This window comes from Bactrocera tryoni, chromosome 5 (genome assembly GCF_016617805.1).
Source record: "Bactrocera tryoni isolate S06 chromosome 5, CSIRO_BtryS06_freeze2, whole genome shotgun sequence".
NCBI classification, from domain to species: domain Eukaryota; kingdom Metazoa; phylum Arthropoda; class Insecta; order Diptera; family Tephritidae; genus Bactrocera; species Bactrocera tryoni.
Window position 1 is genome coordinate 42,151,393 of NC_052503.1, and position 122,250 is coordinate 42,273,642.

The 122,250-nt window shown below is 36.5% G+C and overlaps 7 protein-coding genes across 20 annotated transcripts; 3 read left to right on the plus strand and 4 right to left on the minus strand.

Moving 5' to 3' along the window:
- Window positions 1-15,694: 15,694 nt before the first annotated feature.
- On the minus strand, window positions 15,695-21,195 carry LOC120777484 (gamma-glutamyl hydrolase). Its single transcript, XM_040108821.1, has 7 exons — window positions 21,159-21,195; window positions 19,218-19,387; window positions 19,065-19,115; window positions 18,669-18,940; window positions 16,414-16,520; window positions 16,195-16,286; window positions 15,695-16,136 (listed from the first exon to the last, which is right to left on the minus strand). The coding sequence occupies exons 2-7, from the start codon at window positions 19,346-19,348 to the stop codon at window positions 15,872-15,874; spliced, it is 918 nt and encodes a 305-aa protein (XP_039964755.1). The 5' UTR covers window positions 19,349-19,387; window positions 21,159-21,195; the 3' UTR covers window positions 15,695-15,871.
- A 6,859-nt stretch (window positions 21,196-28,054) lies between these two features.
- LOC120776510 (gamma-glutamyl hydrolase A) lies at window positions 28,055-46,089 on the minus strand. 4 transcript variants are annotated; one of them, XM_040107217.1, is made up of 6 exons: window positions 45,802-46,089; window positions 42,977-43,748; window positions 33,459-33,509; window positions 33,016-33,352; window positions 30,241-30,338; window positions 28,055-29,023 (listed from the first exon to the last, which is right to left on the minus strand). In XM_040107217.1, exons 2-6 carry the CDS (start codon window positions 43,303-43,305, stop codon window positions 28,651-28,653), a joined length of 1,188 nt encoding a protein of 395 aa, XP_039963151.1. In that variant the 5' UTR covers window positions 43,306-43,748; window positions 45,802-46,089; the 3' UTR covers window positions 28,055-28,650. The 4 variants fall into 4 exon arrangements, with proteins under 4 accessions (XP_039963151.1, XP_039963148.1, XP_039963150.1 ...); XM_040107214.1 differs by having other exon boundaries at window positions 45,705-46,089; XM_040107216.1 differs by lacking the exon at window positions 45,802-46,089 and adding an exon at window positions 45,056-45,172.
- Window positions 46,090-46,238: 149 nt separating this feature from the next.
- LOC120776511 (iron-sulfur cluster co-chaperone protein HscB) lies at window positions 46,239-47,397 on the minus strand. Its single transcript, XM_040107219.1, has 3 exons — window positions 46,963-47,397; window positions 46,788-46,900; window positions 46,239-46,730 (listed from the first exon to the last, which is right to left on the minus strand). Exons 1-3 carry the CDS (start codon window positions 47,281-47,283, stop codon window positions 46,343-46,345), a joined length of 822 nt encoding a protein of 273 aa, XP_039963153.1. The 5' UTR covers window positions 47,284-47,397; the 3' UTR covers window positions 46,239-46,342.
- Window positions 47,398-48,120: 723 nt separating this feature from the next.
- LOC120776509 (terminal uridylyltransferase Tailor-like) lies at window positions 48,121-51,357 on the plus strand. 3 transcript variants are annotated; one of them, XM_040107213.1, is made up of 4 exons: window positions 48,121-48,189; window positions 49,018-49,471; window positions 49,547-50,250; window positions 50,364-51,357. In XM_040107213.1, the coding sequence occupies exons 2-4, from the start codon at window positions 49,018-49,020 to the stop codon at window positions 51,228-51,230; spliced, it is 2,025 nt and encodes a 674-aa protein (XP_039963147.1). In that variant the 5' UTR covers window positions 48,121-48,189; the 3' UTR covers window positions 51,231-51,357. The 3 variants fall into 3 exon arrangements, with proteins under 3 accessions (XP_039963147.1, XP_039963146.1, XP_039963145.1); XM_040107212.1 differs by having other exon boundaries at window positions 48,147-48,236; XM_040107211.1 differs by lacking the exon at window positions 48,121-48,189 and adding an exon at window positions 48,245-48,737.
- Window positions 51,358-55,556: 4,199 nt separating this feature from the next.
- LOC120778324 (terminal uridylyltransferase 7-like) lies at window positions 55,557-57,755 on the plus strand. Its single transcript, XM_040110120.1, has 4 exons — window positions 55,557-55,994; window positions 56,193-56,637; window positions 56,709-57,412; window positions 57,525-57,755. The coding sequence occupies exons 1-4, from the start codon at window positions 55,557-55,559 to the stop codon at window positions 57,753-57,755; spliced, it is 1,818 nt and encodes a 605-aa protein (XP_039966054.1).
- Window positions 57,756-65,436: 7,681 nt separating this feature from the next.
- On the minus strand, window positions 65,437-117,891 carry LOC120776506. 7 transcript variants are annotated; one of them, XM_040107203.1, is made up of 6 exons: window positions 117,804-117,891; window positions 84,324-84,511; window positions 83,949-84,269; window positions 78,649-79,162; window positions 69,074-69,386; window positions 65,437-67,613 (listed from the first exon to the last, which is right to left on the minus strand). In XM_040107203.1, the coding sequence occupies exons 2-6, from the start codon at window positions 84,448-84,450 to the stop codon at window positions 66,378-66,380; spliced, it is 2,511 nt and encodes an 836-aa protein (XP_039963137.1). In that variant the 5' UTR covers window positions 84,451-84,511; window positions 117,804-117,891; the 3' UTR covers window positions 65,437-66,377. The 7 variants fall into 7 exon arrangements, with proteins under 7 accessions (XP_039963137.1, XP_039963138.1, XP_039963136.1 ...); XM_040107204.1 differs by lacking the exon at window positions 117,804-117,891 and adding an exon at window positions 114,688-114,935; XM_040107202.1 differs by lacking the exon at window positions 117,804-117,891 and adding an exon at window positions 98,271-98,709.
- On the plus strand, window positions 71,915-77,056 carry LOC120776507. Of its 3 annotated transcripts, none has more exons than XM_040107208.1 (5): window positions 71,915-72,163; window positions 75,251-75,532; window positions 75,599-75,759; window positions 75,920-76,013; window positions 76,085-77,056. In XM_040107208.1, the coding sequence occupies exons 1-5, from the start codon at window positions 72,010-72,012 to the stop codon at window positions 76,483-76,485; spliced, it is 1,092 nt and encodes a 363-aa protein (XP_039963142.1). In that variant the 5' UTR covers window positions 71,915-72,009; the 3' UTR covers window positions 76,486-77,056. The 3 variants fall into 3 exon arrangements, with proteins under 3 accessions (XP_039963142.1, XP_039963144.1, XP_039963143.1); XM_040107210.1 differs by having other exon boundaries at window positions 71,972-72,057; XM_040107209.1 differs by lacking the exon at window positions 71,915-72,163 and adding an exon at window positions 73,416-73,702.
- Window positions 117,892-122,250: the final 4,359 nt, after the last annotated feature.

Consider the following 122,250-nt stretch of genomic DNA (forward strand, 5'->3'; position numbering starts at 1 on the left):
AATTTTCATAGATGGTATGTATTAAAAAATCTTTGAAAATCCCAATATCTCGAGAAGTAGCAGTGACAGCGATTGTGCCCTCGGATCTTTTTTGTAGCAAATAAAATTTCCTACAAGTTTGTCATTTAGATTTTTTCTATAGCTCTTGTCATTTACGAGGTATATACAAAAAAATGCGAAATTCGTGGAAAATCAGGTTTAGACCCCCGTACTACCTCGCCTGTGTGAGTTTGTACTTTGTTGCAATGGGCACTTTTGTAGAGTGTTCAATTCTGAGGAATATTTGACTAAAATCAAAGCGATGCAATAAAATGTCTCTGAGCTATAGATATTTAAAGATACAAAATCACGATTGTCGAGTGTTTTCAATGGAAAATTTGGGGTATTTCCAATGCAATTTCATGAAGGGTTTGAAAAAAATGTATAGTTCGAAAAAAAACAACACCCTAATATATACTATATATACATATATTACAGAGACTCTGACATTTCCTTCTGGGTGTTGGTAACACTAATTTAATATACTCTATTCAGGCTATAAAAAGCATATAGCGTTGCCGAAATATACTAATAGTGTCATATACTATACATATAATTAATTACAGTTTACAGTACGTAAGCTCTACGTCACAAAAAAAAATATAAATTTCAAATTAGAAGTGACCTACAAAGCCATTCCGTTAGTTAAGCACACACACACACACCCATCAGAATAAGTGCACACGATGGCATTTACATTTCGCTCGTCACGAGTATATTCTCTCTGTCACTGGCCTAATTGCACAAGCAGCGCCCGCATATGCATTTTCATGTATAACTGTGTATTGGGCACAAGTCCTTGCGGCCATTTACGTTGCACTTGGCGAGTTCAACGATCCCACACAATAAAAATTCGCTGAAGCAAGAGCTGCGCAGCCTCGTACCATGAGGCTTGTCTCTCTCGTTGCATGGTTGAACTGTACACTGCTCTCGCAAATGCAAGCGCAACGAAATACCCTATATAATATACCATATATATACATATACATATGTATATACATATGTAATAGTTGCACAAGGCTTCGGAAATAGAGGTGAGCTGGGTGTTATATGCAAGCATACTTATAGGCATTGTCACGAAGTTCGTCGAACGCTAACTGGGTCAACAGCGCTAAAGGTATTTAATATTCAGTTGCAAGCCCTGATGACGTTTTTTAAATCTACACATACACACAAGCACATGTACTTGTATGTATACCAAATTATAAGCTGATATAGGACTCTTTATGTATATGTCTTTTTTCTTAAGGTGTATAATAAAGCATTGAAATGATTTTCAAACAAAAGTTCATAATAATAATTCCAGAATATATAATATATAGTTTATATACATTAAGTATATATTTTATATACACATATATTTGGTTTGCTTCATACTCTGAAAAATTGCGTGAGGTCCTAAGTCGACTTGGTCATATTAGTCTAGCTATCCAGCAGTACCAGTACGCGACCTAGTCTCTTCGATTTTGAGATATCGGTCTGAAATGTTGCACAAGAAGTGGTTTGTTTTTCGGAATCGATTAGAGTTACTGAACTAAATTGCTTCATTTGACAATGTATCTTCAAGAAATTTGGCAGAGAATATTTTCGAAGATATCCCTAAAATCTTCCGAGAAATCGCTTAGATCGGAAAACTATAGCGTATATGAACTACAAACAGAAGGATTGGAATCAAGTGTTTGAATGAAAAACATTTTCAATGGACGAAGTATCTAATGGTTATACTGAAATGTTAGTATCACCAGTATCTCTCTTGTTTAGCATTTGGCTTTCTGGCAATTTCATCAGACACCCAATTTTCGACTAATGCGTAGGAATCGATGTGCTGTTCATTATACATGTATCGTCGATTGGTAATCGGAAGAGGCCAAATCTAGTGAATAGGGCGAGTGGGGTAACAGCTCCCACTTTGATTGTATCCTGAACCTAATTTGCATTGTGTGCAGGTACATTGTCCTATAACGAAATTACTATGCCGTTAGTATTATTAGTTTGTCATCACTGGAGCAACGCCTTGCAGCAGGGTTGCTCCATATTCTCCTAACGTGCGCCTGGATTGAATCCAACCCGGGTCCCGAGGAATTTTTCTGCTGCATCTGCGCCAAAAGGCTCCATCGAAACTTCGACTCAATTAGGTATATTAGATGTAATGGATGGAGCCATCTTAAAACCTGCTCAGGCCTCAAGACACACAGGCAATAGACCGCGAGTTACGTGGCCCCACGCTGCCACCGCACTACTGCGACCGGAGCATGTACGGCTGTGCAATATGCTACAAGTTCGCATACTGTGCCGCCACCCCGCGCGAGTGATTTAAAAAGGACCTCTACGTTCAATAGGAGCTCAAACAGGCAGGATGACTCCCATTCTGATCCGCGACAAACTCGAATTCCACAATTCTGTTTTTGCAGTCAATGTTGATGGTTATCCAGGATTAACCCATGATTTTTTCCTTTTAAGATTCTTAAAATAAATCCATTTTTCATCGCCAATGACAATTCGATACAAAACAGGTTTGCTTTCGTGTCTTTGAAGCAAAATTTCGCAAATGTTTTTTTCGGTTTTCCATTTGTCTTTCAATTCATGTGACACCCATTTTCCACACTTTTAAATCTTTTTCAAAGCTTTCAAATGGTCTGAAATTATTTTTTGAACAATATTTAACATGGCTGCCTTTTGCTTTGGCTCAAAGTATTATCTTCAGCCAATATTGCTTGCAGTGCGGCGTCTTCAAACTTTTTTAGTGGTCTACCACGTTTTTCATTTCTCACATTACATCATTACATCATGATCTCTGAGCCGTTGAAACCATCATATATAAAAATTAATGGTTTCCGCAAATCATCACTTTTGGTTACAAAATTTGACATTTTCAAACACAATGAAAAAATATGATGTTGTTTGGTCAATGACTGTAAGGTTATTGAATATGTTTGACAGCTGTCATGCCAATCAAACAGAAAAAAATGTAAGGCTCCTACACCACAAATAATGCTGAAAGATATTGCCCTTTTCTAACATAATAATGTATTCCAAGTATTGTGCAACACGGCGTATAAGTAACAAACACTTAAAGACGTATGATTATAAGGAATTGGATTCAAAATGCAAACAAATTTGCAAACTGGTGCCAAGTAATATATACTTATTTGTATTGGAAAGCTGAATAATATGAATGTCTGCTTAGACATGTCAAAATATTGACCAAAGGAAGGACTTCAAATTTTATTCAACCCCTTTCACTATATTTCTGATGCATGAAAATAGATCGCAGAATTGTCAGTGCGTGTTGAAAATCAACAACCCATATTCCTGCCTCATTTCATGCCAGTCATGCTTAAGCTTCTAATACACGCGCCGAAGTTTCCAAATGACTGGCATTTGCATACATACTGTCTTCAGTGACGTCATAGGAATATCAAATAGAAATTACAAAATTTCCCATATAAAGTTCATTTTATTTTTAACTTCTATTTATATGCGTTTTTCGCCGCGCTTGGTTATGAGGAAATGAGTACAAGGGCGTTAAAAGTAAATGTGCTGTGCGCAAATCTCAAAAACTGCGCGAGTTTGTGGTAGTGTTTAAGTTTAAATACATATAAAGGTGCGGAGCGCAGTTGGTTGTTGAGCATTAGATAGCGAATTAAAGCCCACCCTCACCATTAAAGTAAATTAACCGCAGAGTAGAAGCTTAAAGTGAATTGGGATTAGCTGTCGACGCTCTGTGGCTTAACATCATTATGATTTTCATTAACAAATAGAATTGTTATGATGCGGAAATGTGAGCATACTAAATGAGAATGACAATGTAGGGAATTTATTAATAACATAACTCTTCATTTGTAAGTAGGAGAGAAGCGAAAGCAATTTGAGTGGTTTCTAAAATAAGATGTTCTTAGCTACTAAATGGAAGTTATCAATTCACCGCATTGAGCAGAGTGGCTTGTGGGTTCCAACTATTTATGGAGCCATACTTAAACGAGTTTGCACTGAAATTCTTAAAAGACAAACTTATAAAAACGCTGTTACTTGAAATACTCAAATAAATTTTAAGGCTATGTTACAAAAGATATTTTTATTACCTACAACTTATTCATTTAACTTTTTTCCATCGGACTTGTAACGAGCGAACCAAGTAGAAGTACTTTTTTCAATAGCCTTTGACAGATCCATGGAAAGTCGATTTGGCCGCGTTTGGAGGAACTCGGCCTGACGTATGAAACGGCTTGGCGCTGGACCTACCCAAGCGACATCGCTTCGCTCTATGGGTTCTTGAAAATTTCCAGGAAGATCCGACGTTTTCATGTTTTGTTCCGCGGCCCATTTCTGACTCAATGGGTATGTAAACAAGCAAAACTGCCACACTTGGAACAAAGAGAAACCTGAAGAAATGCAAGAGCTGGGATTTCATCCAGAAAAAACAACGGTTTGATGTGTGCCGGTAGAATCGTCGGTCCAGCTTTCTTCAAAAATGTTGCCGGTGAGAACGTAACCATCAATAGCGATACTTATCGCGCCATGATAACCGACTATTTGATGCCTGAAATGGAAGCTCGTGATCTCGGTGACATTTGGCTTCAACAAAACGGCGCCAATTCCCACACATCGCATTAATCAATGGATTTGATTAGAGAACAGAGAAGATAATTTCACATGGATTATCGTTCATGACGCAGTGCAATCTCCGAGAAAATAAGCATATACTTAGTAGCCATACAACGATCGAAATCAACTTCTTGTAGGGATCCTTTTGTATTTTTCAAGGTATTGAGCTTCGGTGCAACCATAATAAATTTTGGGAATAAATTCAGACTTATGTCTCCAGCGTTTTGCAAAGTGTGATCTGATCTGGCTCTTTTATAAAACGTGATATCAGGGTGTCGACATAACTTTATGTAAGCTATAAGATTTCCTCTAATTAGGAGCGGTGCCATGTTCTTTGGCTAATTCATTCTAAAAGTATTACCCACATATCGAAATTTGGATGGGTGGGAGATGGGTGTTGTTATTAACCATAGTGCAAACCTAGTTATCGCACTTTATAATACTTAGCGGCCTTTTGTTGTTATGTCTGACTTTATCTAACTGCGATACCATCCTCCACTAGATGCCAAGGAACAGACGCACGGACATATAGACAGAGAGATAACTCTATTTTAATTCGTTTCGTCGTCTTGATAATTTTGCACTAGATCACTGTGATCAAAAAGTGAGGTGAATTGAAATATCTCTATTTATTCTTCCAACTCTATTTCATCCCCTTCAAAGTAGTCCCCGTCTGATAAGACGTGCGATAAGACCAGCGTTTATTCCATTGTCCTTTTGAGTTTACTTTTGCGTTTATTGTAGGGGGTTTTCTGATCTAAACGCATAAATTTTAGATATTTTTCAAACTAAGATAAAAAAGTAAGGAAGTAAGGAAGTAAGTTCGGGTATAACCGAACATTTCATAATCTTGCAACTTGCAAGGAATAAAGCCAAGGAAGTACCTTCAGGTACAAAAGGCTTAGTTATATGGGGTCTAGGGTAAGTTTTCATCCGATTTTATTCATTCTAAGCACTAATATGCACCGTTATAAGAAACACACGCTCTCTCAATTTTATTAAGATAACTCACATATTAGCTTCAAGTGGAATTTAAAATTGTGATATAAGGGAAGTAGGCGTGGTTTAGTCCGATTTCGCCCCTTTTCACACTGCAACATAGGAATGTCTAAGTATTGTCACGACCAAAGTTGGTTGAAATCGGAAAAATGGTATTTCCTGGTTGACATGATTCCAACCCTTCTTCAAACAACATCAGTGAGGCATTAATTGTCAAACTACGATTTTAAAGTACCAAAACATTTATTTATTGGAAGTGGCCCTCGTTGGTAAACGTTGATAGGCGTCCAGATTCAGAACGTTATTCGTCTTTAATGTGTTCTCGGCCCGCTTTGAATTCAATGTACCACCAACAAACGATTTTTATGCCATCGTTTAACCACCAAACGCCTTCCGCAACATTTGTACGCCTAGGAATATCTTTTCGCAAACAAAATTTGATGCAAGTTCTTTGCTCAACAAAATTCACCATTGCGGAAAACGAAAAATCCACTTTTGGTTATTTACAAAAACACGTTTAATACGAAGATAATTAAATCTTTTTACAGACAGATGTTTAGCAAATTGTTATGGACAGTTCTACCAACCTAGAAAAAATATTTGCCTGCCTTTCTGATGCCCAAGAGTTTTAAATAACAATTTCACATTATTTTTTGAACACAGTAATATAAATATACTTTATTTAAAAACGTGTCATTTCTTTCCAGAAACCGTTCCAAAAGGTTGTTTTTTATATAAAAGTACCACGAAAAAACAGTTACGAGCTCGTGTTACTTACCAAAACGACTTTCATGCTTCATACATTTGCTACATGACGTGAAGTGGAAAAAAATATGCTCAATTACAAGAAAGAGAATACCACGACAAAGCCTTTCGCCACTTGCAACTTTGGGATACCACGTGTACACGTGTACATATTTACATGCACGCCGACTATGCTTCGAACGAAGAACTGGAAATGCTCAAGTGGCATTAAAGGCGATTAAATTCTATACGCACAATCACGAGAGTGCGATTTGCCGCTCATTGATATTAAAGTATATGGCATTAACGAAATTAGGCGCACAAATGCCTGAGCATTTGAGTTAGGTTGCGCGGTAACGTTTTAAGTCTGCGTATCAATAGACATTACAAATCTCCACCTTAAGCTTCTGCACGCTTCACGTGCTACACGTGTGGCAACTGCCGGCTCTGCTGCTTGCCAAACTTAGGAGTATTATATAATTCTTCCTTGTGTATATTTTAGGGTTGCTGTATAAGAAAATAACAGGTGTATGTATGTGTGTTAGGACATATATTTTTAAGTTAGTTCAGTGATTTGAGTGATGTATCGGGTGATTTTTTAAGAGCTTGATAACTTTTTTTTAAAAAAAAACGCATAAAATTTGCAAAATCTCATCGGTTCTTTATTTGAAACGTTAGATTGGTTCATGACATTTACTTTTTGAAGATAATTTGCGTCTTAGGTGGTCCATTCGGAAAGTCCAATTTTGGGCAACTTTTTCGAGCATTTCGGCCGGAATAGCCCGAATTTCTTCGGAAATGTTGTATTCCAAAGCTGGAATAGTTGTTGGTTTATTTCTGTAGACTTTAGACTTGACGTAGCCCCACAAAAAATAGTCTAAAGGCGTTAAATCGCATGATCTTGGTGTCCTTCTTCCTTGCGGAGCAGTTCCTTTATTGTATAAGCACCCACGATGGAGGGTTCAGGTCCTACCATGTTATCGAATGCTGCGGACCAGGAGAGCTCATCAAACAGTTTATTCAAGGCTATTCCTTTGTGACCGGGCACCCACTTGGTTACGTTCCAATAGACTATTCAGTCGTTATACGTTCATATATGTACATATACCTACTTATAGCAAAGAGCTCTGCTTGGAATATGCTCGGAAAACTTCCCATAGGTATGGCGAGTTTGGTGCATGGTCCTGCGACTCCTGCACCCTCCAATCTTTTCGAGCAGTCGGTGTACCACTTGATTGTATTATCCCTGAGTAGTAACTCGAGAGTGGAATCCTTCCATTTAGCCTTACTGCTAAGGGAAACCTTGTACTTCTTGGTGAAGTTTACCCTTTTGTTAATGATGTCCCTTGGAAGAAGAGCCAATGGTATTACACCACTTAATTTCTTCATCCGCTGGGATGAGATTACCTTACCTTTGACACACTCTTCTGCTGTTAATTGTCTGTCATTTGTAGCAGTATGTATTTGACTACCTGCCCGATTACTAGGCGAAGTGATGTGAGCTGAACAATGACTTCAAGTGCTACAGCCGGGCATGTGCGCATAGCACCCGACTCGCAGTTGCATGCAAGACATTGTAGCTTCGATAGTTGGAGCCCTGGCTTGCAGCTCCAGAATTTACCAGCTAATCGATTGCATAAGTACTTTAGTAGCTTTGATTATAGTCAGGTCAACATGCTGCTTCCACCGCAAATTGGCATCCAGCATGTGACTAATATATTACACCATGTTAGTCCTCTCTACCTCTCCGGCCCCAAGGGTTAGGTTCCTGAGACATACGGCTCCTAAACAGGTCGATGATCAGCTTTACCCTACTCCACCATCCTTTAACTATATTTAAATTCCTTTGTACAAAGTCCCAGAGAGTGTCCTCGAATTTGCCTTTAGCTATAATAACAATATCTTCCGCATATCCTTGACAGCGGATCCCGTTGTCAGTTAGCAAAACTAGTAGGTTCTCCATAACAGGGGCGAATAAAACTATATTGCAGCCTCTTTTAGTGCTTAGACGAATCCTGGTATCCCCTACTGTAGTTTCAGCTATTCTGGTGCGCAGTACGGCCTCTATCCATTTGCTCACCGGTGCTGCCGCATTTCATTTCTCCAGTGCCCTGGCTACGCTTTTGTGAGACCTGTTGCCAAAAGCACCTTCGATGTCTAGGAAGGCGCATAACACTACTTACCCTCCTTCCAGCGAAGTTTGTTGGTACAGAGCAATATTACTTGATTTGCTTTCTCTGTAAGCATGCTGGATTACATACAGGACTGCTATTTTCCCTGCCTTTGACCTTATTTCATGATCCACGATCTTTTCCATACTTTTTAGAAAGAAGGAAGTTAGACTCATAGGCCTGAAGAATTTTGCCAGCGAATAGTCCTTCTTTCCTGCCTTGGGTATAATGATCACCTTCGCGGTTCTCTATATTTCAGGGATATACGCCGGTGCAAGGCTAAACCTCACGATTTTCTATACAAGCACTTCATTCCGATCTGTCAGCTTGTTTGGCAATTATATGCTATAGAGGAACGATATCGGCGATTCCGTGCAATAGTCACCTTCTTAGGGAGAGAAGAATGTGTGCAAAATTTCAGATTGATATCTCAAAACCTGAAGGACCGGTGTAGTGACAAATAAACAGAATGACATACAAGGTCTGTCGCAAAAGAAACAGAACTTTTTAAATATAACTGTTTCTGGTGGCGCCACCTATTGGTGGGTATATGAAAGAAAAAGTTTGATCTCTTATTGACATTTCGTAAAAATTTTAAGACAATTGGATAATTACAATCGATGTTATCGATCAAAACGTGACAGCAGCTTTTGGTCATCAGTCGTAAAATGCATTTTGAACAAGGAGCAAATATTAAATTTTGTTTTAAACTTGGGAAAACGTTTACTGAAACATTTCAAATGATGAAAAAAGTTTATGGTGATCAGTGCCTATCCCGTAGAAATGTGCAAGAGTGGTTTAAGCGATTTCAAGAAGGTCGTGAGGACCTCTGTGACGATCAGAAGTCGGTCGTCTTCAGAAGTCAAAAATAAAGACAATGCTGATTTGTTTTTACGATTCCGAGGGTATTGTACACCGAGAGTTCGTCCAACCTGGCCAAACGCCAGGTGTTATGAAGCGTCTTTTGTCACGCATTCGTCGTGCTCGATCACAATACCGTGAGGCAGGGTCCTGGCGCTTGTTGCACGATAATGCGCGGTGTCATCGGCCGACGCTTGTCACTGATTTTTTGACAAAAAACTCCATATTAACCATTAATCACTCACCCTGATCTGGCACCCTGTGATTTTTACCTATTTGAAAAACTTCATTTGCCCATGAAAGGACACTGGTTTCAGGGCATTTCAGCTATCCAAAAGGCGACGACCGATATTCTCAAGAGCAATCGAAAAATGACCTTAAACACTCATTTGAAATGCTAATTGACCGGGCTAAACGCTGTATCGAAGAACAAGGAAACTACTTTGAATAAAAAAATATAACCTTTGAAAAATATTAATTTTTTGTTATTTTTTTTACAGTCCTGTTTCTTTTGCGACAGATCTTGTATATAGCTAAATCGACTCAGCTCGTCACGCTAATCATTTAGATATACATATGTATATTTGATAGGGTACCCGACGTTGCCTTTTGGGTGCTACAAACATCGTGGCAAACTTAACATACTTTGATCAGGGTATAATTAAGCTCCCAATCAGACGCAACAATTTATATTAAATGCAATTATACTATAGACAATCTATATAAATAAACATGAGTAATACTGTGGTCGTAAATACATATGTATATACATAAAAGTATATGTATGTTGCTAACTGTAAGCAGCTGGTAAATTTATTCAGCGAGTGTCACAAAAATTTGTCACCAACATTTATTTCTGTTTATGCGAGATATGTTTGATGACAATGAAGCCATATTAGTGTGGAGGTAGACATGTATACAAAACAAGAAAAAACATTAAGTTCGGCTACACCGAATTTGTAATACCCTTCGCAGGTTCGCGCTATGAGAATATAACAACTATAGGTCAAACAAAAAAGTTTTTTATACAAGTACTTGCTTTTCTTTGGTCAGTTTATGTGGCAGCTACATACATATTTATATGCTATACAGCTATGATATAAGCGGTTCCGACAAATGAGCAGTTTCTTATAGAGCAAAAGAATCAATACCAACATCTCGAAAATTGAGGAACTAAACGACGTATATACAGACAGACAGACAGAGAGATGTACATGTATAGCTAAATCAACTCAGCTCGCCACGTAAATCATTTAAATGAATACTTTATATGGTCTCCGACGCTTCCTTTTGGCTGTAAAAAACTTCGCGGCAAACTTAGGGTATATGGTAGTTGAGGGTATAAATATGTGGGTACACATGTTGCTTCACATGTGGATAAGCCTGAGGTCCTTTACCAGGCGCGCCGACATTGCGTAGGCGCAGTAAAGGAATTTCACACCTTTTATTAGGTTTCTTAATTGACTGCTTGGTGTGATATTTCAAGAGGTGCGCTTGATAGGAATATCGCAGTCTATACACTGGCAAGTGCCGCATGCTACATATGTATACTATACGTACTAAATTTGGTTTCATACACACATATATTCAGATATACAAACATATAAGCACTTGATAATAGTAATAAATACACTGTTTCATAGAAAACAAAAACAACAACTATTTGTTGGGTTGAAAAAATTTTGGCACAAGCGTATTGTGGCTAAGGGGGGTTACTTTGAGGGGGATGACATAGATGTAGACAGTTTTCATATTAAAGAATTTATAATGTTTTTTTAATTTACTTCGTTTTTACCTTATTAATGAGGTTGGGGTAATTCGGGGATCGATTTCACAAATTTTCGCCATTAATCAATAACATTCTAATATTAAATTTTCACTTCGATAATGAGTAACAATCGGCTAATGCGCTGTCGCAAGATCTATTTTCCCTCAGTAAGGCTAGCATCTCCTTATTGGTGGGAGTGCTAACAAGCCATAGAGCTCATCGTTCCATCGAATGCGATATGCGCCGCAACGCGCAAGGGACCATAAATCTTTCGCAGAACCTTTCTCACGAAAACTCGCAAAGTCGACTCATCGGTTGCTGTCATCGTCCAAGCCTCCGCTCCATATAGCAGGACGGGAATAATGAGTGACTTATAGAGTTTTGTTTTTGTTCGTCGAGAGAGGACTTTACTTCCCAATTGTCTACTCAGTCTGAAGTAGCACCTGTTGGCAAGAGTTTTCCTGCGTTGGATTTCCAGGCTGACATTGTTGGTGGTGTTTACGCTGGTTCCAAGATAGACGAAATTATCTAAAACTTCAAAGTTATGCCTGTCGTAAGAGGCGACTAAGATCCTGGCCACCAGTCCAGGGCTGTATGGAAGCTCAACTGGTCGTAGCTTCGGCTACAAGGTCAATACCAAAGACTTTAACATGGTACCACGGGGAGCAGTAGCCCCTGGAGTTCGCTCCAGTCTGCTCATTGGGTTTGGCCCTTTGTGGAGATTCGTGGTGGCTGTGGTTAAAACCCAAATCGCGGGAAGAACTGACTTTGTCAGTCGAATGTGGAGTTGCATTGCAACCGGGTGCTGGACCCAAAGTACGGCAGAGGTTTTAGATGGGCCTCGAGCCCTACCAAGGTGGTTAGTGTGTCCATGCCACACTGCCGATTGGTACTAAAAATCGTTACCCAATTTTCAGGGCGCTGATCGACGCATTGTATTGATCCTACTATCGACCAAATCTTGGAAAGAAAGGAAGATCGACACACACCAACTCTTCGTAAATTTTAAAACCGCCTTCGACAGCACGAAAGGAACTGCGTCTAGGGGCAATTTGTGAACGTGGTATACCCGCAAAGCTAATATGGTTGTACGAGTATAAGCTGACGATGAGCAACACCAAAAGCTCCGTGAGGATCGGGAAGGACCTCACCGAGCTGTTCGATATCAAACGAGATTCAGACACCTACCGTGCGATTTCTTCAATTTACTGCTAGAGAAAATAATTCAAGCTACACTGAATAGGAAGGTACAATCTTCTATAAGAGTGTACAGCTGCTGGTGTACACTGATCATATTAATATCATTGGCCTCAATTGGCCGTTAGTTCTGCACGTCACTGTTGACAGTCATAACTTTGAAGTCGATGATAATTTCGTCTATCTTGGAACCAGCATTAACATTAACAACAACATAAGATTTGAAATCCAACGCAGGATCACTCTTGCCAACAGATACTACTTTGAACAGAGTGGGCAATTGAAAAGTAAATTCCTTTTTCGACGAACAAAGAGCAAACTCTTCAAGTCCCTCAGTATTCCCGCCTTGCTATATGGTGCGGAGGCATGGACAATAACATCAGCTGATGAGTCGGTCTTAAGAGTGTTCTTTGAGCATTGGAAACAGCGAATGCCGCAGTAGACAAAATGATGATCTTTACGAGATTTACGGCGACATTGGGATAGTTCAGCGAATCGAGATACAGCGGTCGTACTGACAATATCATTTTGTGCAGATGGAACACTCCAGCTTTGAAGGTTTTCAATTCAGTTTCTTCTGGTGGAAGCAGAGGAAAAGCAAGACCTCCACTTCGTTGGAGAGATCAAGTGGAGAAGAACCTGGCTGCATTTGGTATCTCGAAATGAAAAAGCGTCTGGCGCACTGTTCTTAACGCGACTATAAACGCGCTATCGGTGTCTACGCCAGTAGAAACGATGAATATAATCTTATAAAACTTGATATCTGGCATAATTATTTTTAGGTGCTACGGACAGCTGTGAGGTGAAGAAAAATATACCCTGTGCAATTTAATATAGTATTACGAAAGTATAAAAATATGAACATCTTAAATTGACTTTCGCTTGTGTGTCAAAACTTTAAAACCACAAAAACGAATGTACATACAACTCAATTCATAGCAAAGATATCACACCTTAAATTTCAACCAAGATTATTTTAAAACAATTAGCAACATCGGCAACAGTCTCAAGAAATCAATTTCCACTCAAATCAACATCGTTGCCATGTGAATTTCCGCGTTGGCAGAGAAGGGCGAGAAAATGGCAAATAATAAAAACGTATATTTTGATAAGGCATTTTTCATGCCAACAAGTCGACACAATCTGAGCGCCAAGTGGAAAAGTACGCACAATCAAAAGACAATTTTTCACACACACACACACCGCCACACTCTCTCTGGTTAATACTTACTTGCGTCGGTTAAACATATTCGTGTTTAAGAAATCTCCTCCCTTAACTTTTTCATTTCCTTCCTCTTTGCGCTGTTGCCAACTCCTGACCTGTTGCCTTGCCGCACCCATACCCTTGCTTAAATTCCGGTTTCAGCGGCGCGGCTCACGTTACTTGCGGTACATTTACATTTTATTACAGTAATATACCTATATTCAGGTTTCCACTTTACGAGCATTATTCTCGGGTGTATTTTTGCGTGTGTGTACTTTACAAACTAATTTCTACCGTCGCGTGCGAGCATGCTTAAATAGGTGTAACGGAGTAATTTAAATAAAGTACTTGTCATAATTATTAATGCATAAGCACATGCACATATAGAGTTACACATTTTACACGAATATAAAAAAGATAACAATACAACGGTGAAATAATTATACACCTTTATGAATTACGGAAATATTCGCACGAACGCGGGCAGAAGATATTTTAGATAGATAGGAGTTCAGGGCAAATGAAATGAAAGACATTTGGAAGGAATTTCTCTTCAGAAACCTTAAATACAGATATTAAAGGGATAGAGTATGTAACTGAGCTGAACTGTTTGTTGTCTCCTTTTAGAAATATCACAACAATTTTAAGTTACATATATAAATAAATTTGGTGAGTAAGAAGGATGAGCAAATCAGGCTTTAAATATTTTAGAAGGTGATTTAATATACGCCACTAAAGCTTATCAGAAAAAGTTGTTATTACATTCCATCAACTTCCGATATGCATCCATTGAAAAGGAACGAACCCAGATTTTGAAAAAGACTCATCAGCTGTTGTCATCGCCCATGCTTCTGCAACATATAGCAGGATGGGGGTGGTGAGTGGCTTATAGAGAGAGGCCTTTGTTCGTCGAGAGGACTTTACTTCTCAGGCCATTGAGAAGTTAGTCCGAAGTAGCACCTGTTGGCAAAAGTTATTCTGTATTGAATTTCGAGGCTGACATTGTTGTTGGTGTAGCTGGTTTCAAAATAGACGAATTGTCTAGTTATGGCTGTCAACAGTGACGTGAGAGCCAAGACCCGAGTGCAACAATGGTTTGTTTGATGACAGGAGATACATATTTCGTCTTGGTCTTGTTCACTTCTCAACCCATTTGCTTCGCTGCTTTGCCCAAGCTGAAGAAAGCAAAACTAACGAAGCGGTTGTTGAGGCCAATGATATCAATATCATCAGCATACGCCAGGAGCTGTACACTCGTATAGAAGATTGCACCTTAGGTTGAAGAAGTCACTTAGAAGGAAGGCGCCTTGTCTAAAACCTCGTTTGGTATCGAACGGTTCGGAGAGGTTCTTCCCGATCTTGACGGAGCTTTTGGTATTGCTCAACGTCAGTTTACATAGCTCTATTAGTTTTGCAGAGCTACCAAATTTAAACATCGCGGCATTAAGACAGCAGCTTTTCATGCTGTCAAAACCAGCTTCAAAATCGACGAAGAAATGGTGTGTGGTCGATCCACTTTTCACGGTGCCTTTCCAAGACTTGGAGCATGGTGAATATCTGGTTAGTTGTTGATTTTCCAGCCCTAAATCCACACTGATAAGGTCCAAGCAGATTGTTGACGGTGGGTTTTAATCTTGCATACAGTACGCTCGATAGAACCTTATATGCGATGTTGATGAAGCTTATCCCACGGTAGTTGACGCAGATTATGGGGTCTCCCTTTTTGTGGATTTGGCAAAGCACACATAAATTCCAATCATCGGACATGCTGATGTATGCTCCTTATCAGTTCTTCACCCCCATATTTGAATATCTTGGCCGGCAATCCATCGGCCTCCTCTGCTTTGTTGTTTTTCATACGGGTAATTACTATTCGAACTTTTTCATGGTCGGGAATGTAGTCGAAACAAAACTAAACTCTCAATCGGCTGATATTTCAGATCTGAATTCACAGAGGTCGGCTATGAGATTGTAGTAAATTTGTCTGTATACGAGTATATGCTAACTTCATCTATACAGTTGAGCGATTAGTAAATAGTTTGAAGAAAAAAGGAGAAAATGTGAGTTTATTTTATTTTTTATTTATTAAAGCTACATTTTTTATAAATACCACAGAATCATTATCAGAAGTTAATCTCTAAATTATAAACTTAAATTATTTAACTAATATATAAAGGTATATATTTTTATTTATCTTTTTTTAACTATTGCTTTTATTGTAGAAGAAACAGTCAGCAAAATTTCATATTTAATCACATAAAAAACTCAAAGACGCGATGAACATTAGAGTGATTTCACCGGAAATATTTGTAGATTCTCTTTTTGAGGGTAGTCGACTAAGTCGCCAAATACTCGTACAGTAGACTTCCCAGAAATGGTAACAGGGAAATTTTGTATTAAATGGCGCCGCACTTCCTCATCACTTTCAAAACGATTGCCACAGCTCCGACATTGATCCACAAAAAACTTCGCCAAGTACACTTTTACCTTGTTGCATTCTGACGAGCATTCCGATTCTGGATGAAATTGCGATCCATAAAACGGATATCTAAAAGTGGACAGTTTTGTAGGAATTAAAAATTAATTCACAGTAAGCATGCAATTACCTGCGATGTTCGATAATGGAAGCAAATTCTAAGCCCTTCGCGTCCTCGTTTTTCGCCAATATATGCCACACATCATTGAAACTTTCTGCTGTCTTTATGGAAAATTTTTAAACAAACAGTTAGTGGAAAACAGTTCTACACTTTGGACTATTTTGAGAGCCATAAGGTTTTAAATTGACATGAGTAGAAAAGAAAGTAATTAATTGTAGCTATCATTACCTTAAGGCTTACGCAATACATATGGCGATGGTGACCGAATGGTTTGTTCTTCATAATGCTCTCTACTTCAACAGGTAAATCGGCAAAAAGTCGTGAGTCACGAAAAGCTGTAAGAAATTATTACAAGTTGTGCTTAAAAAATTAAGGTAATTTCGCAAGTTTGAAAAGCCCAATTGCCCGCTAAGATTCGACCTGTTTTTATGATTATTTTTTATGAATTCTTGGCTAAAAACAATACTGAAACGATGCCCAAGTCTCCATCATCGCTAAACATGGTTCTGTGTGGCTTTTTCCTATTTCCAAAAATATAGAGGACCTTTAAATGCAGTCGGAAGTATTTTGACACATGTTCATAATATCAAATGGGGATTGCTTTTAAGGCGACTAAATTAATGAGAACAAATGAGTAAACATTTTTTTTTTTTTAACTCAAATTCTCCTTATGTTTTAAACACATTAAGGGTTTGTCCATTTCTATATATCCTACTTTTTCAAAGGAAAAACCCAAAAACTTCCAATTTAATGGAGAATGTTTATTATCATTCGAAACAACATTCTTCGGCTTTTACCTTTTTAAGACTATCTCTATCAAATATTGGCCGCGGCTACATCTTAGATGGTCCATCCGCTAAATCCAATTTTCGTTGACTCGTTCGAGCATTTCGACTCGTAACTGGCGAATGACACTCGTAATGTTTCGCTAATGAATCGAGACGGAATTTTCCGCATAGACTTTAGACTTATTCAGACAGGAAGAGTCTTACGGTGCGATATCACACGATTTTGATGGCCAATAGACTGACCCAAAATGTGTCGCCGAGATCACGAACTTCAATTTCACGCATCAAATAGTCGGTTATAATGGCACGATTGACGGTTACGTTCATCATTTTTGAAGAAATATGGACCTATTTTTCACCGGCCCACAAACAACACCCAACCGTTGATTTTTCTTCGTCCCAAATGCGGCAATTTTGCTTGTTTACATTCCCATTGAGCCGGAAATGGGCCTTATCGCTGAACAAAATTTGGCTCGAAAACGTCGGATCTTCTTGGAACTTTTCAAGAGTCCAAGTGTCGCTTGGGAAAGTCTTGAGGCTTCAGTTCATACCCCATCTATATCTTCTACGTTTTCAATTTAAGATTTTGATGTAAAACGCGCCAAGACGTTCCATACGTTAGTGCGAGTTGCTGCGAACGGCGCCGTATCGACTTTCCATGGTCTTCTTGTACACTATCAGCTACGGCCGCTATATTTTCTTCGCGACGTGCTGGACGTGGTCTATTCTATCAATACATTTTTACACGCAACACTTTTTCCACTCTAATCAAGGTATCTCCAAAACATGTGTTCGCCTATACAGGTATCGGAAAACGATGTCTTCTTAATCAATTTTTTCTCGTACGGGAATAAAATGAAGTCATTAGGTGACGAGTCAAGACTTTACGGTGGATTACTCATCAAATCGACTTTTCAAGTGTTCAAAAATGCAGTTATTTCAATCGATGTGTGAAAACTCGCATTGTCTTGTGGAAAAGCTCATACTTATAAATCCACGGTTCATCTCCTGTCATATTTTTTTGCCGCATTTTTTTTTAAACATTTCCCTCGACCAATCACACGGAAGTCTTCTTTTAATGATCAACAAATTGTGTGAGTATTCATGTAAAATTTTTTTTATATAATCAAATGTTAATTTATGCTAGTCCCGCTAATGTCTATAGTCACATAAAGATCTTGCAATATCAGTTTACACACAGCATCAACAGCCTTGGAAACAAGAACTGGTTTTGGACGACATTCACGAAATTCGTGTTGAACTGATCTACGAACCCAATTGTATTCACTATACCATCGATAAACACTGGTCTTGAAGGGGGCTTTATTTGCAAATACTAAATTAAGTTCATCGAAGCACTGTTGCTGAGATAACCTACGCCGAAAGTTTTGAAAAAACCGCGCAAAAGTGTTCGCGATTTAATTCCATATTTTGGCTGAGATGAAAATTTTAAGTAACTGTAAACAACGCAAATAGCGCTCGTATTTCAAAACGTTTTGAGTATGTGACAAAAATGTCAAACTTTACGACAAAGTTGTGAGTCGCCAGATTGCAATACTTGAGTTCTCAAATCGCAAAATATAAAAGGCAACCTACGTAATGTTTATAGATTATATACATACATATGTGGCTTTTACTTCAAGTTTTAATGTGCCGTTCTATAAATATGCACTGATTATAACTGATTAAAATCACCTGGTAAAAAGTCCACTGATAAAAAGCAATTCATGAACTCGCATTTGTCGCGCACATCAGTGCCGTAAGGTGCATCCGCCAAATGGGTTGTGTAGAGTACTAAAAGCTGAAAGCCTAGACATGTTCCCCAAATCGGTAGATTAATACCTTTCTTATGCAATTTCTGAGCTATCCGTATAATATTCATAGTGGCAGTAACACAATGATTTGTTAAATCCAAGCGAGCAGGATCGTGTTCATTGACAAATACCGCACCACCAGGCAGAAGAACGCTGCGTAAGAAAAATCTTTATTTAGTATTTAAATCGATAAAAACATAGATTTCTGTAAGTAAACCCAAATTTTCCGTAAAGTGTGGAAATAATATGAATCTAGTTCCGTGAATTCGTCACTTACCCATTTATTTTGCTTAATATGTGCTCATAATAGTCGGCAGTTCTATTGATCCTTTTTTAGCACGTAAATTTGTATAGCAGTTTATGAACGAGGAGTAAAATAAAAAAAAATATTTATAGTTCTTTCAATAAAATTTTTAAAAACATGACATACCAAATAGGCACAACACCAGCTCCCGCATCTTCCAGATATTTGACATTCTTTTCATCAATGTAACTGCAAACGTCGGGGCTCATACTATCCTTACGATCAATACACAGCAGACCAATAAGAGGCTTATTCATAATGTTGTTAAATGTATTTAAATCTATATTCGTATAAACCTGAAAAAAATTAAAACAAATACTCGCAAATGTCGAATGATTTTATTTTAATTGTATGCATATACATATGTATGTATATGTCAATCAATAGCCGATATCATTTCATACTATGTGTGTATGATACAAGTGGGTGCACGTGAAAGTATGGAGAAAAAACTTCAATTGTAAAAAACTGAGTGTGATCATCCCTTCTCACTTTTTGATTGTCCATATCTCTTCAACTAGTAAAGCTTTACCACCCTAACTTAGTGAATACATTCAGTCCTATCGTAAACTTCCGAAGAACGTCATTCGCTATGGCAAAGTTCATAAATTTTTTTGGTGAACTTCATATGAAAAAAAATTCCATAATCGATAATTTTCCCTAATCGTAAATGAATTTGATTTCATGAAATTTTTTCACAAAAATGTCAATTTACTTTATAAACTTCTGTTTTCGAAATAGTTTACCACAAATTTCATCAAATAAAAGAAGTTTGCAAAAATATAAGCCAAAAACTTCGTTATTTTAATTTCCACAGTAATTTTAGGGTTATGTGAAACGTTGTGAACACAAAAGTTTTCAATTTTTTTAACATTTTTTTATTAATTTTGAAATTCTTAGTTCATTTTTCAAGGTAATCATCCTTGGACCCAATACACTTGTGTCAACATTTTTTCCAATCCTCGGAGCATTTATTAAAGTCAATTTTCGGAATAGCCCTCTAAACCGATTCACGTTTAATGTCTTCAATTTACTCAAAACCGAATAGCCAGAAGTCACGCGTAGCTAAATCAGGCGATGGCCGTCCTGAACGTTCTCGACCCTCTTTAAATAACTTGTACTAATCAAAAACGCTTGCTCATGACATACAGAAATTTGATTCCGCACACAAAATTTAATGGAACTTCTTTGCTAAATAATTTCATTCATCGTAAATATCGCCGAATACACTTTATGTACTGCCGAAATAATATCGTATACTCAGCACAAATGATTCATTGATGTGACATTTGGCACAGATGTCACTAACACTCATACCAATTTAGAAAAGAAATATCTCGAAGAATGGGTTTTCGCGTGAAAATAAAATTGAAAAGTCTTACTACTTTTTGCTCACAGTAGTATAACTGTGCTATACAATATTTTATAAATGACACGTAGTTTTGTCGTAAAATGGAGAGGATACGTTTCTAACCCTGAAAAATTAACGCACTCTTCCCCTTCCTCTTACTGACCTAAAAACTACCGTAAATTATTTTTCCTCTCATTTTTTTATTGTGTGTGAGCGATTCTTCTCAACGTTGCTATGCAGCATACACATGTATACATATATACATTAGGGTGTGCATAAAGAATCAACTTTCCACTTGACGTCAACAATATGTTAAATTTGTGCTATACATTATAAGGTAACTAAGTCATATGATCAAATCATATAATATATTAATTTATATAAAATTTTTGCATAACATATTATTAATTTTGTATATATCTAACGTTAACATTGCAATAAAAGACACTTGTTATATACATACATATAAACTAACATACATATATGTATATACATTCACATACATAAACATATGTATATAATAGCAAACGAAATTAAATGGAAAGTCAAAAAAAATGCGCTGATTCGCTGCAAAGTGTTTTCTCGAAGGTCAAGAATATGTAAACAACAATTTCGTTGCCAAATTCTAAGATAAATAAAATATATGGTATATATGTACATAGAATACAGAAACACTTTTCACGTTCACACAGATACAGATGTTTAAGCGAACTTACTAAAGTGCAGTTGAATGCAGGTCTTATTCACTTGTTCTTCTACGCGAGACTAAAACAAATCAAGAACTTCAAATCGTCTAGATGCCGTGCATTATAAAAATTGGCGCCAAATTCAAGCACACGTGCATAAAATACATACATACTTATGGATAAAAGTGCATGCCGACGAAGCCACTAACAGCGGTCATCATTTCACTATTACAACGCCCGTTATCGTGTTGAGCGCAGCTCTCTAATCGAAATGTGCATGATAGGCGCACAATTGCAATAAGCGACGTCATATACATATGTAAACAAAAATAAGAAGAAGCAGCTTAGAGAAACTGTGAAACATGCAATCACTTTCATAATTTTTGAAAATAGACTTAATAATTAAAAAATTTGAATGAAACGAGTATAATTGAGGGGAAACAAAGCAAACGGAAGCAAAATGTTAGGCAGCTCTCATCTGTTTACGTTTTGCTAAGCAAAAATCGCCATTTTTATTAAAGAGAAGACCGGAAAGCAAAGTGTTAATTCTAACATGCCATATGCTTTCTTCGCTTCGTTGTTAATGGATACATGGAAATCGGTGCTACCAAGTTTCTTTTACCGTTTTAAAACAACTTTTATTATTGTGAATGGTTCAAATCTGAAATAACTGTCAAAATAGCAAATACAAAACGTCTTATACCTGAGACAGACATGTAGTAACAATACCATATATGGTACAAATACCACTTGTGTGTCACCAAATACCAGCAAAATACCATATGAGCAATGTAGTATTTTGCTGGTAACAATACTGCGATGTTTCATTTTGGTATTTGTATAAACACAGCTAAAAAAAGGTAAAAAACTTTGCTGAAAGCTTTTACACAAAAGCTCTTCGAAATATTCTCTCAAAATTACTTAAAAAATTAATTAATGAAATGGAAAACAAAAAATGTTTCACAATTTTTTTCCGAAAAAGCAGGAAATGCCTCATTTAATATGAGGATTTTAGAGAGACTTTAACCAAATCGCTTTTTTGCGATGAAAATATATTAACTTAAGAGTATTTTAAATAATTGCTCTTTTTTTTTAATATCACACAACCACATATTTATTGTTTACATTTTTTTTTTAATATTTAATGCCTATGAAACAAAGGTAGTATTTCAGTTTACTACATTACCATGTGTGTCACCAACGTAGTAAACAGAATACCATGATACCTTTGGTATTGTTACTACTACATGTCTGTCTCGGGTATTATATAGCAAAAAAATCTGTACTGCATGATTTTAATTGCCTACACAATGATTCAAATATAGAAAGTTGTGTTGATACGGAGCGTGCTTCAGCTTACAAAATATGTGTTTGTATCCATAATGTCAAAATCAGTTGTCTTTTGTTTTTCTCATGAATTTTCGGTTTACATTTTTTTGATATATTTTTGTTTGATGTGCAAACTATTCGGTTTCACTTATCACTTAAAAACGCATTTTGATTGGTTGAAGTCTTTGAAATTTTTGTTTCTTTGGCTATCGACACAACCTTATATAATTTAGTTATGGCTTAGACTTGATTTAAGAAGCATCTCGCAGCCAAGGAGATAATAAATATTGTTTGGCTCGTAAAGATATAAAAACAAGAAAAAACGTTAACTTCGGCTGCACCGAAGCTAATATACCCTTCACAGGTGCATTTCTTTTAATAACTATGTGTCCAGTTTGTATGTATTGTAGTATATGGTTTGTAGTATTTTATAGTAATCCGATCTAAACAATTTTTCGGGAGATTATGTTATTACCTTAAGCAGTAATCCATGTCAAATTTCGTGAAGATACCACGTCAAATGCAAAAGTTTTCCGTACAAGCCCTTGATTCCGATGCTATAGTTATCCGATCTGAACAATTTCTTTCGATATTACATTATTTCTATAAACAATAACTCATACCGAATCTCGTGAAGATATATCGTTAAATGAAGAAGTTTCCCATTCAAGCATTTGTCCGATCGTTCGGTTTGTATGACAACTATATGCTATAGTGAGCCGATCTGAACAATTTCTTCGGAGATTATATTGTTGCCTTAAAAAATAACCTGCTCCAACTTTTGTGAAAATACATTGTGAAATGTGAAAGTTTTCCATACAAGAACTTGTCACCGCTTTTTCACTAAAAGGTTGCTTAAGGCTTTTATGTGCAAATTAAATTTACAAGGACCCACTGAATAGAGAATAAATAGATAGGAAAGTGATGTACATGAATGGTATAGTGTTCAATAAAAGAGTTTATATAAAAGTGTTTATATAAAAGTTTGACATATCGCTTTCATAACCGGACAAATTTCATGAACACAACTTGTTCATTAATATTTTCATGCAAACCAAATTCCTATAAGCGGACACTGCAATAACCGGAAATGGACATAATTTTGCTATTTTGTTGTCCTGTGGCTTCGAAGTTAAATTTTTTGCTCAGCCCTGCTTTAGTTTACATTACACTAGTTTACAGTATTGAACTTTTTGTCTGTTGCCGCGAATTCTGAAGATTGTTCACTTATTACTTGTTTTTGTCAAATCTACCTCAAAAATTTTTGAGCAGCTCGAGTTACTTTGTTTTTGATTTTTATCATTTAAGCATATATATTAATCGAAAACAGACGTATTTTACTATGTTAAGATTAGTTTCTCAAGTTTTTGCGTCATGAGGTAGTTCAAGAAGACGTTGTTTAAATAAATCAGATCATTTCTGCTACATATGCGGAGAATATGTGTTTACAAATTGTAGAAAAGTTATATCAGAGTTGGTGAAAAATACCTATTTTGAGTATTTTGGGGTGCTCTTGGATAAAAATAAGAATTATTGGGCTCCCAATTGTATTTGTAAATCTTGTGCGGAATATTTAAGATTATGGAAAAGTGGTAAAAGAAGTGCCTTTAAATTTGGAACACCGACTATTTGGCGAGAACCACGAAATCATCTCGTAGACTGTTATTTTTGTAGTGTGAACATAGACGGTTAAAACACTAAAAGTCGAGCTAAATGGCAGTACCCAAGTACTACTTGTGTTCAACGTGCAGTGCAGCGTTCACCTAACTCTTCAGAGCCTAAAAATATATATGAACCATTAGAGCAAGACATTGAAGGACCAAGCTCATCACAAAATGATGCTGATTTTGACGGTATGTCTAATGAGCCAAAACGCTTTTCCCAAAATGAGTTGAATGATCTTGTAAGAGATTTAAATCTTTCTAAACAAGCTTCAGAATTGTTAGCATCAAGACTAAAAGAAAAAAACTTCTATCCTCGGATACTAAAATAAGTTTTTATCGTGAAAGAGATGCAGAATTACGGCGTTATTTTTCCGAAGAAAACGGCATCACCTTTTGTTCAGATATCAAAAACTTGTTGATAAAAATGGGCTTGAAGCGATACGAACCAACCGACTGGCGTTCATTCATTGACAGCTCAAAACGTAGCCTTAAATGTATTCTATTACATAATGGAAATAAATACGCTGGGGAACCTATTGTCCGCAGTACAAAGTTAAAGGAGGAATATTGTAACATTTCGCTAGTCTTGAACAAAATAAAATACAATGACCATGAGTTGCAAATTTGTGTCGATTTCAAAATGGTCAACATTCTTCTCGGTCAACAAAGTGTTTATACCAAGTTTCCCTGTTTTATATGTCGTTGGGGCAGTAGAGCTAAACAAGAGCATTGGGTGAGAAAAAACTGGCCCTTGAGAGAAAAAATGGAGCCTGGAAAGCACAATATAGTCCACAATTCTTTAGTAGCTCGTAACAAAATTACCCTTCCACCATTACATATAAAACTGGGCATCATGAAAAAGTTTGCAAAATCACTAGATAAAGATGGGAACTGCTTTTCTTACATTTGCCAAAAATTTCCTCAGCTCACTATGGAAAAGATTAAAGCCGGAATTTTTGATGGCCCCCAAGTTAAACAACTTACGAAAGATACTCAAGTTAGAAATTCTAGGACTGAGTTGGAACTAAAGGCTTGAACAGCAATTGTGTCTGTGATGCAGAATTTTCTCGGAAATAAAAAATCTGAAAATTATATTGAATTTGTAGAAGACCTTCTGCTACAATTAAAAAATATGGGATGCAATGTGAGTATAAAACGCCACTTCCTCCATAGTCACCTAGAGAGGTTTCCGGAAAATTTAGGAGATATGAGCGAAGAGCAGGGAGAGCGTATGCATCAAGACTTACGCGTCATGGAAGAGCGCTATCAGGGTTTCTGGGAAGCAAATATGATGTCTGACTATTGTTGGTCTCTAATTCATCATTTTCCAAAGTCTACACATCGGAGAAGAGCTCTAAAACGAAGTTTTTTAGAACTTAATGATTAATTATATTTCCTAATAAAATTTTTCTTAATAAATTCATGTTTTTTTCTGTGTAATACCAACATAGCTGAAACTCTGAAACTAGAGCTGATAAAAATATTTAAATTATATTTTTTGAAATAGCATATTATATGTAGTCAGCAACAGCTAAAATTTCTTCGGCAACAAATGTACTGTAAACTAAACACAGCTAAAAAAGGTAAAAAACTTTGCTGAAAGAGGGCTCTTATATTAATAGTATGACGTTTGCGTTTTCTAAATTAACAGTTACTGATGCATTGCTATCTTATTTCCATGACAATTCGGTTCAAAGCAGTCGAAACGGGCCCGACATTTTTTCTGGCCGAGAAATCTCAATTCGGCAACATTCGACAAATAAATTTCGAAAGAATGTGCCACTACAACTAACTTAAACAATATATTGGGTAGTCCAAAAAGTCTCTTCGTATTTCTAATCAAACTTCAACTTATTTTTTTTATTTATACTAATAATTAAACATTTTGGTCGACCACTTTTTGCCATATTTCCGCTAGAGGCATTTTTCCATCAGAGTAAAACTTTCATCAGTGTAAATCGAAATTTCGAAATTACTGAGCGGAAGGCTGCGAACCATTGTTGTGCTGTACGAACTGATACAACATCGTCTCCGTAAATATCACAAGTTTCATTGGTGGCTTGCGTGGCATTCTTCCCTTTTTTATAACAAAAAAAATCAAAATATGTATAGCTAATTTCTTCATTATTTTCACATATTTTTGAACAGCTATAACTTTTTTTCAACTTCCCCGAATTTAATTTTTTTTAGTTAAATGAAGCTTAAAATCTCACCTTACCAACACTATATGATGTGGCACAATGTGATTGGCAGCACTGAAGATATGCGAGTGCAACGACATCTTTTGACAAAATACGAAAAGACTTTTTCGACTACCCAATATATTCGGAATACAATATTCGTATACTGTTAAGTAGTTGTAGAGACTGTACCAAATCATCAATAATCTGTAACGTTCGCCATATGGCTGTGGGTGATGGGCTTCGTTGTTCGTATTTTGCGGTGTGTACGAAACAATCCACCCAAATTATACACTTAATAAATTTTATGTGTGATCTATTTTCTTGATATATTATTTATGTAAGCTTGTTGTAAAATTAAATTCCGTTACATATGATTTCAGAATATGAACAAGAAATACTAAACTTCGTAACTCTAATCGTAAAAATATCGATAAAAGTTTATCGATGTCTAATGTTAACATTCAAACAGTCCAGCAGGCAAGGGATATGACCCGATTCAACTCAATTTACTCTTGTATTCTTAATTCAGAGTTTAAAGTTTTCTTCTTATCTTTTACTTATCTTACTCTGAAGATGCAATTCTTGTGGAAAAACTACCCGAGATTTGCAAATAAAACGCAAAATATTTAATTATTCATAAATATTCTGCATTCTTCTGCCTTCAAAGTTATCCCCACCAGATGTAATACACTTTTGCCAACGGTTTTTCCGGTCCTCTAAACACTTTTCATAAGCACTTTTTGAGATGGATTTTTGTTTTATATCTTCGATCGACTGAAAACGGGTTCCACAGAGCGACAATTTCAGTTTGAGGAACAAGAAAAAATCATCCATGAATAGTTCTTCCACAATTTCGGCCGTTTTCGACGAATATTCTCACGCAAACGCCTCGATGCGGCCAAATAGAACTGCTTATTGACCGTTCGACCCTCCGGAACGAATTTATGATCCACCAAATCACGAATATGGAAAAAAACAAATTTATTTTCCCCTGCATTCTGCTGATTTTTGAGTTGCTTGCATGTCAAACTCATAAGCCTATGTCTAATAGGCAGTTATAATGCTCGCTAATGCTAATGAAATTGGAATCAGAATTCACACGAACAAGCAGGTCCGAAGTGACCTGTTTACGGTACTTTTTTGAAAAAAATGCAGCTTTATCGAAACGAATCATATATATATGTATATATATACTCAAAATATCCCCCAAAATCATTCGAACGGAATCGCGAGAGATGTGGATCAGTCTTGCCATCTCTCTAACACTTGTCTGACGACCACCACAATCTTCGGTTTTTTAATATTTTCATCAGATGAAGAGGTCGAAGGTCGTCCAAAACAAGGCATGTCTTCAACGATCTCTCGACCGTCTTTGAAGGCTTTGTACCACTTGTAGATTTGTGTTTTTGATAAAACTGAATCACCGTAAGCCTGCTTCAACATTTGCAACGATTCCGCAGACGAAATTTAGTAGGAAATAATTTGAGACAAATTCTTTGTTCGACATTTTAATCCATTGGAAAAATCGCAATGCACTACTAAGGTGTACCGACTTAAACAGCTGCTGTAAATAAACTAGTTGACAGATCGCGCTCATATTTGGGATATGTAGTAATTGAGGAGAGTCCGACCAACTTAGCAAAATAAATTTTTTTGAAAAATCATTTACACGACGAATATAATTACAATTTCCGTGTGCGTTTTTGTCACAATTTATAATATCCCGTTAACTTTAATTATAATACTTACGATTAAGGAATAATGTTTGATTATTCTGTTTGCTGCACAGTTTAAATTTTTTATTTATTTATTATAATTTTTATTACTTTACTTTTTGTACTGATAATGCTATTGATGATTTGCCACTGAACATATAAAGCGCAGAAGCATCGTTCACAATAATTGCTGTTAGGGGAAAGTTATTTTTGTGGAGCGTTCTATTTTGCTTAGCGGTAAAAATTGTGTATTATTCCATCCAAATTTATAAAATTATGTTTTGTTGGTGTATATTTGTATTTATGTAATTTACTAGCTAAAGCAGGAGACACCTCTTAGTAAGAATCTGTTATGTTACGCTTACTTTTAGATGTGAAAAATTAAATAAGGAAATATTATTAAATTATGCCAGCAGTGAATTTTCGTCCTTTAATGCCTCTTTGCTTTTAATTGATTTTGCGTGTGTGATTCACACACACACACTTGAAGCTGCTTTTATTGGAAAATCTATGTAGGAACTTTAGGGAGCAGTTGATAGCAGTAATAATGAATCTATAAAGCGAGCGAGTAGCATCACGCATATCGGCCCTCATGGCCGAATAGCCTTAAAACGCGATAGATGTTATGACGTCATACACGCCTCCAAGCGCACAAAATAAAAAGCGTAATTAGCGCCAGCAAACAATGCGTTAGTATGGCGCCGGCCGTAGAGGCTGCGCCGGCGCTGCGTGTTGAGGCGGCAATGCTTGCTTCGAACAAATACTGTTGTACGAAAGCGGAACCCAGAGCGCCCGTATACACCGGTTGGTAATTATAGATGAGTTCATCGGTTTCCTCGGTGCGATTTGCGAAATTGTTGCGATTCTTGCGCGCCTCATTCACAAAGAAGTCTGCGAAATATTGCGAGCCGATAACCGCTTGTGAGGTGTGCGTAATATTTCGATTCGGTATGAATTCGTAAAGTACTTTCTCAGGATGGAATTGCACGCCATAAAATGGATATCTGCAATAAATTAAATTATAAGTGTATTGCAGCAATGTATAAGAATAATTTACAAGGTTGTTCAAATACATGTTTCTTAAAAAAAAAACAACATTTGCACAAAAATTAGTTTGAATTTTTTATCGAAGGCAGCAATATCATCCCCGATTTTGAGACCCAGCATTCTTTATAGGATAATATTCGAACGTAAGGACCAGGTCCAGGACGCAGTGAAGAAAATATAGCAGTCGAGGCTGAGAGTAAGTATATACCACGACCGTGGAGATTCGATTCGGCGCTGTTCGCAGCAACTCGGACTGACATATGGAACGACTTAGCACATTTTACGTCGACATCTTAAATTGAAAGCGTACAAAATACGGCTTGTACAAGAACTGAAGCCGCCCGACCCGATCTTGAAAAGTTTTGAGAAGATCCGACGTTTTCGAGTCAAATTTTGTTCAGCTCCTCATCGCATTTTTGGCTCAATAGGTATGTAAGCAAGCACAATTACCTCATTTGGCACGAAGAGCCACTTGAAGAGATTCAAAGCCTGCCTTTTCATCCAAAACATACAACGGTTTGGTGTGGTTTGTGGACCAGCGGAATCAAATGTCCATTATCTTCAAAAAGATGCAGGCGAGAACGTAATCGTCTATAGCGACCTTTTTCGCGCCATGATAACCGACTATTTGATGCCTGAATTTGAAGCCCGTGATCTCGGCGACATTTGGTTTTAACAAAATGGCGTCACTTCCTACACATCGCATCAATTAATGGATTTATTGAGACAAAACTTCGGTGAACAGTTGATTTCAGGTTTTGGCCGATCGATTGGCCACAAAGACCCTGTGATATCATACCGTTGGACTTTTTCCTTTGGGGATATATAAAATATAAAGTCTATGCGAACAATCCCGCTTCGGTTCATGACTTGGAATAAAAAATAACGCGTGTCTTTCGCCAGTTACCAGTCGAAATGCTCGGACGAGTCATCGAAAATTGGACTCAACGGATGGACCATCTGAGACGTAGTCGCAGCCATATATGAAAGAGATAATCTTCACAAAATAATTGCTGAAAATTTTTTTTTTTCGAATGACAATAAACATTCCTCATTAAATTTGTAGTTTCTATGTTTTTCTTAAAAAAAATAAAAGTAGGGAACCTCGAAATGGATCACCCTTTACAACTAAAAAACTTGTATTCGAACAACCTTTATGCGCAACTTCACATACTTGACATGCTCGACGGTCGATATGAATTCCGCGCCATTCCAGTCGTGATTTACGCTCAGCACATTCCACGAATTGTTTAGGCCGTGGTCCGCAAAAGTCTAAAAATAGAGCAAATAAAACGTTGCATAATCGTATAAATTTAGCTAAGTACCAAAAATAAATGTGCATAAAGCCTTACAATTAAATTACCTTTGGTATAAAATGGCAAATGGTTTCTAAAAATATACGAAACAATTTAATTAAATCCCTAAGCTTACAGCCAATACTACGAGTTTCCGCGCCATGCTTTGACTAAACATAAAATGTGCACAAATACAAATACAATTGACATTTGTGCGTAAAGTGGTGCTAGGTTTTTATACAATCAAAATTAGAAGAGAGATTGCGCATTTAAAAAGTAGATTCATAATAAATGTGCTCTTAATAGAAGGCAAAGCGATATTTGACAGTAGTGCTAGTACGAGAGGACTGCAGTGTAATCGGAGTGCAGTTTAATCGGTTTAATGAATTGGCAAATATTGACTTTGATGTGAGTTTTATAGGACTGGCACTATAAGTTGCTCGCCTTTGGTCAAACTGTGAACCTTTACTGTCAACACTTGGACCCTCTGAAGGACGCAATCGCTCAGAAACGGCTAGCTGGATGATAGAATGGAAATTGTGTTCCGTCTGGAAAAAGTCAGGCTACACATCGATATTAACTCGCCAGAAGCTCCGGAAGTCGTATATTGCCACCAAGTGATTACGATCTGTTCCAGTCTATGGTGAATGAATAGCGAAAATTTCGGTTTAGAGAACACTTTTGATAATCGACTGTCCCAGTTTTTGCTATGGAGACATGGGTTTGTACGATAGTGGCAACGTGGTGACGAATTTACCTTACAAATAGCAAGAAGCTGATGAACAAAATAAAATAAAGCCTGCAATTTAATGCTAAAGTATCGGTTATCTTTTTACTATGTCTTATATATCAGTAACAAATCGACGAACTTTGTTGTGCTCATTTTTGAATTTCTAGACTACTGCACAATTTTAAATTCCATTAGATCTCTTCATAGACCACACAATGCATAAATAAAGCTTGAATGAAGATATAGAAAGGGAACTTAGCATAGTCATCGAACAATTTTCGAGAAAAAGGACGCGAATGAGTTCATCCAAACCATCAAGCACGTCGGTGAATGGACCCAAAACGATTTGGCCAGCAATCCAATCACTAGAAAATTGTTTTCTGCGTTGAAGTTGCCTTTCGATTTTGAAACAAAATTATCGCATTTGGATTGTAATACCCAAGCCGTTTTTGAGACGGTGTGACATCCTCAAAAAGTCACTGCTTTGTGTGCTATATGAACAAAGGTAATTATTAATCCATATTTCTTCAAAAATGAAGCCATCCCCTACACCATACAGCCAACGAAAAAATCAATTTATTGAAGGAAACTTTTGGTGAGCGCATTATCTCGCGCCGTCGATCCATAGTTAGGCCTCCAAAAGCGTGCGATAAAAAATAATTGAGGGTTTCCACTGCGGCCTATGGTTTATTGTGCCTTCTTTTATACCATATATGGTCACAAAGGTCCAGCACTCTGAATAATTCCAAGTGCTTAGTGGGCACGATTGAGGTATTGTGATCCCTCTCCACGTAGATGGATCCTAAGGTCTATCTAGAACCTGATGTTTTGGAGTTTTCTGTTCCATGTCGCAAAAGGCAGTTTGCGCAAGAAACTATGCCCATGTTGGACAAGTGTTTTTTGAGCCTACAGTCTCCAGTATAGACCGCGACAAAGAGACGGAATTTGTCTCAGGGGAGCTTGACCTTGCTATGTTGTAACCTCGTAGTAGCAACTTGCCACTCTCTCCTCTATGCGGAGCAACTTTTTTATGGTGAGGGTACCCAGCGCAATGCATGGTTCTGGCCCCTTCAGGGCTAGTTCATCGGCCAGCTCATTGCCGACTACCCCTTTATGCCCCGGCACCGAAACCAGGTGTACACGGTTGCAAACTGATAAACGGTTCAACTTTCCTATACACACCTCCGCTAATAGCGATTCGACTTCAAAGCTGAGATCGCTTTTAGTGCCCCTTGACGATCGCTGAGTATAGCGATAGTGTGATTTGAGACTGCTAAACTATTTTTGGTGAGATTATGTGAAGTCGCTTGTCTCGGTAGAAAACCCCTTGGTGTCCATCGTACCTTGCTGCAAAAAATTCGAAAATTGGGCCTTTCGAGTGGGATTTGTTCAGCCTCTTGCCCGAAATCATTTCAAAAACATAATGAAAACATTTGATGTTTTTTATTTAATACAATTTCCCAGAATTTGTATTTTCTTGTCACCTACATTTTTTTCTTAGGATATCTCTTGCTTAGAAAAATAATTAAATTGTCATCAAACTCAAGCTTTTTTTAAAGCTGTAGTTTATGCAGGCCTAACATACAATTAACCGTTACTTTAATCATATTTTTTTCCAACTCATTCGCACCAACAACGCTCTACAGTGCGTATACGTTACATTTAAAATTTTTTGACACAAATTTACAAAAAGTACAATATGAAGTATGTACATATGTATGTCGAAAGTAACTTCTCCATTATAACAATTAAAGTGGATTATTAGTTGAATGCCCAGTTCGTCGTTGATAAAGTATCCTTTTATTAGCCACTTAGTTTGGTTGATAGTGACCAACAAGATTAATTATGAATTATACAAAAACCACCAACATGCATGCACCCATTATACATACATACATAGAAATACATAATCTTAAATACGTACCTCCTTCGTAAAGCAGAATATGTGAAAATTCACTGTAACGTTGTATGTGCTAAATATCTGCACCACTTCATCGCTAGCTGGAGCAAAGAGTCTGCTCTCCTTGTAACCCTTCTCGAACTCCAATGGCAGTGCTTGTGCCGACGACGAACAATCGGTGCGCAAATCTGTGGCGTTGGCCGACAAATAGACCAGCAACTCATATCCTAAACAAGTACCCCAAATAGGCATGTAAGTGCCGCGTTTGTTCATTTTGATGGCGATGTCGTATAAGTGTTGGCCAGCGTCGGCATAGCCGTGAGATTGGTTGAAGTATGTCGCACCGCCCGGCATTAATACACTGTTCAGTGTAAGTACGATGAAAGGAGGATTTGAAATGGAGAGAAGGATACATACATATATCACATTCAAATGTAGGATTGAGACATTTAGACAAAATCACTTACCCATTTATTTTGGACATGATATCCTCGTAATACTCTCTTTCACGATCAATCCTGCAATAACAAAAATATAAATTAGAATATTCAACGAAGTAGAATAATAAATATATATAACTAGAGGACCCGTCCACACTTCACTGTGGCTGATACATAGATAATACTACTACTACCATCTATATGATTTCTAGTAGTTGGATTATAACTTTCTCAAAATTGCGTTTTTCAAACCCCATATGGTATCTCAAAAATGGATTGACCGAATAACTTGAAATTTGTAAGGAAAACTCAGCACATATAAATGCAGGGAATGATCTATTGTCAATCGAAAATTCCCAAAATTCGATTTTTTTCTCTAATTTATTTGTTTCTGTTATGCCAAGCAGCCGGAATCGTGGAGGAGTTATCCAACTTTTTAACCAAAATAATTTTTCAAAAGTGAAAAGAAAAAAATAGAACATATTACAACAGTTATTGTATATGGGCAGTCAATTATAAAAATTACGTTCGATATACAAAAGTAGTAAGGAACTATTGATTTTCGGAAAAAGCAAAAGAACAGCTGGTACGATGAGGAGTGCCGTGTCACAGTGAAGAGAAAACAGACGTTACAAACGATCACAACACGTACGGGATGGAATAGATACCGAAATTGAAAAGGGAAGCGAGACGCTGAAGGTTTCAAGACCGGAGCATATTTGGTAGAACCTAAGACGTGATCTAGTGAATGATGACCGGAGCATACTTAAATTATGGAGGGAACACTGAGTGAAAATGGAGCAGATGTTCCATTACCCGACCATGGGGAAGTTCGAATAGCAATTAGCCTTCTGAAAAGCAACAAAGCAGCGGGGGCCAACGGATTACCGGCGGAGAACTGATAAGGAGCATGTGTCAGCTTCTTTGTAGAATTTGGTCGAAGGAAAGCCTGCCCGACGATGGAAATTTTATTATGTCCTTCCACAACCCACAATCTAGAAAAAGGGGAAAGCCACAATCTGCGTCAATTGCCGTGGGATAAGCCTCCTTAATCTTATCGAGCTTAGTGTGTGAAAGATGAAAGCCTAAAGTCAACGAAATGATTGGACCTTATCAGTGTGACTGCAGGCCTGGACAATCAACAACTGACCAGATATTCACCATGCGCCAAATCTTGGAAAAGGTCCGTGAAAAGACACACACCACCTCTTCCTCGATTTTAAATCTACTTTTGACTGCACGAAGAGGAGCTGCCTTTATGTCGATACATATGTCTGAATTTGGTATTCCCGAAAAACTAATATCATTGTGTAAACTGGCGTTGAGCAATACCAAAAGCTTCATCAGAATCGGGAAAACCGATTCCCTTTCGCGCAACTGTGCAACTTCTTAAATCTATTGCTGGCGAAAATAATAAGAGCTGCAGAACTAAATAGAGAAAGTACCATCTTCTACAAAAGAGTACAGCTGTTGGCAAGCACCGATGATATTGATATTATTGGCCTCAACAACCGCGCCGTTAGTTCTGCTTTCTCCAGAATGGATTAGGAAAATAAGTCCGGTGTGAACGAGAGCAAGACGAAATATCTCCTGCCATCAAACTCGCGACTAGGCTCCCACGTCACTCTTGACGGTCATAACTTCGAGGTCGTCAATAATTTCGCCTATCTTGGAACTAGCATTACCATCAACAACAACGTCAGCCTTGAAATCTATCGCAGAATAACTTTTGCCAACAGGTGCTAATTCGGACTGAGAAATAAAGTCCTCTCGCGACGAACAAAAACCAAACTCTATAAGTCACTCATAATTCCCTATTATGTATGGTACAGAAGCGTGAACGAAGACAACATCTGATGAGTCGACGATACGAGTTTTCGAGAGAAAAGTTCTGCGGAAGATTTATGGTTGGCCATGACGAATAGCGAGTTCAATGGAACGATGAGCTTTATGAGATATACGATGACATTGTCATAGTTCAGCGAATAAAAAGACAGCGGCTACGTTGGCTAGATCTTGTCGTCCGAATGGACGTATACGCTCCACCTCTGAAGGTATTCGACGCAGTACCCACCGGGGGAAGCAGCGGAAAAGGAAGACCTCCACTGCATTAGAAAGACAAGGTGGAAAAGGACCTGGCTTCACTTGGAATCTCCCATTTGCACCAAACAGGGAAAAGAAGGAACGACTGGCGCGTTGTAAGCTCAGCTATAACCGCGTAAGCGGTGTCTACGCCTATAAAGACGAAGCTTACGGAAACAAAAATGAATTTGTTCAATGTTGCAATTTGCGAATTTTTTCAAGATGGCATTTACGCTGTGCAGAATACTCTAAACAGATGCCATGTGCTCATGCATTTCTTATTCTCTTTGCATATTCTCTTAATATTGATCAAAAGAGGAATAACCGCTAAGTAATTTATGCCAATATAATAAATTAGCGCAGTGCTTCTGTGGTCTTGAAAAATGCAAATAACTAATGAGTTTGGTAATGTGTGCATTAGCTTTTATTTGCACATATGCATTTATATATTTATATATATATATGTGTATATACATATGTATATGTGTATGCAAGTCGCAAGCAATCTGCATTCAATCGAAGGAATTAAAAATCATTTAAAAGCAGAGTTTATGTGTTTGATTTTTTCTATTCAAAAACAAAAGCTGTTTTGCTTATGAAAACATGTGTGCCTAAGTGTGAACATCAACAAAAAATTGTTAAATAAATAGATTTCTTCATTCCGTTTTTTTTTGGTTTGGGCTAAAAATAATAATAATACTTCCACTTTTGGCATATCAAAAAGCGATTTCTTTAATTCACACCCAATTAGTTTAATAACCGCATTGTTTTGGATAAATATCTGCGCAGAAGCCTTTCCAAACATTCGCTAAGCTACAGCAATGCAGACACACACCGGCATTTTTTATACTTTTGATTTGTGAAGTTATATTTTATAAAGAAAATTGCTTGCACGTACGCACTATAAAAACATTGAGCAACTCAAAGTGTGAACCCTGCCGGCCGACACAGCCTTCGCCATATTGTTCATAGTATCGCAATTGTATCTAAAATAGCCCAACCTTGATTGCCGCCAGACCAAAGATCAAAGCGGTTGTCCTTGAATTGCCTGCCAGCTGCTGGTGTCATGCATACTAGGCAACCAAAAAAGTTCGTATATAATAATTTTAGAAAAAATCCGATTAGCTTCTCTCCAGCAAGTGTGTCTTAAGACCTTAAGAGGCACACTTATGATTTAAGAAAAGCATTTTTTTAATTTTTCGATATCTCAAATAGTTTTTGAGTTATAGCCTTCTAAAGTGTAGACGTTCAGTTCAATCAGCTCCATCAGTTTATCTTTAAACACGACTTGCTCAACACATTTATGTATATTTTTCAAATTTTCTTGAGTGATTAGTCGGATGTGAGCCGGCGGACATACTCGATGCAGACATCATCACGTTTTGGCATCTGGACTAGCTTCTAGCCTGGAGAGCAGGCTGCGTCTAGCTAAGACAGTTGTACGTGTCCATTCTCCTCTTCCTGTTAACTTGCTTTGAAGACGACAATGAAGGACAGGATGCGTTTAGCTATAGCTAATAAAGTACCTGATAGAGAAATATAAAACGCTAGGGTTAGAGGTTCACTCAAAACAAAACTCAGTATGGATGTTGAAAAGAAAAAAAAGCAGACTGGCATATTAGTCCAAACGTCACCATATCTCTGCTGTGAAGGAGGCTTTGCTAGGATTTGCTTGCAAGCAAACATGACCTATAAAGAGTCGGAGAAACTTCACGAAATGTTTACCGAATCGAAGAAGGAATTGCAACTGAATGGCAACGGTCCGCTGGAAGCGAAACAGTGGCCAGCGAGAATGGAAAGCATTGACCGGACAAATTACTCAGGAAAAATGGAAAACGTTAGGGCTGAAACTGCAGGATGCTCTCTTCGCAAGATTGACTTAATGGGTTCAAGGTCCTCAAAAATATTCCCTTCTGTGAGTAAAGATAGGGGTTTCGAAACTTTGAGGAATGTGGGAGATTGGAAGATGCTGAAAGTCACCAACTCCGATAAGGAGGCTGGTAGCCAAAACTAGATTGGCTGTGTATTCTTAAAATTAAATGCATCAGTGGGGCGCTTAGAACAACATCAAATTAGGCACTAAACGTTGTTTTTTTTATTTACAGCTCACACACTTCTTCAAAACCCAACTAGCAGCGATGCCGACTCTCAGACTGTAGGAATCCTTCCTATTAATCACCTGTAATAAGGGTATGATAATATACATAGCAAATACCTTTTTCTAATCAATATCACGATTTTCGCAATCCTTTAGAAAAGAGCTTAAATTCGACCCCCAATATTGCTCTCCACTCCAGAGAAGTGTGGTATAGGAGTAAGGTGGACGATCACACAGTGATAAGCATCTATACGGATGGACCCAATCACGATAAACGAATAAGAGATGGTATATTTTCAACAACATACCATAATCGGCTCCAACTGTCAGATCACTGAAGTCATCTAAACGCGATCATTAAATAAAGCCTTTTTGTTCTGACAAAGAAAATATCCATATATATATATTCACATAAGCCCAAATAGTGAGATCAATGAAGTCTCTCAGGGTTTCATCAAAAATAGTGAACGAATGTCTTGATCGAACTATTAGTGGAACTAGGAGACTGTCTAATAGGCAGACATGCCAGCAGTCTACGAACGCCATATAACGACCATAGTAGAAGATGTCAGCAGATGGAAAAGAAAGAGAATTTTAAATATATTCTATGCGAATGTAAGGCTTTATATAAGAAAAGAAGCAGCGGATGGTTCAGAAAGGAGCCAATATCGTGTGGGGACATTAATCCCGAGGGTATCACAATGGACCCCGTAAAGGTCTGGGTGCGTCGTTAGACAGCCACTCTACCTATTTAGTACCTAACAATTGAAAAACACGCCAGCAGACTGGGAATAACATACAACGATTTCTGTACAAGCTGACAAGAGATAGAATAAGAAGAGACTTTAAAACATCTTCTATGCGGATGCAAGGCAAAGAAACACAACTAATGGTTTCGGTTTTCTTGCTGATGTTCAGCAAGACCGGTTGTTCAGAGAGAACATGGCAGGGCGAGGGGATTTTAGTTCCGGCAGTCTAAGTATGGGCCATCTAACAATCTAGAAGCGTCGTTGGATGGACACCTACCTTCCTTCCTATCAGTTTTAAAACAATTGATACATAAGTTTTATTTTTTAAATAGAAGGTGTGCCGTAGCTATTCAAAAGAAATTTCTTCATAGAACTCTTCAAGCACTTTAATAATACTATGTTCCCCATTATGGACAGTCTTTATACCCGGAGACCTCCCATTACCAGACAAACAGTGTTTTTACTAACATCTCCATACAAAACTAATTCCTATAACCCGACATGATAACGTTCCAATGATCGGACGCGAACACTATTTTGATAATATTTTGTTGCGGTGGCTGAACAGAAACTAATGGCATAATTGTGATTCATTCACTCCGGCCTAACATTGACTCGAATATATAGTATTAGTTCAGTATAAATATAGTTTTGAGTTGCAACTTTTGAATCTAAGAATACAATTAAACACACGTATTTTAGAGGCCCCGTGTGTTGACAGCTCCCATAACCGGACAACACTGCAAAGGTGGGAATTTCAAAGTAATAGTCGCTATTGACGGTATTCCGTGTGTATTTCATAACATTGTTAATGAAGTTTAGACTAATTTTGAAAGTAAATTCCATCATCTTAGACCATTAACCAGCCCAATATACACATTGTAACATTTCCGACTTTACGGCCGTTTATACCGCTTTTTCTCTAGTCAGAATATAAAATGCATGGCTACACACAAGCTTACTAGTTCTAAGATTAGCTATTAAATCAGCATTTTCATATCCGTTCAATAAAACCATAAAAAAATTCTCACCAGCCAGCTTGTATGGATATACGAGGGCTGCTATATATATTCTGGCCTAGGGCAACACTAAGTGTTGCCAGGTGCAATCTGACATTTCCATTGGAAAGTTTTACATTTTTTAGCATAACATCACTCAGATAGTTTTGTCACTTAATCGTGAATTGTTTTATTAACAGGGAATTAAAAAATTCATCTCGGCCAAAAAATGGAATTAAGTCGTGAACATTTTCGTGCGATCATTTTTCACAACTTTCGACGTGGCTTATCACAAGAGTGCATCGATGAACTAAAATCTTTGTATGGCTATGAAGCACCATCTTATAGTACTGTGAAAAACTGGTACAACGAATTCAATCGTGCCCGACTCTCGCTCAAAGACTAATTCCGTGAAGGTCGTCCAAAAACAGCCGTTGTGCCAAAAAACATCGATGCCGTACGTGAACTGATAATGCAAGGCCGTCATGTAACATACCTTCAGATAGAGGCATGCCTATGCATTTCTCCCACCAGCATACTTTCGATATTGCATGAACACCTGGCCGTAAAAAAGGTTTGTTCTCGTTGGATCCCGCACAATTTGACAATCGCTCAAAAAAAGGCTCGTGTGGATTGGTGTAAAGAAATGCTGAACAAATACGATCGCGGTGCTTCAAAAGACGTTTATAAGATCGTCACAGGTGACGAATCATGGATCTATGCGTATGAGCCCGAAAAAAAACAGCAATCGACAAAAAAAAAAAAACATTTTCGTTGATAAATATGCCTATTTACATTATTAGGTCGGAAATATATATAGCTACCTACGTATCAGCACTAGGTCAATGACTTAGAGACGTTGTTAGTAATTAGCTTACATACAACTCAAGCAACTATAGGCAAGTAATTATATATGATTGTGTTCAAAAGGCTTCCCCGAACATAAATAGCTTTTGTTTTAATTTTATTGCAAAATATGGTAATTATTAAGTCTCATGTTTACTTAGAGAATAAGTATGAATTAATAAAAATCATGACCAGAGAAAAACAATGGAACTCTGTTTCTAATGCAAAACAGTTTGTAATTCAAATACATATGTACATACCAACCTGGCTTTTCTTGTTATTAAAAACAATAATATTATACCAGGAACTAAATTATTATTGTCATTCATAAAAAAAACACCTAAGTTGTGAGTAATCAAAATAATATGGTTGAGATGAATTATATCACCTTTATATTTGTAGCTTTATAAGCTTGTTGGATTAACTTGTAAAACCGAAAAAAATAACAACTATAACAAGTAAGCAAGGGCTGAGTTCGGGTGCAACCGAAAATGTTCGTCTCGTTTCAAGTTTTCGCTCACATTTGTTGATTTGCTCTCTCATTTTCATTGATATACCTGACACATTGACCGATATATGCGGTACAAAGTCACCCGGAAGTTCGATTATCTTTATATTAGGTATATGGGGGCTAAGGGAAGTAGAGGCCTGATTCAATCCATTTTCGACATACAGACAAACTATTGATTGAAAAGGATTATCCCAGAATTTCAATTATATATCTCACACATTGACCGATATTTTCGGTCAAAAGTCAACTATAGATACTGGAGTTCACATATTCGGTACCTAGGGTCTTGAACAGTTTGGGATTTGTGTACTGGAAAGTTAAAGAAACAAACGGAATTTTAAATGGGGTTATATGGGAAGTAGGCGGGGTTGTAGTCCGATTTCATCCATTTTCACACTGTAACATAAGAATGTGAAAAGAATGCTACGTACTAAATTTAGTCGAAATCGGCCTGCCTTTATGCCGCTATGTCTGGATTTGGTATCCCCGCAAAACTAATACGGCTGTGTATACTGACATTGAGCAATACCAAAAGTTTCGTCCGTAACCGAAAGGACCTCTCCGATCGATACTAAGCGTGGTTTCAAACAAGGCGATTCCGTTTCGTGTGACTTCTTCAACCTGCTTTTGGAGAAAATAATCGTCTATCTTGGAACCAGTATAAACACCACCAACAATGCTAGCCTGGAAATCCAGCGCAGATTAACTCTTACCAACAGGTGCTACTTCGGACAAAGTAAGCAATTGAGAAGTAAAGTTCTCTCTCGACGAACAAAATCCAAACTCTATAAGTCACTCATTATTCCTCCTGATATACATATGGCGCAGGGGCATTGACAATGAGAACATCTGGTAAGTCGGCGTTACAAATTTTTGAGAGAAAGGTTCTGCGGAAAATTTATGGTCCTTTGCGCATTGGCAGCAGCGAATACCTCAATCGATGGACGATGAGCTGTACGATATATGTACATATGTATACGACGGCATTGACATATGTAGTTCGTCCGAATGGATGAAAGCACTCCAGATCTGAGAGTATTCGAGGCAGTACCCGCCGGAGCAAAAGAAGAGGAAGACCTTCACTCCGTTGGTAAGACCTAGTGGAAAAGAACCTGGCTACACTTGAAATCTCTCAGTGTCGCCAAACAGCGAAAAGGAATAATGACTGTTGTGCTGTTTTAAACTCGGTTATAACCGCGTTAGCGATGTCAACGCCAATAAAGACGAAAAATAACTCTAGAATATTGTCTTCAATGCTCAAGTTAATCCGATTTATACTTCGGGAATGTTTTCTGCAGCTATGACAACAACAGCAACGTCTATAATTCACAAAATTTTTGTAAAAATGTATCTTTAGAATCAAAAAAAGTTTGAGTAAAACATTTCATTTTTTATATGACTCTGGAAAATAGATCGTTTTTGCTCGAGGATAGCCTTAAACCTTGCACATCGCGAAATTATTAAATGTTTGACTACACCCGAACTTAGCTCGTCCTTACTTGTTTAAGTTTTTGTTAATGTATTCGTTAATTATTAATACATATATACATTGTGTGGTTGCGTGATATGGTAGGGTCATTAAGTATGTAAAGTGTATGCATACATACTTAGATACATATGTACATATATATATTCTTATATGGCAGGACCAAACCCAGTGCAGTCACGATAATATCAAAACAATTTTATTGAAATAAAACTAGAGCGGCTGCTAGGGGGACATACCACCCCTACGATGGACCTGGGTTCGTTTCCATTTTCCCACCAAGTGTAAGTACGAGTAATTAGTTTTTTTTTTCTTTTGAACACTGCAGCTACGCGGATACCAAGTAAATTTAAATCACGAATGGTTGATGGATTCCAGGAACGATTCGAAGACAACGTAAAACTTGTAGGAGCACCCTTTAATTGTAGAAAAAGATCAAAACAAGGAGAATCAAATATAACATCAAGCAAATGCCGAGGTACAAACCATTCTTCCGATATGACCACTGTCTTATAAAGGGTATTAACATCTGTACATATGTATATATGCATGTATGTTTATATATATTTTCACTCGCAAGTACACAAGTATGCACACGCTCACATATTGCACTGTTATCAGAAGAGTAACGTCAACAGAGAAATATAAATAACTACACGAGCACATACCGTTGTCAACAGCACCGTTACAGTATGGTAAATCACTCAACTATCATTTGAATTATCATATCAGTTGTTTTTAAATAATAGTAAATTATTAGCGCTTATGTACTTACCAAATCGGCACCACACGTCCGCCGGCGCCTTCAATAAATTTCACATACGAAGCGGCAATGTAGCTGTTGTAATCCTTATCGGGATAATGGCGGCGCACGAAATTCGACACTTCCTGCGTCAGGATACCGATAATGGGACGGGTATTCTCCGCATTGACATTTACCGTTACGTCATCGTTAATATCAAAGTACCTGCCGGCAAACTGAGGACCGCCGCTGCGTGCCACGGATCCATTACTCACAGATAAAATCGATAGGACAGCCAAAACTGTTGTCGCAGTGACGCTGACCGCCGAAGTGGCGTCGCTAAAGATCGCACTTAAACGCATTGCTGGGCTTACAAGGGCGTCCAACGGTAAATAATAAATGTATCGCAACTAAGCGTATGTGTATGTATGTATGCGCGTGAAATTTTCAGTTTTTAATCACGTTTCTGCACTTGCGAAAACGGCTTCTGCGGGAGCGCACCTCCAACGCTCGACTGTGACAGTGAGTAGCGGATTTTTGAATATTTACAGGTAAGCAGCTTGGAGTAGCGCGCTACATATGTATGTATGAATGTATGCGATTTACATGTGTAGGTTGGTGTGGCGGTGCAGCGACAAAGCGGCTGCGCTAAGCACTTGAATTCATAAACACTTCCAGCGCGCTGTGCCATACATGCCAATCAAGTTTTAATTTTTAATTGGGCGCAATGTTTTGATTAACGAATTTTGCGCGCTGTCTAATGCATGTGTGTGGGTGCGTATGTGTGGCTGTGTGCGTGTGTCGGCTAATGGAGAAGAGCAAAAAATATTAAACTGATATAAACAATCAAAATCAAATCAGGGAAATTATATCGACGGTGTTGAATGAAGTGTTTGTCTTGTGCGCAAATATTTAGATACATATGTGCGTATGTACATATGTGTGGCTTTAAGTAGCAGATAGCAGGTAAGGAGGGAAATATAAGACATAAATTACAGTTATAATAAACACATTACGGCTTGTTTATTTGCTATCAGAAAATTGCACGCCGCTTAACATTTGCTTAGATATAAATACATACATATGTACATATGTATGTATGTGATATACATAATAAATATATGTAATATATGAACACATACATACATACATGTACATATGTATTAGCTTTGTAAAGAAATTACAAGTATGTTTTTATATATGTATGTATGTATGTATGTATGTATGTATATAACACTCACCAATTTATGTGGAAATTTTATTATGTAACAAGAATGACAAAAATTCTTTGTAATATTTTCGTTTTTATTTTTTGAAAAATAATTTTGCAATTTCAACCAATATAAAAAAAATTTCAAATAACTAAATTACTACATCAGATAATATAAAAGTTGATATATTTAATAAAACAAACTTCGCGCAGCCAACTGCAGTATATACTAAAGAACCTGTTATTAAATTATGCTTAGTTCACCGTGCCGGCAAACGGGGAAGTACATGTACTAAAACGCTTTTTACAAAGTTTTATTTTAATAGCAAGAACTAAAGGTAATTTTGAGCGGAAAGTATATCATTTGTACATTGAGGAGCCTGTTTAATTTGCTGAATATCTGGTTGATTTCCGCTTTCTACTCGCTCGCTTAGCTGCTACAAGTTTGAAGATGACTCTGAACAGCTATGCACATACATATGTACATAAGTACATACATACATACATAATGTATACACACATATGTATGTATGTATGTATGTACACAGAATGTATTATTTAACCAGAGACAATCTCTATTACATTTTTCTCGGAATTAGAAAAATAATTCATAAAACGATTTTTTAACAATTTTGGTTTTTTTACAAGGTTAAAATGCTTTCAAAAACTTCTGCAGAACTTTAACTGCTTCTGCTAAGGAAAATCTTCTAATAAAATGTGTCAGCCATTCGTATGCCACTCAAAAACTTGTCAAAGAAATTCGATAAACATCTAAAAAAAATCAAAGCTGTATATTTATCGAAAACATTTCAAGTATCTGTTAGGTATTTCCGAACACACGTGATTTAAATGTACATAAATCTAACTTCACTTGCAAAGTAAAATACGATTGATTTACAAACCTATGTGCTTTTGAAGACAAGTGTAGTTTCATTTAAACTTAAATATTGTTGTATTAGATATATGGACGCCAAATGCAATGAATCTTATCTAACGAACACACATCAGTACATGGCAATCTAATAAAATGTGTAATAAAGATTAATATATAATTTTTAAGACTAATTAAGTAAGTTATATGTATACGTGCATATATCATTTAAAATACACAATTTGCTGCTTAAAAACTCCGACAACCATTTTGGCAAGCCAGAATGAACCGAAGTGAAATTTGTTATTTATTTTACGTCTCCGACATTGCCTTCTGGGTGTTACAAACTTCGTCGCAAACTTGATACATCCTTTTCTGCGTATTCACCTCTACAAAAACAACTAAGCTATACTTATTTTACACAGATAAAAACGTTAACGTCGTTAACTGACAGGAAGCACATCAAAAACTTAAAATGGCGGAAACAGCATATCCAAATTATCCAACACGCTCTAAATGTACAAGTTCATACATACATTCATATTATATATATATGTACATATATGTATATGTATATGTAACCACATTAGTAAATTGTAAAATTAGTAATATTTGCCACTAACAAAGTACGTTTATGCACTCAATATTAATATAATATAATAATTAATTTAATGCAATACCGTTCTTATAAATATGGATTGGATTTTCACAAACTGGCAACTCTAGTCAGGTAATTATAACCTTGTTATTGAATTATTAAGTTATAAAATACAATACACTTGTGTGAGATCAGTAAGAATCTTTCTTATACTCCTAATTGATACGAGCCGAGTTCGTAGAATGCTCCGAAATCAAATACAAAATATTTTTACACATACGAATTTATTTTCCACGAGTACGAAACACTTTTAAGCGATATAAAATTAGTCTCGTCAGTATCTCTGTTGTGCTGCTAAACTGATTTAAACAGCTGATGTCCGCCGTATAATTGTTTTTGTTTTTCTCTCTTTCTTTACGTTTTCTATCTATTCAACTTGTATGTTTACCTTGTGCACATGTATTTACATATACCCGCTGACAGCACAATAACGCGAAATATTAAAAGCAGATTTGTTGATAACAATAAATGACGGCATATTAAATTAACACAACTTTAGAGATAAGACAATAAATTCCAACTCAGCAAAAAAAAGCATATATTAAAAACACGTTAATTTTAATTATATATAATATTTATGTATTAGTTACCAATTAATCACCCAAACATCCAGTAAGATGATTTCAAAGAACACCGTTATATTTGTGATCTGCTGAAAGTTCAACCACCCATCATTTTTTGCAGTTTATTCTTGATACTCTTCTGCACACTTTGTAAATACTTCATTTTGACTAGTAAAGACTTTGCCTCGGACAACGCTTTGGACTCAAAGCTGACGCTCAACTCCTTTACAGCTACGTTTAGTTGTCGCACAATGTCTTCATTTAGGCGCTGCAAATCTTCACTGGACTTTGCGTCAGCCACTTCCTCGTTGAGTTCCATCATTTCCATAAGAAATTCCTTGTTCAAAGCACTATTATCCTGCGGCATTTGCTCTCCTTGCAACTTTAATAAATATTGACCACGCTCTATTGGAGCAGACAGTGTTTTGTAGGCTCTATTTATTAAGGCACTCCAATCAGCAGAGTTATTCTGCTCCCGCTCTGTTCTATAGCAAACAAAACAAATGATAATGTAGATCAGATATCGAGATAAATATACACACTTGTTGCTGAATTTGTCCGGATGTACCAATGTTTGTAGTTGCCTAAATCGTCGTGTTAGCTCTTGCGGTTCCAACGAAAACTTATTTGATAAGTTAAGTAAATGAAAGTAGTTCTGAAAAATTACAATTATAAAATTATACACTGAACATCATTATAAATCGGATTTGTTATTACAATTTCCATATCTACATCTTGTAAGAAGCCACATGACAAGCATAACATATGACTTTTACGTCCTTTCTCTTTACAGTTCCAACATGCGCTTTCAGTCATGGAGCTGGTTGTTGGCGCATATTTACGTACTTGCTGTGACGTAACATACTTTGAAGAAGTCCTTAATGTGCTAGACTTTGCGGATCTAATAATAGCATCCTTCTGCTCCTCTGTAGATTTAGGAACAACGCAAAAGTTAGCTAAACTGGGAAGACGGCCGCAATTCACATTGTTGTTCAACTCCAAACGAATAGTATGCAAACACCTCGTAAAACGCCGCATTATAGTACAGTGCAGTAAAGCTATTAATTGAAAACTTGTTTTCTTTATCCGAAGTGAACCATAACTTGCAAACCATGCAAGAACGTTCTTATCTAATTCTCGTAATACTTTATCTAATAATAAAGAATACGGAATCAAAACAAACAAAATTAAGTGACACTCAACCATTTATCTGTGTTGCCACACCGAACTAAACTGAATTGAACAATTTTCGTAGACCCATCAGGAAATGTAAAGCCATTTTGACATAACCCACCACATTGACCACCAGTAAATTTGGAAATGGCGCGTTTGTACCATTTTTGTCTGTGTTAAGTTGGGTTAAAAAAATGTTTTAAACAAATTTTGTCTTTTTAACAGAAATGTCTCATATCGCTCTTGGGAAATTAACCAGTTACTTAACCGAAAGTTGACTTGTAGGCCTACATAAACTGACTTCGATTCTAATTAAAGAGTTGATATAATGAGTTCAAATGCTATTCTCTATTGAAATGTAGTCTTTAACTAAAAACAGTTGTGATCGTAATGCAATTTGAATGTTTTGAACAGCTTTTAATGTCGTACTTATTCTATTTTATTTTGTTAAGCATAAATAAGTAATCTTGATTAGTTTCTAACCAGAATATGAAATGACAGCTGTCAACTGTAAAATCTATAAGATGAATCAGTAGCATAGATGGCGTTCAGACGAAGACTCTTTTGTCGCTCGTTATCATTATAACCAAATATTTGGAAAACGGGTCATAGTCAGTTTGCTAACACAATGTTTTATAGCGAATATCTTTTCACAGTCTGGCTACTTTATTTTGTATTTACGTTTTAAAACGTCGAATGGTAGCATGACTTCCTCAATTCCCGTTTTTATTTTGCATAAATACAAACAAATTCTCTAATTTGCATGGAAAAGTTTGTCTATTAATTCACACTAAACTTTTTTTACATTATTAAACATAGTAAGTGTAGCTTAATCTCGGTTTATTCAGTTTACATAGTGTACAGAAACTAATTCGGTTATGTCCAACGAAGTTCGATTAAGCAAACGGCTCTCTTGGCTGTTGCGCCATGGAGCTGTTCAGGAAGGAATTCCCTTACGTTCAGACGGATTTGCGTCTGTCAACTCCATTTTGGAACATCCAAAATTTTCTCGAGACTTTAATTTAAAAATACTGCAAGAGATTGCAAAAAAGGACCAGAAGAACCGCTATACGCTGAAACAAAATATCGACGGCTCTTGGGAGATACGTGCTAACCAAGGTCACTCATTGGACAATGTAATAGGATCGCATTGTTTTCAGCGCATTTACAGCTGCGATGAAGTTGATATAGCAGTACATGGCACATACTACCGTTATTGGGAACGAATACTCTTAGAAGGACTTCGCACTATGAAACGTACATATGTGCACTTTGCCGTGTACGACGACAACCACAAATATAATGAAAAGAATAATGCAGTAAGTGGTTTTCGTAGTGATTGCGAGCTGCTGATATATTTAGATGTCCGAAAAGCTATGGATCATGGCGGAATGGAAATTTATCGCTCCGCAAACAATGTTATATTATGTGCGGGAATTAATGGGTGCATATCTAAAGACTACTTTCAAAAAGTTGTAGACCGACGCACTAAGAAAATATTGTCGTTTTAGTTACTTGTATTTACTTGCTATTTATAGTAATCTTTTCCAAAAAAAAAAATAACTCCGAACATCGATATTGTTTTATTCGACTTTACAGATGAGTAATTCACCGACTAAAACAGCTATCACCGAATCCATTAATACAAATTCTAATGATAACAATGATGCCACTAAAAAATCAGATTTTAAATGTACCCTATGTCCTCAAAAATTCAATAATATCCAAGAATGTTTGAAGCACGAACTTTTGCAGCATGATATTAAAAGAACAAAACGACCTCAAAAGACATTACGCACCAAAGTCAACGCAATCCTTGCAAATAACAGGACAGATGAACAACAATCACTAAAAAAAGAATTACTAAATGCTCTTCATAACTGTGAACCAGGACAGGAGCTTCGCAGTATTTTTAAACATCACAGAATGAATGACGGAAACTTAATTTTGGTTTATGAACGCATCGAAGCTTGTCTAGAGAAGGAACTACAGCCGTTAAGAGGGCTAAGAGTACATCCTTTCGGGTCTGTTGCAACTGGCTTAGCTTTGAGAGGTGAATGTGCAAAACAATACAATTTTATTAAGATATCTTATTTTATTTCTAATTTTAAATGCCTTTTATTTCCAGACAGTGACATCGATTTGTATATTGAGCATGCCAATGGTTTTCAAACAACAGTGAATTTAACTCACCGGACATTTAATCGTATCAATAATATTTTACAACGTAGCAACTGCTTCAGTGAAGTTATTCCGATTCGACAAGCCCGTGTACCGATCATCAAATGTAAGCACAATCCCACTGGATTCAGTTTGGACATAAATTTATCTTGCCCCAGTAGTGTGAGCAACTCGAAATTCGTGCGAGACCTGCTGCAATTCGACAACAGAATTCATGAGTTAATTACGTTCCTTAAAATATGGGCTAAGCAGTTACAATTAATTGGTCGAGGGAATATGACCAGCTATTGCCTTATTACACTGGTATTATTTTATTTGCAACAACCACAATCGAATCAACCGGCAGTGCTGCCATCAGTTAAGGATCTCCAAGCAAATATTCCCGATAATTTGATAATGGGTGTGAATTATGCGTACCAACTTCAAGAAAGAATATCTCCTTTACCACGAGAATTGACAACTTCAAGACTAATTGAAGGCTTTTACAAGTTTTATAGCAGCTTTGAGTTTGAAAATTTCCTTATCTCACCATTTTTGGGGATAGCAATACCACTTATTGAGTTTAAAAAGGGTCTATTCACTTTTCCAGCCTATAATAGTCAGTTGCGTGCTGTGGCCATCGTGAATAACGAACCTTTACAACCGATTCAGGTCAGCGAGAATATATTAAAAAGTAATATTCACTAGTTCTTCCATTAGGAGAAAATAAAGTCAAAAATAAATACGTATACAAATTATATATTTATAAAATTTTCGTTTTTTAGGTTGATCGTTGTGTTTGTATACAAGATGCTTTTGCTCTAAGCCATAATGTTGGCAAGTCTATATCTCAACTAAATTTGGAGTATTTTCGAAAATGCCTAAACCTTGCTTGTGATGTATACGAAGATGTAGATATTTCAACAGATGCTCAACGATATGAGGCACTACTTTATAAAATTATTGATCGTTTGGCTCAATCAGTAAATATAAACGTCCCTTTCTCAAGCCAAAAAGCAGACAAACCTTCGCCAACAGATGCTTCCAATAATAGTACCGGCACCGTACGCAGTAACAACAACCCTAACAAATTGAGTTATAGTCTCACACCTTCGCGTTCGGAATTACGAACAATCGTAGCGCTCAATGAAGAAGATAATTCGATGACCATATACAAATTATGGGCTAAGTATTATTTAGAAGCCATCACCGAAATCATTACAGAAATCTTTTGCTTGGACATGCAGTCTGCCACACCCACCCAATATGACAAACAACAGCGGTTGGATGAATATACTGGCTCTCATACTTGGCTATTGAGTGGCTCAGTTGATCAGTGGTCGGGTCGTATGCATCAGCGTTGCCATAATAAAACGTTTATGGAACTGCAGTTGGAGCAAACCAAAAAATTTACTTCGGAAAGACGACAAAACGCCGCATTTGCTGTACAATTAAATGCCATATTAACTGTAAACATATTAAACAATTCCACTGCCATGGAAGTGGTAGTGACACCGCGAGTCACAAAGGGCCACGCCCTAATGAAGAATGATCCTCTGAGGAAGTTCTTCGCCAGTTTTAGGGCGAGCATGCAAAACTTTAACCTAAAGGAAAAACTTAACACGAATGCATCACATAAATCTGTTGAATGAATCTTTATCTTTTATTGACAGGATCCAAATATTTAAGTATTTATCTACAATATTTTTATTTTTTAAACTGACTATGTAAATTGGGTTGAATAAAGTTGTATTTTATAATTAACAGGAACAAGTGAAAGTTCACATTTGTTTTATCTACTTGGATTAGTTTAAATCAAGCAGGAAGTATTATTAACCCGAGCTATTTGTCTGCAATGGGTAGTGGTTTTACTCCTAGCACGCCATTCACTAAGAAGGAGTCAGTTCCCATAACCAGAACGGTCCCGAATTTTTAGCCGGAATTAAAAATTTCTTCAGGAATGTTATCTGCCGCGACAACAAAAACAACAGCAAGTCGGTGAGGGCTCCTTTGTGAATGGCGCGCAGTGCGTATCTGAAGATAATTCGAAGTATGGTCGACGTACTGTGTCGACGTAATCAAGGAAGAACCTGTTGATGCTCCTAGAAGGCGGCTTCAAGCAGATGACTGCAATGATGGTTTCTGCGAAAACATACCGGCAGAAACTGCTTGGAGAGCAGCTCGTTATGTTCCTTAACTAGAAGCAAGGCCCGCATCCTTGCTGTGAAGTGTTTAACCGCAAACACCAAGAGGCATCTTGAGATAGTCCAGTGTGCAGTATTCTGACACGTCTAAAGTTTCTTTGTTTACGTTCCACAACATTCAGGCGATAATCCTGGGCAGTTTAGCTGCTTCCGGCCGGCGTCTTGCCTTATATGTTGCCAACAACATTTCTCTGTCTTTTCCCCATGAGCTACCGGATAGCAACTTGAGGATTTTGTTGCAATTCTGTACTTTGGCAGTTATTGTGGTCGTATGCGGAGTGAAAAAGCACAGGCAGTCGACTGTAACCGCTGGAGTATTAGGATTATTCAAAGTCGGAGTTTTAACGCCATTGAGTGAGTAGCCTTCCACTTATTTTTATTGCTCCCAGATATTATATATTAGAGTTTTTCTCTAAATAAATCCTTTTGGTACTGTCGTGGCTAGGATATCCAGATGTTCTACTATGCTATATATGGAGTGGAGTGAACGCCAGAATCATTACCATCGCGGCTTGTATCTCCTCTACCATAGTCCTTGCCGCCTTAGTTTATCTCAATGAGCGTAATCTTGATCAGCGAACTGACAGCGGATGTCAATGTTCGTTAGCAACTCTAAAAGCTCGTCCACAACTAAGTTCCATTCACCGAACTGTCAAAGTGGTGAAAGTCTCTGCTACCTTTTATCAGCGTGGTCTGCAGAACTTATACTATTTGGGTCAATTGATCCGCCACAATCTCTACCGTATAGTGCGTTCTAAGCAGAGCTCTAATGCCTTCTACGCGGTTTCTGAAGGTGTCATCCCTTCTTCAGCTTTTCTTAATTCCGTACTGTATATTGCATAGTTAACGCTGCAAGCTTTCCTCCTACCAGTATGCTGACTTGCCTTCCTAAGTGCCGAAAATGTGTTCGGCCACCAAGATTTCTTGTTTTAACTTCTGTACTGCGTTAGTTCAGAGAAGTCTTCGTACTTAGGCCGATATATTGTACAGAGTATAACAGTTTTGCTTACCTAACGCTTGCAAATTCCCGCTAATCAAAGAGGTGTATATAAGAAACGGTCAGGTTCGAAGAATCTTTGAACTCGGCGATGCTCTTTCTGGAATTCACACATGACCAGACGCGATATGTGTCGTGGGGTCTGGCAGCGCATATCGCCTATAAAATTTTCTAAACTGCACCGGACAGTTCCTATCATTATCGGGCTATTGCCATAATGAGACATAAAATTGTAAGTTCTGCGAATACCATTTTGTATTCCGTTATTACGGCTTTACATTTCAAAGCCTCCTATAAATCTGCCCACAATAGATTACCGGACTATAGTGTGTAAGCAAGATGTCATTAGAGAATGCTTTTCGCATGAAACACATTACCGTTTTCGAGACAGTGAAATGGACCATCGTTTCCCAAGAGTCGCCCAGCGAAATGATAGGCCCAACAACAACTTAGACATAATAATGTCCTCTAATTCCTTTCAGGTAGAGCAACCTTCGGGTTTTCAGTTCCTATTAAGTTTCCAATAAGCTCCGCCATGAAGAACGGTTCCAATGTCCTAGTTGCCTGCGGTAAAATGGCACATACAAAGTATAACTGCTATTCATTGTATTTAAACCTTTTTTCTTCTTTTCAAGGATACGATTTGAGGCGTTTAAGAGTGTATTGAAATTACTTTTGATCGCAGGTATCGCACGCGTTCCCAGAATTTTGTTTTAATACCTGAATTTAAGACTCTGGTATTCGCACGATGAAATTTCCAAGAATTATTTATTATTATTAATCCCTACTCGCAGAAATATCTCATATTTAAAGCTACTAAACTATGATATCATTCACATCTTTATCTAAAGTCCATTGAAATACAGACGAAACTCTTTATAATGAATTCTAAGGGACTGGATACACAGGGAACACAGTGTTCTTATAATTGCTTCGTTTGCTTTCAAACTTTTGAGAAGAATAAAATACATAGCCCTTACTTGATCATTATCGATTTCTTGAAAACGCTGTAGTTGTTTCCGGCTAAATAGCTCATACTAAGGCCAAACGTACATACATTGTGACAAAAAGCACCCGGAAATTGTAATTAAATCCCCCGGGTAAATGATATAGCAAAAAAATGTATTTTCCCAAATTTGTAGGGCTGTCCTTAATTACTAAGTCAAATATGAGCGCGATCATTCAACCACAATCGTGTACGGAATCGTTGCGAATGTTTTAAAGCTTACGATGATTTAGTTTTATCAAAAACAAAGCCCTCAAAGGCGGTCGAGATGACCCTTGACCTCTTCAACTGATGAAGATATTAAAAAAAAGTGAAGGTTATGGTGCTCTTTAAGTGTTAGAGAGATTTTGAGTATGAAACGCGTTCTTGCTCGACTCGTCCCGATAAGGCTGATTTTTTTCCAGAAGAGTACCGTAAACAGGTCTCTTTGGACATACTTGATCGTCCGAAATCCAATCCCACATTCATCGAGAACATTATAACTGCAACAATCGTAGGAATGGAGGGAAATGCGAGCCGAAATCAAAAAAACCATGCCGAAGCCACTCAAAAATCAAGGTTATGCTCATTGCTGTTTTCGATATTCATGGTTTGATGCATCATGAATTGGACGTATTGAGGCGTTTGCGTGAGAACATCCGTCCGAACGGCCGGAATTGTGGAAGAACAATTCATGGATTTTACACGATGATAATTCACCATCGAATCGAGCCACGATTGTGACCGAATTTAAAGCTTAAAACGCAATGTATACCATCGATCAACCTCCCTTTTCACCAGATTTGGCTCAGTGTGATTTTATCTTGTTCCCCAAACTGAAATTGCCACTCCGTGGAACCTGTTTTCAGTCGATCGAAGAGATAAAACAAAGTTCGCTGAAGGAGTTGAAGGCCAGCCAAAAAAGTGCTTATAAAAAGTGTTTCAAGGACTGGAAAAATCGTTGGCGTAAGTGCATTACATTGAAGGCGACGAAATAAATATTGCTGAATAAATAAATATTTTGAATATTATTTACAATTTCCGGGTACTTTTTTGTCACAATATATACATGTATACTTACATATGCAATCAAAAAAATGAAGCTTAAAAATTTGAATATTATCTGAATACAATGTTAATATTGATATACCGTCAAACCTAGATAAGCGATAGTTCAAGGGAGAGTTTTCTTACTAATCCAGTTCTCACTTACCCAGGCTTGACTGTAACTACGTTATAATTAATGAAAATGTCAAGGATAAAATTTCTCTTAGAACTAATCTGTTTTCCGTCACATAACCTCACTTATTATTAAATTCAGTGCAAGTATTTTTTGAAATCTATAGATTAAAGTAAAAAACTTGGGAATTTGAAATGAAAATGAAAAGAAATGAGTAAATCTTTTCGGAAAATAAGTGGCATTCTTACTGCACAAAGGAAACCTAAATTACACGAAACATTTACCTAACCATTGAAGGCGGTCCTCATTTATTGCAGCGCTTTGTTTTGTGCTTTTTGTGGTCGAAGAGTCCTTTTACCCTAAAATGCGGCATTGAGACACGATTCTGTCATTAAGAAAGTTACGAAGTAGTGCATTTAGGTAGTGTGCTAGTTTATGAATGAAGAACGGCATCTTGATTTTTCAAATTTTCGCTTAAATAGCAACGAATTCTGCGATTTGCAAACAGTTGGGAAGTGTCTGCGAGCTAGTAATAGTCTTAAACTTCTCCATACTACTAATATTTAAATCTCAGTATTGTCATTCTGAATAGCGTAAGGCAATTGATCAGCTATGACGGACGAAGTGCAATTAAGTAAACGACTCTTGTGGGTGTTGCGTCATGGAGCTGTGAAGGAAGGAATTCCCATACGTTTCGATGGCTTTGTGCCAGTGACCGCCATTCTGAACCACCCAAAATTTGCTCGAGATTTCAATTTTAGAAAACTTCAAGAGATTGTAAAGAAAGATCAAGAGAAACGCTTAGCGCTGAGGCATAATAAAAATGGCTTTTGGGAGATACGTGCTAATGATGGTCACTCAATGGTCAATGTAGCAAGATCGCATCCTTTCCAACCCTATTACAGCGTCAATTCAATTAATAAAGCAATATACGGCGCATACCTACAATTTGAACGAATGTTCATGGAAGAATTTAATGCTATGGTACGTCCACATGCGAATTTCAAGACGTATGGTTACAACCGCAATTATTATGAGGAGAATAATGCGGTAAGTGGATTTCTATCAACTTAAATATTTGAAAAGTTGGAGCAATGCTTTTATATGTGATTAATATCTGAGAACTACTTCAAAAATGTTGTAGATCGATGGACTAGAAAAGCATTGTGGTTTTTCTTTGATTTTTTATATAACTAATATGTATTTTATTGTATTTTTTCAAAAACTAAAATAAAATCAACTTTACAGATCAATCCACCGATTAAAACAACTACCCTCGGACCCGTAAATACCGTGAATTCTAACGGAAACAAAGTCAAAACTAAAAAAATAGATTTTAAATGCACCATATGCTCCAAAAAATTCAGCAAGGACAAAGACTGTATGAAACATGAGCGTTGGGAACATGACATTAAAAGATCAAGAAAGAGCTTAAGCGACAAAGTTGAGGATATCATTGCCTATATAGAATCGGACGAACAACAATTATTGCAAAAGGAGTCACTAAATGCTCTACAGAACTGTGAACCAGGGCAAGAGCTTAGCAGTATTTTTAAACAACACAAAATGAATGACGAGACCTTAAGTTCGGTTTACAAGAGCATCGAAGCTTGTCTGAAGAATGTACTACGGCCGTTAAAAGGGGTAGAACTACATCCTTTCGGGTCCATTGCAAGTGGTTTAGCTTTAAAGGGTGAGGGAGCAAAACATTAACACAATTTTCTTTATTTTAATTTATTAATTTTTAATGCTTTACATTTCCAGATAGTGACATCGATGTGTATATTGAGCTTCTCGACAACACCCAAACCACCGGGAATTCCACAAGACAAGCATTTAATCGCATCAATATTATTTTACAACGTAGTAACGACTTCAATGAAGTTATTCCGATTCGACAAGCTCGTGTGCCGATTATCAAATGTAAGCACACCCCCACTGGGTTCAGGTTGGACATAAATCTATCATGTTCCAGAGGTGTACACAATACCAAATTTGTGCGAGACCTTTCGCAATTCGACCACAGAATTCATGAGTTAATTACCTTCCTCAAAATATGGGCTAAGCAGTTACAATTAATTGGTCGAGGGAATATGAGCAGCCACTGTCTTATTACACTGGTATTATTTTATTTACAACAACCACAATCGAATCAACCGGCTGTGCTGCCAGCAGTTAAAGATCTCCAAGAGAATGTTCCTGATAATTTGATAATGGGTGTGAATTACGCATATCAACTTCAAGAAAAAACATCTCAGATACCACAGGAATGGACCACATCAAAACTAATTGAAGGCTTTTTCAAGTTTTATCGCTGCTTTGAATTCGAAAAAATGCTTATATCACCATATTTGGGAAAAGCGATACCCCTTGATAAGTTTAAAAAAGGTATTTTCAAGTTCCCAGCTTATGATGTTCAGCAGTGCGATGTGGCCGCCGTGAGTAACGAACCTGCACAGCCGATTCCGGTCAGTAAAAATATACTAACAAATAATATTCAATAACGCTTACATAAGTAGAAAAAGTATTTAAACATATAATGAAATACATATTATATAATTATACAATTTTCGTTTTTAGCTGGCTGATCGTTGTGTTTGTGTACAGGATGCGTTTGTTCTAAGCCATAATGTTGGTAAAGCGATATCTCGACTCCATTTGGAATATTTTCGAAAATGCCTAAACCTTGCTTGTGATGTATACGAAGATGTAGATATTTCAACAGATGCTCAACGATACGAGGCACTACTCTATGGCATTTTTGAACGGGTGGCTCAATCGGTGAATATAAAGTTCGCTTTCCCAAGATAAATTTTGTACAAGTAGGAGCAAACCAGAAAATTAGAAATTAAGAGCTTACATATAATATCAAAATTGAATTAAATAAAGTTGAATTTTATATTTAGACGGAAAAAAGTATGTCTTATCTATTTGAGATCCCTTCTGAATGAAAGGCCCGAGAAGATAATGTCCTGCAGGTACTTCCCAAAGTAGAGTGCGATGTATTCTTAATATGTTGGCAATATTTAGGAATATAGCGAACGTTAGTTCTGTTTTGTCCAGACTGCATAAAGAAGCAAAGCAAATGGGTCTGGTAGGGAATGAGGGCAAGACGAAATATCTCCTGTCATCAAACAAACAGTCGTCGCACTCGCGACTTAGCTCCCACATCACTGTTGATAGTCACAACTTCGAAGTCATAGATAATTTTGTCTATCTTGGAACCAGTATTAACACCAAAAACAATGTCAGCCTCAAAAAAACTCTTGCCAACAGTTGCCGCTTCGGACTGAGTTGGCAATTGAAAATTAAAGTCCTCTCTCGACGAACAAAAACCAAACCAAACCTATATGGTAGAGAGACATAGACGATGACGACATCTGATGAGCGAATTAATATACAGCGGCTGCACTGGCTAGGTCATGTCGGCCGTATGGATGAAAACACTTCAGCTCTGAAAGAATTCGACGCAGAGAAGGAAGAAGGCTACACGTGGTATCTCGAAATGGCGCTAAATTGTTAAAAGAAGAAACGACTGGCGCGCTGTTGTTAACTCGGCGATAACCGCATAAGCGGTTTCTACGCCAGTAAAGAAGAAGAAAGCGTTCAACTTGTTCAAATTGTTCGACAAAATCGTGAAGGGATTAAATCCAATTTGGCATCATGTTAACTTATTTTAAAGGTCATATACTCCTCAAAATTGATCATTATATCTTCAATAGGTCAGCGAAAATTCTTCTAAAATCATTATCAAATGTGATATACTATATGTGATTTAAGGGGCTATACCAGTGTGACACTTTCAAAAAAAGCTTCTTCTTGCTTTTTCGATAGTTTATATATTCAAAAATATTATGTGAAATCGGCAAGGTCATATCTTGAATAGTTTTTGAATGGCAGCGACCGCTCAGAGGTGCAAACATCTATAAGTGAAACTTTAAACTCGTTTTTCTCGAAACGACATTTTTCAAAATTGCTGGCGTCATAACTCAACGAGAAATTGACCGGTCGACTTCAAATTAAAACTGGGTATAGTTGAATACATTTGCTATACAATGGACTACGATCTCTTTGATTGGTTGAAAATTGTCAATTTGGCATTAAAAAAATTAACTTTTTTTTTATTAAAAAAATCTAATTTTTTTTTTTCAAAATTAATAATTTTTGATATTTTTCAAAGATCGTAGTTCGTTGTATAGAAAATATATTTAAGTTTAATAAACATTTTGAATTTTTTTGTTTCAGCTATTCATTCGACCGGAATCATGCCAGCAGTTGAGGCACTTTTTTCGGCACTTCCGCAGACAGCACATAACTCTGTTATTTTTCAATATTTTTGTAAAAAAGAAAATTTTAATATAGCTAAAAATATACTTTATTACGTCCATAGAACGTCGAAACATTCAATCTTGTACTTTCTTTTAAAAAAATATCTCGGGTACCACAATTTTTCATGCGTCACACTGGTATAGCCCCTTAAACTCAACCGAAGGGGCTAAATTTAATATAATGAGTTGTTGCGAAAAATAACAAGCAAAGACTAATTTATTTTTATTGACCTTTCAGAGAACGTATCCCCTTAATATTACACATTTTGCCAACCCAAACTGTGGGAAGTCGAAGATCCATTATTTTGGATATATTGGGACTTATTTTAAAGCAATTTTTTAAATACATATGTATATACATATACATATTTATGAAGTAAAGTCAACAGGACATTTAAAAATCCTGAATATCAGTTATAAGAGGCTAATGCAAGTTTTTACTCAGTTTTATCCATTTTTGGCACAAAAATACTCTGTTAATAGAAAAATATGCTCTCTCAATTTCATTAAAATAGCTCCCACATAGGCCGAAATACATATGTATGTATGGGGTATAAATTCAACTGGATGTTCAAAAATCTTTATATTTAGGTACTAGAGGACCCGTCCACGTTTTACTGTGGCTGATACATAGGTAGTACTACCAATACCATCTATATGATTTCTATTAATTGGATTATAACTATTAGTTAAGGAGATATAGCATTTTTGGTGAATCAACTTGTGTTAGTTTACAAAAAAATTAACCAAAAAGCATTCCGTGCGTTAATAAAGTATTGGTTTTTGGGGGAAAAATTCAGTTGAAATTGGACTGTACACCCGCGAAATCAACCGAATTCAATCGACAGTCAGCCAAGTGGACGGCATATTATGAAACGGTTCTCAAGCGTGGAAACAAAAAAAATGTTGTTCTGCTATATTTTTATGCTAGATATCGCGTTTATTTTGTTATGAATACATTTGCTTCTTCTTGTATTGAATGTTAACAGAAAGAGAAAAAAATAGTACCCTATGTCCTTACCCTCTAAGCTAACTTCCCACCAATTTTCAGCCAAATCGGTTCAGCAGTTCTTGAGTTATAAATGGTGTAACTAACAAAAACCTTCTTTTATATATACAAGGTCTGTCGCAAAAGAAACAGCACTGTTAAAAAAAAAAAAACAAAAAATTCATATTTTTCAAAAGTTATATTTTTTTATTCAAAGTAGTTTCCTTGTGCTTCGATACAGCGTGTAGCCTGGTCAATTAGCATTTCAAATGAGTGTTCAAGGTCATTTCTCGGAATGCTCTTGAGAATATCGGTCGTCGCCTTTTGGATAGCTGAAATGTCCTGAAACCAGTATCCTTTCATGGGCAAATGAAGTTTTCCAAATAGGTAAAAATCACAGGGTGCCAGATCAGGTGAGTAGGGTGAGTGATTAATGGTTAGTATGGAGTTTTTTGTCAAAAAATCAGTGACAAGCGTCGACCGATGAAACGGCGCATTACAACAGGCGCCAGTATCCTGCCTTACGGTATTGTGGTCGAGCACGACGAATGCGTGACAAAAGACGCTTCATAGCACCAAGGTAAAACACAGCATTAATCGTTTGGCCAGGTGGGACGAACTCTCGGTGTACAATACCCTCGGAATCGTAAAAACAAATCAGCATTGTCTTTATTTTTGACTTCTGAAGACGATCGACTTCTGATCGTCACAGAGGTCCTCACGACCTTCTTGGAATCGCTTAAACCACTCATGCACATTACTACGGGATAGGCACTGATCACCATAAACTTTTTTCATCATTCGAAATGTTTCAGTAAACGTTTTCCCAAGTTTAAAACAAAATTTAATTTTTGCTCTTTGCTCAAAATGCACTTTACGACCGATGACCAAAAGCTGCTGTCACTTTTTGATCGATAACATCGATTCATCGATTGTATGTAGTTATCCAATTGTCTTAAAATTTTTACGAAATGTCAACAAGAGATCAAACTTTTTATTTCATATACCCACCAAAAGGTGGCGCCACCAGAAACAGTTATATTTAAAAAGTTCTGTTTCTTTTGCGACAGACCTTGTATAGATATGGAGGCTAAGGGAAGAATTGATCAGATTTAATCCCTTTTCGACACAAGTGTATATTTTTATCAAGGACCCATTTTCTCAAATTTCAATGATATATTTCATAGATTGGCCGATATTTTCGGTAAAAAGTTGGCCATAGGCACTGGGGTTCACATATTCGGTATGAACAGTTATCGTCCGATTTTGAAATTTTGTGATGGGTAAAATAGAATACCTTATGAACACTATTTGGGCAAAATTTTAGTCGGATATATTGATTGGTTTTTGTTTTGTGTTCTGAAAAGTGAAAGAATCAATTGTAATTTAAAATTGTATTATATGGAAAGTAGGTGTGGTTTTTGTCCGATCTCGCTATTAACTGTTAAACTGTAGCAACATGCTGTAAGAATATAAAAATCATAACCTCGTGGTAATTCAAATAAAATCCAAACAATCTGGATCACAAAAAGCTTTTGAAATAAACCATTAAATATCCGAGTGTCTTTTTTGGGATATATGTTCATTATCTCACTTTTACCTTTTGTTGCTTTTACACCTTTCTAGGTATCCAGGAAATTTTAAAGGTTGAGGTTTGAAAGTCTCACATTCGAGAAAGTACTTTCAATGGCAAGCAGGTATCTCAGATGCTCACAGTATTTTGCTGTCTTACCTGAATTAAAGACTTCGACATTCGAACAGTCAATTTTCCACGAATTATTATTGTTAATAATCTCTATCTCTATCTTACTTCTAAATCTAAATTACTAAACTAAAATATATTTTGTTTTCTAAAGCTTTGAAATGTGAATGTAATCCTAACGCATTGAATTGTCTTCATCGAATCTTAGGTATAAATAATTAACAAAATTTCGAACCTTTATCCCTAACAGCGGTTAAAGCAGGTATATTTCTTAAAAAGCACAGGTATGTGATATTTAAATGACTTTTGCGATGTTATTATACTCTCGCAACATGTTGCATAGTCCGTCCGTGCAAACCATAACTTCCGTAAGAATTGATATACATATCTTAATGAAACTTCTATACCTGCTTTTTGGCACTATGAAAAGGCCACCTAACGCTGTTATGTAATGGTAGAAATAAATCCAAAATTAAGATATAAAACTGTAATTTGGTACAGGTTTATGATGACTTTCAAAATAAGTTAATTAATACCAAATTTTATTGCAAACCATTCATGTTTCGCCGAACAGCCCTTTGTCCACATTTTTAATATAAAATAAGTCCAACAGGAAGGAAACGGAAGGTTTTTATCTGGCTTTGAAACTTGCAAGTTGCAACAGTATAAAATGTTCAGTTACACCCGAACTTAGCTCTTTCTTACTTGTTGTATTTGTTGCTAGTTCAGTAAAAATATTATAGTTGACGTTTTTTGTTATTTCGAAAACTACTGCTTTGGAAATAAATTAATAAAATAAATGTTTGGTCCCCTTTATCTAGTGTAATGCATTCGTTGCAGCGGTCTTCTATCGTGGTTACATTGCATGGAGCTTCAAAATTTACATTTGTTTTCATCTTGACCTTCTCACTTGAATGAAATCTTTTAGTAGCGAGTCACTTTTTGAGCCTGAGAAAATGAAAATAGTCGTTGGTGGTCACTACTCGTGGATACGTTAGGAGGACTACTACTTGGCCTATTTCATATCATTTATCGGACAACCGAAACACTCAGTAAAATTTTACGGTCACCCAACAAAATATCCGCAGTAGAGGTACTTTTTTAATAGTCTCCTGGTGTGAATTGTGTCAAGTTGTCATGTTATTTTGTATTGTTTGGCGAAACAGACTGCTGACTCCACTTGCACTTCTGATCTCTGAGAGCAGCATCAGCAAACTCGGTCTAAGCGAACTGTGGGGCGGCATTTCAAGCTCCTTACGTACAGCTGCAACCGCAGCCATTGGTTTTCGGAGAATGCAAAGGAATAGCTGCTAGGACGAGGAGTGCCGTGTCGCAGCGGAGAGAAAACAGACTGCCTACCTCGCAACGTTACAATCGACCACAACACGTGCTGGATGGGATAGATACCGAGAGTTGAAGAGGAAAGCGAGACGCATTTGCAGACAAAACAAGAAAAAACGTTAACTTCGGTTGCACCTAAGTGAAGGACTTCTCTTAGTAACTATGTGTTCAGTTTGTATGGAAGCTATATGCTATAGTAATTCGTTCTGAACAATTTTTTATATTGTTACCTTAAGCAGTAATCCATGCCAAATTTCGTGAAGATACCACGTCAAATGCGAAAGTTTTCCATACAAGCCCTCGATTCCGATCGTTCGGTTTGTATAGCAGCTATATGCTATAGTAATCCGATCTAAGCAATTTCTTCTGATATTACATTATTTCTATAAACAATAACTCATACCAAATTTCGTGAAGATATATCGTCAAATGTGGAAGTTTCCCATGCAAGCATTTGATTCTGATCATTCAGTTTGTATGGGAGCTATATGCTATAGTAATCCGATCTGAACAATTTCTTCGGAGATTACATTGTTGTCTTAGAAAATAATCCATACCAAATTTCGTGAAGATACCAAAATGCAAAAGTTTTCCGTACCAGCACTAGATTCCGACCATGAAAAAGTTCGAACAGCAATTACCAGTCTGAAGAACAACAAAGCGACGGCGGCCGATGGATTGCCGACCGCCAAGCTATTCAAACACGGCGGCGAAGAACTGATAAGGAGCATGCCATGCACCATGCGATTGGAATTTATGTGTGATCTGCCCAATCTACAAAAAGGAAGTCCCCACAATCCGCGCCAACTACCGTGGGATAAGTCTCCGAAACACCGCATATAAGGTTCTATCGAGCGTAATGTATGAAAGATTAAGGTACACCGTCAACGGTGTGGCTGTAGGCCTGGAAAATCAACAACCGACCAGATATTCACCAAGCGCTAAATCTTGGAAAAAACCCGTGTCAAGATAATCGACACACAGCACCTCTTCGTCGATTCAAAGCTGCTGTTGACAGCACGAAAAGGAGCTGCTTTTATGCCACGATGTCTGAATTTGGTATTTCCGCAAAACTAATACGGCTGTGTAAACTGACATTGAGCAACACCAAAAGCTCCGTTAGGATCGGAAGGACCTCTCCGAGCTGTTCGATACCAAACAAGGTTTCTGACAAGGCGACTCCTTTTCGTGTGACTTCCTCGACCTACTTCTGGAGAAAATAATTCGAGCTGCAGAACTAAACAGAGAAGGTACCATCTTCTATAAGAGTGTACAACTCCTGGCGTATGCTGATTATATTGATATCATTGGCCTTAACAACCGCGCCGTTAGTTCTGCATTCTCCAGAATAGATAAGGCAGCGAAGCAAATGGGTCTGGTGGTGAACGAGGGCAGACCGAAATATCTTCTGTCATCAAACAAACAGTCGTCGTACTCCCGACTAGGCACCTACGTCACTGTTGACAGTCATAAATTCGAAGTCGTAGATAATTTCGTCTATCTTGGAACCAGCATCAACACCAACAACAACGTCAACTTCGAAATCCAACGCATGACAGGTGCTACTTTGGACTAAGTACGCAATTGAGAAGTAAAGTTCTCCCTCGACGAACAAAGACCAAACTCTACAGGTCACTCATTATTCCCGTCCTGCTGTATGATGCAGAGGCAAGGACGATGACAACATCTGATGAGTCGGCGTTAAGAGTTTTCGAGAGAAAGGTTCTGCGGAAGATTTATGGTCTTTTGCGCATTGGCCACGGCGAATATCGCACTCGATGGAATGATTTGCTATATGAGAAATACGACGACATTGACATAGTTCAGCGAATTAAAAGACAGCAGCTACGCTGACTAGGTCATTTCGTCCGAATGGACGAAAACACTCCAGCTCTGAAAGTATTCGAGCAGTACCCGCCGGGGAAAGCTAAGGAAGAAGAAATCCTCCACTCCAATTGACCCCACATTGCGAAAAGAAGAAACCGCTGGCGCGCTGTTGTAAACTCGGCTATAACCGCGTAAGTCATGTCTACGTCGTTAAAGAAGAAGAATACTTACGAAGCTTACATGAATTTCTTTACGGTCTAAAGCTGAAAGTTTATGTTCTGTATTCAATCACTGAAAAGCTTGTCGTTTATAGAAAATATGAATTAATTTATTATCACCTTAAGTTAAAGTATTGACTACAAATCACAGTATATTAGCATTTGTAAAAAGTTATACTTATTCAAGGATACTTAAGTGTAATATTGTTGTTGTATGCGTAACACTAAAGCATTTCGATTATCATTTAATACTATGTAGTACTTACTATATGATAAAATTATTTATTGTATATTGTTACCTTTAAAACATTTGTAGTTATATTTAGTTTTGGCAAGCGTATGCAATTATTGTTAAACTTTGTGATTTAGCACATATGTACATTCATTCGTATATCGATATGCAAATGGACCTACCCACGCCTGTAACAATTGATCAATAAGTCACGCAGTTTTTGGTTTGCGTCCTGAGGTCATCCGTCCTTTGTCTTTTTATTGGTGGATTTTCAAATGAAACTCTCAGCGTAATTTTATATTTTACTTCAAAACCACACGCCAGAACATTATTTTCTTGAATTCTGAATTTTAACGAGTTTTTTCTTCACGTTCATTCTGTTCAACACCGTCAGATTCCTAGGAGAGCGCATTAAATGAGCTCTTTCAAAGTACTTTCCTTTAAGCAATACGCCACCTCCTCGCAATTAGCAATGACTTATTGATGCAATTTCGACAAGTATGGTTATTAAATTGTAATGATTACTAGAAAAATTTAAGATTTACATTCTCAGTCTAGAAGCATTTAGAGAAATGAAAATTCCTTACATAGCGTAAAAAATTGAGACTATAGAAATGAGTTCTCTACATACTTAAGCAAATATTTTTCGAAACTTAAGTGACATTTTTAATTATTGTACAAATTAAATTCTAAATTAAACGAGATATTCACCTCCCTCCACGTTGGAAGGCGGTCCACATTGATCAGTGCGCTTTATTCGTTGTGCTATGGTTCGCCGCCGAAGTTGTGGTTTTGTGCTAGGCACAAGAGCAATACTTCTTCACGAAGCTGTCCGATATGCAATGCGAATCTTTGTAATATGAATCCAGGCGGCTTATTTCACCTGTAATATGCATAGCCTCGGTCTCTGGATTGTAGCGCAGTGTTACCTCAAAATCGGCACTATTCGGTTTTGTAACGAAGTGCAGACGATACACATCCAATGCAGTGCCGTTTGCATCTTTCGGTCTGAAAGCCTCATACGAGCGGTGCGCACTAACGACATTGTGGAGCTGCAAAGCGCGACATTGAGACGCAACTGTGCCATTTCGAAAGTTACGCACCAATTCATTTATGTAGTTAACCGTTGAATTGCCTAATTTTTGTATGATATTCGAGTTTTTATGCACCTTATTGTAGGGTATACAGGTGCACCAGTGTTCATCGATGGCTGCATCGTTACAAGAACGATCCAAAGGCACTGGTTCTAAAAGCGTTTGGCAATTCGGGCAGCCTTCAGCCGCAGTTAGAAACTTGGATTTATCTTCAACACGCTCGGACATGCCAAGGAAATGCTTGAGTGTCATGTGCAGATCATACGGTGTGGTTAAACGATTCTTATTCACGCTTAAAGCATTTACAAAGCTTGGGTATTTTTGCTTCAGATACTGTGGCAACCAAAGAAAGATGAATGGCAAACGTTCCTCCATATGACCGGATGCGGTTGTGCGTGCAGGTCCAAAACGTAGACCGTGATCGCTGAAGAATACAACAATCATGTGTTCGAGTATGCCTAATCTCGCTAAACGTTCCAAGTAGTCGAGCACTACGACATCCATCGACGAGCAGTCACTTAAGTTGTTGTGACTGAATGAATTGGCCCAAAATAAACCGAATAATGGTTGGTCTTTGAAACGTGCGGCAAATTCAATGGCATAATCTAACACGAATTGTGCAGACTGCTGATAGCCGAGGCAAAAGGTGAGACCAGACTTATATGTTTTATGTAAATGATGTTCCGCAGCCAGTTGGAATGGACGTAAGTAATAGTCTACAGGCGGTTTCGTAAATCCCACCTTATAGTAGTTGAATGTGCTAATATCTGCTGCATCTTCGCCGTAACCTGTCACATAGCCATGCTCACGAAATGCATTCCAGATCAAGCTGCAGTTGTCTAAGGCACCCAAAACTCTTGGAGGGCATTTCGTAACTGTATTGTCTTTATTGTAGCCAGCAAGTACAGCCATAAAATTCGGGAATGTATTGTCGTCTATCTAATGAAAGAAATATAGTTGCAAATACACATCTCTAAATATTTTTATGATCAAGTAATATTTTTATTATCATGTTATATACTAACGGATTTTTCAATGAGAGCGCTACAAAAGCTTTTGAAATAAAACGAAAACGGTTTGGGATATCAATGAAATTCTTTATTCATTTTGTTTTGCATGACCACCACGGGCACGCTTGCCGAAGTCCAGACGCTGAACCGGGTTTCAATTATATAAATCGGCCGATACTGCTGCAATTTCATGTTCGATATTCGTAAGAAGTTTATCAATCGTCGCTGGCTTGTAAACATAGACCATAGACTTGACGCAGCCCTACAGGAAATAGTCTATAACACGACCGAGGCGGCGAATTGACTGGGCCATTTCGTGAAATAACAAGTTCACCAAACTTGGTTTTCAATAAATCTATTTTGACATTCGCTGTGTGACTTGTGGGGCCGTCCTGTTGGCATCAAGTCCATATCATCCAATTCGGGCCAGAAATATTCGATTATCATTAAGCGGTATCGATTCCCATTCACAGTAACCTACCAGTCTTGATCATCTCGAAGGAAATACAGTCCAATGCCGCCGTCGGCTCATAAACGGCTGCCGTGTTGACTCATGGAGTACGTATGGATTGCTGCCTGGCCAACAAGCATATTTTGCTTATTGACGAAGCCATTCAGCCAGAAATGAGCCTCACCGCAGAAGATGACTTTTCGTTGAAAATCCGGATCATTTTCAAGTTGTTGCTCAGCCCAATTCACGAACATATGGCGATTCTGGTGGTCAAGCGGCTTCAGTTCTTGCGTCAATTTGATCTTGTAAGGATGTAGGCCAATATTTTTTCGCAAAATTCGCCACAACGATTATGACGACTATAAATTGAACTTAGTGCTTTTAAAGTTGAGGTCACTGACTACAAATTTCGGTAGTAAATTTTAATAGTTTCGACTCGTTTTTGGATCATATATCTTTCCATGATGAGATCGCAAAACTTTTGGAAAGAAATGTCAAAAGAACGGCAAAAATATGGCGTCGTTTGCTGCAACTATTGGTCTACTTTTGTGGCGTCCCTATTGAAAAACCCATTATGAATGTAGTCTAATTAAAAAAAAATCTAATCACAATTTGGGTATTGATATCTGATACTTTATTCTGAATACCTTAAAACCATGGGATATCAATGTCATTCCAGTAAAAATTTTACAAATTTACCACTGCATTTATCTCTCAAATTTACTTCTAAGGAGCTTTTTGAAAAAAAAAAAAATCGCTACGTGTAAGTAAACCGGTTTTCAGACGGTTTGAATTGCACTTGTAAACATTATTGTGAAATTTTTATGTAGACCTCTTAACCCTTGTCAATTACTTATATTATTATATGTTATACTAATAATATTTACTCTTATCTACTATTGTTACTTATTTGTAATATTATAAGCAATTTCGGTTACCTTATTATAGCCACTTAATTCGAACCAATCATTGTCGTATAGGTACTGCGCTGTCTTCGGCATGGCTCTTATCAAATTTACACGCGATATACTATCGATGCCAATCATTAGAATGCTGGGCGGTTTTGTTCGGCCATGCTCAGTATCCTTCTTTTTCCATGTTTTTAAACGCTCTCGCACTTTTGGTTTTTCATTTATTAATGGATGCCCATTTTTATACACATTTCGCTTATTAGAATCACATTGTACTAAAATGCTTTCGATAGAAGGCGATAAAGAAACACTTTTCTTAAAAGGAACACATTTACTAAGTCTGAAAAACAGCAAAAAATAAAAAGGATTGTATTTAAATAATTTTTACCTAAAACAATTAAATTCGAATGACGGTTTAAATGTATGTGACTGGTCAAAAAAAAAGGAGAACAATTAATGAGATAACGAGAAACTGACGATTATTTTTTGACTTTTCCCAGAAAACTAGTTTTCGCACGTTAGCTCCCTTTTCGTAGACCAGGTCACATATAGAGTATTTATAAATCTATTACGTTTATGGTTCTGAGAGTTTTTTTGCTAATTCGTTGAACTTAACTATGACGGAAAAGACAAGCAGTTCTTTTGGAAGACGTACGGATGAGCTGAGAGACAGATAGTACCCTGATTTCAACTCGTTTCGTCGCCCTAATCGTTTAGGTTTAAACATAAAGCGTGACCTTGAAATAGATGCCCAGTTTTTTAAAGAAAAACACAGAAAGTTCAAATTTAGTGATGAATGTTTTACATCATTCAAAAGATAATTCTCTGACATTTATTTTTTCACGAATATCTCTTTCAAATATTCGCCGCGGCTATGTTTCAGATGATCCATCCGTTGAGTCCAATTTTTTATGATTCGATAGAACATTTCGACTGGTAACTGGCGAATGACACGCATGATGTTTTGCTCGGGGCGGGGTTGTCCGCATAGACTATAGACTCTACATATCCCCACAGGAAAAAGTCCAACGGTGTGATATCATACGATCTTGGTGGCCAATGAACCGGCCCAACACGTGAAATTATCCGAACCGTATGAATTCTGGATTTCAAAATGGGTGATAGTGTTGCAAATAGTTCGCTCAGTAGGCCATAGTGTTGACCATAAATTGAGCGAAGCGCGCGAAAAACATTCTTTACAGAATGTCAATTTTCTTAATAAAGTTGAACGATTTGTAAACGTTGTTGAGGCGGAACTCTATCCATGATAAAATGCCAAATAATGCTAAACAAGCGTGATCTGTCAAAAATAGGCTTTTAAAAAAGTAACACTACTTGGATCACCCGGTATATGAATATAACTCTATAAATATCTCCGTTAGTTTTAGGCGTTACAAACAACCGTTAGGTAAGCAAAACTATAATACAGTGTAGACTATAAAAGATACTACAAAGGTTCTTCACTAAACTCCATAACCAAAATTTAGTATATTTTCAATATATTAAAAACCATACCACACACAACCAACCACAGACAATATAATACACCAACTTTTTTTTTAACGACTTGAAATAAAATACATATGTATATACAAGTAAACTTCCTACAACGCGGTTTCCTTTAACGCGTTTTCGCTCCAACGCGGTTTCTAAAATGTGTCTATACTTTGATTCCGTTGAAATTGTTGATGTGTCATTTAAAGAAATCCGTCCTTCAACACTAAAAGCTTGAAGGAAAGCACTAACACCGGAAATTGACGTTCAGGGCACTGTTTCTACACAAATAGGAGAAGAATATAGGAACATAGTGAGATTGGCGCATGCAGTAGAAGGTGATGGATTTGATAAAATAACAATGGCTGATAATAGAATTAATTGCTGACGACGAAATAAATGAAGCAGATTTAGTGGCAATGACAAATGAAGAAGCAGTTGGTGGTAGCTCTGGCGATCTTTCCGTTGTTGAAAATAAAAACTTTTCACTAAAAAATATCGAGAAAATTTTAAATATGGCAAAGCAGTTGGAAGAATACATTTTGGAGAATGACACTTTAAGTGACAGAGCAGAAATATTTAAACGAAATCTTCAAAACAATTTAGCTCCCTATCAAGAAATTTATAAAGATTTGCGAAATAAGAACAAACAAACTTCAATGCACGATTTTTTCAAACCAATAATGGTCGAAAGGATGCCCGAATCTGATAGTGGATCAAGTTCAGATTTTGAACTAGTACGAACAAAACGTTCGAAACAAATCATACTAAGTGATGAGAAGGAGTAGATGGTTATCGTTCTATTTTGGCTTTAATTTATTAAATCTTTTAACTTGAATATTTTACGTAGAATTGAAATTTTATTTTATTTTATTTTGTTTTGTTTAAATAAATGGAATGCTATGTATGTTCTTATGACTCAACAAATAAATACACAAAATTATATTAAGCACATATTTTTAGTATACAAATTCCAATATTTTATTGAAAATTTTTTTCCTTTGGAACCAAACTCTGATTTTTGTATGGAGTTAGAGTCTCCTATAACGCGGAGTTTTTCAGGAACCTATTCACCGCGTTGTAGGAGGTTTACCTGTACATATGTACATGCATTAACTAACTAACTTTAGGTGGATCTGCATATCATGCAGACTAAAGAGTGCAAATGTATAAAAAATAATTTTAAGTCTGCTAAAACTGGCAACTGTATGTTAAAAAGTATGTTTGTATGTTAAAAAAGTATGTTTGTATGTTAAAAAAGTCCGTTGGAGATTTTCAGACAGGTATGCACGTTATTATGAAAGCGTGTGCTCTCATCACTCTCTCTCTCTCTCTCTCTCTCTGCACTTTCAGACGTTTACATATATATATGGCATGCGTGCGTAACTTTGAGTCAGTTTGTGCTTACATATAGTCTGAAAAAGTAAATTTGCTTGTTTTGCTGCGGTTAAAGTGGTTTGCTGAAAGTGATGGATTGTGAGGAATATAAAGAATATCGTTCCAAACTTATTGCACTAGTACGTAAAAATAAAGTCTTATGGGATAAGACTAAAAAAGTCCGCCTCAGTTATGCGGCGAAAAGCAAAATTTGGAATTCGATAGGAAAAGAGTTAGGCCAACCAGGTTAGTGTTTCGTAGTATTTGCCTTTGAACATGTGCGTATGTACAATGTACATACATACATATTTAAACCCTGCAGGAAAGTGATTGTGGTTTTGCTACATTTCGGCGATACAAGTTTGATGCCGTTATAAATCATGTGTTTGTTGTTATCAAAAAGTGAAACGAAATACATATTATTAAATATTTGTGCGTTGCTATGCACGTTTTGTTGTTAAAAGGCCAATATTTACATACATAAGTAAATGTATGATGTTGTGACCGTGACATATTGAATGAACGTAGGTCTATTTTCCTTTTGCGGGTGCCATATTTAGCATTTTTCATGCTACCAGAAAAACATATGTACATAAATATGTGCATGTGTATGTATAAAGAAACATATGTATGTACACATTTTTGCCTTTGCATAAGTGAATATCTATACCTACTATAATCAGACAAAAAAAGCTGTGACGGATATCAATGTACTTTTATTATCGGTTATAAATAATACGATGAACATAAAATCTATGGTAATTCCGATGCTTACAGAAGAGTTTAAATAAGTTCATGCATGGGAGTATATAATTTGTTTATTCATACTTATGTTTATCAAATCACACATGCATGAAATTTAGATGTAAAAGATCTTTGGATTCTTCATGCAGCGGTGAAAATTGTTGTCATACAAAATATGTAAATGGATTTGGAATGCATACAACTACAAAGCAGCCATATGCAACCGAGAAACAGAGACAAAAAAATTCTCTCTGAGTTTGCTCTCTCTCTCTCTCGTTTAGAGAAATTTTCATGCATTGTACATATGTATATGTAGGGATGAATACCAAGAGAATGTTAACTGCTAAGGTCCATTCAGATACAACTTGCCTCACTTTGCGTGTACTGTACTAAAACAACGAAGCAAAGAAAACAAAAGGTATGCCACACTGAACGCTTTGCTTTCAGTGTTTCTCTCTAATAAACCGGCGACTGTTCATTGGCAAAGCGTAAAGACAGAATGAGTGTTGCCCAACATTTTGCCTGGCTGCGCGTCGAAAACTATTTATGTGAACGTACTCATACATAAGCGTACATCGAAGTTGTCTCTCAAAACAAATGCCTGACTCAAATCGATGCAAAAGAACTGTGAATTGACCATTAGATATTGCAATTTAAAAAAACTACAAACATATCTACACAAAAATACGGGAATATATGGATGTATATCAGTATATGTGTACGCGCACTTATTTTAGCGAGAGCGAATTTATGTAAAGAAGAAGAGCCAAAGTACATTCACGTGAATAAATATATACGCTTTGCGCCTGCAACCAAACATACCATATATACATACATACATCTGTGATAAACCAGAAATACTGGGAAAGCTGTTAGACTCTGAGCAAGTTAAACCACATATGTACATACATATGTATTGTTTGTAGCATTCTTTCTTGTACGGAGTTCATATCGAATGCTAAATGCTACTGCAAATACCGCTGTTCAAATAAGATTTCGTGAAATCTATGAAAGCATTTATAGCGGGTGATGCAAGTAGAGGTACTTTTTTCAATAGCATTTTTTTGACAGATCACGCGTGAGTCGAAGAATGTTTATAAATCGTTCAACTTTATTACGAAAATGCATATTCTGTTAAGTATGTGTTTCGCGCGCCTCGCTCAACTTATGCTCAGCATCATCGGTTTACTAAGCGTATTATTCGCAAAACCAGCACTTACTTGAGACGCAGCATTCATTATTGGATAATATTCGACCACATCCAGCACGCAGTGAAGAAAATATAGCAGCTGTAGCTGAGAGTGTACAAGAAGACCGTGGGGGCGAACGACTTAAATTGTCTTAAATTGAGAGCGTGCAAAATGCAGTTGGTCTAAGAACTGAAGCGGCTCTTCCTTTCCAAGCGACATCGTTTCGTTCTATGGGCTCTTGAAAAGTTCCAAGAAGATCCGACGTGTTCGAGCCAAATATTTTTCACCGATGAGGCATATTTCCGGCTCAATGGATATGTAAACAAGTAAAATTGGCGCATTTGAGACGAAGAGCAGCTTGAAGAGATTCAAGCGCTCCATTTTTCATCCTGAAAAAACGACGGTTTGGTGTGGTTTGTGAGTCGGAATAATCATTGGACCATATTTCTTCAAAAATGATGCCAATGAGAATGGTGTCAATGGCGACCGTTATCGCGCCATGATCGCCGTATATTTGATGCTTGAAATTGAAGCTCGTGATCTCGGCAACATTTTGTTTCAACAAGACGAAGCCACTTCGCATACAACACATCAATCAATGGATTTATTCAGAGAACACTTCGGTCAGCAGAAAATTTCACGTTTTGGGCCGGTCGATTGGCCACCAAGATCGTGTGATATCACACCGTTAGACCTTTCCTATGGGAATATGTAAAGTTTATAATCTATGGGAACGATTCAGGCCTTCGAGCGAAACATCACGCGTGTCATTCGCTTGTTATCAGTACGAGTCATCAAAAATTAGATTCAATGGATGGACCATCTGAGACGTAGCCGCGGCCAACATTTGAAAAAGATATTCTTCACAAAATAAATGCCAAAAAATGTTATTTCGCATACATTGTGGTAGTAAACATTCCCCATTAAATTTGAGATTTCCGTGTTTTTTCTTTAAAAAAGTAGGGAACTTCGAAATGGATCACCCTTTATTTCTTACAATTTTTATAATTTTATATGTGCTTTTAATTTGTTAATTATATTTCAAATTTCAATGATGATTTCTGGGCTCACAAAGAACTGTAATGTGTATATAACAGTTCATGAGCAATACCCTCCATCTTCTCCAGCCATGAAACCTAACCTAACCCTAAACTGTCGTTACAGTTTTTGTAATGAAATTAAAACTATACATAAAGTTAAATTATGCCTTAAAATACCATTTCGACGGCTCAAAATATTTTTTATCGCCTCTTCCATCTGTCTATGGTATATTTGCCATAGAGACTGCGCATCTAAAATAGCGTCGAAGTGTAATATAATTAACAAAATAAGTTACATTAAAATATGAAAATAATTACTTTTTAATTAAATTTATTTTTTATTATTGATATTCTTGCAGGAGAGATGGTACGTAAACATTGGGCGTGTTTGCGTGATCAATATCGTAGAGACGTGAAGAAACAAGTGGTAGACGGGGTTGAATCTTCCTGGATATTTTTCGACGAAATGACTTTCATTCGGAAATTTTTACATATTCGGTATTTCGATGGAAGCCTAGATTCAGAAGATTCTGAAATTATAAACAAAAGTGTTGGCCCAAAAAAGAAGAAAACATGTAGGAGATCATATTCGAGGATCATTCCAACAACAGGCAATTTTATGACCCAGATTTTTTCTACAGGTAAATATATATAAGCAAGATTTCTATTAATTTGAGCTTAGCTTATGTAATTAAACAACTTTACAGCAAGTGATCATGTAAACTCAGATTGCCAGGAACAACAAGAACAGCAACAAGGTGGTGATTCGCCTACGAAAGTAAATTCGACAACCCGTCTTCATAGACCAATTAAAACGGACATGGACTATGAATCTGTTGACACAATAATAAACAACGCTTCTATGGAGGTACGTACATCGTTTAATATCAATTTTATACTTATTATTTATAATTATAAATATTTTGTAATATTATGTACAACGCTTTTAGCCCCTTGACATTTTTTTAATTCAATTATATAATGCCAGCGAATGTTTTTATGATATTTTATGTTATTTTCAATTTTAGCCACCAAATGAAACTGTAATTGAACTCTTAGAGCAAAGAGCACAAATTCCTAAAAATACAGAAAGGACACATTCACAGTTGGGGAATCGTGCAGGTATTCATCTTATTCAATTCAATCAATCAATAATTAGTTTTTGACTAATTTTTATTTTGTATTTTCTTAAGAATTCACACCTAACAAACAATCACATCGCCTCCCGCCAGTGAGTAATGTTTACGAAACACCGAGAAGCCTTGATATACCGGTCATTGAAATTAAAGACGAAGTCGAAATTTTGGCAGCTGAAAACGACACAGTTGCCGACACGACTGTTGCTTCTGAGAACTCCACAAATATAATGGAAACAGACTGTTCTATAAATGAAAAAAATTCAACAGGATTTAGTAGGAATACAAGTAAACATATAGAAATAGAAAAGGAACCGACTGATAAGGAGGATGACGATTATCATTTTGTGATTAGTCTCTTGCCAACATTGCGACGCATTTCTCATGATCGAAAACTAAAAACGCGTATGGAAATAATGAAAGCTGTAATGGAGGCGGCACAAAGCAATGCCACATAAATAATATGTATTACATGTTTTTATAAATATGTACACTAACTGTTAGATAGATAGATAGATTGTTATAATGAGGTACTGCACTAAACAGCGTATATTAAGTTTTCCACGAAGTTTGTAACTCCATTTGAGACCTTATAAAGTTATAGAGTCTGTTCGTCTAGGTGTATAAAATAACTGAGGAAGATTTATCGATCTGAGATTTTGCACACTTGCTTTTCTCTCCAAGAACGTGCTTATTTTTCAGAACCGCCGATATGGTATTACTATAGAATACAGCTGCCATAATATTCTCATATGGAAAACTTTTTATTGGACAGATATACATATGCATGACATGTGGTAGAGATTATTGTCCAAGGCAGGACTTCGATCTTCGAATATATTCTTCAGATCGGATTACTATATCATATAACATATGCCTATTATACATATACATAGTTGCTAAGAAATGCAACTGTGAAGAATATTATAGCTTCGGTGCAGCCGGACTAAATTTATTAATTATTAAATAAGTTAAGATAGATGTGTAGTTAGTCAAATAAAAATATACGAGTTTGACAATCAAACTGAATATGGAGAGTTCTTAGTTCCCACAAATTAAGTAAATATAATTATTATCAAATTTCTCTAGGCTTCTTTGACAGAAGTCAATATGATTTAATAATGAATTAGCATAGCACAACGCAAAATACTATTGAGTTCTGGAATAACTCGGAACAAACAGATCATCGCTACAAATTTTAGTTCAGATTTTTTTGTACTACTTATACTTCTTAAGTTAAGTTATAACATGGCTATCGGCTACCGAACATCATCAACTGAGTAGCAGGTAGCCATGCTAGATATGTTATGTATATAAAACTTTGCTAACTTCTTAAAAAATACTTTTTTTGGTTTAAAAACATTGTAAAACTTAAAAAATGTATTATATTAATTTTGTTTGCGTACTATTTGAATTGAATATTGGATCTCCAAACAAATTAGTAATTGTAATCTCTCTAACACTTATCTGACGATTTTCAAGCACCATATTCTTCACTTTTTTAATATTTTCATCATTTGAAGAGGTCGTGCAGAACGAGGCATGTCTTCAACGATCTCTCGACCGTCCTTGAAGGCTTTGTACCACTCGTAGGCTTGTGGTTTTGAAGTAACTAAACCAATCTTAATCCCGTTCCAACATTCGCAATGATTTCGCACACGAAATTTCGCTAGAAATTCTAAAATTTGAGAAAAATTTGTCGTTCGATATTTTTATCCATTGTAAAAATCGCAAAGCACTACTGAGGTGTACTCATATTTGGCATAATAATTAAGGACAGGACAGCATACTCTTGTAGAACCCTCAGAGTGGATCTAGTAACCGATGCCCAGAGCATACTAAAATTATGGAGGGAACACTTCTTCAGCCTGCTGAATGGCAGTGAAAGGACAACGCCAGGAGAAGGCGAGCCCGATTCCCCAATCGATGACGATGGAGCAGACGTTCCATTGCCCGACGATGAAAAAGTTCGAATAGCAATTACCCGCCTGAAGAACAACAAAGCGATGGTGGCCGATGGATTGTCGTCCGAGCTATTCAAACACGACGACGAAGAACTGATAAGGAGCATGCATCGAATGAAAAAATGCCCAAAGATTGGAATTTGAGTGTGATCTGCCCAATCCACAAAAAGAGAGACCCCACAATCTTCGCCAATTACCGTGGGATAAGTCTCCCCAACATCGGATATAAGGTTCTATCGAGTATATTGTGTGAAAGACTAAAGCCCACCGTCAACAAACTGATTGGACCTTATCACGATGGCTTTAAGCCTGGAAAATTTACAACTAATCAGATATTAATATGCAACAAATTTTGGAAAAAACCCGTGAAAGGAGAATCGACACACACCACCTCTTCGTCGATTTGAAAGCTGCTTTTGACCGCGATATCTGAATTTTCTATTCCCGCAAAACTAATAAGGCTGACGTTGAGCAACACCAAAAGCTCGGTCAGGATCGGGAAGGACTTAGTGGTAGAGTTCTTATCAGCTGAAAAATTAAGGCTTCCCGAATAATTGACACAACTTTATTTGACACTTCGATCACAGGAGATAAAATTATGGATATAGTATATAAAACCTACAATGTAATATTATAATATATAGTATGTGTACTCACCGATAGTCACAATCTGCTTTCGCCCCAGTCCCATTGCGCATTATCGACTGGTAACAGCAACGGATACGTCCAGATTTACTGAACGATTTTATTTCGCTCTCTTCAATTCGCAGCACATACTCTCGTGAAGTAGCATTGAAGGCGACGGTCGTGAGCGGCTTTTTGTTCGAGCAGGGTTTGTATTTCTCACGTTTGAAGTGTTGCATTATGTCCGGCGCATGCACATCTACGTCCGGTATTCGACAGGATTCACTCCAGACAAGATAACCTGTGGGTGGTCGCATTATTTTATATGTGTCATTAGTGAAGGAATTTTGAGGAGTAGAATCATTAAAAGATTCCACGATGTTTGTTGTTTGGTCAAAGACTGATGTGTCAACAAGTTCAAGAGTCGACGAAGCGGTCGCTGAGAAGGGTAGCTCAGTGTCGGCCGGTGGTGTCAGTAAAGGCCTTGCAGCAACACTTTTGTTAAATCGCGACGTGCTAGTGCGATTGAGTATCGAGTTGGTGGAGACTACTTATGCAGATTTTTGTTTTTTTTTCACATTCATGTGGTGCACATACATATACGGACGTTTGTACAATTAGACGGTGGACGCAGCACGGTACATTACAGCAAGCATTATTACAACAAATTGATACAAGCAATTTTGCAAAAGTTTTATTGTGCGAGCAAAATCCAGAATTTTGAAGTTTCGATTTTTTTGTTGCAATTGCGCCAAAAGCATGCAAATTAAGAAAGAACATAACACAAAACTAATGAATTATGACGAACAAGCAAACGAGTAAAACGACACAAAATGAAACTTAAAAAATAAAGAGTATACAAAAACTACTATAAAACTAGTAAAACATAATCGTAAAATTATACAAAAGTATTGGAAATATCATACGAATAATAAGATAACTTAACTTATATACACTTAAAGCTAACACATCTACCATGATGAAATCTTAAGTCGAAGGAAAAAGAAATACTTGAAACAAGGAAATTAAACCCCTGTTTTCGCATCTATAATTGAGTGAATACCACTGCCAAAGGGCACTCCAATATTGCACATTTAAAGACGGAAGGAGGCGCATCGACCTCCTCTGCTGAAGAGTCGCTTGAGATTCTAATGAAGATCTATGGGTTCAGCCCAATTCCGTCACATAGTAAGAGAGAAAAGAAATCTCATATGCCATTAAGTCTTCTTACCATATAAAGCGGATCATTTCCATAATGATTCCGAAGCTAAAGAAACAATTAGTTCTAAGGTTGGCAGGATCTGTAAATCAAGTGTCCGCTTATCTCATATTCCAAAAAGATGGAAAGAGTCAAGTTAATGTTCCTACAATCTTTTATAAGAATGTACAGCTGCTGGCGTATGTCGATGATATTGATACTTGGCTCTCACGTCACCGTTGACAGTCATGACTTTGAAGTTGTGGATAATTTCGTCTATTTAGGAAACAGTATTAATACCACCAACAATGTCAGCCTGGAAATCCAACGCAGGATTGCTCTTGCCAACAGGTGCTACTTCGGACTGAGTAGGCAATTGAAAAGTAAAGTCCTCTCTCGACGAACAAAAGCCAAACTCTATAAGTCGCTCATAATTCTCGTCCTGCTATATGGTGCAGAGGCTTGGACGATGACAGCAACCGATGAGCCGACGTTACGAGTTTTCGAGAGAAAAGTTCTGCGAAAGATTTATGGTACTTTGCGCATTGGCCACGGCGAATATCGCATTCGATGGAACGATGAGCTGTACGAGATATACGACGACATTGACATAGTTCAGCGAATTAAAAGACAGCGGCTACGCTGGCTAGGTCATGTTGTCCGGATGGACGAAAACACTCCAGCTCTGAAAGTAGAAGAAGAGGAAGACCTCCACTCCGTTGGAAGGACCAAGTGGAGAAGGACCGGCTTCGCTTGGAATATCCAATTGGCGCCACGAAGCGAAAAGAAGAAACGACTGGCACGCTGTTGCTAACTCGGCTATAATCGCGTTAGCGGTGTCTACGCCAATTAAGAAGAAGAAGAAGAATGTTCCAGCGAGAAGCACACACGACATATTTTAGGCCTATAACCCTCACCTCCTACATGCTGAAGGTCCTGGTAAAGCTAAAGGGCATACGCAACAAATCATTCTTTGCGAACAACTTATCAACTGCACAACATGCATACATAAACGGTCGTTCAACAGAAATTCCACAACACGAGGAGTAAGAGTCATTACATCTTAAAGAGTAGGACATAGCTGCCTTTCGTGATATATGTAGAGGAAGCTTTTAACAATAAATAATTAAGCACGATCATACAGTCTCTCACAAATGGCGGCAAAGGCGACATGCTGTGCAAATGGATTCAATCGATGCTTATGAACAGAATTTGTTTAACTATGATATGAACTGTCGACATATGTATGTATGTATGCAGAGACACTTCTCAGTGAGGTAGCCTATGCTTTTCTGGGTGGTGGTACTGACGACGATATGGTGTTAATGGTATCAGGGCAGTATCTGTGAGATTATGAACAGAGCCATACGAAGTTTACACCTATTGGCTGCAAACAGCGGACAACAAGGCTTATCCTAGTAAGACGGAACTGCTACTATTCATTAATAAAATCAAAATACCTCAATTTTATTTTCCCTCACTCGTTGGTACTGTCCCACACCTCAAAATATCTAACGGTCGAAATCGATACCGAACTGAGCTGAAATTGAATTAGAAACGTATTAAAAAAGATCATGTGGTGTATTACACGTACAAGAGTGAGTACACTATAATTTAAATGGAATACAGAGGGTGGTCTGTGCAGGAGTTACCGGTTTCTAGTCCTGAAACAGCTGAAAATAAATCTAAATACTAAATCTAAAATCAGACTATATCCTTCCAAGATTATATTTCACTAGTGACTTTCAGGTGCTAATACCCTCCAGACGGTTTACTAGAATTCTATATCAATCTATACCGAAGGGTCTTAGGAAGGGACGGGAGTATACTCTAAGTATCTTGATATCTCTCTAACCATTGTCAATTAAACTCAGCTAGCACCTTTCAAGTGGAACTACTAGACATAAAGAAGGTCAGTGGAGTTCTACTGAGTAACTACGGTAGGATACAGAGGGACTTATCGTCGCTATTGATAAATTCCAGCGTCGTAAACAAATGTAGGAAGGTTTTAAGCTCATTCACTGGTAAACTTCACTTGTCCATAATTTGGGTTTCCTGTCATAGAAATATTTTCGGCAACGTAAAGCAGACGAGTTGAACAAATCAGAAGCCTCCCTAGATTAAGTCCGATGCGCAAAAAATACCGTAACCGATAGGAACGAACAAGAGGAAGCTTACCTCACCTAAACTACTAATCTACCTACCTATAGCTGCCATTCGACAACAGAATACGAAATTATATTTTACGAGAGAATAATCAATTGTCTATTGATAGTACATTAATGAGAATATTATAATATTTTTAACTGTAAAGTGGAGAGCCTTCACGTCACAATTAACAGTTTATATGGAGTGATTTTCTTAGAAGTGTCTAAGAACCTATTTTATAAGTACTTAGTACTAAGAATCTCTGCAGAAAATGTGGCAAATCTTCGCCAATAACAGCATTTTTGTTATCAAGTTTGGTTTACCTTTTTTGTGGCTGTGATGATTGAAAGAATTGTAGACGACAGAAATGTCTAAAAAATCTCATTTCCTTTCACGCCGGAGTATGGAGATTCTTTAACCATTCTCAATCTAGGATTGCACAGCTAAAAAAAATATTTCAGGCCAGCTCAGCTTTCGCATCTAAAAAACACTCAATCTGGAGCCAAATAGATACGCAGTACCTGAGGGTCCTTGATATGATAGGCAAGAACTTCTTAAGCGGTCAAAAAACAGAGATAAAGAGATGAATAAGTAGCTAATAGAAAAACATAACTGTTTCCTAAGAAGAAGAAGAAGGAAGAAATCGCAACAACAAGCTTAATGTTCCAATAGGAAGAATTATCCTCCGTCAAAAAGGTTGAACATAGAGATAAACAAACATGAAAACAACACTTATTATTAAACGACTGTTATAAGCCGCCAGAGATCATATCCAAGTGGTCGTGAAAGACCGCCAATATGTAGAACAGATGGTATTGATTGTCGGTGGTCAAGCTCAGTTCACAGACAGTTCTCACGACAGTGAGGTCTACGAAATTGGAACAGGCTCGCTCAAATGGCCAAGGACTGTCACAATTAAGCATTTGGAGAATTTTTTCATTTTTATTACCACAACAATCCAATATATTCCATTCATACCTGCTTATCCGGCCTCCCCATAATGCCTCGCTGAAATCCTACCCAAAATTAGGCATATGTTAAGGTCTTATTAAAGAAAGGAATAGAAACATAAGGAATAATATAATTGACATACTATCTGAACAAATTTGTCTCGGACTGGTCCATTTAAATCCCCGCGGTAACCAAATGGATAAAAAATACGGTGGGTACAATCCTTTTTATATTCTTTACTTTATCACGAACACAAGCATTTGAATGGCACAAAGCATACAGTGAAGGTCGTGAAGTAATATTATGAATATGAAGTATACCAAAAAACCTAAATGTCTTGCAAAACGACGTCGAATAAAGGTCGCAAAAGAGATGTTGACAAGATAGGTATCGACACTATGTACATTCATCAAACGCATCGTTATTGGTGACGAGGCGTAGATTTATCAGTATAAGGTGGAAACTGTTCAACAATTCGTATGGAACCCACAAAACTAAGTCAAAAACGAAAAATCAAAATTTGCTGAAGACCATCCCAGCCATGTAAAAACCGTAACAAATGTGTGAAAACTTTCATTAAGCGTTGGCATGGTTGTTTTAGTTAATGCGTAAAATGCAGTTGTCAGTCCGGATCAAATTTGATGAGATGGCAAATATGTCTTCATTAAAAGCTAATGTTTCCTTTGATTCAGTTAACTCAACCGTTTTATTGACGTAGATTATTGGAACGAGCGAGAATGTTAGCTTTAACGCAATTGGCTTCACTAGTGTTACAACATTTAGGCACTTACACATTTTTCCAAAAATTAGTAAAAAAATTGTAACGATAAATAATTCTTATTTTTACAAGTGATTTCAAAATGTGCTTAAATTAAACATATTAATAGCAAAAAAATTATATGCATGCACTACTTGAAAAAACATTAAAACAAAATATCAACCTATACTCATACATACATCTGCTCTAAAAATACCTGCGGCGCTGCGCCTTTCCAAATAATCAATATATAAAAAATACACCTCGGCGTATACGTACCCTTCATGCCAGGCACATGTGAATAGTGCAGGACGGGAATGCGCTCATCCGCATAATCACTTCCGCGCATCGAACTACTCAAGTAAACAATGAATATCACAAAAGCGAATACGAGCAACAGCTGCTTCCGACGTAATATCCGATATGACCAATTGAAGTACTTGGCTGATGGACTGCCTGCCTTGCCAGTGTTCGTGAGGCGTTGCATTGACTTTTGCCAACAGGAGGACACCGCATTTTTCATTAACTGCTGCCCGGCACATGACAGTAACTCTGTCTGTACGATTGTCTTAGGCTTTCCCAGCGATCTAGTGGTATCTGCTGTGAGATATTAAAAATCAGTTTTATAAGTTTTGAATTGCTCTGAAAAGTTACCTTGTTGTGTGGCCGTTATTGGCGTTGAATCCATATTTGTGTTGTTACGTGTTTTCGTGCCATTTCCAAGCAAATGCTCCTTATCCTCATCAGCCGAGTTAGTTGTATTCACTGATGTGCTCGTCATAGTTAATAGTTTGGGTTGCCGCCCAGAGAGGGTAGTGCATATTCCTTAACGTTCGAATAACCTAAATAAAGATTAATTATTTTTTGATCAATTATTTATCTAAAATGAAGGAACTGTTGTAACAAGGGAAAAGAGAACTGTTATAATTTCTAGTAAACACAGGTAGTAATTGACCGCCACATGGATTAGGGTGGTAAACACAGATTTATAAAAATTCTAAAGGATTTTTTGATTACCGTTAACTTGGACTATGTTGGAGAGGAGTATTGAAGGTGCAGAGAAATGACATACTTATTTATTTGCTCTATTCTGGACAGATATTTTCAGACAGACCTAAATTTTTGACACTTTTTAAGAAAGAACATCACTAGAATTGGATCCTAATGTTTCGAACTGTTGAACAATTGGTGATATTTAATGAAAAAAATATAAAAACAAAAAAAAAACAAATTTAGGTGTTAAGTAATGATATCAAAAAATGGCGATATTAGAGTTTACGGGTTTCAAAAAATCGAATTGTTTTTACTGTTTTATTAAATTCTATGCCACCTCTAGAATATTGTCCTAAATTTTCATGTTGATCCAAGTAATAGTTACGGAGATACAGCCTTGAGAACTTATGCGCTCGAGGCTAGATAAGCTGAGTGTGCCGTCCTTAAACGCATTTTTCTCGAAACTGTGTTTTTGTAGCCGATTTGCTAGATTTCTAGAGAACTACTCAATCGATCTTCATGAAATTTTACACAGGTTTTTGAGATACAATTTTTAAAGACACGAAAGATTTTTTTTTTCGATTACAACATCGACATTCATATTTTGTAATTGCGGATTGGCTTAATGTTCACTGATAAAGATGATTTATAATATGATAGCACAATTTTAAAAGTGGCTGTTTCTTCATTGAACATGTTTCTAACATAAAATAGTTTTTTCATAACATTCAAATTTTAAATCTTGAAACCACGGTGGATTCATAAAGTTTATTATTATTATTTAAGAGACTAGAAGAAGACGTTGAGTAATACCAAAAGCTCCGTGAGGATCGGGAAGGACCTCTCCGAACCGTTCGACACCAAACGAGGTTTCAGACAATCCGACTCCCAATCATATGAATTCTTCAACATACCGAGTAGGTACAATCTTTTGAGTTTAAGAGTGAGCAGCTGCTGGCGTACGCCGATGATATTTATACCATTGCACTCAACAACCGCGCCGTTTGTTTTGCTTTCTCTAGGCGTCGTAGCGCGACTTGGCTCCCACGTCACTGTTGGTAGTCATACATTTGAAGTCGTTGATAGTTTTGTCTTGGCATTAACACCAACATCAATCTTGGTAATAACGAAATCCAACGCAGAATAACTCTTGCCAACAGGTGCTACTTTGGTCTGAGTAGGCAATTGAGAAGTAAAGTCCTCTCTCGACGAACAAAGACCAAATTATAAAAGTCACTCATCATCCCCGTACTGCTTTATGGTGCAGAGGCATGGACGATGCCAACATCTGATGAGGCGGCGTTACGAGTTTTCTTGGGAAAGGTTCTGCAGAAGATTTATGGTCCTTTGTGTATTGGCGACGGCGAATACCGCAGTCGATGGAACGACGATCTGTACTAGATGTACGACGACATTGATATAGTTTATCGAACCGAAAGAATGAAAACACTCCAGCTTTGAGAGTATTCGACGCAATATCCGCCGTTAGGAGCAGAAGAAGAGGAAGAGCTCCACACCGTTGGAAAGCCGAGGTGGAATTTCCAATTGGCGCCAAACAGCGAAAAGGAAGAACGACTGGCGCCCTGTTGTAGTCTCTGCTATAAGCGGAATCTTCGCTTATAAAGAAAAATAATATAACATGCAAACCCCACGTTAGATTTATCATAGTCAGGTCTGAAGAATTAAGAACGGTGTACCACAAGTTAAAAAAGTTCAGGGACAAACGCCTAAAGCATGTACAAACAGCCGATACTAAAGAAATATTGCATTTCTAACCTATTAATGAATTAATTTGGAGCGGATTTAAGTACCTAAAAATCTCTATGACAGAAATTAGCGGCATGTTGATTGTATTTACCTCTGCGGCATACGAAGAAGTCAACATCAAGTCAAACTTTTTTCCGCTCAGAAATAGTTTTACAAGTTTAGGGTTCAGAGTTGTTATAAAATATATTCCCTCGAGTATAATCTTGCCTTTCTCGGTCAAGGTATACGCACCTACTTATGTCGACACAAATGGTTGTAAATGACTTCATAGCACATTTTGCAATCGCGTTGCCTTCATTCTTGTTCCTACACAACATTACATCAACAATTAAAAAACCTTTAAATCTATCATATTGTGCAGTTGTGTTAAATTATTAAATCTGAAAATAATCTGCTGACCCTGAAATTTATCTCCACGATTTACGTTTGGTAATTTTTTTTCTCTTTTCATAATGATGTTTTTATGAACTTCTGCATGAAACTGCAGCTTAATGACTATTGTTTCACTACAAGTATGAGCTTTTTTTTAACCATACATACATACATACATACATACAATATGTTACCAGAGTTGTGTTCATGTTGCGGCAGGCATAACAGTTAGATACGTCTTTTTCGTGCAATAAAAATATTTATTCAAATAAAACAATTAATTGTTGTGTATACTCGCATCACGCTAACTGCTAATTACTACTAAAAATATTTTTTAACTAGCAAATTTATAAAAATATCGATGTGCAGTCGTCAACTCATCATATAGTATACATTCATACAAACCATATATACACGAATGCAAGTTCAAAATTTTAAATTCATTAACATAAATAAATAAAGGAAGGTAATGTTTATAATGGGCCTTTTGATAAATGGGCACAACGTGACTCAATCGACGTCAGTGGAAAATTGCAATTTATTATTTGTATACTCTTGCAACATGTTGCTACAGAGTATAGTTTTGTTTACATAATGGTTGCCCGTATCACATAAAACTAAACGAGATAGATATAGGGTTATATACGGGGTATTCCATACCAAATCGACCACTTTTGAAACCGACCCCTTTAGATTTTGCTGAAACTTATCCATCCCTTTCTACTCTTTGAAAAACATTTTTGAGAATTTTTTCAAAATTTTTTGTCCAACTTCAAAAAAGTTATGAATTTTTCAAAAAAATGGTTTTTTTAATTTTCATATAGCCATAACTTTTGTAGAAATTGACTTTTGGCGATCTTTTTTTTTTTCATTTTTGCTTTTGAATGAACTTTTCGAAAATATACACGAAAAAAATTTAACACGATGAAATATATAAAATAATCGGTTTTTTAAGTAAAATCGTCATTTTTTTTTGTTGTAAGTTCGCCATTTTTCTTTTTTTTTTCCTCGAAAAAAACTTCAATTAATTTGACAACTATCCCTGCTAATCCCGGAGAGGGCCGATTTTTTTATATTTTTTTTTTATTTTTCATTTTTGAAAATTTACAATTTTTTTTAATAAATAAAAAAAATAAAAAAAAAAATCGGCCCACTCCGGTATTAGCAGATATAGTTGTCAAATTGAAGTTTTTTTGAGGAAAAAAAGTAAAAAAAATGGCGAACTTACAAAAATATTTATTTAAAAAAAATTGTCAAATTTTCAAAAATGAAAAAAATAAAAATATGAATATGATTTTCATAGAGCAATGGGCGATTTTTAAATCGACCCGCCCTAATGTATATACATATGTATATATATACATATATTATACTTATATATATAAATTATCAGGATGACGAGAAAAGTTGAAATCCGGGTGATTGTCTGTCTGTTAGTTCGTCCGTCTGCCCGTCCGTGTAAGCTGTAACTTGAGTAAATATTGAGATATCTTAATGAAACTCGGTACACGGTTTTCTTAATACAAAAAAAAATTAAGAGTTCGTAGATGGGCGTAATTGGACCACTGGCACTATAAAGTGCCATAAATAAGCACCAAATTTAGATATAAAACTCATAGGCGGCATAGGAGATCGCAGTAGCCAGGGGCACCTGTGGAAAAGAAATTTTAAAAAGTGGACGTGGCCCTGCCCTCTAATAAGTTTAATGTATGTATATACCTAAACCACTAAAGCTACAACAACCAAATTCGCTCAGCACGAATATTACATGAATCGATAGTGTGAAAATGGATGAAAACCCCGCTCACTCCCCATATAACGGTGCTGTTAAAAACTACCAAAATCGCGATAAATTGATAACTAAATACGCCGGAGACGTATTCTGCCGGGAAGGTATGACAAAGTTCTATAGGGGCCGTGGTAAAAATTGGACGATAGGCGTGGCACCGCCCACTTTTTGGTGAAATCCCATATCTCAGGACCCAACCGATTTCGACAAAATTTAATATGTGACATTCTTCTTACATTCTTATATCACATTGTTAAGGGGGTATTCTGGTCTAGAAACATGAATTTCAGGTAATTTTTAAAGTGTCGTAAAAAAAAGGCAATTAATATTTTTATTATCCATTTTTTTACTAGTTATTTGTTATTTTAGAAGAGTACAGAAAAAAATTAAAAACGAAAAAAGTAAAAAATTTCTAAAATTATGAGCAGACGAAGTGGGGGGTCTCTAAAAATGTCCACGAGACCATACCCATGATTTCAACCCTCCTAGTTATCTGAAACCAAAAAAAAAAAAAATTATTAATCTAGAATAATGTCGCAATGGCCGGAAGTACGGAAAAGTGGGAAATTTTTTTTTCACAAAATGGCGACTGCCTGAAAAAAAAAGTTTTTTCGGATCACTTTTTCTGACGATTTCGAATTTTTTAAAAATAATAAAAATAAAAATTTGGGGATGAGGCTAGTTTCAACCATAGACAAGCCTATAAAGAAGACTCTTTAAAAATTTCAAGTAAATCGGTCCAGTAGAACCTGAGAAATCGTGGGTAACTTTCCGAAAAAGTCAGTTTTGAGAAAAACGCGTTTAAAGTTTAGTAGACAATTCTAGTGAACACGGACGCCACGTCACAAAATCGGCTGTATCTCTGAAAATTAGGCGAATTTTGAAAAATCCTTCCAAGGTCATATTTTCTAAATCTAATCTAAACTTTCAAGATAAGCAAAAAAAAAATCGATTTTTGCAAAATCCTAGACAAGAATATCCCCTTAGAATGGATGAAATCCGATAAGAACTACGCCTACTTCCCATATAACACTATTTTAGATTCCACTTGTATCGTTCAGTTTCCAGTACGCAAATCAAGAAGCAAATAATATAACGGGATAAAACTTTGCACGAATAATGTCTTTAGTATGTGCCACCTTATGGCCAAAAATTGTTTACATTCAATAAAAACTGTTCAATACCCCGGGTACCGAATATTTAGACCCCGGTACCAGTAGTTGACTTTTGATCGAAAATGTCGGTCAATGTTTACGATATATATAACTGAAATTAAATGATAATCCTTCACTTATAATGGTATATCTGTATGTCAAATATATTTTCATTGTAATTTCATTAATTAGTGCTTTTAGTATGTAGTTTTTATGGTTTCCGTTATGTGGGTGGTGAGGGTTGTTATTATCCGCTTTTACCCATTATAGCGCTATAAAATTTTTTTTTAGAAGATTGCACACAGCTGTTTGGTGACCAAAACTATCCTTGTATATATCTGTAGTATAACAAGTAAGGAAGGGGTAAGTTCGGGTGTAACCTTCAGGTGTTGGGAAAGTTTTGCATTGGACTAGAGAAAGTATCGCCGTGATTTCATTCATTTAAGATAAGAGAATACATCGTTATTAGGAAAATATTATTTCTGAATTTCATTGTCTTACATATCAACGGACAGATGAGGTATAAAGTCAACGGGAAGTTCGAAAATATTTATGTAAGGCATGTGGCGACTTTGTTTGGCGGAAGTTTGTCAAGGTCCATGTATAGCAAGTTTCACCAAGATATCTCATTTTTTACAGTTATCGCTTGCACGGGCATAAATACATATGGACGGACAGGCAGTCACTCGGAATGCAATTCGTCACGTCATCTTGATCACTTATATGGTATATATTACCGATATCTATTTGGATTAGTTTTAGGTGCGACAATCAACCGTTAGATAAACAAAACTATTAAATTCTGTAGCAACATATTGCAAGAATATGGGTATGTGGGAAGCCAGCAGATGCATCAGAACCCATGGAAAATAAGTACGTACAGACATATAAAAATCTATACAGGTCACGTCATCATATAACACATGTATCAATCAAGGCATTTTTCACGCGTTAGCGGGATTATGAGTGAACATACATACATACATATGTACATTGATATCGATTTCCATTGACTCTTCACTTTGTATGAAAAAATATAGCCTATTGTTAGTGTTGGCCAACTTAAATTTAAAAATTGTTACTTGTCTACATATTGACATAAAATATGGCGCAGACTTTATAGATTCGGTTTTGATTGGGAAAGTAAAAATTAGAAAAGTTTTAAATTAATTTTCCAATTCCAATAACTAATAGTCAAGTTAGGTTTTTAAAGAAATTTTTAATTGGAAAACTGAAATGTTGAAAAGTTAAGAGGACATTGGATTCACCAACAGATATGTATGTATGTTTACCGAACTGAATGAGGAATTGTGGGTTTTCTCAAAACACTGAATTACCTTTTCGTTATTAAGCTGCATACGTATTTTACAGAGTATTAGTTCCTTTATGCAAATAATATACATACATATTTCTAGCAATACAAACTTTGCTATACGAGGGCTGCTATATATATTCTGGCCTAGGGCAACGCTAAGTGTTGCCAGGTGCAAGCTGACATTTCCATTGGAAAGTTTGACATGCTTTCGCATAACATCACTCAGAACGTTTTGTCATTTAATCGTGAATTGTTTTATTTACAGGGAATTAAAAAATTCATCTCGGCCAAAAAATGGGATTAACTCGTGAACATTTTCGTGCGATCATTTTTCACAACTTTCGACGTGGATTATCACAAGAGTGCATCGATGAACTAAAATCTTTGTATGGCTATGAAGCACCATCTTATAGCACTGTGAAAAACTGGTATAACGAATTCAATTGTGGCCGACGCTCGCTCAAAGACGAATTCCGTGAAGGTGGTCCAAAAACAGCCGTTGTGCCAGAAAACATCGATGCCGTACGTGAACTGATAATGCAAGACCGTCATGTAACATACCTTCAGATAGAGGCATGCCTATGCATTTCTCCCACCAGCATACATTCGATATTGCATGAACACCTGGCCGTAAAAAAGGTTTGTTCTCGTTGGATCCCGCACAATTTGACAATCGCTCAAAAAAAGCTCGTGTGGATTGGTGTAAAGAAATGCTGAAAAAATACGTTTATAAAATACGTGCTTCAAAAGACGTTTATAAGATCGTCACAGGTAACGAATCATGGATGTATGCGTATGAGCCCGAAACAAAACAGCAATCGACAAAAAAAAAATAAAAAAAAATCATTTTCGTTGATAAATATGCCTATTTACATTATTAGGCCAGAAATATATCTAGCAACCTACGTCGAGTTTAACAGAGCTTTCATGGCGCTTTTCTAAGGTTATACTAAGGGTGGAAGCTTTTACATATATTAAGGTTTGGTTAATCTGGTAGGCCAATGAGCCACGCATAGACTAGTTTGGTCCTTTGCGATACTAGACTGAGTTCAGTTACTAGGTACAAAGGGAGTAGTAATCCTTTAGGATGCCTGCGCTTGACGCGAATTTTAACAAAGTCTGTGCCTCACTATCGACACCTCCGCCAGTGTATCATACCGTGGGAACCCTAGATGCTTACAGCGCAGTCTTGCCAATGAGCTACAAGTTTCCCTGATGCCTTGCTCTAGACATTTCCTGCAGTCTTCCTGATCTGTCAGCCTCATTATGCGGGACAGACAGTGACCAGTTAGTATTCCGTGCCAATACGAATTTTGTGTACTTCCAAACTACCGTTTTGCACATGACTTTTGCAGTTTTGCACTCAGGTAACTCGTTCCACGAGTTTTGATTTGCTTACCATGCTTCTGTCCATATCGTCGTATAGACAGTGGATGGTTTTCCCAACATTGATCACGATTTCAGGTATTAGCCGTACACTATTCTTGACAATCTCTACCACTATTTCATTGTCCTCGTTGCTTTGTGGCCTGGCACCCAGTAGAAGTGAAGTTGCTTGCTTCTGGCAACAGTTTCCACAGCCGCCCTGGTTCCGAAGGCACTATCGATATGCGAGGTTACTGCATCGATTGCTGCTTTACTATCTACGTAGACGTTGCAGGTGCATTGGAGGCCCGCTTCACGGCTTTTGCAATAGCAAAGATCTCAGCTTGAAATATACTGCAGCGGCCTGGCAACTTAAAAGGCTGCCTTATGCCTAACACTGGACAGTATATCGCCGCACCAACTCTATCATTCAATTTCGAGCCATTCGTATAAATGTTTAGAGTGTTGACCATAGCTAAAATACCTTTGCGCCAACCATATTTTCTATGTTTACTTTGAACCATCTTATTATTGAACCTAAGTATATTAAATGTACTAAATTGAGAACAATACTTTAAAAACAAAAAGCTCCTTACAGAAACTATCGTCCATTTGAAGAAAAGTAATACCATAAGTAACACATTTTTTAATTAAATCGAAATTTAATTAAACGATACAAATTATCTCTTTGACCCAATATATTGCTAAATAAGCGCGATAATACTATAAAAGCTACACATAGGCACATAAAGTTATATACCAGTGTTCAGTAATTAGGTAAATAAGTCTGTAAAGCATTTGATAAAAACTGCGTAAAAACAAATATAAGAGATATGATTGAACAGTTGTGTGAGTACATATGTATTATATGTACATTGTGGCGATGAAGAATTGCTTTCAAGCACCATAATTGCACACAATGGCTTTACAATAGCAGAACTACGAAGGCACGGGCAGACGTTGTGCTCTTCAATGAAATCCAAAATAGCATAAAAACATTCCTGCATCGCAGATATGCAGTATATATATGTACATGCATAATTGTATGTACATTAGGGTGTTCCTTATTTTTCAAGCTGATATTTTTCTTGCAAACGTGCCTTGAAGTTTCAGATAAAATACAACATAAACAATCTCTGTATTTTCGATTTCCTCTAAACCGTGCTTAAATTTACTTTTGTTTTTCGCACAAATTTAACGTGGAATTTTTTGATCTTTTGTAGTAAATTTGCTATCTCAAGAGAAAATAAAACAAAAACTTTGAAAATACAATATTCTGATACAAAATGTTCGTTCTACCCCGGCATCAAAAGTATTGAGCATTCATGCAAGTGGCTTTCAAATTATCTATTGCTCATACGACATGGCACTGGCATGATCACTGTTACTGCGTTACTGAGATTGCATTCAGTGCATTTTACGTATAACTTTAAATGCCTTTTTTGTAGAACGTACAATTTTTTACCAGAATATCAGTTTTCCAATGTTTTAGGTTTACCGATTTAATGCAAAATAACAAAAAATTTCATGTTATATACATGGAATGGTTATATTGAATTCTATTTTAGGACAGAAACAGAAACTTTGGGAGGCGTTTACAAAACAAATTATCTTGCGAAGAAAAATTAATAGCGGACTTGCACCGCGAACTATGGTCTCTTGGGAATCAACGGACACTACAATGCATATACAGTGAAATTCCTCATAACCGGACACCCACCATGGCAGTGGTTTTGTCCGACTATGGGAGCTGTTCACATACATAAGTGTAGTGGCAAAAACGTGAGTTTGAAATATATTCTCTGACTCTAAGAGCTGCAACTCAGAGCTATCAGGCGAAAGTGAATGAGAGACAATTATCCCAATGGTTTCCCTTAAGCCACAGGTAACCAGACGGCGCAAGCGCAAGTCATATTTTTTTTAGTAATCATTTTTCATATCGTTCCTAAAAAACCATCGCACAACTGCACAAATTAGCAAGAATTAAAAAAAAATTTTGAAAACTTTTTCGTATATCAGACATAATTTGAACGAAATATTAACAAAATAGTGTCTGTGTCCGGTTACTGGAACGTTCTCATGTCCGATTATAGGAAATGGTTTCTTATGAAATTATTAATCTAAAGGTTATATTCATAAAACTTATTCGGTTATGAGCGGCTCCCACTTATAAGGAATGTCCGGTTATGAGGGGTGTCCGTAATGGAGAATTTCACTGTATATGCACGCAGAAGATGTTTTCGTATTTCTTGTTTTATTTAATTAAAGTGTTGAAATAAATAATTCTTAAAATTCAACCGATTTTGAGAGCTTTTTTTTATTACAAAAATGTTATGTTCCAATGCCATAGATTTCTGCACACAGTTTCTATTCTACAACTGTATGGACTTTATAGCAAAGATCACCCAACTTAAAGACTTTCACTTTTATTATAAACATTTTGTATTGTAATTGGTCTATGATATATAGTATGATTACTTCAAGAATTTTAAGAACGACCTAGTTTGGAACTTAGAAGATACGTAGGTTGCCTTTTATAATTCGGAATTAAAGGACAAAAGCGAAAATCGCTTTATTGTTTTTCACAAACCATTAAGATCTATATACTTTTGCATGTGTTTTATCCAATTGTTGAAGCACTTTTGCCACTCTGATTGAGGTACATATACTACTGTGCCCAAAAAATTTAATTTAAACTACGCGCGTCGAAGGATCTGGAGAATTATTTTTTTTTTTAGGTTGGTAGTACTCTCAGTCACATTTATGTCAAATTTCATGTCAAAATATTCATTAGTGTTTGAGATACGTGTCGTTTTATGAGCCGCTAAAAGTGAGTTTTTCGTTTTTTGCGATGTCGAAATTTGTTGAGCAAAGAATTTGCATTAAATTTTGTTTACGGAATCAATTTTCTGCTGCGGATACGTTGAGGATGGTGCAGAAAGCCTTTGGTGATGAGGCTATGTCTAAAAAAAATATTTACAAGTGGTATAGTGAGTTCCAAGCCGGCCGTGAACGTGTCGAAGACGAAGAGATTCCAGGGCGGCCATCAACCTCAACCGACGAAGCTCACGTTCAACAAATCAAAGATTTGGTGTTGAAAAACCTTCGATTAACAATTAGAGACCTTGCTGATGAAGTTGGCAAGGCCGGAATTGTGGAATGACAATTCTTGGTTTTTACACCACGATAATGCACCATCCCATACTGCCCTCGTAATTCGTGATCATTTCGCCAAAAACTCAACCCATATCGTTCCGAAACCACCGTATTCACCTGATATGGCCCCATGCGACTTCTGGCTGTTCACCAAGGCTGTGTTCCGCTCCGGGGACACAGTTTTTATACGATAGAGGAGATCCAAGCCGCAGACGGAACTGAAGGCCATCCCGGAAAGTGACTACAACCAGTGTTTCGAAGATTGGAAAATCCGTTGGCATAAGTGCATTGCATCGGAAGGGGATTACTTTGAAGGAGATGAAATTGATTTGGAAGAATAAATAAAGAATTTTCAAAATAAATACAATGTCACCTTATTTTTTTATGTATCTAAAACATGCGTTCTGAACGCCTCAACCACCTTTTCAGGTGACGAATAATTGAACTCTTAGTTAATTTTTTTGTACGGGAACAAAAAGAAGTCATTCTGTGCCAAGTCAGGACTTTATGGTGGATTACTCATTATGATCTACGACGTCGATTGTATTATCCATACTATTGATAAACAATATCGTTAAACTTTATGGAGCTTCATCACAAAAAATTGAATCGATGAACTGTTAATCCATGTCGAAAGTTGTGATAAAAACAATCGCGCAATAATTTTCGCGTTTAGCTCCATTTTTTGGACGAGATGAATAGTTTAAGTTACTGTAAGACACACAAATGGTGCTTGTATGACAAAAAGTTCTGAATGTATAATACAGTGATCAAATTGAATGGTAAATTTTTAATATACATATACTTCGCGTGTTTTTCGAACCGGTAATTTTTGCTTCTGTAAGTTGGCAGTACTGTTAGTGACATCTATGCTAAATTTCAAATTCAAAATATTCATTAGTATTTGAGATACGCGTTGTTTTGTGAGGCTCTATAAGTGAAGTATTCGATTTTTACTATGTCGGCATTTATTGAACAAAGAAGTGCGATTATGGACCATCTCATACTGCATTGGTTATTCGTGATCGTTTCGTCACATTTTCAACTAATATCGTGCCGCAACTACCGCATTCGACTGATTTACCTTCGTATAACTTCTGGCTATTCACCAAATTCACATGACCACTCTGAGTACACCGTTTTTACTCAATTTTGATGGCCATCACGGATTTTTCCAAGTGCTATGATGACTGGAAAACTTGTTGGCATAAGTGTATTGCAGAGGGAGGGGATTACTTTGCAGGAGATGAAATGGACAAAATTCACCATTCAATTTGATCACTGAGTATAACATCAAATATGTCTAGGTTTATATAACTTTAACTTAAAGTTGTGAGTTGCCAGATTGCAACACTAGGATTGCCAAATCTCGATATATAAAGACAACCATGTCATCGAAATTAATATTTCTCTAAAATTTTCAGACATCTTTAAATTTCCAACGCTTGCTTACATTAACCATTTATTTCATAATGGGAATGGCGATCTACTATAGATCTTTTCATTGTAGTGATAAATTCTAAAAAAAAATCGTTGTTTTATTGTCTTATTAAATTCCACAACACCTCTAAAATATTGCCCTAAATTTTCAAGTAGATCCGAGCAGTAGTTTCGGAGATACAGCCTTGAAAACTTATGTGCACGAGGCTAGCTAGGCTAAGTGCGCCGCCTTTACACGCGTTTTTTTCGAAACTGTGATTTCGAAGTCGGTTGAACAAGGTTGATGATCCTGTAAGGAGTTATCCTGCCAATGCGGGCGCATCTTTTTTCTAAGGGGTCACTGGAAATGGCGTCGCAATGGCCGAGTTTAAAATATTTTTTTCTACAAATTTCAGTATTTGTTTGTTAATAGTTTATGTCTGTAACAATAAAAAATTCCAATAAAATATTTAATTTTTTATAAGAGACTAACACTATGAGCAAAATCAGTCGATTTCGCGTTTCGCGTAAAATATAAACCTATTTCGGCTACTTGGTGATATTTACAATGGGCTTTCCAAAGTAAACAGGACTTTTTGAATCTAGCGCCCCTGCTGGCGCCATCTACTTACTTATATGTAAGTATGTCAACTAGTGCGTTAGAATCTGCTATCTTTATCGATTGTCCAGTGAGAATTTCATGACATTTCACCGATTGGAAGTGAAGTTATTGCGTTTCAAGTGTCAGTATGTTTGTGTTATTTCATTGTTAAATACACTAAACTCTGTGCAAAAATAAAATGCTCTGATGCATTTGCTCACTTTCAGAAATACTTATACTTATAAGTACATAAGTACATACTTATGTCAAAATACGGAATGTTTTAAATTTATGTAACTTCGAAAACAAAAATTTCAACAAAGTTTGCTTAGCCTCATTTATAACAGCACACTATTCTCTATTTTTATACAACTGTTCAGTAAGAACCCTCTTTTTATTATTTTTTAAAACCAATATACATTTGTAAGTATGTACTTCTTTCGCCAAATCAAATCAAATAATTGAATGCTTTATATAAGTACGTAAATATGAAAAGCGCATAAGTTCAATTAACACAAATGTTTGTTTGTACCTTTTCTTTATTTATTTATGTTTTATATACATATGTATGTATGTGTGTATTTCTTCTATCTTCTATTTGTGCCCTTATTTGTGTGAGCTTTTCACCCACCGATGATGCTGTTGTTTGTTTTTATTTTTTTCTTTTTACCTTCACTTTGTTATTGTGGCTTGCAAATACACGTGCAGTGGGCAGCGAAATTGCATTGCATTTTTTGCTTTTATTTATTTTGCATTAATTGTTAAGCGTTTACTTGGTTTGTTTCTCACTGAGCATTCTAACTGCATATGCATAAATGGCATTACTTTCGTAGAAATTTTAATCGTCACAGCTTTTGCATAAATTGCAATTTACTCTTACGAAATATTCAAATCACTTGCTGTGTTACTCATAAAACTTTATTTATAAATTATCTGCATATTTTTTGAACACAACAGCTTTAATTAATAATTTAAAAAACCTTAGACTAAACACATGTCGTTATTTGTGAAATTTATATTTTTCCTCATACATCATTTGTATTTGTATTTTCATGTACGAACTTGTCAAGCCACGAACACTTTGAATGCCACCCGTGGCCGTATCACAGACGAGACTGAATGGCGCAAAGTGGTAATCGCCATCGGATAGCTATGACGGCAGCTGCAGTCGGCAATGCTACAGTGTCTTGGACGATTGCCGAATAATAGTTTGCTGAGAAAATTAATTATAATTATATTAAATGTGATGGTATTGTGATATTTTTGTATTTGAACAGCAAACGCTTTGACTTGGATAAAAAAAACCTTCTCTGTAGGGTTGAATGGTGAATTGCCCACTATTTCGCTGATTTACTAATGTAATCAGTTTAGCGCAAAGAGCTAAAATAGCGTGAACAAATTTGAAATAAATATTAGCTTGTATTATTTAATTCATTTGTATGTCTATATTGTTTAGGGTTTGATGCTTTTTGGACCGCCTTCATCTGTTTGCAATTTTCCACTTGAGTTATGTACCTAATTATTTTTTAGCGAAATGAGAATATCAAAATACTATAAAAAAGAATAAGCCGCTCGGAATGCGACTAATGTTGCTGTATAAACATATGGATTCTGGACTAATATGGTGGTACAGAAAAAGAAAATCAACCATATTTCGTATTTTTTACAATTCAAAATACAAATATTGTATATACGAATATTATTAGCAGAATTAATTTAAAGTTGTTTTACTCTCATTAAGCCTTGGAAGCTATTGGATCAAAACTTAAACTAACTATTCGTTGATTTTGGAAGCATTTTTCGGAAAACATTTATAAGAAGAAGATAAAGGGAAAGGAAATGAAAGGAGAGATAAAATGACTAATTCATCAACATAATTTTCAGTATCTCCCAGTGGAGTATGAGGTCTCAAGAAAGCATTTCCATCTGTTCCTGCTTTTTGCTAGCATCTTCGGTTCGTTCCACGATTTCAACGATTACTTTTTGTTTTCTTGCTATATAAGTATATTATTGTCGATCATCGTAAGAAATTATGAATACAAAGAATATATTTATTTACTATGTATGTACATATGTATATTTTCCATCTTTTATTTTCAATATGAACATATACTTTGCATTAATCAAAATAACAAATAACAGAAAAAATGTGTAAAAGGGAATGAAACTCCAAACTGATCTACTGTGCGCCTTTCCGTATACAATTACATCAACTAATTTGTTGTTTTCATAGTTTTTATTAAAAAATATTGTTTATACTCATTAACAAGTAACAACTGTATGCATTGCAAGGAAAACAAGAATTTCGAAAACAATCACATTAAAATAAAATAGTAAAAATATTTGAAACTCCCATCTGAACCATCGCCCGTTCTGCTTGCGGATAAAGTTACCACAGTCAATTTCGCGGCCTCGGACAGCGTAAACATAAACATATGTACATACTTATATATGCGCATACATGAGTACATACATACATATATCGGTATGGATGGAAAGCCAGTAGTTAAAAAGGTTAGATAAAGGCGTAAGCTAAAATATTTAATTACATATTTTGTAATTTTATAATTATTTCGCTGCATTGTAAGACTTCTTTGCCATCTTTGATTTATTTTTGGAAGCTTTGCAGCTGCAATTTTTTGGTAACAACGATTTGCATTCATTCGAAAATGTAGCTTAGTGAAGCCACGTTGTTTGACAAAAATTTTGTAAAAATATCTTGGCAAAAGAGTTTACCATACAAGCACTTGATTTCGAACGTTCAGTTTGTATGGGCGTTACATCCTATAGTGGTCCGATATCGACGATTCCAACAAATGAGCAGATTTTTGGGGAGAGTTTAAGATTGATATTTTAAAAAGGAAAGAAATATACATACTTATGTGTATACTTATGGTGTCTCCAAAATTTGTTTTGGGGTGTTACAAACTTCGTGGCAAACTTAATATGACCCGTTCAGGATATTAAGATATACATATGTACATACATATATATTTGGTTGGTTGAAGTTGAGGGAGGAATCAAGAGGAGCATTTAAGACATCATTAGGTCTATTGTACTACAGTAATAGCCAACTTAGCCCCATTTAACAACTCAGTAGCTTTGGCGAAATTTCTGAGTCTTTCCCATGCTCTTTTAAATTAGAACGTCTGAAGTGGCGGAAGTGTGGACATTCACAAAGGATTTTGAGGGTGTGATATTATTAACAGGAGCATTGTGATAACCCCTACATTATTTATTAATTCTTTCTTTAATAATGGTAACGGTTTTTTCAATAGGGTTTGTAGCGAGTAGACCGATAGGGACAGCAAATGACTCCAAGTTTTTTCCGCTCTTTTGGGATTTGTCAACAGTAAGGTTTGCCATTTCATCATGGAAAGATGATTCCAATTTATGGTCATCATAATCGTACTGTCAGATCAACAATTTAGCGTCTAGTGGAAAATTTTGAATCCACAGGCACAGTAATGTTCCCGTGCCAGTTAGAAAAAGAAGTGCCTGTAGTGTCGAGAATATTGCTGCCGCACACACACGTCGTTCTCAGGCGTTAGGAATCTCTGTAAATGTAAATGTGATGAATTTTGCGAAAAAAGATCTTGACCTAAGTACTTACATTCTTTCAAGATCAAATCGACGCTAAAACTGAAGCCGCTTGACCACCAGAATCGTCGTATGTTCGTGAATTGGGCAGAGCAACAACTTAAAAATGATACGGACTTTCATCGAAAAAGCATCCTCAGCGATTTGACTCATTTCTGGCTGAATAGCTTTGTCAATAAGCAAAATTTGTGTTATTGTTCAGGCAGCAAACCATATGTACTCCATGAGTGAACATTGCATTCCGAAAAAATTACATTGGGCCGTACTTCTTCCGTGATGATCAAGACCGGCACGTTACTGTGAATTTGAATCGCTACCGCTTAATGATAATCGAATATTTCTGACCCGAATTGGATGATATGCGCTTGGACAATGTGTGGTTCCAACAGGATGACACCACAAGCCACACAGCGAATGTCAGAATAGATTTATTGAGAACCAAGTTTGGTGAACGTGTTATCTCACGAAATGGCCCAGTAAATTGGGCGCCTCGGAAGTGCGATTTGACGCCGTAAGACTATTTCCTATGGGACTACGTCAAGTCTGTGGTCTATGCCAACAAGCCAGCGAGGATTGATGAACTCCTTACGAATATCGAACGTGAAATTGAAACAGTATCGGCCGATTTATGCATCTGAACTTCTCCAATCGTGCCTATGGTGGCCATGCAAAAGAAATCGAATAAAGAATTTCATTGCTTTTGTAGCGCCTATTATTTACTTTTGTAGCGCTCTTATTGAAAAACCCTTTAGAAACCTTTGGGTATGTCTAATATCATCATATCCTAAAGTACTTTTGTGGTATGTCCAGTATTGCTGGACCTCACTTATTCCTCTAGTATCCATTGCATCAAGCAACGCTAGGGCAGTTTAAAGGAATAATATTCGCCGCTGCGCCCTTGCTGAGCAACTTATCCCCCTTTTTATTTCCTGCTATACCCACATACATACATATGTACAGTATGTAAATGACTCGACAAAAAATGAGATTTAGTGACCTTTTCTCAAATTTCTATTGCCTTTGATTCAACGGTGAATTTTCGTAAAATCCAGAAAAATGTATTACTATCACTCATTTTTGAACAGCTACAACTCCCCGAATTTAATTTGGGTATTGGTTAAATGAAGCTTAAAATCTCACCTTTCCAGTACTATATGGTATGATACAATGTGATTGGTAGCACTGAAGATATACATACGACTACAACGACAACTACTGACAAAATACGAAAAGACTTTTTCGACTACTCAATATATGAATTTCTTTATTTAAAGCAGCAGTCTTCATTCTTGGGCAGTTTATTTATTTGGATCTCCAAGACAAATTTTTTTTATATTTTTAGACTTAATTTATGGACCATTTAATTAAAATTTCATTTAAAATGAAATATAGCAACCTTCTAAAAGGAATTAAGCTCCGGATGATGCAGTTCTGCATCCTCGTTGGGTATGAAATGGATCCCTCGCATCTTGAATTCATGAACTGCAAGTTACGTTAGAAACCTTAACCAACCTAAAACTCGTAAGGTCACCTCTAAAATAATCATGGCACCAATGATCTAATACTTTAATTAATGTTTTTAATATGGGTTACTGGAAACTGGGAAATTCTACTAAGTCGGTACTCCATCATAGGAACGTTAATGCTATTTACGCCTTACACAATGATGTAAGTATGTATATCTCAAAAACTGACAAACAAATTTCTTTGATCCCCAAAAAATTTCGCCTTAAAAATCGCTGGATCGAAGCCGGTTTTAGACCCAAGGCCTCTTAGGCAAAGTTTTTCAGAATAATCCGTACATCCAGATCCACATACGCATTAACCCACTTTAATACATATACAAATGTATGTATATATAGAAATAAGTAAATGTTCGAGTATGTCCGAATACAATACATACAGCTATCGACTTCGTTGCGGTCAGCCAGTGGCAGTTTTATATTTATGTGGCATTCAAATCAGAAACATACCATACTTGCCCCTCGTTATCTCTCCCTAACATCCGGTACTGCGATTGTAAATAAGCGAATATTAGTGAAATAGGATTTTTTTATTCGCTTCACAGTAAGCAGTAAATCATAATTATTTAAAGAAAGGAAGCACAAAATTTAATTATTATATGAAATTGCGTACAAATGTTTATGCGAAGAAACATGATTAAATTAATAAAATGCCGAGAGGAAAAAATGTCACATATGCTGGCGATTTTCTACTCCAGATGAAATGAAATTTCTCAGATGAATAGAAGTTCATGGTGACCTTTACATGAAGATGACATAAAAAGCGGAGTAATGGGTGAATTTAAATTTAACATTTTCCATTATATTGATGACATGTTATTTTCACGCGCAATGGCAACCTTCTTTTAAGTACATACATAAGTATGTTCTTCCAAAACAATTTTTAGAATTTTATCGAAAAGTAGAGAAAATTAGGCACTGTATCACAATAGCCGCGCACAACGTGGTCAAACTTGATTTTTGTAATAAGCCAAAGCGGTAAGTATGTAATTGGTCGTTTTCCTGCAGGGATGTTCTCATTTTATCGCACGCATACGCTTATATGGATTTCAAAGAGTTTCAAACAAGCTGCTAACACCCCTTAATAATCACTAATTCGTACTATTGCATTGGCCGTGGTGTCGATAATTTGTTTGACTGCCGTTATTGTTACTCTTTCATTGTTTATGTGAATAAATACAGTGTGTTCGAAAAACTTCTTATGATAAACTACAAATGAAAAATATATTGTTTTTTTATTTCACAATAAAATTACTGGCAAAATAAAAACATAAAATTTACCCAAGATTACTTCAAGGCACATAAAAGATTAAAATAAAATAATAAGCTTGCATTTATGCAGATTTTCAAATAAAATTTCGGCTGGTGTAAAAGTCGACAAAGTCATAGTTCTTTTTTGTCATACTGTGTTTTATTACCATATAAGTACATATGCACATATATACATATATACTACATACAGCATGTTGTGTAGTATGAAATATTTGATGACACTTCCACTCGCTATTATTATTTAAATAGTTGGGCAGTTCTTTGATTATTTCATATATTATATACATATGTAGTAGTTTTGTAGTTCAGTGTTCTGGATATGATTAGAGATTAGTACGTTGTTTAAATACATATGTGAGAATTTCGAGTGTTACAATGCAGATACATACATATATACTTACATATGTATATAATTTTTTGAACATGAATTCTGCGATTGTCGGAAATCTGTTATTACTGAAGTATGCTGGTCTCTTTTTGGTTTGATTAAATCCTGATTTGTTGTAGATTTCCTGAAGTTATTTTACACTTTTAAAAATGTGTAAACTTTTTTTTTAATTTCATGGTATAATTTCTTATCCAGCTATAGATATAAAGAGTGATCCATTTCGAGGTTCCCTATTTTTTTATAGAAACAACACAGAAACTTCAAATTTAATAGAAGCCGGATTGTCCGCAAAGGCTTTAGACTTTACATATCCCCACAGGAAAAAGTCTAACGGTGTAATATCACACGATCTTGGTGTCCAATCGCCCGGCCCAAAATGTCAAATTATCTGTTCACCGAAGTATTCTCTCAGTGAATCCTTTCATTAACGCGATACGTGGAAAGTGGTGCCGCATTGTTGAAACCAAATATTTTTGAAGAAATATGGACCGATGATTCCACCGACCCACAAACCACACTAAGCCGTTGTTTTTTCTAAATGACATGGCAGCTCTTGAATGGCTTCAGTCTCAAAAGCGGAAATGTGCCTTGTTGTTCCTTGTTTACCAGAATCACTGAACAAAATTTGGCTCGCAAACGTCGGTTATTCTTGGAACTTTTCAAGAGCCCATAGAGCAAAGCGATGTCGCTTGGTAAGGTCGAGCGGCTTCAGTTTTTACACAAGCTGTATTCTGAACGCGTTCAATTTAAGATATGAACGTAAAATGCGCCAAGTTGTTCCATACATCAGTCCGAGTTTTCTGCGAATGGCGCGAATCGAATCTCCGCGGTCTTCGTGTACATTTTCAGCTACGGATGTCAACTCGGTCGAATATTATCCAATAATGAATGATGAGTCTCAAGATGAGTGATGGTGTATGCTCAGTAGGCCCATTATTTCGACCATAAGTTGGCGTTTAGAGAACTTGAATTTTGGTAATAAAGTTGAACAATTTGTAAACGTTACTTAACAAAAAAAAACATGACAGCTTGACGCTACTTACATGTGATCTGTCAAAAAAGGCTATTAAAAAAAGTACCTCTACTTAGATCACCCGTTATAGTATATCGTCAGATTCATAAAGAAGAGTTTTATTCCGAAATATTGCTGGTTTTGTGGTACACAATTGACACATTCAATGAGGAATAAGTGCTAATAATTAGTTTATCATTAATATTACCTGAACACATATGTATATTAATGTCCGATACCCTCTAAAGTATATAGTATACAACATAAATTATCAGCGTGATGAGCTGAGTCGATTTAGCTAGTATCTCAGTTATAATGATCTGAAATTGTACACACCTTCTTTGCTCCCCAAGAAGTTAGTCATTTGTCAGAACTGCCGATATCGCACCACTATAGCATATTGCTGATATACATACAAGCCGATAGATCAAAATCAAGGTCGTGTAAGGAAAAAAGGCAAGATATCTTCACTTCCTCTTCAGTCTCCTTTACATTAAAAATATCTATTGAAGTAAATATGTAAGTATAAACAATAGACGTAATTGTTGAAAGGATTTAGTAATTGTATGATTTGATAATAGTTATTAATTTATGATCGCTTGTCACCATAAATTAAAAGTATTGTCAGTTTAGGAATTATTTCATCAAAAAGCAATTCTCAGTCGAGACTGTGAGAACAAAGACTTGTTACGCTAACAACATTGTGACAGAAATACATATACCTGTATGTACATAAATATATAACTAATCATAAAAATATTTGCAATGTGTGTTTATTGAGTGTAATTTCAAAAAATATAACAACTATATAAACCATAGTATTAAGTAGTTTCATGTTTGAGTTTAATTTTTTGTTTCATTTCAATTACCTTGGAGGAACCCAATTGAATTTTTTTGATAACCAACTCAATTTCACAGTTTTTTAAATCAATAAAAATAGTATTTTTGAACACCTGGTGTTTCACTACTCTCTTGTTAGTATTCTATCTAGTGCTATTTATTGACTTTATCACTAGATAAATATGTATAATTTATAACTGTATCATTTATTATTCTTCGTATTTTATGATTGATTTCCCCCAGGTGACACCTGACATTGCATTTCACTAAAGCACGTTGCACTAAGCACTTTCCATAAGCGTACTAAATATAAGTGTAGTTCCACGAACACGAAATAATTGCGATTGCAATCTACATGCAAAAATGTGTAAGTCTCTGAAGCTATTTAATGAAAAATACAAATAATGTGTACGAGTATATTTTACATTACACGAAGGTCGTACAATACAAAATTTTCAATAAAACGGTTCTCGGTGCAGCCCAAGTTCAAGTTGTAAAATTTAAAACACATAAGTTTGATAAGTTTTCATCCGATCGTGAACTCGATTAATATTTTTAATATTTTTATGAAACTCGTAGCGCGGTCTTTTAAATTTCTGAGATTGCCATTGCTTGGCCTTTCACCCAATTAATTATACAAGGAAAGTAAACAGGACTTAAAAAAAAAAACAAAACAAATGGTTTTTTTGACAAAATCAATTTATTTTATTCAAAATAGTCTCCTTCTGCTTCAATACAGCTTTTTGCACGGTTCAAAAGCATGTCGAACGAGTGGTTTAGCTCGTTGGCCGGTATGGCCGCCAGTATGCCGGTGCAAGCCTTTTGAATGGCCTCTACGTCTGCATAACGCTTTCCTTTCATGGGCAAATGCATTTTTCCGAAAAGGAAGAAGTCGCACGGTGCCATATCAGGTGAATACGGGAAGTGGTTATTGGTTAAAATGTGATTTTTGATCAAATAATCGGTCACAATGATGTCCTTTGAATGTTGGATTCTGAATAATTTTTGGTCGTCAGTCAATTTGTGCGGAACAAACCGTGCACACACCTTTCGTAAGCCCAAATGTTCAGTCAAAATGTGATAAATCGATGTTTTGGAGATGTTCAATTCCATTTCCATGAATTTCAATAATGATTTCGGCTGATTTTTGATGAATTCACGCACAGTTTCGATGGAATTTCCGGTGATCACGGATTTTGATTGGCCCACATGTTGATCGTCATTTATGTCCTCAAGACCACTTTGAAAACGTTGAAACCACTCGTGAACTCTGCTACAGGATAGGAAATCATCGCTATAACCTTGTTTCATCAATTGAAACGTTTCGGTAAAAGTTTTACCATTTTAAAACAAAATTTAATGTTGGCTCTTTGTTCAAAGCTCATTTTTGCACCGATAACACAAACATACTGACACTTAAAATGCAATAACTTCACTTCCAATCAATGAACTGTCATCAAATTCTCACTGGGCAGCAGATTCTAACGCACCAGTGGACATATAGATGGCGCCACTAGGGGGCTCTAGATTCAAAATGTCCTGTTTATGTTGGAAACCACCTTCTACTCTTGCATAATGTTGCTACAGAGTATTACAGTTTTGTTCACCTAACGGTTGTACGCATCGCCTAAAACTAATCGAGATAGATTTAGGGTTATATATAAATGATCATGCTGACGATAAAAGTTGAAATCCGGGTCTGTCTGTCTGTCCGTCCGTGTGTCCGTGAAAGCTGTAACTTGAATAAAAATTGAAATATCTTGATGAAACTTGGTATGCAGGTTCCTCGGTACAAAAAAATTTCGAGTACGTAGATGGGCGTAATCGGACCACTGCCATGCCCACAAAGCGCCATTAACCGAAAACATATGTATAAAGTGCAATAACTAAGGACTAAATTAATATATAATATTTTAACATGGCACAGCAGATCGCAATAGGAAGGGGCAACTGTGTTTAAAAAATTTTGAAAAAGTGGGCGTGGCCCCGCCCTCCAACAAGGACATATCTCTTAAACCACCTAAGCTGCAACAACCAAATTTGCTGAGTACAAATCTTATAAGAACTTGTACCCACAGTGTGGAAAGAGATGAAACCGGAGGATAACCCCGCTCACTCCTCATGTACTGTTAAAAACTACTAAAAGCTCGATAAATCATTGACTAAATACGCTATTAAATTTTACCACAGAGGTGGTATGAGGGGGCTTTATGGGAGCTGGTATAAAAATTAGACGATGCGTGGTGTCGAAAATGTCGGTCAATGTGTGATATATAAAACTGAAATTAACGGAAAACCCTTCTCTTATAATGATATATCTGTATGTCAAAATGGGTTGAATTGAATCAATACTTCCCTTAGCCCCCATATGCTTAATATAAAGATTTTCAAACTTCGGGGTGACTTTGTACCGCATGTATCGGCCAATATGTGAGTTATCCCTATATAACTAATATCAAGTTTTTCGAACATCCGGCTGACCCTACTCCATATAATTCGTTTTACACCTTAAAGTACTCCACTGGCTTTGATTCTTGCAAGTTGCAGGAGAATAAAATGTTTGGTTGCACTCGAACTTAGTTCTTCCTTACTTGTTTTCAGCGTTTTCTTTGCTTTCATCATGGAAAGACTTACGCCTGAACAACGTTTACAAATCGTTCAACTTTATTACGAAAATTCACGTCCTATAAAGAATGTGTCGCTTAACTTATGGTCAACATAATCACTCATCTTGAGACCCAGCATTCATTATTGGATAACATTCAACCGAATAGACCAAGTCCAGCAAGCAGTAAAGAAAATATAGCAGCTATAGCTGAGACTGTACACGAAGACCGTGGAAAATCGATTCGGCGCCATTCGTAGCAACTTGACGCATTTTATGTCGAAATCTTAAAGTGAAAGCGTACGAAATACAGCTTGTGCAAGAATTGCAGTCCCTCGACCTTCCCAAACGGCCACGCTTCGCTCTGTGGGCCCTTGAAAATTTTCAAGAAAAACCGACGTTCTCGAGCCACATTTTGTTCAGCAAAGAGGCCAAATTGCTGGCTCAATAGTATACCCATAATAAACTTGTATAAACAAGCAAAATTGCCGCATTGGGACGAAGAGCAACTTGAAGAGATACAAGAGCTGCCATTTCATCCAGAAAAAACAATGGCTTGGTGTAGTTAGTTGGCCGGTGGAATCATTGGCCCATATTTCTTCAAAAATGCTGGTGAGAAAGTAACCCTCTATTGCATCAATCAATGGACTTATTGAGAGAACATTTCGGCGAGCAGTTAATTTCACGCCGTTAGACTTTTTTCTGTGGGGATATGTAATGTCTAAAGTTTATGCGGAAAATTCTGCTTCGATTCAGGCCTTGGACCAAAGCATTACGCTTATCATTCACCAGTTACCAGTCGAAATGCTCGAACGGGTCATCGAAAATTGGATTCAACGGGTAAACTATCTGAGACGTAGCATTTGAAAGAGATAATCTTCAAAAAATAAATGCCAAAGAACATTCTTTCGAATGATTATAAATATTCCCTATTAAATTAGAAGATTTTATATTTTTTCTGTAAAAACGGGAACCTCGAAATGGTTTATCCTTTATTTATAAGTAATTGGAGATGCACTTCGACTTAAAAATCGGCAGCTAGAAACCGATTTTAGACTCTTAGTTTCCTAAGCAAAGAAACACCCCACACCCACTCTAAAATCGAACCGCTCTGATATATAACATCTGATAAATCCACCTTCTTATTAATTTTGTACCGTCCTTATTGGTCTTTGAAAATATCGACCTATTGTGATGTCAATTGACAGTAAAAGCGAGCCATATCGGTGTTTAGATTCTCAAAAGTTGCTATTAATTTCACTTGTTGTTGAGTATGTACATAAGTAGTTATACCCATATATGTATGTACATAAGTAGATATGTTCATTTCATAACTTGTAGTTCTGTATGCTTTGCATAAAATTTCATTTTCCCTAATAATTATTAATTTACTAATTGCAGAATTGTGTGCGTAATACAAAAGATTATATTTATAGCATTTTTGCTAATATCCACTATCATTATACCTATAGAGTTAATTAATTAGCTACGGTGGAGAACGAGCTTGTTTTAATGCAGGCTAAATGAGGCATTCGCATACATCAGGAAGGTGGGAAGCAAACGATGGTATTAATTAGTTAAATTATAAACAGAATACATGGCCACAATGAACATAATAGACTTCTGCTGTTTTCATCCAACAACTGCGGGAGTGGTTAATCGAACTTCCAGCTCGCATAATATAAGTGGAATGAAATGGGATTATATTACCTTCATAACGCTTACCCTTAGGTATTGAATACTATTAAATAAATTTTTAGCCAAACATAAGATTCCCCATATTGAGGTGACTCTACACTTAAACGCAACCAGGAATGACATTAATATATTTTAGGGGAACAATACAGCGACATATTGCTCGATCAATTACTAGTAAAAAACTCTTCTACTAAGCTGCTTATTATTCTGGAAAGTAAAGAAGGGCTAAGTTCAGGTGCAATCGAACATTTTATACTCTCGGTTACATTGGTGGTAGAGGAAGATCTAGACTGATTGCATTAATTTTTGACATTACTCAAATATATATGATTCCAAGCAATTTTATGATGGTAATTCATAAAATTGGAGGATGGAACCACGTGTAGAAGTTCTTGCAAGTAAGAAAGGTTCTATGATCGCTATGTATTCACTTGGGAGTGGCCAGAAACGATTTTTTTTACATATGGCTTAAGCAGCTCACGACTTCCGACCAAATGTCCTCTGGGTAGCCAAAAATCATCCATTTGATGGCGAACTAAAGTAAGAAGGCGAAACATACCTGCCCAGGATTGTACGCTTGGTTTGGGACCCTCAACGTAAAAAAACTCCCCAATAAAAAGGACACAACAGCCTTAGATGAGAGACCCCCATTTTATGACGACTCCTGCGAACGTATTAAAGATTATGATTTAAGGGCATGCACCTTGAATATGCGGTCACCTAATTGGGAGGGTGCCGCTGACTAAATGGTTGTTGTCCTCATATGAGTAAAGGCTGACATCACAGCCGTCCAAGTTAAGTCCTTGTGTCATTTACTACAGTGGGAAACTCCGTCGCCGAGTCCTGGCATTCACCCTGGTGAATGAAAGTCTAGCCATAATCCGCATAAAAGCGAAGTTCTTCAATATATCACTGATTTGCACCCATGCCCCGACAGAAGAAAAGGACGTTGTCTCCAAGCGAGCGCACCTATGAGACCTGCCCTGTCACGATGTTCTGGTGGCTTTTACACCAGGGTGAGCAAAGAGGTATATTTGGCACAACGGTCGGTAAATTAAGCCTCCATGATGAAACATCCCCAAATACGTTGAGACTGATTGACTTCGCCAAGGCCCGAAATATACATAGTTACTTGTAGTACTAGTTTCCAGCATATTTGAAAAATTTTACTAACAATTCTCACACAATTACATTTTTGTCTGCCACACCACTCTTCGTGTTAGGAGGCCATTTAAAACAGGTGTTGCGTTTTGCCTAAAGCTTTGGTTGTTTTTGGTCCGCTAAAATTCAGATTTCTTGATCATAACAAAAAACTGATAAACAATTGTAGGGAGAATTATATACAGAATATTTAGAAAAATTTTGTATAGTGGTAGTGTTTTGTAAGCAACTGGTAGCGAAGTGAGCTCTTAGACAGAGGGAATCCTCCCTCTAGCCAATACCACGTATTTTCAAAATCTTATAGAAATTAATTTAAATCCGGTTCCCAATATTGCTTGCCCTTCCAAAGAAGAGTGGGAAAGGAGGGAGGTAGACAAGGGCGCAATGAAAAGCATCTATAAAGATGGGTCCAAACTAGATAATTGAGTAGGAGGGGGTTCAACAAAACCAAATACGAAAATAGCCTTCCATTTACCAGATAACAGCAGTGTCTTTCAGGCGGAGATGTCATCAATATAAGAAAGCCCTATTGTTCTCACAGTGTGCTCTCAACAAAGAATATTCTTATTTATATATTCAGATAGTCAGGCGGTTTTGAAATCACTAAATCATTTTCGGTTTCGTCAAAGTTAGTGAAAGAATGTCATAATCACCTATTTCATCAATTCCTAACTTGTTCCACAAGCAGGCAAACATGGCATGAATGGAATGTGGGTCGCAGATGCCTACTAGAAAAATTTAAAAAGAATGATATTCGAACTCTAGTAGGAATGTAACAGGTGAGTGTCTGTGGTGCAGATATACTAGTAAACTGGGAACGCCATAAAATGACCATTGTAGCCAAATAATGCCAGTGGGCAGAAGAAGAGGAGACTATACCATAAAACAACTTCTATACAAATATAAGACTTTATATAGAAAATAAATCATAAAAGAATCGAAGAAAGTCCTTAGTTTGTCTGATACCAACCTCCATCCCATAGGCTTTATAGCACTTCGGTGTGGTTTAGATCAGAGTCTTTTTATTTTAAAACTTCACTAATGTAATTTAAACAAGAAAAATCGTTAACTTCAATTCACCGAAGCTAATAATACCCTTCACAAATGCAAAAGATTCTTTACAAAACTCTGATCGGTCAAGTTTCATGCAACTACTATATGCTATAGCGACTCATTCTGAACAATTTCATCGGAGGTTGCACCGGAGGTTATTCGTGAACACATCTCTAAATTTCGTGAACACATCTCGTCAAATGAAAAAGCTTTCCATACAAACACTTTATTCCGATCGTTCGATCCGACAAATGAACTTGGTAAAATAAAAGGACGAGTGCAAAATTTCAGACATACATACATATGTACATATATGTATGTGCATACATAGCTGTATCTCTAGCTTTGAGGGACTATTTCAAAATAATTATTGTCAGCGGACTGGATTTGAGAAGATCAGGCAAGTTTTATAAAGAGACAGAACTAAAGATTTTGTGTCAGCAAAAAGGGTTGCTTTACAAAAGACATGGTAATTTGGAATTTTGGCTAGAAATTCAAGCTGGTGTTTCAAGTAGTAGACAACCCTGACACGTCATATTAAATCCAACATTTAACGTTAACAGTAATTATACGGGGGACTTAAAAGCTTGCCTCTTTATGTATGTATGATAATAGCAAACTGACATTTCGATGTAGATATTCAGGCAACGAAGGATAGTAATTACAAGCACATGTGGTGGGTCGAATTGAAAAATTTAAATTGCGGCATTGAGTTGTGAAAAATATATTTACATAGTATATGTATGTAGCATGCTTACATCGAGGCCAGTGGGACAATCGCGCCAAGAACAGTAATAGCAACAGCAACAAAAACTCTCAATACTCATTTACTACGTCAGCATTTTTCCACACAAGCGAACAAACCAGCACTCGCCACCCTTTTACTATGACTATTTGTAGAAAACATGTAGCACCCGACCTCAACTACCGAAATTAACTGACACATACGTGCTCGTATACATACAGGGTGTTTTTATAAGAGGTATAGAGCTTTCATATCAAATACAGAAGGTTTATAAAATAAATAGTGATTGATTTCGTTAGTCTGAAAACAGTTTCGGACTCTCGTCATTGACGATAAGGTTGGCGCTATCTTCATTTTTATAAAATCTCTTCAGGATTGTTTTCACTCCAAATACGACTACTTTACATATTTCCGTGACCGTTAAACCAGAATGATGTCTTTTCGAAGTTATAAGCGAAGTGATTTTTAAATCTTACGCTCAAGACGCTTTATAAATAAATTTCTGTAGTTTTTTTTTAACTTTGCTGGAGTATATGTGTTCATTTGGTATTCTACTTGGAAATTCTACTCTAAAAAACACTTTTTATATGTATAAATGCATACCATAACAAAAACAAACCGGCAAGTGCTCTCAACACTCTCAACGGTGTACACACTCTTTTGTGTGTTTCCGCAATACGGCGGGATTTACTTTGCTGTAGTAAAACGGAATGACTTAACGGAGGCATTACACCTCTACACTAATTAAACATTGCTAGAGGAATAGTTGTCACAGGAAAAGCTGCCAAATTGTTATCATGAAATGCACTAAAGACTGGTACACTCTGTATCTAACTAAAGTCACTATAGGGAATTCGATCCATTAGAGGCTGAGCAAACACCATAAATAAGCTTCCAATATATTTTTTTTATTTTTTTACTTTTGCACTCATATTCCCTTTTGCTTCAAGTAAGTTCAATTTTTCTTCCAAAAGGGTAGTCAGCAATTCATTAGCACCAGGCAATAGCTGTGATTACGATGACGATAACTGCAGTGACGGCCGCGACAATGACGACACATATTGAACATTTAGAAATATATAAATATACACACGAGGTAATACACACGACCATATGTACATACATACATATATGCAATAACTCAATTTGAGCAATGATTTTCACGAGAGCACAGCAGCTTGTTAACCTACCCGCTTGTCACTTCACCACTGCGTGGCTTTAACCACTTTCCGACAAAATTTTGCAATAGCTAAATTTTAATGTTGGAATTTCAACATATTTGCCAAACACTTGCAAACACTTAGTACTCGTACTCGTTATACATAATTTATGCGAATTTGCAAACAATTTGTTTATATTGATTGCGAACACACAGCGAGCTGTTAGCAGCCAAGCCTATAAACCGTGAAATGTGTTAGCGTCAGTGAAAATTCCCGTTTACAACCGCCTTGTGCTGTGGGATATTACTAAATATTTGCTCATATCGCACAAACGTATCCTTGTTGTCCTCGAGGATGTCCGGTTTAGCGTACTCAGAGCGAATGCCACCCTTTACAAATGCTCAGTGTTGACAAGCAGAGTGTAACGGTGAGTAATGTGAGTGTTAGACGGTGTGGTGAAAAACTGTGCGTTGAAAATACCCTGCAAGACAGTGGATGCTGTATTGCAAACAGGATAGGAATATGAAACTTATTTACACTTGTATGAAATATCAGTTTTGAATTCATTAAATAAAACCACTCTGTGGAAAAAAAAGGTTGATCATCTAATTAAAGTCTTTTGAAGCGTGAAATCAAGACTGCGACACTTAATATTTCGTAATGACAGCGATTTCTAACAACTAGAAGTTGACTTGGTCTCGAAGGTCATTGTTCATTAAAAAGTCTGTGTTATATATCCATATAAATAATGGAAATTATGATACTATCATTCTAAAATTATTGAGTTGATTTGACAGTCTAATGGCGACATACGCCCGCAGAATGGGTCTGACAGATCGAGAAGACTGCAGAAAATGTCTAGACCAAGGCACCAGCGAAACAATGGAGCATCTCTTGTGCACATGTCCCGCATTGTCAAGACTACACTGTAAGCGTCTGGGGTCCCCACGGTGTGATACACTGGAGGAGGTCTCGATAGTAACGCCACGGATTCTGTTAAAATTCGCGTCCAACGTAGGCATCCTAAGGGGATCATGCACCTAGTAACTGAACTCCATCTGGTATCGCAAAGGACTAAAACTGATCTATGCGTGGCCCATTGGCCTACCAGATTAACCTATACATTTAATATAAAGAAAGACAATATTCGATTGAGAGTAAGTCTTAATTTGAGTATCTCAAAAACTGTTTTGCCGATCTTATAGGGATCTATTATGATATCAATTTCTAGGTATAATTCATGTAGTTTTATACCCTGACTGTTCAGATAAGTTTGTCATGAAGTTTTAAAAACCCAGAAAGAAAGGTTGACGACGTCATAAAGTAAACTTAAAAGTGATCAGCGTCGCGAGCTGAGTCGATTAAGCCATGTTCGTATATATACGTACTAGTCCTTCAATTTTCGAGATATCGATCTGATGTTTTGCACATGTTCTTTTCTAATCAAGGATCGGCTCATAAATCGGAACGGCGGATAACGGACCGCTATAGCATATAGTTGCCATGAACTATCGGAAGTGCTTATGTGGAAAGCTTTTTCATTTGACGAGATATCTTCAAGAATAATTATATGGATTATTTGGTGAGGCATTGATTTAATCTCTAAAGAAATTGTTTAGATCGAATCGCTATGGCAAATACTTAGCTGCCAAGCAAACTAAACGATCAGAATAAAGTTGTTGTATGGAAAACCTTGGACGAGATATCTTCATCAATTCAATGATGCAAGCATCGAACAAACCGTTCAGATCGAGTCATTATAGCATAAAAAGTCTTGCGGTATTTTCGCTATTTGGGGCTGAAAGCGCGTAGTTCTAGTTTTATTCGTCGCATCGGGTCATGCTATACCTTTTTGGAAAGCTCATTTCACGCGCTAACACGTGTTTGATTGATTGCCGTTTCTTTTAAGTCGTTCGTGAGTTAAAGCGCCGCAAGCATGGAGCAAAATAAAGAGAAAATACGGCATATTTTACAGTACTACTACGATAAAGACAAAAATGCATCTCAAGCCACCAATAAAATTTGTGCAGTTTATGGACCCGATACAGTTTCCATTTCCACCGCACAACGATGGTTGCAACGTTTTCGTTCTGATGTAGAGGTGATCGAAGATGCGCCACGTTCCGGAAGGCCTGTCGTCGAAAATTGCGATAAAAATTGGTCGAAAGAGACCGGCATAGTAGCGGCCGTAGCATCGGTCAAGAGCTGGGCATAAGTCATCAACAATTCATTTCAATTACAATAAAAAAAAAATTCATTAAAAATACCGCAAGACTTTTTTGACAACCCATTACTCGTATATGTATATGTATCTAGCTGCCATACAAACTGCCCGATCAAAGGTCTTGTAAGGACTTTTTCTATGTATGAAAGGTATTATAGCTGCGGTACAGCAGAAGTTAATGTTTTTTCTTGTTTAAATAAATTACGGAAAAAATGCATGACTACTTAATTTAAGTGTTCTAATTTAGTACCTTTACATGGTGTCTTAAATGGAAACTCGAGTACTATCAAAGCATCTTTAATGAATTACATCTAAAACTTTAAATATTTTCGTATAGGACATCGGTTAATAGATATTTTTTTTTCAAATTTACAATTTATTTATTTACAAGCATTTCAAATTCAATGTAGCTAAAATCTTTATATATAAAAATGTATCCTCGATGGACTCCTAAACTACTGAACCGATTTTAGTAAAATTTAGCACAGTGTATCCAGTTCGAATTAACTTCAATCAACAAGATAGGATAGTAAAAACAACTCTTAATAAAAAATACAGTGAAAGCTCTATTAAATGGACGCTCTATTAAGAGGACATCTCCATTAACCATGCACACTGTTGATGTTAATTAAGTGCAATCTATTAAGCCGACAACTCTATTAACTGGACAGGAAGGCTGGTAACCAGACATTGAGAAAGCAGCCTTAAATTCGTTATTTTTCCAATGAAATTTATTCGTATGAACATATTCAAAATTAAATCTCAAGTACAAAAACATTTTTGCCTTTATTCCTAAATAAAATTTTCACTGTATTGAATAGTTTATTATATATGAATATTCATGAATAATAGTATAAAATGTATACCCATGCAACGCGTGGCCGGATCCCCTAGTAAAAATATATAAATTTCAAAACCTTACCTTTATGACGCCAATATAACTTGTTGCATACAGCTCGTTATAATTCTTTTGACTATTCATAATTTATTTTACACCATTTCACCGATTCATGATTTATATATACTATAAGCAATTTATTTCATTTTTCTTCTCACGCCGGCTTAAAAGTAAGGATGATCGAAAGCTTTATTTTGTAAATTTTCAATTAACTTTTACTATCTGCTCTTTATAAGAGCGTTAACATGAATGAATGACAGTTTAGCCACCGGAGGCAAAGCAGCATGCTAACAAGTCACTCTCGGTTGTAAGTGTCTCGAACTCAACAGACTGTGGTGAGCTTGCGCTGTATCGTGTTAATTGTGAAAATTGCAAAGCGCGCGGAATACGAAATGGATTCGCAGTTGTTTGTTTTGGCTTGGCAATTGTTGTCTTTTCTTTTAATTATTGCAGTAAACAAATATGAAAATCGCTTGCTTTCTCTATTGCGCACGCAATAATCGAAATTTGTATTTCTCGTCCAAACATACAAATCCATATCGTCTGATGTAGAAAGAGTGCAATAAATGAAAAAGTAAAATATTTGCATTCATTTAGCAGTTCTGGGAGAGTTGTTACATTAATATTTAAATGTAAGCAATCAGAGTAATAGCAGGACCGATACTGGTGTGTGCTGATATTAAAAGCAGTTTTATACTCTTGCAACATGTTGCTAATAATAATATGTAGTATTGTTCACCTAACGGTTGTACGTATCACCTAAAACTAATGGAGATAGATATAGGGTTATGTATATATATACAAATGATCAGGACGACAAGATGAGTTGAAATCCGAATCCTATCTGTCCGTCCGTCCGTCCGTCAAAGCAAGCTAAACTTGAGTTAATATAAAGTACCATACAAAGCACTAAATTAATATATCAAACTCTAATTTGGCACATGGAATCGCAGTAGCAAGAGCATCTAATAAGGTTTATATCTATTCTCTATACCACCAAAGCTACAATAAATCAAATCAGATGATAACACCGCTCCAAAGAGTAAAAATGCAGTTCAAATAAGCCGAAAATTATGTGATGTTTACGGAGAAGATGTGATGGTCGAATGCCAATGTCAAAATTAGTTTGCAAAATTTCATTCTGGCAATTTCGACTTGAGGTTGCACCAGTCCTGCATCAACGCATAACTACTCGAAAGATTGCTGAAGGATTAAATGCACATGAAAAGTTTAGGATTCATTTCGAAGCTTGACATATGGACTCATCTTCTCCTAATAGAATGAAAATTGCTTCGTCTCATAAGCGACTGTGTGTTTATTAAACGTCATAGAAGTGATCGATTTGTGAAGCGCAATGTTACTGGCATTGAAAAGTGGAATGGAGATCAGGGTCTAAAACAAAATAAACCAGCTCAAACCTTTTCCAAGTTCGATAGTCACCAATAAAAAATGTATTTTGCCTATTTGGTGAGATTTCAAAGGTGTCGTTTATTTTGAGCTTTTGCCCCACAGTACCATGATTAATTCTGAAGTCCATTGTGATTAGCTGAACAAATTGAGTGATGCACTCAAACAGAAGGCGCCACAATTGATAAATAGATGTTCCTGCAAGAAACAAGAAGTTTATAAGGCGTGTAATCAGTCTATCGCCTGAAAGATGGCAAAAGATATCATATCTGCTGTACGTAAATTTAGAAAAAGCGCTTAAACGCGAGAAATAATTCAAAACTGAAATGCATATAAGGATATTGTGTCCAATATCAAGCAAACGAAATTCCCTTTGAAAAGCCCAAAAGTGCATGAAGCCACCAGTCAACACTAACATGCCTATGCGAGACTTGGGTGGAAAAATCACGTAGAAAAGGTATTTCAACCTAATTTCCTAGAGAACAACTTTAAGCTGTCAATCTTACCCGACATAAGTACCTAAGGAGTCGCTCTAGTCTTTTAATATTTCACCCTCCGAAATTATTAGATTCATAAAAGAACTTAATCCAAAAAAGTCGCCAGAACAGGATAATATTACGCCAAAAATGCTAATAGAGTAAGTAAATATTGATGAGAGGTGCTCTTCAATGCAATTCTTAGTTTTTTACACTATCCACTTTCATGGAAAGTCGTAGATTATCTTGGGAATCGATGGATAATCCTGGGAAAAACTTAACACAGCCTTCTTCATACAGACCAATCAGTCTTCTACCTCATATTTCTAAAATATTTGAAAAAGTGCTACTATTAAAGACTCCATTCCTCCACGAAAATAATATAGTACCAACGCATCAATTTGGCTTTCGTCCAAAACATAGCACGATAGAGCAAGTAATTAGAATTACGAACCAAATAAGAAAAGCATTTGAGCAGAGACATTATTGTTCAGCTATATTTTTAGACGTAGCTCAGGCGTTTGATAAGGTGTGGCATGAAAGCCATTATATAAGATAAAAAACATTATACCTTCAGAATTGTATAAAACATTGGAGTCTTATTTCAAAAAAAGAAGATAATGTATGGTAAAAGTAGGAGATTACATAGCTAATGAACGACAGATAAGTTAGCTGGTGTAACACAGGCAGTGTTTTAGGCCCAATTCTATACATCATATATACAGGAGATATTTCAACAGCTAATAATGCATTAAGGTAGTAAAATTATGCCTATTTTCATGACTTCTTTGGAGGGTGGTTTTTTATAGGAAAATAAAAATGAATTATCTTGAATATTTAGAGTGTTTTTATTTACATATTGAAAATATAAAAAAAAAAATTTATTTGAAAAATTTTAATGCCTTATTACTATTATTATTGTCACTCGAAGTTGGAACCTCAAACAAATGCACGTGGGTGGCCCGAATGATTTTGGCTCTTGATGTTATATGAAATCAAATATTCTTGTTTATTCTATAGACATGTCATTCTGGTCGGAACTACTGAAGTTAAATTTCAAGGGTAAATAATAAAATGGCGGACTTTGAAAAAAAGTCCTTTTTTTTATAGCAAAGAAAAGTTTGTAAAATAAAAAGTTAGAGGTGAACAAAATTCTCGTTAGTTCCGACGAGAACTATAAGAGTGTAGAAGAGCCTGTTAGAATTTTAAAGCAATCGGTTCAGTAGAAAAAAAGTTAGAACCCGGGCCGACCAGAAAAACAATGTTTTGAGAAAAACACGTTTAAAGTTCAACAACTCCGCGTGAGGAGACTCCTAGGCGCTCTAGGAAACTCGTTATAACTCCCGGATTATTTCGAATTTCTGTCAGAAATTTTCACAGTATATTCTCAAGACATTGTACTTTCAAATTAAGCGAAAAAACTTATAGATTTTTTGAACCCAAGTTACCAGACTACTAGCTTAACATCAACTTTTGCGGATGACACAGCTTTAGTGAGCCGTAACAAATGCCACATTACAGCATCAAAAATATTAGCTGAGCACTTAAGTACTGTCGAAGAATGGCTAGCCAACTGGCGTATAAATATGAATGAACAAAAATGTAAGAATGTTACATTATCGCTAAGATCAAAAATGTTTCCGCCAGTAAAAATTAACAACATTTTAGTACTCCAAGCGAGCAAAGTAACTTGTCTTGGTATTCACTAAATAGAAGGCTCAAGTGTAGAAAACATATAAATACTATGTAGTAAAATAACTTGCATGAAGATACGAGCTGCAAATTTAAATTGGCTTTTAAATAAAAACTGTAAACTTAGCCTAGACAACAAAGTGATTTTATATAATGCGGTCATAAAGCCGATTTGGATGTGTGGCATTTAAGTGTGGGGTACGACCTGTACAAGTACAACTAATATTGATATAATACAAAGGTTCCAATCGAAAATGCTTAAAAGAATCAAGAGTTCGCCTTGGTACAGGTATATGCGTAGTGAAAATATCCATACATTTAATAAATAAATAATTAGTGCTTTCGCATAGTCCCATAAAGTTATACACACATACATATGTATGTAAGTAATAACGATCCGAAAACATAGTAATGAGAATTGTAATTGTGTAAACTCATTTTTGTATATAATCCAACAACAATTTTTTTAAAAATTAATTCTTCTTACATATGTATGTTTGTGCATATGTACATATGTACATATGTATGTACATATATATAAAAATGAATCGCAAAATGTGTTGCTAAGCGCATAACTCAACAACGCCTGGACCAATTTGGCCAATTATTATACTCTCGCAACAAGTTGCTAAGGAGAGTATTATAGTTTTGTTCACATAACGGTTGTTTGTAAGTCCTAAAACTAAAAGAGTCAGATATGGGGTTATATATACCAAAGTGATCAGGGTGACGAGTAGAGTTGAAATCCGGATGTCTGTCTGTCCGTCCGTCCGTCCGTCTGTCCGTGCAAGCTGTAACTTGAGTAAAAATTGAGATATCATGCTGAAACTTGGTACACGTATTTGTTGGCTCCATAAGAAGGTTAAGTTCGAAGATGGGCAAAATCGGCACACTGC

Coding starts and splice junctions, on each gene's coding strand:
- LOC120776507 (XM_040107208.1), top strand. CDS start 72,010: ATGGATTGTGAGGAATATAAAGAATATCGTTCCAAACTTATTGCACTA. Junction 75,533..75,598: donor GACCCAGATTTTTTCTACAG/GTAAATATATAT, acceptor ACAACTTTACAG/CAAGTGATCATGTAAACTCA. Junction 75,760..75,919: donor TAAACAACGCTTCTATGGAG/GTACGTACATCG, acceptor TTTCAATTTTAG/CCACCAAATGAAACTGTAAT.
- LOC120776506 (XM_040107203.1), bottom strand. CDS start 84,450: ATGACGAGCACATCAGTGAATACAACTAACTCGGCTGATGAGGATAAG. Junction 79,163..83,948: donor ACATGTGCCTGGCATGAAGG/GTACGTATACGC, acceptor CTGCATAAGTAG/TCTCCACCAACTCGATACTC. Junction 67,614..69,073: donor AATTAAGTGGCTATAATAAG/GTAACCGAAATT, acceptor TTCTTTCATTAG/ATAGACGACAATACATTCCC.
- LOC120776510 (XM_040107217.1), bottom strand. CDS start 43,305: ATGCGTTTAAGTGCGATCTTTAGCGACGCCACTTCGGCGGTCAGCGTC. Junction 33,510..42,976: donor GGACGTGTGGTGCCGATTTG/GTAAGTACATAA, acceptor TTGTTATTGCAG/GATTGATCGTGAAAGAGAGT. Junction 33,353..33,458: donor ATCATGTCCAAAATAAATGG/GTAAGTGATTTT, acceptor TACACTGAACAG/TGTATTAATGCCGGGCGGTG.
- LOC120777484 (XM_040108821.1), bottom strand. CDS start 19,348: ATGAATAAGCCTCTTATTGGTCTGCTGTGTATTGATCGTAAGGATAGT. Junction 19,116..19,217: donor GCTGGTGTTGTGCCTATTTG/GTATGTCATGTT, acceptor GTGCTAAAAAAG/GATCAATAGAACTGCCGACT. Junction 16,521..18,668: donor ATCAGTGGACTTTTTACCAG/GTGATTTTAATC, acceptor AATTTCTTACAG/CTTTTCGTGACTCACGACTT.
- LOC120776509 (XM_040107211.1), top strand. CDS start 48,297: ATGTCCAACGAAGTTCGATTAAGCAAACGGCTCTCTTGGCTGTTGCGC. Junction 48,738..49,017: donor ATAATGAAAAGAATAATGCA/GTAAGTGGTTTT, acceptor TCGACTTTACAG/ATGAGTAATTCACCGACTAA. Junction 50,251..50,363: donor AACCTTTACAACCGATTCAG/GTCAGCGAGAAT, acceptor TTCGTTTTTTAG/GTTGATCGTTGTGTTTGTAT.
- LOC120778324 (XM_040110120.1), top strand. CDS start 55,557: ATGACGGACGAAGTGCAATTAAGTAAACGACTCTTGTGGGTGTTGCGT. Junction 55,995..56,192: donor ATTATGAGGAGAATAATGCG/GTAAGTGGATTT, acceptor TCAACTTTACAG/ATCAATCCACCGATTAAAAC. Junction 56,638..56,708: donor AAGTGGTTTAGCTTTAAAGG/GTGAGGGAGCAA, acceptor TTACATTTCCAG/ATAGTGACATCGATGTGTAT.
- LOC120776511 (XM_040107219.1), bottom strand. CDS start 47,283: ATGCGGCGTTTTACGAGGTGTTTGCATACTATTCGTTTGGAGTTGAAC. Junction 46,901..46,962: donor AAGATGTAGATATGGAAATT/GTAATAACAAAT, acceptor GTAATTTTTCAG/AACTACTTTCATTTACTTAA. Junction 46,731..46,787: donor CCGGACAAATTCAGCAACAA/GTGTGTATATTT, acceptor TGTTTGCTATAG/AACAGAGCGGGAGCAGAATA.